At 30.1% G+C, this 121,896-nt stretch overlaps 11 protein-coding genes across 14 annotated transcripts; 6 read left to right on the forward strand and 5 right to left on the reverse strand.

Moving 5' to 3' along the window:
* The first annotated feature begins 30,035 nt into the window (after nt 1–30,035).
* On the forward strand, nt 30,036–30,437 carry LOC124935441 (ethylene-responsive transcription factor ERF017-like). Its single transcript, XM_047475874.1, has one exon. It carries the CDS (start codon nt 30,036–30,038, stop codon nt 30,435–30,437), a length of 402 nt encoding a protein of 133 aa, XP_047331830.1.
* A 23,236-nt stretch (nt 30,438–53,673) lies between these two features.
* Nucleotides 53,674–55,411, reverse strand: LOC124936365 (protein TIFY 10A-like). The gene is made up of 5 exons (XM_047476861.1): nt 55,100–55,411; nt 54,951–55,020; nt 54,614–54,864; nt 54,459–54,516; nt 53,674–53,963 (listed from the first exon to the last, which is right to left on the reverse strand). The coding sequence occupies exons 1-5, from the start codon at nt 55,257–55,259 to the stop codon at nt 53,870–53,872; spliced, it is 633 nt and encodes a 210-aa protein (XP_047332817.1). The 5' UTR covers nt 55,260–55,411; the 3' UTR covers nt 53,674–53,869.
* Nucleotides 55,412–67,716: 12,305 nt separating this feature from the next.
* Nucleotides 67,717–70,040, forward strand: LOC124936828 (pollen receptor-like kinase 3). Its single transcript, XM_047477351.1, has 2 exons — nt 67,717–69,315; nt 69,419–70,040. Exons 1-2 carry the CDS (start codon nt 68,043–68,045, stop codon nt 69,985–69,987), a joined length of 1,842 nt encoding a protein of 613 aa, XP_047333307.1. The 5' UTR covers nt 67,717–68,042; the 3' UTR covers nt 69,988–70,040.
* Nucleotides 70,041–74,700: 4,660 nt separating this feature from the next.
* Nucleotides 74,701–76,421, forward strand: LOC124937022 (membrane steroid-binding protein 2-like). Its single transcript, XM_047477537.1, has 2 exons — nt 74,701–75,036; nt 75,980–76,421. The coding sequence occupies exons 1-2, from the start codon at nt 74,744–74,746 to the stop codon at nt 76,188–76,190; spliced, it is 504 nt and encodes a 167-aa protein (XP_047333493.1). The 5' UTR covers nt 74,701–74,743; the 3' UTR covers nt 76,191–76,421.
* A 2,528-nt stretch (nt 76,422–78,949) lies between these two features.
* Nucleotides 78,950–81,103, forward strand: LOC124935672 (ubiquinone biosynthesis protein COQ9-A, mitochondrial). Its single transcript, XM_047476088.1, has 6 exons — nt 78,950–79,268; nt 79,456–79,563; nt 80,200–80,361; nt 80,444–80,615; nt 80,696–80,769; nt 80,850–81,103. The coding sequence occupies exons 1-6, from the start codon at nt 78,984–78,986 to the stop codon at nt 80,937–80,939; spliced, it is 891 nt and encodes a 296-aa protein (XP_047332044.1). The 5' UTR covers nt 78,950–78,983; the 3' UTR covers nt 80,940–81,103.
* A 1,042-nt stretch (nt 81,104–82,145) lies between these two features.
* LOC124933918 (protein LAZ1 homolog 2) lies at nt 82,146–85,244 on the forward strand. Its single transcript, XM_047474362.1, has 8 exons — nt 82,146–82,394; nt 82,487–82,543; nt 82,714–82,822; nt 83,287–83,468; nt 83,590–83,678; nt 83,862–84,111; nt 84,571–84,810; nt 84,887–85,244. The coding sequence occupies exons 1-8, from the start codon at nt 82,212–82,214 to the stop codon at nt 85,157–85,159; spliced, it is 1,383 nt and encodes a 460-aa protein (XP_047330318.1). The 5' UTR covers nt 82,146–82,211; the 3' UTR covers nt 85,160–85,244.
* Nucleotides 85,245–87,379: 2,135 nt separating this feature from the next.
* On the reverse strand, nt 87,380–95,436 carry LOC124933917 (disease resistance protein UNI-like). The gene is made up of 4 exons (XM_047474361.1): nt 94,167–95,436; nt 88,840–90,411; nt 88,351–88,722; nt 87,380–88,085 (listed from the first exon to the last, which is right to left on the reverse strand). Exons 1-4 carry the CDS (start codon nt 95,349–95,351, stop codon nt 87,678–87,680), a joined length of 3,537 nt encoding a protein of 1,178 aa, XP_047330317.1. The 5' UTR covers nt 95,352–95,436; the 3' UTR covers nt 87,380–87,677.
* Nucleotides 95,437–98,815: 3,379 nt separating this feature from the next.
* Nucleotides 98,816–104,481, forward strand: LOC124935443 (protein LAZ1 homolog 2-like). Its single transcript, XM_047475876.1, has 4 exons — nt 98,816–99,126; nt 100,971–101,210; nt 101,281–101,347; nt 104,267–104,481. The coding sequence occupies exons 2-4, from the start codon at nt 100,971–100,973 to the stop codon at nt 104,479–104,481; spliced, it is 522 nt and encodes a 173-aa protein (XP_047331832.1). The 5' UTR covers nt 98,816–99,126.
* On the reverse strand, nt 99,331–99,915 carry LOC124935442 (probable disease resistance protein At1g15890). The gene has a single exon (XM_047475875.1). The coding sequence runs from the start codon at nt 99,913–99,915 to the stop codon at nt 99,331–99,333; it is 585 nt and encodes a 194-aa protein (XP_047331831.1).
* Nucleotides 104,482–105,121: 640 nt separating the features above from the next.
* LOC124935444 (probable disease resistance protein At1g61310) lies at nt 105,122–111,140 on the reverse strand. The gene is made up of 7 exons (XM_047475877.1): nt 109,900–111,140; nt 108,393–109,854; nt 107,905–108,276; nt 107,279–107,650; nt 106,653–107,024; nt 106,030–106,401; nt 105,122–105,922 (listed from the first exon to the last, which is right to left on the reverse strand). The coding sequence occupies exons 1-7, from the start codon at nt 111,138–111,140 to the stop codon at nt 105,161–105,163; spliced, it is 4,953 nt and encodes a 1,650-aa protein (XP_047331833.1). The 3' UTR covers nt 105,122–105,160.
* A 5,511-nt stretch (nt 111,141–116,651) lies between these two features.
* Nucleotides 116,652–121,486, reverse strand: LOC124933500 (disease resistance protein RPS2-like). 4 transcript variants are annotated; one of them, XM_047473912.1, is made up of 5 exons: nt 118,616–121,486; nt 118,116–118,487; nt 117,599–117,838; nt 116,784–117,437; nt 116,652–116,709 (listed from the first exon to the last, which is right to left on the reverse strand). In XM_047473912.1, the coding sequence occupies exons 1-5, from the start codon at nt 121,373–121,375 to the stop codon at nt 116,671–116,673; spliced, it is 4,065 nt and encodes a 1,354-aa protein (XP_047329868.1). In that variant the 5' UTR covers nt 121,376–121,486; the 3' UTR covers nt 116,652–116,670. The 4 variants fall into 4 exon arrangements, with proteins under 4 accessions (XP_047329868.1, XP_047329869.1, XP_047329867.1 ...); XM_047473913.1 differs by having other exon boundaries at nt 116,784–117,439; nt 117,616–117,838; nt 118,101–118,487; XM_047473911.1 differs by having other exon boundaries at nt 117,608–117,838; nt 118,101–118,487.
* Between the last annotated feature and the right edge of the window lie 410 nt (nt 121,487–121,896).

Here is a 121,896-nt window from a genome sequence, read left to right on the forward strand (position 1 = left end):
TTCTTGTTCGGTTTCGTGGAAAACCGATAACTCATTCCTGTTCGGTTTCGTGGAAAACCGAAACAAGACAATTCGGTTAGATTTTTGCGAGGTAATTTCAAATTAACCTCCTTAAATAAAAGAAAACAAATAAGAACACATTTTAACTCAACCTCAACTAATTTCATTTTATTTAATCAATAAATTACATTTCATTTTGTAAACGACAAGTACAAAATATGCAACGAGAACATAATAAATCTTTGTCTCTTACAGACCAACAATTAAGCTTGGTTATTCAACCACAATCTATGGAGTTTTTGAGAGATGTTCAACTACATGTATGGAGCGGTGGTCTTCTTTTTTGTAGAACTTCCCGAAAGAGACCCGATCATGTCGAACCTTTTGTGAAGTATCTGCACCTTCTGTTTTGTCAAGAGGAGAAAGAGATAATAGTTTAAAGGTTGTGTTCAATCATAATTCCTGCTGTATCCTATATAAACCATCATGAACTTAAACTGTTCTTGCAATTCCTATTTTATTTCTGTATCCAAAACTTCTTTGGAATGGAAGACCCACATAACTCTCACCTATCATTTCCTGATGAGAACTCTTTTACGAAATCTTGATCGTTTACTTATCCTAATTGGGTTTTGATAGAATTTGAGAGAATGGAAGAAGAAGAAGAATTAATCAGAAAAGAATTTGTGAAGAAAATACAAAAAAATGGGGGCTTATTTAAGGACGGCGCCGCAGAGAACCTAGGTACAAAATTAGGGTTTTTTTCATTAAAAAATTATTTTTAATAAGCCCAATTGTTATTATTTGAAGTCGAATGTTAGTGTTTTTATTAAATGGGCAAATTTTGAAAGATATTATTAAGGTGATCAAATGCCCACCCATATTATCCCACTCAAATTAAATTTGGTCAACCCATTATCCACCCATATTAATAATACATAACTTATATTAATGAATAATATAGAATAGAATGAGATGGGTTGGGTTGGGTTGGGTTGGGTTGGGTTGGGTATGGGTTAATCCAAATGAAATTGTAGTTTGTAATATATTAATTACATTTTTTACTCGTTTAATATCTAACACATTTTTGTCCTCGTTTTCACATTTGGATCCGTTTAACAATTTTTTTGATTTGTTTTATCTAATTTAATACGTTTTTTTATTTATTTGACACGTTTTTAAATCGTTCAACTAATATTTGATTCATTTAACCTATTTTGACTTGCTTAATACATTTTTAGTTTTAACAAATATGTAACATATTTTAATCCATTTCACACGTTTTAGTATGTTTAATACGTTTTTGCATGCATAACACGTTTTAGCACGTTTAACACGTTTTTATAATGTTTAATAAGTTTTTGGCACGTTTAACACGTTTTTAACATGTTTAACACGTTTTTTAATATATTTTGGCACGTTTAACATGTTTTAAAACGTTTATCATGTTTTTGATGTATTTATTACATTTTGGCACGTTTAACACGCTTTTGACATATTTAACACGTTTAACATGTTTTTGGTACGTTTAACACGTTTTTGATATGTTTAACACATTTTGGCCTCTTTAACATATTTTTAACATGTTTTTGGCATTTTAGTACGTTTTGTTAAATTTAACACGTTTTTGACAAATTTAATACGTTTTTCACATTTTTAACACGTTTAACACTTTTTGACACGTTTAGCACTTTTTTGCACATTTAACATGCTTTGACATGTTTAACGTGTTTTGACACATTTTTTACATATTTAACACTTAATAATAAAATATTTGTTTTTCTTTTATTACTTTTAATCAGCCTAATTTTTATAATAATTTTTTAACGATTAACACTCACTTTAACGATTAAACTATACGAAGTTTGTTTGAATAACTAAAAAATGTGTTATACGACATAATTTCGTGTACGATACACTAATTTGAACGAAATTTATATTTTTAATTAAGTATTTTTAAAATTAAGGCGTATAAAACTGTAGAGTGCAATTAAAATGCCTTAAAAATGTATTATCTATGGAAATGATTAAAAAAAATTAAAAAAAAATGAATTATTATTTTAATTTTATAAATATAATAAATTAAATAAAAAAAAGAAATTATCAAATTTGAACCCATCTTTTCACTATTTGAGACTTTTATAATTTTATTATAAATATGTTACAGACTAGTATTATTAAATTTTATATATGTGACATTTTTAATTAAAATTTAATAAATTACACTTTATTTTTTATTTTTAAATTATTAATATTATATATTAATATATATATAATATTAATATATATTTACAACAAAACCCCTTATCCAAAAATAGTACTTTTCGATTAACAAAAATACTTTTTCATCTTTTTAGACAAAATTTACAATTAACCCATTTAATCTTTCTTATCGCATTGTACTTGTAAATAGTAGGTAACTTTTTATCAATTTCAACTTAGAAAAACTTTGATATGTAGAAAAATATTGTGGTCAAATTAATAAGCTTTTTAAATAATTCATCATTGATTGTGTTTCAATAAATTTTCTAATTTAGTATAATCTTTCGACAATTATTTTTCACTAACATTTTTTATTTTTTCATTGAATAAAAACCGAAAGAGTTATTCATATGGTTCAAATTGCTCAAACCCATCCCCAAGTGATATAAATAAATTTAAGGTCATTAAAATGTAACTTCAGAGATAATTTTCATAATCTTTATAAACTTGAAGATAATTTTTAATTTTTATAATAGGGTTGTATTTTTGATAAAAATAAATTAAAATATTAGAGATACTGCTATAATAAAAATTATATAATTAAGATTAGTTATATAAAAGGATTACAATAAGGATAAATAGACAAAATTAACTTAAGAGATAAATAAGTTTAGAAAAAAAATAATATATTATTATATTATATATAATAGGGAGAGATAAATAAGTAATATATTATTATATAATACGAAAGAAAAAAATAATATATTATATATAATATGGAGAGAAAAAGTTAATGTAATAATTAAAAAATAATATGATATTATACTATATATAAGAGCATCTATATCCTTATACCCATACATAGGTATAAATATATACCACATGAGCTGCCACATCAAAAATAAATTATACATATCTATTCCTCGACCATATCAGATACAATTGTTAATATTTTAGGGTCTCACCATCCACATCATCTAATTTATACAATATTTTTTTAGAGGGCGCTTGGTTCAAATAAAGGAATCGAAATAGGAATAAGATTGATAGATGTGTGGAATGAGAATGGGTATGATTGATAGAAGTGTAGTGTTTGGTTATGAGTATTAATCAATCTCAATCTCATTGATAAGGTTTGAATATTTTCATTCTATTAATAATGTTTAGATTTATTAGAGAGAAATTATTAATATTATTTTATAATTGAATTAGATTAATATTTTTAATTTTTTATTATTATATTTTATTTAATTAAAAATATAAAATATTATTATTTTATATTATATTATAATTGTTTAAAATATATAAAATATTGAAATATATCATAATTTAATAAAATATAAATATCTAATATTTTATTATATTAATTATATATATATATATATATATTATATATTTTAAATACGCATAAAAAAAATAAGTTAAATGATTCAATTTTTTATTTAAAAATAAAAATTATTTATCAAACAAATAAAGTTTTTAAAATATTATATATTAATAAATAATCAAATTAAATATAATTTTTTACTTAATAATATATATTATAACATTGCATAATATTTTTAATAACATTTTTTATTAAAATATTTTATATTTAACTTTTCTAATATTTTTTAAATATTTATTTTATATAAAATTGTTATTTTATTTTTAAGTTTTTATATTTTAATTAATTTATTATAATTTTATTATTAATATATAAAATATAAATTAATTATATAAAAATAATTTTATTATTATTAATTATTATAAAAAAATTGTTTTATTTTATTCATTATATTTTATTTTAAATAATTTCTCAATATTATTTAAATAATTAAAATAATTTATTTTAATAAATAAATTTAAAAAATTATTATTATTTTAATTATAAAAGAATCGTCTAATATAATTATAAAAGAAAAAATATATATAATATTATAATTATAATTATGAAAGAGAAAATGAGAGAGTTGACATAGGAATGAAAATTCATTACAAGGGAATGAGATTCATTCATCCCAATTTAAAGAGGAATGGATGATTACTGAGTATACGGAAATCAAATGAATGTTCTGGAATGAAACTCATCAACCAAACACTTTATTTTATTCACTTTCCCATTCCTGAATACAAAAATCACTTATCAAGCATCCCCTTAATTCAATAATTCAAATAATCTTGTTTTATTTTTAATTATATTAATTTGTTTAAAAAATTTATAATATTTGTAGAAGTGACATTTATATACCCTTGAAATAGACTAATTATTAATTAATATTTCACTAGATTTTATTACAAGTACAAGTTAGTAGTATATAAGCTAAAGTCATGAGTCCATACTTTTTTTTTTTTTTTTTTTGTTGACAATCTTGATAAATAAGCAAATAATAATAAAAAAGGACCACGCACCATTTATTGAACATATCATTAATATACATAAATATTAAGTTCCATAACAACATAATTGTTAAAGAGAAATCTTTAAACAGGATAATGTAATTCTTAATTATACAAAAAAAAAATACAATTTTAAAAGACAAAAATATCAACTTTAAAAATACTATAATTGTTAAATTTAAATAAGTCAATCTTAAAGTACTTTTGTATTGTATATGTTCACAATCCTATAAAATTCATTTGTAATTTCAAGGACCCAATTCGAGCAACGCTTTTGTATTAGTTGCATCAGATGGAGAAATAATTGGTTTGTTAATATTGTACGGTGCTCGTGCAATTATCCTATAAAAAAAATCATTAATATACAAAATTGAGTATTATATGTCGAATTATTTGAAAATATTACACACTTCATTCCAAGGAAAACTAAGTTTTAAACGAGAATCGAATTCATAACCATAATCATTAGAGATGATTACGGATATTCTAATCTTTGGGTAGCGAAGTATTTATCCAGAAACCCGATTTTTATTTTATTACCCAACCCCGACAGGTACCTCTGTTTTTATCACAATTCTCGATTCGTCGGGTACTCGCGGGTCGGAGTCGCAGAAGAAAATGGGTCGCAACAAAATCTGGCTCGGAACTTACAATACTGAGAAGGAAGATGCCCCCACGGTCTACGTGGGGCTTCCTCTTTTGCATCACTCAATTTTCCTGATGACCTTCTAGTCATCTAGTGAATATCGCAACTCATCCCGACAGCTTCTCCAATTCCGAGATTCAGTTGGCGGCGGGGATGCATGCACTTAAAGATCGGGACGACGCCATCGTTCCTGTTCGGCTCCCCGGGACGGATGTCGTGAGCGAAGTTGATGTCATTCTTATTATTGGAAGAGGAGCGATATGAAAGTTGGAACAGACAGAAAGAGATGGTGATTATGTTTTACAAGAGTGTTTTATGAGTTTTTTTGTTTCATTATAAAGAATAAATTTGTTTTCTTGTTGTTGTTTAGATTAATCTTGTTTTTGTTTTTAGTAAGTAAATAGAAGCTTTTTGTGAAAAAAATTTTATATGTTTTAAGTTGGATGACCTAATTCTAAATCTTAAAATATTACCAGAACAATCTGGGTTAATTCATATCTTGTTCATATCAAACATCAATTGCAACAATTACCAACATAAAATTTTCAATTTTCTGAGAGTAGATCTTTTAGCCCATATATAGTTTTTGTAATTAATTATACATCAATCTATTTACATTTATAGGGTTTATAGATTAGATTACACTCCATGGAATTACATATATATAGGAAATACTAATTAAAAGTTAGGTTTATAGATTATAAAAAAAACATTTATGCATAGAGAACAAATCTAAAAGTAAGGTTTATAGATTAAAAAAACATTAATGTACAGAGAACAAAATTGCACTCTGAGATAAATTTAAAAATAGAGTTTATATTTATCTAATAATACTATAATTGAAGGGTTCACCTTTGTTTATGAAGAAAAAAAAAATCCAGAGACTATTTTTTTACAAAATAAAAATAAAATCCCAAATAATTAAATAATTTGGTCTTGACACAAATGATATTATATTGAAGAGTAATGATAGGGGAGCCAAAAAATTGTAGCGAATGAAGCAATGAATGATGTGGCATTGTACATGACACCTAATAAATAGGACGGCGTATCAATTTTTCTCTCTCTTTCATTTTAAATTGTACATGTCACCAAGCTATATTTAATAATTTTACTCTCTTAATTCTTTTTTATTTAAATAAATTATTTAATATTTTCCCTTCTTAAATTTTATTATAAAATTATTATAAATATTTTCTTAATTTAAAATTAAAAAAAATAAATTTATAATTTTAACTTAAAATACAAATTATTAATATTTATAATAAATAAAATTCAAATTACTAATTTTCAATATATATATATATATATATATATATATATATATAAAGAAACGTTATATAAAAATGAAAAGTTATAATATTATTTAGAAGGTGAATTTTAATATATATTTTATAAGAAAATTAAATAAGAATAAAAAAAGACTTTTTATTTTTTAAGAGAAATAAAAATGATTTAAAGAAGAGAAATAATAATTTAATATGAATATTTTTTAAAATAAATAATTCAAATTATGAATATATATATTTAATTTTTATTTCATATATATTTATATTTAAAATTTAATATATATTTTAAAAAAATATGTGCATTTATATATTTTATTAATTTAATTTATTCATTCTCCTTAATATTATTTATATTAAAAATACATAAATAAATTAATTAACTATTAATGACAAAAAAATTAATTAAATTAAAAAAATTAATCATATTCATATTTAACTTCTTATTCTTTTTTATATATATTTATTAATTTTTACAGTTATTATTTTTAAATATATATATATATATATATTAATTAATTTAAATATACAATTATAAATTAATAGATAAAAAGAGAAAAAAAATATAAATGAAGAGAAGAGAGAGAAATTATTAATGAAAGGAGGAGAGATAAATAAATATATTAAAGAAGACGGTTAGTTCGATGCTACCTATACAGGTAGTGCCTGTATCCATTAAGGCACTGCCATTTGTACAAAGAGAAAATAATCAACAAATAAGGAAGGTGATGCTTCACTTTTGTGTATAGGTGTCATTTTATGAGTGGAATACAAGTACTGCCTGTATGGCTAGTCATCTATCTTAATCACTTTCACACGTCATTCGCTACACTTTCTCTACAATATTTTCGCTCCCCCTATTATTACTCTATATTGAATGAGTCAAAATTGAAGTTTGATATTAAATATAATTCAATTTTTATATTTAAAAAATTATAAATAATTTAATTTTATATTGTAATTCAATTATTCACTTAGAAAAATTTTTTATAAATAAATTAAGTATACTAGTAAAATAACATAAGAAATTCATACATATTATAAATAATTTATTAAAACATAATTATCACTTAATTCTATTACTCATTTAATGTTGTGGTTCAGATTTTAGTGTAAATAATAAGTTTGGAACACTATAGTAGACAAATAGAAAATATAATATTAAAAATTCAGTGTTAGTGTTTTTTTTGGTTAAAATATAATAAATATAATTAAAACTTTTATTTTTTTTAATTAATGGATAGTTAGTGGATTTGTTGGGTTTACCAATTAGAAAGGCCCAACAGGGAGAGTGAGACAGTAAGTTCTTTATAATGATATAATGAAATTAAAAAATGTTCTTTTAAAACTTTAGAAAACTAGTGAGATTAACATTTTTTCGAAGAAAAATATCATTCTAACATTAGGAATTTCATTACGAAAATTTGAACTTAGAATAAATGTAACTAAAAATAAGAAAAACATTAAAAAAAACAAAATTTCCAATTTCGGGCCCCAAATGTCCAATTTTGGGAGAAAAAATCCTAAATGTCCTATTTCGGGACCCGAAATGTCACACGTTTCAGGACCCGAAATGTCACACGTTTCAGGACCCGAAATGTCACATTTCGGAACATATTCTCCTCAAAATAGACATTTTGGGACACGAAATAGGACATTTCGGAATTTCTTCTCCCAAAATTGGACATTTTAGAACCCGAAATATGACATTTCAAGATATTTTCTCCCGAAAGTAGACATTCCGGGATCCGAAATTGAAAATTTTGGGACATTTTTCAGAAATCTGCATTTTCTAGACGTTTTTATAAATAAAATGTAGTAAAAACATTTGTACCAACAATCGGTACCTTTCAAGTTTAACGGGGATGATTTGTTCAGGTTCAGTGATTTATTTACTGCGTTGGTCTCTTTACTGGTTTCCTGAAAGATCAAACAGTTCATTATCATTTAAAAACGATCTGAACAATATTGTAATACCATGTGTTAGGGTTTTGGTTAGGAGAAGATTTTCGCTAGAAAAGTTTGAGAAAGAGAAATAAATGACGTAGGATTTCTTGATTTATTTTCGCTACACCTTAGCTGAGTTTATTATTTTTTATTTATTTGATAATAAATTTAGTATTATTATTATTATTATTGTGGTGGAATCTGTAATGACCACTTAATTTAGCAATAATTCATAAATTAATATTTAATATGTAAAATTTATAATTTATAATTTTTTTTACAAATAATATTTTTTTGAAAAGACAAAATTATTATATTATTTTATTTAATCATGCAACCAAATGATAAAAACAGAACTATTATAAACTTCTTCTAAAACTCAATTAAACTTTAACCAATTCATCATTGTTAAACTAAATGTTAGCTCAAATATAAAATTAGGGATGGTAATGGGACAGTTCGGGGCGAAGAACACATTTACCATTTCCGCACCGTATTTATTTAAGAAATTTTTTAATACCATCTCCGCCCCGTTCGGTTTCAATCGATTTCGGAAATCCCCGCGGGGCACCAGTAATAAAATATTTTTAAAAAAATAAAAAAATCTATAAATTATTTTTTTAATATAATATATATTGTAATATATTAAAATTTTATATTATTATAAAAAAATAAACGTATAACTCTTATAAAATAGAATGAATAAATAAATATATTAGTAATTTAATATGTTTAATTATGTTTATAATGTTCATGGTAGAATTGAGTTGAAATCGGGACAGATCGAGAACACAAATATCATGTTAGAAATTAAAGTAATAATAATAATAACAATTAAGGAATCTTTTTGTTATGCAAGAGTCTCTTGGATTGTCCAAGACTCTTGATCTTATCTAATAAATGAGACTCTTCATGTCTTAGTTTAAGAGTCTTAGTTATGTTACTTTATTTAAGGATTGTAATCGTGTTATTTTCTATCAAGTTCAATAGACAGAATCTCATTTCAGTTTGTTTTCATTATCTAGAGTTTCTATTCACTTTCCAATATAATTCTTCACTCTTCGATCATCGAGGTCCTGGTTGTGACTTCGTTACCTGGTATCAGAGCTTTGGTAATATTGTTGAAGAAGATATCGTTGTTATTCGATATGGAAAGTGGTGGTCGTGTAGCTGGACTCGGTTTGGAGTTGTTAAACCAATCAAACTACCGGATATGGAAAACTTGTATGGAATCGTACCTAGTTGGGGAAGATTTGTGGGACATCGTCGTAGACGATGATGATGTAGCTCTTGCGGATGTTGCTGAAAATGCGGAAGAATCGAAGAAGCGGAATAGACTCAACGCGAATGCAGAATTTGTGTTGAAGAAGTCAATCTCCCACAATCTGTTTGAGCACATCATCGGTTGTGGATCTGCTCGTGAGATCTGGGAAACGCTTGATCGTATTTTCAATAAGAAGAACGAGGCTCGTCTCCAGATGCTTGAAAACGAGTTGGTAGCCGCAAAACAAATTGGATCTGTCTCGGAGTTCTTTCTTAAGGTAAAGAATATATGCTCAGAAATTTCTTTATTGAACCCATATGAAAAAATCTCAGAAGCTCGAACAAAGAGACATATTGTTCGAGGACTTCGACCCGAATATACACCATTCATCACCTCGATTCAAGGTTGGGCTCAACAACCTTCACTCGAGGAGTTTGAAAATCTCTTGTCATCTCAAGAGTCGTTGGCCGCACAAATGGCTGGAACGAGTATAAAGGAGGAGTCGAACAGTGCGTTGTTCGTGAAGAAATCGAGCTGGAAAAAGTGAAAGTCGAAGAAGGAAGAAACAGGTCAAGATTCTTCAAATATTCCTAAGAAGTCCCTTAAGTGTTTCAGGTGCGGTAAAACTGGACACTTCAAGAGAGACTGTCGAGTAAATTTGAATGGAAATTTTGTTAGTTCAAATCTCGGAGAAAGGTCTAACCAGCGTGTTAAGGAGGACTGGGACAAGGCTTTTTATGTCGATGTGACGACTTCGAAGGAAAAGAAATTAGAGGCTTCTCATGGTAAACAGGAGATCGATCAAAGGTGGATCGTCGATTCAGGGTGCGGACATCATGTTACTGGAGATGATTCGGTGTTCTCGTCGAGTCAGGTTCATAATGGGGGCAGTGGCATTGTCACGACAGATAACTCGGTTCACGAAGTTGAAAAGGAAGGATCGGTTGTCATTGAAAGTGACAAAGGAGAATCTATTACTCTAAAGAATGTCTACCACGTCCCAAGAATTCAGAAGAATCTCTTCTCGGTTGCAAATGCTGTAGACGCTGGAAATTTGGTGTTGTTCGGTCCAAATAATGTGAAGTTCTTAAGAAACCTGAAAGAAATCAAGGCGGATGTGGTCCACACTAGAACTCGGGTAAATGATCTCTTTGTCCTCTCAGCTTCAAATTCGTACATAGAAAGGGTGAACGACAAAAGCACCTCCTTTCTATGGCATGCAAGACTTGGGCATGTCAATATGACTAAGCTCAGTGTTATGTCTCGAAAGAAACTTGTCGAAGGTCTACCTGAAGATCTGAGAATTGAGGAGGGCAGTGTGTGTGAAGGATGTCAATATGGGAAGGCTCATCGACTTCCTTTCGACAACTCTATATCGAGAAGTAAGGGTCCTTTGGATCGAGTTCATAGTGACTTGATGGGACCAACTCGAACTGCCTCATACTCGGGAAGTAAATATATGTTGCTATTTGTGGATGATTTCTCCAGGTTCACTTGGGTGTACTTTGTGAAAGAGAAGTCTGAAGTGTTCTCTAAATTTCTCGAGTTCAAGGAGACGGTAGAAGGAGAACAGGAAAGGAAAATTCGAGTATTGCGAACAGGCAATGGTGGGGAATTTTGCTCAAAAGAGTTTGAATTGTTTTGTAGGCAAAATGGCATAAAAAGAGAACTATATTGCCCTAAGACCCCACAACAAAATGGGATAGCCGAAAGGAAGATTCGACACCTTATAGAGACTTGTAAGTCTTGGCTACATATGAAGAATATACCAAGGCAGTTATGGGCAAAAGGCATGAGTTGTGCTGCTCATGTCATCAATCGAGTTCCTCTTAGCCCAAATGAGTTCAAATCTCCATTCGAGATGCTTTTTGGTTTTAAGCCAAATGTTAAACATTTTCGAGTTTTTGGATCTACTTGTTATGTCCATATTCTAGACTCGAGAATGAGCAAATTGGATGCGAAGGCAGTCAAATGCGTGTTTGTCGGCTATGACTAGAGAAGGAAAGGGTGGCGGTGTATGGATCCATCAACTCACAAATGCACTGTGTCGAGAGATATTGTTTTCGACGAAATTTCTTTGTACTATATGAAGGATGTTGAAGAAGCTGTTCAGACTGATCTTCTCATTCCCACCTCTACGGGAAGCTCCTGTAGTAGTAATAATAGTGACAGGGGGAGCCCTGACTTAGCTCAAGATACTTCAGTCGATGAAGGAGCCAAATGTGAAAGGTTATCAGGAAGTCAACATCAGGAAGAATCAAGTCAACAATAGAATGGGGAATCTCAACCAAAAAGGAATATTGTAAGGTCCTATCGATTCAGGGATGATAATTTTGTAACAACCTTTTCTTGTTTCTTGGCAAACGCAATAGACGACGAGGAACCCACTTCTTATAATGAAGCAAAGAATGTCAAGGAATGGGTGGCAGCAATGGAGGAGGAAATGCATGCTCTCAAGAAGAATGAGACATGTGACGTTGTTCTGAAGCCTCCTGATACTCAAACAGTAAAATGTAAGTGGGTGTATCGAATCAAGCGAAAGGCTGATGGAAGCATAGATCGATACAAAGATAGATTGGTCGCTCGAGGACTCTCATAGAAGTATGGAGAAGATTACGAGGAGACATTCAACCCAGTTGCGAAGATGACGTCAATTCATAGTGTGTTGGCCTTAGCATCAAGTTGTGGCAATTGGATGTCAAGAATGCATTTCTCTACGGAGAACTTGATCGTCCAATATATATGGAACAACCACCTGGATTCGAGAAGACTGATGGTCCCCAGTTGGTTTGTAGACTTAAGAAGGCACTATATGGATTAAAGCAAGCCCCGCGTGCTTGGTATGGAAAGATTGCAGAATATTTTCAATTTTGTGGGTACAAGGCTTCAGAATCCGACTCAAGTCTATTTATAAAGAAGAATCATTGACAGATGGTGGTGGTGCTTCTTTATGTGGATGACATAATCTTGACGGGAAGTAACTATGATGAGGTCGTTCGTCTACAAGATGAGCTCTCGCTTCGTTTTGAGATGAAGAAACTTGGTGAACTTGGAACTTTCCTTGGTCTGCAAATCGAAAATTTCGATAAAGGCTTGTTTGTATCGCAGATCAACTATGCAAAGAAGTTGATAGAAAAATTTGGTATGACTGATGAAAAAAGAGCTATACTCCTCTCGACGTAAATCCCAGACTTAGTCGAGACGAAGGAACATGTCTACCAGATCCTCGTCCTTATCGTGCTCTTGTGGGAAGTTTGATTTATCTGACTATAACAAGGCCTGATATTGCTTATGCAGTTGGAGTGGTGAGTCGATACATGCAGGAGCCAAGGAAACCACACCTCGAAAAGCGAAGAAAATTTTGAAGTATATTAATATCTCACTTGATATTAGTCTACTATATGAGAAATGTGCGAAATTTGTCTTGCATGGATATGCAGATGCTGACTTTGCTAGAGATCGAGACGATCGAAGGTCCACATCTAGGTTTGTTTTTCTTTGTGGAAACACTAGCATATCTTGGAGTAGTAGAAACAAGAATCGGTATCCTTGTCTACAACAGAAGCGGAATACAAAGCATCAACTCACGCAGCACAGGAGTGTATATGGCTTCGTAGACTCTGGGAGGATTTTCATGTCAAGTTTGATCATCCAGTTCCTATACATGGAGATAATTTGAGTGCTATTAAATTGACTTCAAATCCTGTGTTTCATGCGATGCCAAAACACATTGAGTTGGAGCATCACTTTATTCGTGAAAAAGTACTAGAGGGAATCATTGAGATGGTTGCAGTAAGGAGTGAAGACAATGTTGCTGATATCTTCACAAAAGCACTTCCTAAAGGTCTTTTCGAAAATCTACGATCTAAGTTGGGACTAGTTTATCGGGCATCACTTTAAGGTGAGTGTTAGAAATTAAAGTAATAATAATAACAATTAAGAAATCTTTTTGTTATGCAAGAGTTTCTTGGATTGTCCAAGACTCTTGATCTTATCTAATAAATGAGACTCTTCATGTCTTAGTTTAAGAGTCTTAGTTATGTTACTTTATTTAAGGATTGTAATTGTGTTATTTTCTATCAAGTTCAATAGACAGAATCTCATTTCAGTTTGTTTTCATTATCTAGAGTTTCTATTAACTTTCCAATATAATTCTTCACTGTTCAATCATCGAGGTCCTGGTTGTGACTTCGTTACATATCATTCCTCTCTCAATCCTGTTCGATTTCGTGAAAAACCGAAGCAGAACAATTCGTTTAGATTTTTGTGGGGCAATTTCAAATTAACATCTTTACATAAAATAAAACAAATAAGAACACATTTTAACTCAATCTCAACTAATTTCATTTTATTTAATCAATAAATTACATATCATTTTGTAAACGACAAGTACAAAATATGATACTCAAGGACAATTGTGAATTTTTTATACAAACAAATAATGTACTGCAATTTCCCAACGAGAACATAATAAATCTTTGTCTCTTACAGACCAACAATTAAGCTTGGTTATTCAACCACAATCTATGTAGTTTTTGAGAGATGTTCAACTACTTGTACGGAGCGGTGGTCTTATTTTTTGTAGAACTTCCCGAAAGAGACCCGATCATGTCGAACCTTTTGTGAAGTATCTGCACCTTCTGGTTTGTCAAGAGGAGAAAGAGATAATAGTTTAAAGGTTGTGTTCAATCATAATTCCTGCTGTATCCTATATAAACCATCATGAACTTAAACTGTTCTTGCAATTCCTATTTTATTTCTGTATCCAAAACTTCTTTGGAATGGAAGACCCACATAACTCTCGCCTTTCATTTCCTGATGAGAACTCTTTTACGAAATCTTGATCGTTTACTTATCCTTGGGTTTTGATAGAATTTGAGAGAATAGAAGAAGAAGAATGAATCAGAAGGAATTTGTGAAGAGAATACAAAAAATAGGGCTTATTTAAGGACGGCGCCGCAGAGAACCTAGGTACAAAATTAGGGTTTCCTTTCATTATTTTTAATAAGCCCAGTTGTTATTATTTGAAGTGAGATGTATTTGGCCCATTTAATAAAAACAATAACATTTCACTTCAAATAATAACAACTGGGCTTATTAAAAATAATGAAAGGAAACCCTAATTTTGTACCTAGGTTCTCTGCGGCGCCGTCCTTAAATAAGCCCTATTTTTTGTATTCTCTTCACAAATTCCTTCTGATTCATTCTTCTTCTTCTATTCTCTCAAATTCTATCAAAACCCAAGGATAAGTAAACGATCAAGATTTCGTAAAAGAGTTCTCATCAGGAAATGAAAGGCGAGAGTTATGTGGGTCTTCCATTCCAAAGAAGTTTTGGATACAGAAATAAAATAGGAATTGCAAGAACAGTTTAAGTTCATGATGGTTTATATAGGATACAGTAGGAATTATGATGGAACACAACCTTTAAATTATTATCTCTTTCTCCTCTTGACAAACCAGAAGGTGTAGATACTTCAACCTTCATTCCAGTGGCCGGGTCTCTTTCGGGAAGTTCTACAAAAAAGAAGACCACCGCTCCATAATGTAGTTGAACATCTCTCAAAAACTCCATAGATTGTGGTTGAATAACCAAGCTTAATTGTTGGTCACAATTGTCCTTAAGTATCATATTTTGTATTTGTTCGTTTACAAAATGATATGTAATTTATTGATTAAATAAAATGAAATTAGTTGAGGTTGAGTTAAAATGTGTTCTTATTTGTTTTATTATATGTAAGAATGTTAATTTGAAATTGCCCCGTAAAAATCTAATCGAATTCCACAAAATGAAACCGAACATGAATGAGACAGGAATGATATTTGTGTTCTCGATGTTTCGATTTCAACTCAATTCTACATAAAAAATTATAAACATAATTAAATATATTAAATTATTAATATATTTATTTATTCATTTTATTTTATAAGAGTTATACGTTTATTTTTTTATAATAATATAAAATTTTAATATATTAAAATATATATTATATTAAGAACGGCGCCACAGAGAACCTAGGTACAAATTAGGGTTTCTTTCATTATTTGTAATAAGCCCAATTGCTATTATTTGAAGTCCAATCTTAGTGTTTTTATTAAATGGGCCTAATTTTAAAGGGTATTATTAGGTTGGGTAAACCAATATTATTAAAATTAAATTTATTCATCCCATTATGGGATGTGTATAAATTGGGTTAGGTTAGATATGGGTTAAATAAAATTAAATGGTAGTATGTAACATATTTATTATATTTTTTTACTGATTTAATATTTAACACGTTTTCGATTACTTAACAATTTTTTATTCGTTTTATCTAATTTAATAGGTTTTTTATTTAATTAACACATTTTAAATCGTTCAACTAATACTTGATTCGTTTGACTTATTTTAACTCGTTTAATACGTTTTTAGTTTTAACAAATATGTAACATGTTTTAATTCAATTCACGCGTTTTAGCATGTTTAACACATTTTTACATGCATAACACGTTTAACATGTTTAATAGATTTTTGACACGTTTAATATGTTTTTGACATGTTTAACACGTTTAACATATTTTTGGCACGTTTAACACATTTAACACGTTTTGACACGTTTAACATGTTTTTGACATATTTAATAATGTTTTTGGCACGTTTAACACATTTTTGACATATTTAACACGTTTTTGACATGTTTAACACGTTTAACACGTTTTTGCACGTTTAACATGTTTTGGACATGTTTAACACGTTTTTGGCATGTTTAATACGTTTTATCATGTTTAACACATTTTTGACAAATTTAATATGTTTTTGACATTTTTAACACGTTTCACACATTTTTGTACATTTAACACGCTTTAGCATGTTTAACGTGTTTTGACATGTTTAACACGTTTTTGACATGTTTAACACTTAGTAATGAAATACTTATTTCCCTTTTATTACTTTTAACCGGCCTAATTTTTATGATAATTGTTTTAACGATTAACACTCTCACTTTAACGATTAAACTATACAAAGTTTGTTTGAGTAACTAAAAAATGTTTCATACGACATAATTTCGTGTACGGTACACTAATTTGAACGAATTTTATATTTTGAATTGAGTATTTTTTTAGAAAAAGACGTTTAAAATTGTTGAATGCAATTTAAATGCCATAAAAATACGTTATCTAGGGGAATAATTAAAAAAAATAGGAATTATTATTTTAATTTTATAAATATGATAAATTAATAAAAAAAAATGAAATTATCAAATTTTGACACATTTTTTCAAACTTCACTGTTTTTTAGACTTTTTATTATAAATATGTTACTGATCAGGATTATTAAATTTTTTATATGTGACATTTTTAATTAAAATTAAATAAGTTACACTTATTTTTAACTAATTAATATTATATTATTCACAGCAGGGTGTCAAATAAGATATCAAATGAGTGTTAAAATAATATCAAATGGTGCAGCAGAGTATCAAAATTAAGTGTTAAAATATGAGTATCTAATTTTGATACGGGACCAAATTTGATATGGCCCAATCACAGCGTGCCAAGTGGAAGCGCTGGTGGTTATTTTTTTGTTTTTGTTTTCTTTTTTAAATACACTTTTGCATAATAATTGATCAAAAAAAATATATATATATATATCATTATTTTTTATTTTTCGGGATTTATAAATAGAGACTTGGTTTGTGTCATTTGGACACCAAAACATTTCTGAAAATTTCCACCATATTATCATCCTTGTTTGTATCACCTTTCTTTTGAAATCTTTAAACTCTTTCATGGATCTTTCACAAAACTACAACTTTTTTTCTAAATTACTTCCCAAATCAAGCTCAAAACCCAAATATAAAACCTTCGAACCAAAACATGATGAATTACCCATGGTTAAAAAAATGAAATTATATATAAATGATGTGGAAGTGAGAGAAAATGAAAAAGTAATCTTGATACTTTGAATAACACTCTGCTGTAGGATATGCTAAAAAGTGAGTGTTAAAATAAGTGTTAAGCTGAATTAAATGAAAAAATTTGATACCCTACCGTGGATAGTCTAATTAATATATATATATATATTTATATTTATATTTATATATATTTATATTTATATATTTATATATTTATATATTTATATATTTACAACAAAAATCCCCCTTTCCAATACAAAACATATCGATCACTCTTTAATTCTAAGTCCGGCTCCCCTTGCGACTCTAATGTCATTTGGCCTAGGCAGGCTCCGAAAGTTTGGAGGCCAATGCAAATTCAAATTTTGTTGTTCTATAAAAATAAAATAAATATAATAATTAAATATTTTATCAAAAAAAAAAATACACATTAACCTCCTATCCAAAACAAAACCTATATAACTCTTCAATTCTAAGCCTGACTCCTCTTCGATCCTTCCATCCTCTGACTCCCCCTGGCCATTCATTTGACTAGCTGCTCACTATTCTTTGACCATAATGTCATATGCAACTAGTATAAAAAATATTTCAAAATATATATTAAAAATATTAATATAATAAATTGTAAACTAAAAATATATCATAATAATTTATCAATATAAATACTTTTTATATTTTTTTTTTTTTTTTTTTTTTGTATTTTTTAGGTAAAATTTTCGATTAATTCATTTAATCTTTCCTATGACATTGGACATAATAATTAACTTTTTATTAATTTTAACTTAGAAAAACTTTGATACAGTACAAAAAATATTGTATTCAAATTACTAAGCTTTTAAAATAATTCATCACTATCAGTATTAATTTGTTGATTGTGTTTCAATTTTTTTTTTTAATTTAATACAATCTTTCAGCAATTGCTTTACAATAACATTTTTAAAATTTCTATTAAATAAAAATTCAACAAGTTATTTGTATTGTTTAAATTTCTCAAACCTATCCCGAAGCATATAAATAAATTTTAAGAGCATTAAAATGTAACCTCAAAGATAATTTTCATATTTTTTATAAACTTAAAGATGGTTTTTAATTTTTATAATAGAGCTGGATTTATGATAAAAATAAATTAAAATATTATAGATAAAAAGGACCGCTATAATATAAATTATATAATCTATATATATATATATATATAATGATGCTTAATTTTTAAAGTGTCTGAATTGTTGGGTCGAGAGCTGTGGTTAATTTGGATACTTGGATCGGATTGTGGGTTGACCCGCCTTTAAATTTAAAACAGTTAAAAATAAAATAAAAAATGATAGAAGTATGTTTCGAACTTGCAACCTAACAAAACAAGTACAACTCTTTAACCAACTAGGCTATAAAGATTTTATATTTTAAATTCAACACCAAATTTGATAAACGTATGACGTTTTAATATTAATATAAGTTCAACTTTTTAACTAACTTATTTATATATATATAATGATGCTTAATTTTTAAAGTGTTCGGATTGTCGGGCCGAGAGTTGTGGTTAATTTGGATACTTGGGTCGGATTGTGGGTTGACCCGTCTGTAAAATTTAAAACGGTTAAAAATAAAATTAAAAATGCTAGAGGTATGTTTTGAACTTGCAACCTAACAAAATAAGTACAACTCTTTAATCAACTAGGCTACAAAAACTTTATATTTTCAATTAAACATCAAATTTGATAAACGCGGGACGTTTTAATATTAATATAAGTTCAACTTTTTAACTAACTAATCTATATATATATAATGATGCTTAATTTTTAAAGTGTCCGGATTGTCGGGCCGAGAGCTGTGGTAAATTTGGATACTTGGGTCGGATTGTGAGTTGACCCACCTTTAAATTTAAAACGGTTAAAAATAAAATTAAAAATGCTAGAAGTATGTTTCGAACTTGCAACCTAACAAAACAAGTACAACTATTTAACCAATTAGGCTACAAAGACTTTATATTTTAAATTCAACACCAAATTTGATAAACGCGGGACGTTTTAATATTAATATAAGTTCAACTTTTTAACTAACTAATTTATATATATATAATAATGTTTAATTTTTAAAGTGTCCGGATTGCCGGGTCGAGAATTGTGGTTAATTTGGATACTTGGGTCGGATTGTGGGTTGACCCGCTTTTAAATTTAAAACGGTTAAAAATAAAATTAAAAATGTTAGATGTATATTTCGAACTTGCAACCTAACAAAACAAGTACAACTCTTTAACCAACTAGGCTATAAAGACTTTATATTTTAAATTCAACACCAAATTTGATAAACGCGGGACGTTTTAATATTAATATAAGTTCAACTTTTTAACTAACTAATCTATATATATATAATGATGCTTAATTTTTAAAGTGTCCGGATTGCCGGGTCGAGAGCTGTGGTTAATTTGGATACTTTGGTCGGATTGTGGGTTGACCCGCCTTTAAATTTAAAACGTTTAAAAATAAAATTAAAAATGTTAGAGGTATATTTCGAACTTGCAACTTAACAAAACAAGTAGAACTCTTTAACCAACTAGGCTAAAAAGACTTTATATTTTAAATTCAACACCAAATTTGATAAACGCGGGACGTTTTAATATTAATATAAGTTCAACTTTTTAACTAACTAATTTATATATATATAATGATGCTTAATTTTTAAAGTGTCCGGATTGCCAGGTCGAGAGCTGTGGTTAATTTGGATACTTGGGTCGGATTGTGGGTTGACCCGCCTTTAAATTTAAAAATGGTTAAAAATAAAATTAAAAATGCTAGAGGTATGTTTCAAACTTGTAACATAATAAAACAAGTACAACTCTTTAACCAACTAGGCTACAAAGACTTTATATTTTAAAATCAACACCAAATTTGATAAACGCGGGACGTTTCAATATTAATATAAGTTCAACTTTTTAACTAACTAATATATATATATAATGATGCTTAATTTTTAAAGTGTCCGGATTGTCAGGTCGAGAGTTGTGCTTAATTTGGATACTTGGGTCGGATTGTGGGTTGACCCGCGTTAAATTTAAAACGGTTAAAAATAAAATAAAAAATGTTAGAGGTATGTTTCGAACTTGCAACCTAACAAAAACAAGTACAATCTTTTATCAACTAGACTACTAAGACTTTATATTTTAAATTCAACACCAAATTTGATGAACGCGGGACGTTTTAACATTAATATAAATTCAATTTTTTAACTAACTAATATATATATAATGATGTTAAGTAAATGGATACTTTGGTCGGATTGTGGGTTGACCCACCCATAAACTTAAAACGATTAAAAAAAAATTAAAAATGTTATCCGTAATTTTTTTTCACGGTTTTTTATATTATTAATCGTGCAAATGGACGGGCTAAATGCTAATTAAGTTTAATGATATAAAATTATTAGAATAGGAATAAGAATAGTTAGGGAAAATTAGTCTAAATTAAGAATAACGGAAATGTTATAAAAATATTAAAACAGTTAAAAAAGAGAAAAAATTAGTATATTCATTATATATCATATGGAGAGATAAATAAATAATAAATTATTATATAATATGAAAAAATAATAATATATTATTATATATAATATGAAGAAAAAAAATTAACTTAATATACAGAAATAATTAAAAAAAATGGATATAATATTATACGATAAATAAATATTATATAATATATAATTAATAATATTATATATTACAAATTGGGGCTTAAAAAGTGAGTTCTTATACAATTACATTAGTTATTAGTTGTATTATTTTTAGGAGACCATACATAATTGTGAATTTTTTACACGATAGAATAATTTTTACTACTTGTGAACTTTTGTAATTAATACTTAATCTTAGAAAAAATATTATATAGCTTTCTTTTTAATTTTGTCAAATTATTTTACTCTTTCTATTTCATTTTCTTATTACTTATCAGAAAATTTTAATCTGAAACAAGAATGATTTTTGTCTAAAGATCTCAACGAGATTATTATGTGAAACATTTTGCTAAAGAAATAGTGTAAAAGTGACACATATACCCTTGAAATAGACTAATTATTAATTAATATTTCACTAGATTTTATTACAAGTCCAAGTTAGTAGTATATAAGCTAAAGTCATGAGTCCATACATGCGTTCCATATTCTTTTCTCAATTAGTGGCTTGATTTATCTTTTTGGGTCCACTTTAATTGATTTAAAATTTATTTACCAATCTATTATTGACTATTTTAATAAAAAATAAATTAATCAATGTGCCAAAAAGAAATGATAAGATATGAATTATTTTTATTTATTTTTTAATCAGAGTTGATTAGGTAGAGAAAGTCACGTACAAAACAATGAATTATTTTTATTTATTGTTTAATCTGAGAGTTTATTAGGTACGTAGAAAAAGTCAAATACAAAACACATTCATTCTACTTGAATTAAAATTAAAATAATATTATAACTATAACTTATAATAATACAAATAATCTATACATTTAACATAAATATTACAGGTTTATTGAACAATTCAATAATCAACACACGTAACAAGTTTTGTTTTGTTTTTGTTAAACATCCTTACATATTTAAATAATAAAACTAAATAATATTTGTATCCTTGATAATTTAATTAATTTACTTATTTAAAAACATTTATTTATATTTTCATTGTAATTATATTGTTTTCACCCCCAATTTTTTCTAATTTTTTCTGTTCCAACCTAAAATTTTCAAAATAAAAGTAACAAATTAATTTATATAAAATGTTACCATCACTATTTCAAATTTAATAAACAAAAATAAATATTTTTTTACAATCTTGATAAATAAGCAAATAATAATAAGTAAAGGACCGTGCATCATTTATTGAACATATCATATATATGTAATACATAAATATTAATTAAGTTCCATAACAACGTAATTGTTACAGACAAATCTTTAAACACAATAATGTAATTCTTAATTACACAAAAAAAAATACAATTTTAAAAGACAAAAATATCAACTTTAAATATACGTTAACGGCGTCTGGTGTAACCCTTTAAACCTTCCCTTGTGAAAGCATATAACTTTACTAGCTGATTAGTAGACTCGATGTCCTTGAACTATTCTGCCTTTTGTGTAAACAATTACACACTTTCACATAGAATTCTCCCGGATACATGTCAAGCTCTAATGGTTGTGTCCGTTTTGGCCATGGAACACGCGCCTGGTTCTGTGAGAGGGTCTAGAATTGAGCCGTGCAATTCCTTCAAAGCGGCCCCACTTATCCCTCACATAGGTGATCTCTTTGTTCACAAAGAATCATTAAAAGCGATATGCTTATCCTCGTCAAAATATATATTGTTTCATTATAGGATTAATCCTCAATAATAACTTTCCAAGTCAGTACAATTAGGTTGTCCCATTGAACCTAGTTCTTGGGATCTCCAGTCTGCATAGGTTGGGTTTTCATTCATACCAACTTATAGTAGGCTAATGTCTAAAAAGACTTCAAACTATCTCTCTATTCAATAATCTAATTAGTGGATCCACAATGTTATCTTTGACTTACATAGTCAAATTTGATAACTCCATTAGAGAGTATAGTATAATGACATTATATCTAAGACATGTATGTCTAGACTTGTCATTGACTCTAAGCTTGTCCAATTTCTAATTACTATCATAATAATTAGAAATTTATGTTGGTACATTCCTAGTTAACCTTGGAACATCTTCTAATAAGAAGCGTAGACATTCGTACATGTTTATCATCTAATTTTTTATGAAAATATTGTTTACTTGGCTAACTAGTAGACAAAATGTCTTTGAACTATTCTGCCTTCGTGTAAACGATTATATATTTTACATAAAAATATTTTATTTTTCGACATAAGTTAAAAATATAGATTATAACGTTTAATCTATCCATCATAAGTTTCTTAGAAGATTTCCATACGTAGATTGCACTTCTAAGTGTAAACATATTCACTTTAAGACGTAAAGTCTTTCATTTAATAATATGAATATAACATTTGATAACAACATGATATTTCGTTTAGTGCAATTCATATCCTTTATGGATTTAATCATTTTTATCGTAATTTTCAACGATAAAAATATCGTACAAAAGACACGTAATGAAATAATTTTCATTGTCTTCATGATATATATAATTGTCACATCCACTTTTTAATAAAAGTATGATCAAATTTTCATATCATTATTATAAAATTTGTTATAAGTCATATCAAAACTTTATAAATTTTCATTTTCATTTATTTCATAAAATCATTTTGAAGACATTGATTCTTCAAAAATTTTATGAATGTAATGTCAAGATATGACACGTTTCTTGATTTCAAAATCCTAAAATTTTAAATATCGATTTGAGCACCAACTCAGCAAATATAAACAAGACATTTTCTTGTTGTTTTCTTTCTTTTTGTAAAGTTGCGCAACTTTATCTTTTATAGAGAACATATTTCTCTAACAATGAATTATCTTATTATTTATCATAATATACACAATTATTTTTGTATTATAATCAATAAAAATATTTGCCCCCACATTCGTGTTGGTATCCTTTTTTAAATCACACACATTTGTATGATTTAAATCAATGATTTTCTAATCAAAAAATTGTCACACAATTCTTTTATAAATTTCTTTTGTTATACTTATCATACATTGAATAAGATAACTATATTATAAATATTTAATTGAATAAATTATAATTTCTATACAAGAGATTAGAATGTTTATTCATTTATAAATCATTCTTCACATAATCTCTACATAAGAAATTAAAAATATTTAATCAATTAAAATATTTATTTCAACACTTAATTTCTATAAAAGAAATTAGAATATTTAATCAAATAAATATTCACCGTATCACATGATTTCTACAAAAGAAATCATAATGTTTCAAGCACCTTTGACCGAAGTCGCTTAAACATTTATTTCCGGTTGCACGTTTGCATCCCATAATATCGGCTCGTTTGCCACATTATTCTCAAATCAAACAAGACTTTCCTTGTAATTATTTGATTTCAAAATTATCAAATTAAGTAAGTCTTAATGATGCGTTGAACAATGTATATCAAATATATTACATTAAATCAAAATTAATATATCCATATATATGATATTGTATATTATTGCTTCATGATTTTTTGTCACCACAACAAAACAACTATAATATATATAGTCAATAACATAGAAACGTAATCAAATAAATAATATGTCATATATTATTAAACAAATATATATACAATTTCATTTATCATTAAAAATACGTTTAAAAAATACATGATAATTAATTAGAATATTAATTATTACACTTAATTAGAATGTTGATCATTTATCTTTAATCGAATATAACATTAACTAATTATAAAAATAAATATTCATGTCATCAAATATTCGTTTCTTAATTAATTAGATGACCTTTGACATTCTATAACAATTCTTTGTCAATCAAAGAACACAATTTGTGACAAATTTCAAAATTATCTATTCAAATAAAAATAGATAGAAAATAAATCTTAATTTATATATATATAAATTTCTAGATAATCATACTTATTATGAATAACATGAATCATCATATTATTATTAAATATGCATGATTTATAATAATAATCAATTAGCACATAATCAAATTAAATATAACTACAAATATATTTTATATCTTAATCGAAGTACTTACATTGCCACATTTTGAACAATAATCGACATGAAACGACTATGCATGCTCAAAATAAATCTGAGTATATTGTTCTCACCGAGACAATTTCGACTAACACAGTCGTGTCTCTTTAAATGCATGATTAGAATAAGTTTTAAAACAAATAACTTATTTAATCTCATTATACATATGACCTTCATTTTCTGTCATTATGAATCACATAATTTCTATAAAAGAAATCATTAGGATACCCAATTCATTTCATAATTTCTACATAAGAAATTATAATGATTTCAACCTTCATGATTAATGTCATTTAGACAAATCATATTATATATTTATATATATATTTTATAAAAATCATTATGAACACATTAATCTCATAATTTTTACATAAGAAAATTATAATGATTTCCACATCAAGACTCAGGTCTGATTTTTACCAAGAAATCATTGACTACTCATTCATCTCATAATTTCTACACAAGAAATTAGAATGATTTCAACATCAATGACTTTAACAAGTCTGATTTCTACCAAGAAATCATTGACTACCCATTCATCTCATAATTTCTACACAAGAAATTGAAAATGGTTTCAACATCAATGACTTTATCAAGTCTAATTTCTACAAAGAAATCATTGACAATCTCATTCATCTCATAATTTCTACACAAGAAATTGGAATGGATTTTAACATCAATGACCATAGTCATTTTAGTAAATCTGATTTCTATAAAAAGAAATCAAATCATCTCATCAGTTGGATTCGAACACAGGAACTCCCTTCCGTCACACACCATTGTATCTAAACTTTGAACCACTACACCAATGCGTCATTTCATTGTTGTACCGCTTTTATGAACTTTTGTCTTCTTTTTAGAGACAACTTATATATCATATTTAACTAGACTCTGTCAACAAATGAATATATATACATTTAAAACGATAACTTATTACCAGAATAAAATGTAATATATAAAACAATGTATAAATAAAGATATCATATCTCTTTATTTATTAAATCATCCTACCCTATTCTTATTAATTATATTATTACTTAATTAAAAAGAAAGTATATATTATAATTAATTATTTTAAAACTGAAACCATATGTTTCAATTATAATTAATTTTAACACCATTAATTTTCTAAAAATTGAAAGCTAACATATTAGTTACTTTCTTATTTTTATTCTTTATTATTAATAATTTTAATAACCAACAAACATTTAAGTAAAAATAAAATAAATTATTGTTTTCTAATTTATTTTGTATAAAATGTTTAAATAATGAATATACATCATTTTTCTTTAGAATATATATCTACATCAACATATATTAGCTTATAAAAGTAAGCTTTCATACAAATAATATTAATAATAATTAACATTATATGTATAAATAAAGACTTATCTTTATTTGTAGATTCTTTTATTCCTTTAGATGAACAACTTTATCTTATCGAAATAAGCAATCATCTTCTTTGCAACATCGCGACTCGGATTCTGAAACATCAAAGACAAAGATTTTCGACGGCAAAAGCTGCTAAATAACTTAGCACACGAAATTGTTTTAAGATTGTTAGATATCTTGTCTTGAAATAATAGAATATATATATATATATATATATAATGATGTTACAAATAAATACAAATAAAATAAGATATACAAAGAACAAAATCACCGATTAAGATGTTGATTCGAGGCATGTGCTTGGCACATTTCCCTTAAAACAGTTTCACCATCTCCCGTTTGTGCTGGAGCTTATCGTAGATGGCTGTCTCCCAGGGTACAACGAATCCAGTAGTGATTCTGCACTGAAATCACTACTCGTCGAGCTTGATCAGTGTACCTGAACTATCACCGGGTTTCAACAGAAAATATCGAGCGAAGAACTCGAAGAACACTCACAAAATAAGAAGAGAGCTTTTGGAATTCTAGAGTGAGAAAAATTAAGGATGAAGTTTTTGTAAAATGAATAATGAATGAGTATATATTGTTGAAAAGTTAAACCATTAAATAAAATCATCATTTGATCCAACGGTTGACATTGTTTGCCTCTTCATTACCTTAACGTTTTTCTCTTCATTATAGAGTAATTGTTTTCCAAAACAATTAAGGCATTTACAATTCAATACTAACGTTACATGATTTTCCAATTTGTTAATAATAATATTAATTATCATAACAAATAATAATAATAACAAACTCATGTAATTTACACTACAAATTAACAACATTTTGTTAATTGGTCATCAAGGCATTTTAGATCAATTAATTTAAATTAATTGATTTAAATTATACATTTGGATCAAATTTCACCCTTTAATTCACGTTAGAATTTCATGTGAATTTGATTTGATTTTATTACCCACGTTCTAATTTCCATTCATTAATGGAATTTATAGAATTAGTTTAAAAATTCCAACATAAATTTGTCATCTCGAATTTTTGTAATCCAAATAATAATACTTCTAATATGAGTCGTTTATTGCTTATATATATAATTCAATTGTGTTAATAATCATTTCTCGAATTTGTGTTCATATTTTTTTTTCAGAAAAAAAAGAGATGTATGTGTTATTGAATTTTGAGTTATTTGTTTTAATAAATAATTTTTGGAATTTGTCTTTAATCTAGAAGTCATTTTACCTATATTCTTTAATAATTTATATTGGTTTCTCATTATTTTATATGGTATATTATCAATTATAATTTGACACAAAAAAAAATCAGTGCGGCTTACCAACTCGGACAAAGACAAATTTCACTGCCTCAGAACTTTAGGTAGAGATTTCTCTGTCACTGCGTTATTGGTTTTTTAGGCCCATAAAATATAGTGGGACGATAATTTGTATAGTGTCAAAAGTTTTGCATTGGCATTCACAACCCTCGCTCCGACCGCGATCTATAGAAATGTCTCGGTCAAGTACATGTTCGATAAACATTCGAATAGTTTTGCGAATATAATCAAATACATGAGAAGAATTAATGATAGAGAGGTAACCTTAAATGAAAGGATGTTACACTTAGTGAGTTGCAATGTGGTGATTCCCTCTTCTCGTGACATTTTACGTTGGCAATATATGAATTCATTTAAGGTTGGTCATTGTTAAAAATCATTTGCAAAGATTGTCCCATATGACTTTCTATGAGATGAGTTGCGGGATTCTAAATTCTCTTCAAAACTCTCGTTTTATGAATGGAGGTGATCTTGACGGATGATAGATATATGAAAAAACTGTGTATGTCGTTGTAGAATGTGTTGCGAAGAAGTGGAGAGACGCCTTACTTAATTTTGAATTGCAAATGAGTTACTTCAATTTTTGAAGTCTACTTTAGAACATAATTGACATTGAGTGGTTGGTTCTAAGATCATATTTAAATAATTAAACCAAATAATATTTTCATAACATAAATAAATTTAATATTTAATCAAGTTTATAAAAATAAATAATATATTCTTTCATTTTTGTTTTTATTTTATTTTTTTATACTTTTTTTAAACTATGAGCAACTTGTTAGGAAAGCATGTCCAATAATAGACTTTTGTTAATTGTTAGAAATAAGGGTTAAACCAGTCGTCTCGAGATTCTATGCGGTGACGTGATCTGCATAACTTTCATGTGAGACATTGTTACACTTTGTTCAATAAGGTTAGTCCGATTGATCTTTGTTGGAAAATTTTATGGAAGTCTAAGATGCCTATTAAGATCTTCTTTTTTGGTTGGAGTGTTATTCATGGCAGAATTCTCACTAACGATAGATGTATAAAAAAAATGGCATGATTATTGTGAGTCGTTGTCGTATGTGTTATAAAGAGGTTGAGACAACTTCTCATCTACTTTTATATTATTACGTTGTTGCAAGTATATATGGAGTCTATTGTGGAATTCGACTGGAATACAATGTGTTATGCCGGAAATTGTTAGTGGCTATTGGGAGGAATGATTTGGGGCGACTAAAAATGCAAAACTTAGAAGATGGGTCTCTATCCCTATAATTTTCTGGTGGATTATTTAGTTGGAAATAAATTGGAGAACTTTTAACAACGAAAGTAATTAAGTCATTAAACATTATTCACAATGACATTATCATGACGATGTCTGAGATTAGATCCGGAAAACTTGAGGATTCGTATGAAGATATTATTTGCATTCTTGAAGATTTACGAGTCAATTAATTATTCTAATGTAATCAATTAATTTGTACATAACTTTTTTCATGTCATGTTTTTATCGATTATTTATTAAATGGATATTTAAAAAAAAATGGTTCATAATCAATCTATTTATTTGACACCTTTGAATTTAAACTTAGTGATCAAGTTTTGATGTTGATTTTATTTCTTAATTTTTGTTTGAATGTTGTTTCAGTTACTATTATTTCGTTTTTATATACAAAGATTGTATTACCGATTGACCTAAAGATGTTTCATCCTTATCTATCATCAAAAGATAAGGAGAAAAGAAATTTTAAAAATGGTATATATAATACCAAAAAACATAAAATGGGCAACCGACCGAGTGCATTATTCATCTTCTTCGAACCAATCCAATGAATCATCAATCATTCAATATGTAGACACGTGTAACCGCATGCAAGAAGGATCAACCGTTCAAAATTTCACAAAATGAACCGTATGTGATCAAGCCACGCGTCCTAAAAAAACTAAATCATAGTTATCTATATATAATGAGGTCGGTTCATGAATTATCATCAGAATAGAGATAGAGAAACTAAATGAAGCCCATTCCTGTGAAGAGAGTCCGCGGTCGGTACAATTACAAAGGAGTGAGGTTGAAGAAACCGGGAAAGTGGGTGGCGGAGTCGCGGAAGCAAATGGGCCGCAACAAAATCTGGCTCGGAACATACAATACTGAGAAGGAAGCTGCCCTAGCCCACGATGCCGCCATCGTCTGTCTTCGTGGAGCTTCTTCTTTCGCATCACTCAATTTTCCTGATGACCTTCCGATGAATATCGCAAATCATCCCGACAGCTTCTCCAATTCCGAGATTCAGTTGGCGGCAGAGAAGCATGCACTTAAAGATCGGGACGACGCTGTCGTTCCTGTTCGGCTCCCCGGGACAGATGTCGTGAGCGAAGTTGATGTCATTCTTCGTATTGGAAGAGGAGCGATATGAAAGTTGGAACAGACAGAAAGAGATGGTGATTATGTTTTACAAGAGTGTTTTATGAGTTTTTTGTTTCATTCTAAAGAATAAATTTGTTTTCTTGTTGTTGTTGTTTAGAGTAATCTTGTTGTTGTTGTTTAGAGCAAGTAAATAGAAGCTTTTTGTGAAATGTTTTTCATATGTTTTAAGTTGGATGACCTAATTCTAAATCTTAGAATATTACCAGAACAATCTTGATTAATTCATATCTTGTTCATATCAAATATCAATTGCAACAATTACCAACATAAAATTTTCAATTTTCTGAGAGTAGATCTTTTAGCCTCATATATAGTTTTTGTAATTAATTATACATCAATCTATTTACATTAATAGGGTTTATAGATTAAATTACACTACATGGAATTACATATATATATATAAGAAATACTAAAAGTTAAGTTTATAGATTATAAAAAAACATTTATGTATAGAGAACAAATCTAAAAGTAAGGTTTATAGATTAAAAAAACATCAATGTACTTAGAACAAAATTGCACTCTGAGATAAATTTAAAAATAGGGTTTATATTTATCTAATAATACTATAATTGAAGGGTTCACCTCTGTTTATAAAGAAAAAAAAAATTCAAAAACTATTTTTTTACAAAATAAAAATAAAATCCGAAATAGTTTGTTCTTGACATAAATGATATTATATTGAATGAGTCAAAATTGAAGTTTGATATTAAATATAATTCAATTTTTATATTTAATTATTTTTATATTTAAAAAATTATAAATAATTTAATTTTTATATTTGAAAAATAACAAAATTGTAATTCAATTATCCACTTAGAATTTTTTTTTATAAATAAATTAAGTATACTAGTAAAATAACATAATAAATAAATACATATTATAAATAGTTTATTAAAACATAATTATCACATGATTCTATTACTCGTCTATTATAATTTTCATGTTGTGGTTCAGATTTTAGCGCAAATAATAAGTTTGGAACACTATAGTAGACAAATAGAAAATATAATATTAAAAATTCAGTTTGGGTTAAAAAATAATAAATTTAATTAAAACTTTTATTTTTTTTTAATTAATGGATAAGTTGAATAGTCAGTGGATTTGTTGGGTTTACCAATTAGAAGGTCCAATAGTGAGAGTAAAACAGTAATTCTTTATAACGATATAATAAAATTAAAAAAATGTCTCTTAAAACTTTAGAAAACTAGTGAGATTAACATTTTTTCGGAGAAAAATATCATTCTAACATTAGAAATTTCATTACGAAAATTTGAACTTAGAATAAATGTAACTAAAAATAAGAAAAACATTCAAAAAAACAAAATTTCCAATTTCGGGCCCCAAATGTCCAATTTTGGGAGAAAAAATCCTAAATGTCCTATTTCAGGACCCGAAATGTCACACGTTTGAGGACCCGAAATGTCACACATTTCAGGACCCGAAATGTAATATTTCGGGACATATTCTCCCTAAAATAGACATTTTGGGACACGAAATAGGAGATTTCGGGATTTCTTCTCCCAAAATTGGACATTTCACAACCCGAAATATGACATTTCAAGATATTTTCTCCCAAAAGTAGACATTCCGGGATCCGAAATTGAAATTTTTGGGACATTTTTTCCGAAATGTGCATTTTCTAGACGTTTTTATAAATAAAATGTAGTAAAAACATTTGTACCAACAATCGGTACCTTTCAAGTTTAACAGGGGTGATTTGTTCAGGTTCAGTGCTTTATTTACTGCGTTGGTCTCTTTACTGGTTTCCTGAAAGATCAAACAGTTCATTATCATTTAAAAACGATCTAAACAATATTGAAATACCATGTGTTAGGATTTTGGTTAGGAGAAGATTTTCGCTAAAAAAGTTTGAGAAAGAGAAATAAATGACGTAGGATTCCTAGATTTATTTTCGCTACACCTTAGCTGAGTTTATTATCTTTTATTTATTTTTGCTACACCTTAGATGAGTTTATTATTTTTTATTTATTTGATAATAAATTTAGTATTATTATTATTATGGTGGAATCTGTAAATTCATAAATTAATATTTAATATGTAAAATTTATAATTTTTTTTACAATTTTTTTTTTTTTGAAATGACAAAACTTATTATAATGTTTTATTTAATCATGCAACCAAATTATAAAAACAAAACTATTATAGACTTCTTCTAAAACTCAATTAAACTTTAACCAATTAATCATCGTTAAACTAAAAGTTAGCTCAAATATAAAATTATGGATGGTAATAGGGTAGTTCGGGGCGAAGAATACATTTACCATCTCTGCCCCGTTCGGTTTCAATCGATTTCGGGGAATCCCTGCGGGGCACCAATAATAAAATATTTAAAAAATAAATAAATAAAAAATCTATAAATTATTTTTTTAATATAATATAAATTGTAATATATTAAAATTTTATATTATTATAAAAAAATAAACATATAACTCTTATAAAATAGAATGAATAAATAAATATATTAGTAATTTAATATATTTAATTATGTTTATAATGTTCATGGTAGAATTGAGTTGAAATCGGGACACACAAATATTATTCCTGTCTCATTCCTGTTCGGTTTCGTGGAAAAGCGAAACATGAGAATTCTATTAGATTTTTGCGGGGAAATTACAAATTAACATCCTTACATAAAATAAAACAAATAATAACACATTTTAACTCAACCTCAACTAATTTCATTTTATTTAATCAATAAATTACATATCATTTTGTAAACCACAAGTACAAAATATGATACTTAAGGACAATTGTGAATTTTTTATCCAAACAAACGATGTACTGGTTATTCAACCACAATCTATGGAGTTTTTGAGAGATGTTCAACTACTTGTATGGATTGGTGGTCTTCTTTTTTTTGTAGAACTTCCCGAAAGAGACCCGATCATGTCGAACCTTTTGTGATCAATAACCCGGCCACTGGAATGAAGGTTGAAGTATCTACACCTTCTGGTTTGTCAAGAGGAGAAAGAGATAACAGTTTGAAGGTCGTGTTCGGTCATAATTCCTGCTGTATCCTATATAAACCATCATGAACTTAATCTGTTCTTGCAATTCCTATTTTATTTCTGTATCCAAAACTTCTTTGGAATGGAAGACCCACATAACTCTCGCCTTTCATTTCCTGATGAGAACTCTTTTACGAAATCTTGATCGTTTACTTATCCTAATTGGGTTTTGATAGAATTTGAGAGAATGGAAGAAGAAGAATGAATCAGAAGGAATTTGTGAAAGAGAATACAAAAAATGAGGGCTTATTTAAGGATGGCGCCGCCGCAGAGAACCTAGGTATAAAATTAGGGTTTCCTTTCATTATTTTTAATAAGCCCAATTGCTATTATTTAAAGTCGAATGTTAGTATTTTTATTAAATGGGCCAAGTTTTAAAAGGTATTATTAAGGTGATCATATAGTTAAATTTCATCCATATTATCTAACTTAAATTAAATTTAGTCAACTCATATTAATAATACATAAATTATATTAATGAATAATATGGAATGAGTTGGGTTAGGTATGGATCAAAATTTGATATTATATTGGTCTTGACATAAATGATATTATATTGAATGAGTCAAAATTAAAGTTGATATTAAATATAATTCAATTTTTATTTTTAATTATTTTTATATTTAAAAAATTATAAATAATTTAATTTTTATATTTAAAAATTTATAAAATTGTAATCCAATTATCCACTTAGAATATTTTTTTATAAATAAATTAAGTATACTAGTAAAATAACATAATAAATACATACATATTATAAATAATTTATTAAAACATAATTATCACTTGATTCTATTACTCGTCTATTATAATTTTCATGTTTTGGTTCAGATTTTAGCGCAAATAATAAGTTTGAACACTATAGTAGAAAATAGAAAATATAATATTAAAAATTCAGTGTTTGTGTTTTTTTGGGTTAAAATATAATAAATTTAATTAAAACTTTTATTTCTTTTAATTAATGGATAAGTTGCATAGTTAGTGGATTTGTTGGGTTTACCAATTAGAACGGCCCAATAGGGAGAGTAAAACAGTAATTCTTTATAATGATATAATGAAATTAAAATATGTTTTCTTAAAACTTTAGAAAACTAGTGAGATTAACATTTTCTCGGAGAAAAATATCATTCTAATATTAGTAATTTCATTACGAAAATTTGAACTTAGAATAAATGTAACTAAAAATTAGAAAAACATTCAAAAAAAAAATTTCAATTTCGGGCCCCAAATGTCCAATTTTGGGAGAAAAAAATCCTAAATGTCCTATTTCAGGACCCGAAATGTCACACGTTTGAGGACCCGAAATGTAATATTTCGGGACATATTCTCTCTAAAATAGACATTTTGGGACACGAAATAGGAGATTTCGGGATTTCTTCTCCCAAAATTGGACATTTCAGAACCCGAAATATGACATTTCAAGATATTTTCTCCCGAAAGTGGACATTCCGGGATCCGAAATTGAAAATTTTTGGACATTTTTTCCGAAATGTGCATTTTCTAAACGTTTTTATAAATAAAATGTAGTAAAAATATTTGTACCAACAATCGGTACCTTTCAAGTTTAATAGGGATTTGTTCAAGTTCATTGTTTTATTTACTGCGGTTGGTCTCTTTACTGGTTTCCTGAAAGATCAAACAGTTCATTATCATTTAAAAACGATCTGAACAATATTGAAATAGCACGTGTTAGGGTTTTGGTTAGGAGAAGATTTTCGCTAGAAAATTTTGAGAAAGAGAAATAAATGTTCCTAGATTTATTTTCGCTACACCTTAGCTGAGTTTATTATTTTTTATTTATTTTCGCTACACCTTAGCTGAGTTTATTATTTTTCATTTATTTAATAATAAATTTAGTATTATTATTATTGTGGTGAAATCTGTAAATTCATAAATTAATATTTAATATGTAATATTTATAATTTATAATTTTTTTTACAAATAATATTTTTTTTAAATGACAAAAATTATTATATTATTTTATTTAATCATGCAACCAAATGATAAAAACAGAACTATTATAGACTTCTTCTAAAACTCAATTAAACTTTAACTGATTAATCATCGTTAAACTAAAAGTTAACTCAAATATAAAATTAAGGATGGTAATGGGGCAGTTCGGGGCGAAGAATACATTATCATCTCTGCCCCGTTCGGTTTCAATCGATTTCGGGGAATCCCTGCGGGGCACCAGTAATAAAATATTTTTAAAAAAAAATCTATAAATTATTTTTTTAATATAATATATATTGTAATATATTAAAATTTTATATTATTATAAAGAAATAAACGTATAACTCTTATAAAATAGAATTAATAAATAAATATATTAGTAATTTAATATATTTAATTATGTTTATAATATTCAGGGTAGAATTGAGTTGAAATCGGGACAGATCGAGAACACAAATATAATTCCGGTCTCATTCCTGTTCGGTTTCGTGGAAAACCGAAACAGGACAATTCTTGTTCGGTTTCGTGGAAAATCGAAACAGGACAATTCTGTTAGATTTTTGCAGGGCAATTTCAAATTAACATCTTTACATAAAATAAAATAAAACAAATAATAACACATTTTAACTCAACCTCAACTAATTTCATTTTATTTAATCAATAAATTACATATCATTTTGTAAACCACAAGTACAAAATATGATACTTGACAATTGTGAATTATTCAACCACAATCTATAGAGTTTTTGAGAGATCTTCAACTACTTGTATGGAGCAACTACTTGTATGGAGCGGTGGTTTTTGTAGAACTTCCCGAAAGAGACCCGATCATGTCGAACCTTTTGTGATCATTAACCCGGCCACCTGGAATGAAGGTTGAAGTATTACACCTTCTGGTTTGTCAAGAGGAGAAAGAGATAATAGTTTAAAGGTCGTGTTCCATCATAATTCCTGTTTATCCTATATAAACCATCATGAACTTAAACTGTTCTTGCAATTCCTACAATTCCTATTTTATTTCTGTATCCAAAACTTCTTTGGAATGGAAGACCCACATAACTCTCGCCTTTCATTTCCTGATGAGAACTCTTTTACGAAATCTTGATCGTTTACTTATCCTAATTGGGTTTTGATAGAATTTGAGAGAATGGAAGAAGAAGAAGAATGAATCAGAAGGAATTTGTGAAGAGAATACAAAAAATGAGGGCTTATTTAAGGATGGCGCCGCCGCCGCAGAGAACCTAGGTATAAAATTAGGGTTTTCTTTCATTATTTTTAATAAGCCCAATTGCTATTATTTAAAGTGGAATGTTAGTATTTTTATTAAATGGGCCAAGTTTTAAAAGGTATTATTAAGGTGATCAAATAGTTAAATTTCATCCATATTATCCAACTTAAATTAAATTTAGTTAACCCATATTAATAATACATAAATTATATTAATGAATAATATGGAATGAGTTGGGTTAGGTATGGATCAAAATTTGATATTATATTGGTCTTGACATAAATGATATTATATTGAATGAGTCAAAATTAAAGTTGATATTAAATATAATTCAATTTTTATTTTTAATTATTTTTATATTTAAAAAATTATAAATAATTTAATTTTTATATTTGAAAATTTATAAAATTGTAATCCAATTATCCATTTAGAATATTTTTTTATAAATAAATTAAGTATACTAGTAAAATAACATAATAAATACATACATATTATAAATAATTTATTAAAACATAATTATCACTTGATTCTATTACTCGTCTATTATAATTTTCATGTTTTGGTTCAGATTTTAGCGCAAATAATAAGTTTGGAACACTACAGTAGAAAATAGAAAATATAATATTAAAAATTCAGTGTTTGTATTTTTTTGGGTTAAAATATAATAAATTTAATTAAAACTTTTATTTCTTTTAATTAATGGATAAGTTGCATAGTTAGTGGATTTGTTGGGTTTACCAATTAGAACGGCCCAATAGGGAGAGTAAAACAGTAATTCTTTATAATGATATAATGAAATTAAAATATGTTTTCTTAAAACTTTAGAAAACTAGTGAGATTAACATTTTTTCGGAGAAAAATATCATTCTAACATTAGTAATTTCATTACAAAAATTTGAACTTAGAATAAATGTAACTAAAAATTAGAAAAACATTCAAAAAAAACAAAATTTTCAATTTCGGCCCCAAATGTCCAATTTTGGGAGAAAAAAATCCTAAATGTCCTATTTCAGGACCCGAAATGTCACACGTTTGAGGACCCGAAATGTAATATTTCGGGACATATTCTCCCTAAAATAGACATTTTGGGACACGAAATAGGAGATTTCGGGATTTCTTCTCCCAAAATTGGACATTTCAGAACCCGAAATATGACATTTCAAGATATTTTCTCCCGAAATTAGACATTCCGGGATCCGAAATTGAAATTTTTTGGACATTTTTTCCGAAATATGCATTTTCTAGACGTTTTTATAAAATAAAATGTAGTAAAAACATTTGTACCAACAATCGGTACCTTTCAAGTTTAACAAGGGTGATTTGTTCAGTTCATTGTTTTATTTACTGCGTTGGTCTCTTTACTGGTTTCCTGAAAGATCAAACAGTTCATTATCATTTAAAAACGATCTGAACAATATTGAAATAGCACGTGTTAGGGTTTTGGTTAGGAGAAGATTTTCGCTAGAAAATTTTGAGAAAGAGAAATAAATGTTCCTAGATTTATTTTCGCTACACCTTAGCTGAGTTTATTATTTTTTATTTATTTTCGCTACACCTTAGCTGAGTTTATTATTTTTCATTTATTTAATAATAAATTTAGTATTATTATTATTATTGTGGTGAAATCTGTAAATTCATAAATTAATATTTAATATGTAATATTTATAATTTATAATTTTTTTTACAAATAATATTTTTTTTAAATGACAAAACTTATTATATTATTTTATTTAATCATGCAACCAAATGATAAAAACAGAACTATTATAGACTTCTTCTAAAACTCAATTAAACTTTAACCGATTAATCATCGTTAAACTAAAAGTTAGCTCAAATATAAAATTAAGGATGGTAATGGGACAGTTCGGGGCGAAGAATACATTTATCATTTCCGCACTGTTTTTATTTAAGAAATTTATTAATTCCATCTCCGCCCTGTTCGGTTTTAATCGATTTCGGGGAATCTCCACAGGGCACTAGTAATAAAATATTTAAAAAAAAATAAAAAAATCTATAAATTATTTTTTTAATATAATAAATATTGTAATATGTTAAAATTTTATATTATTATAAAGAAATAAATGTATAACTCTTGTAAAATAGAATGAATAAATAAATATATTAGTAATTTAATATATTTAATTATGTTTATATAACTCTTATAAAATAGAATGAATAAATAAATATATTAGTAATTTAATATATTTAATTATGTTTATAATGTTTATGGTAGAATTGAGTTGAAATCGGGACAGATCGAGAACACAAATATCATTCATGTCTCATTCTTGTTCGGTTTCGTGGAAAACCGATATCTCATTCCTGTTCGGTTTCGTGGAAAACCGAAACAAGACAATTCGGTTAGATTTTTACGAGGCAATTTCAAATTAACATCCTTAAATAAAATAAAACAAATAAGAACACATTTTAACTCAACCTCAACTAATTTCATTTTATTTAATCAATAAATTACATTTCATTTTGTAAACGGCAACATAATAAATCTTTGTCTCTTACAGACCAACAATTAAGCTTGGTTATTCAACCACAATCTATAGAGTTTTTGAGAGATGTTCAACTACATGTATGGAGCGGTGGTCTTCTTTTTTGTAGAACTTCCCGAAAGAGACCCGATCATGTCGAACCTTTTGTGAAGTATCTGCACCTTCTGGTTTGTCAAGAGGAGAAAGAGATAATAGTTTAAAGGTTGTGTTCAATCATAATTCCTGCTGTATCCTATATAAACCATCATGAACTTAAACTGTTCTTGCAATTCCTATTTTATTTCTGTATCCAAAACTTCCTTGGAATGGAAGACCCACATAACTCTCACCTATCATTTCCTGATGAGAACTCTTTTACGAAATCTTGATCGTTTACTTATCCTAATTGGGTTTTGATAGAATTTGAGAGAATGGAAGAAGAAGAAGAATTAATCAGAAAAGAATTTGTGAAGAGAATACAAAAAAATGGGGGCTTATTTAAGGACGGCGCCGCAGAGAACCTAGGTACAAAATTAGGGTTTTTATCATTATTTGTAATAAGCCCAATTGCTATTATTTGAAGTCCAATCTTGGTGTTTTTATTAAATGGGCCTAATTTTAAAGGGTATTATTAGGTTGGGTAAACCAATATTACTAAAATTAAATTTATTCATCCCATTATGGGATGGGTATAAATTGGGTTAGGTTAAATATGGCTTAAATAAAATTAAACGGTAGTTTGTAACATATTTATTATATTTTTTTTAGTGATTTAATATTTAACACGTTTTTGTTCCAGTTTTTACATTTGGATTGTTTAACAATTTTTTATTCGTTTTACCTAATTTAATAGGTTTTTTTTACTTAATTAACATGTTTTTAAATCGTTCAACTAATACTGGATTCGTTTGACTTATTTTGACTCGTTTAATACGTTTTTAGTTTTAACAAATATATAACACGTTTTAATCCAATTCACGCGTTTTAACATGTTTAACACATTTTTACATGCATAACACGTTTTAACATATTTAATAGATTTTTGGCACGTTTAATATGTTTTTGACATGTTTAACACGTTTAACATATTTTTGGCACGTTTAACACATTTAACACGTTTTGACACGTTTAACATGTTTTTGACATATTTAATACGTTTTTGGCACGTTTAACACATTTTTGACATATTTAACACGTTTTTGACATGCTTAACACGTTTAACACGTTTTTGCACGTATAATATGTTTTGGACATGTTTAACATGTTTTTGGCATGTTTAATACGTTTTATCATGTTTAACACATTTTTGACAAATTTAATACGTTTTTGACATTTTTTAACACGTTTAACACGTTTTTAACACGTTTCACGCATTTTTGTACATTTAACATGCTTTAGCATGTTTAACGTGTTTTGACACGTTTAACACGTTTTTGACATGTTTAACACTTAGTAATGAAATACTTATTTCTCTTTTATTACTTTTAACCGGCCTAATTTTTATGATAATTGTTTTAACAATTAACACTCTCACTTTAACGATTAAACTATACAAAATTTGTTTGAGTAACTAAAAAAATGTTTCATACGACATAATTTCGTGTACGGTACACTAATTTGAACGAATTTTATATTTTGAATTGAGTATTTTTTAGATAAAGACGTTTAAAATTGTTGAATGCAATTTAAATGCCATAAAAATAAGTTATCTAGGGGAATAATTAAAAATAAAGTAAAAAAAATAGGAATTATTATTTTAATTTTATAAATATGATAAATTATTAAAAAAAATGAAATTATCAAATTTTCACACATTTTTTCAAACTTCACTGTGTTTTTTAGACTTTTATTACAAATATGTTACTGATTAGGTTTATTAAATTTTTTTATAGGTGACATTTTTAATTAAAATTAAATAAGTTACACTTATTTTTAACTAATTAATATTATATTATCCACAGAAGGGTGTCAAATAAGATATCAAATGGGTGTTAAAATAATATCAAATGGTGCAGTAGAATATCAAAATTAAGTATTAAAATATGAGTATCAAATTTTAATACGGGACCAAATTCGATGTGGCCCAATCACAGCGTGCCAAGTGGCAGCGCTGGTGGTTATTTTTTATTTTTGTTTTCTTTTTTAAATGCACTTTTGCATAATAATTGATCAAAAATATATATATATATATATATATATATATATATATATATATATATATATATATATGATTATTTTTTATTTTTCGAGATCTATAAATAGAAACTTGGTTTGTGTCATTTGGACACCAAAAAATTTCTGAAATTTTCCACCATATTATCATCCTTGTTTGTATCACCTTTCTTTTGAAATCTTTAAACTTTTTCATGGATCTTTCACAAAACTACAATTTTTTTTCAAATTACTTCCCAAATCAAGCTCAAACCCCAAATATACAACATTCGAACCAAAACATGATGAATTACTCATGGTTAAAAAAATGAAATTATGTATAAATAATGTGGAAGTGAGAGAAATGAAAAAGTAATTTTGATACCTTTAATAACACTCTGTTGTAAGATATACTAAAAAGTGAGTGTTAAAATAGGTGTTAAGCTGAATTAAATGAAAAAATTTGATACCCTGATATGGATAGTCTAATATATATATATATATATATATATATATATATAAATATGGTATCAGAGCCAGAGGGTAGTTATGCAGAATGATCAACACACCTTACTAATTATGAATCTAATGAACATCATTTCAAGAAATAAAAACATTAAGAATACAAAAAAAGAGGAATATGATATTCCTAAGGATTTAGATCTCCTAAATAAGTGGACAATTCCAAAAGTTGAACCTAGATTGATATATCAATTAGGAACATTTGAAAAAATGGGTTTAAAACAAGTAGTAAAAACTACTGAAGAGTCAGTTTCACTAGATAATAGTGATATGGTCATAAAACTACTATCAGATATGGATATAGCATATTATAAACGATCCTATAAATTTCTACATATAGGACTAGTGCAGGTGGCATTTAAACCTTTAACCTTAGAAGGTTTACCAGAGAGCTTTATGGCAGCCCTAAGAGATGGAAGAAACCTAAATTGGAAACAATCCCTAATGGGAATAATACAGTCCAGTTTAGCTCAAGGACCAGTTTATTTTAACGTTTTTCCAAACTTACAATTATCTTTATCTGACGCTAATATAACTGACTCCCTAACATTAAATGTTAAAACACATGGATATAATTATGCTCCCGGATCGGAAGTAATGTGTGTTTGTTATAGAATATATTATAAACCATTATTCACTTTAAATCCCCTTTGTAGAATAATGGACAAACCCAATAATGAGACAATTTTAATACAAACAAATTGTGATAAATCAAACATAACTAGTAGGAGACCAATTAAATGGGAAGAAATATCGTTCCCAGACAACTGGAAAATAGAACAAGCTGTACCTGTAAAACCACAGGTCCAGAATCATAATAATATATTAGATATCTGCCAAAGTGAGGAAGGAAGTGTCGAAGTAAGATTTGACACAAACCTAAAGTTATGTCATATACAAAGACATAGCTCTATCAAATCATATATCTCACCATTAGATTATAAGGTTGAGTATCCCTCTAGGGCATTCACCTCTCAAATAAGGGAATCAACGTTTTCAGAAGATTCAACTCCAATTACAGAAAGATTATATATCAACAGACAAAATATTGTTAGGGAAAATAACACTCAAACTCTAAATGAACCTGAACCGACAATGTCGGAAATGAACTTTTCTATTTAAATGATTATTACACCCAAAATAGATTTCAATACTGGCTCTACAGCCAGAAAAATAATTTCAAATGAATTCAAAAATCCGGGATATACCCAATTCAGAAAATGGTTTTTTGAAAGTTTTCACACCAACGAAATAAAACAATTCGAAAAAGAATTTTAAGAGTTCTGTACTGCGAAAAATGCTTTAATTCCTTTTACCTCTTGGTTCATAAGCACCTATGTTAAAAGTTATATTTCGGTAATTGAAAGAACTTTCAAATTAGAATCAGGAAAAACCTATCTAGGGACATATCCACCCCAACAACCTTTCCATATTGAAAAGGGAGAAAAAATATTAAATTTCGCGCCATACAAAAATTTAATTGAAAATGATACGCTCCCAATAACATGCAAACATATCAATAATATGTTTGAACAACAAAACTACACAAGTCTGTTCCTAAATATTCTAGGAGAACAGTTACAATCCATGGAAAATAAAATTGAAAAATTAATAAAATCTTTAAATGAAATCAAACCAGGAACGTCAAAAATAATTCCAAAAGAAAAAGAAGCTTTACCAACTTTCCAACCACCTCCAATCATATCTGATTTCAAACTAAGGCCAATGCAAGAGTTTGAAAAAATTCTTGAAGAAAAATTTAGCAAGCTAAGCATTAAAACCTTAGACAAGGAAAATAGAGATCATATTAATAAAATAGATAAATGGGCTGATAAACCTATACAAAGCAAATTTTACTACAATAGACCAACACCAATGGATGTTTTACATGAAGAATACACAGATACAATTGATATTAGTTATTCAGGAAACAAAATCTATGAATGGAATATTGATGGATATTCAAACAAACAAATTTATAATACAGTACATAGGATGCTAATGTACTCAACAGTTTGTAAAAATAGTAAAAATAGTGATAAAACTATAGCAACAATGATTGTTGCCGGATTCACTGGACAATTAAAGGGCTGGTGGGATAATTATTTTTCCCAAGAAAATAGAGATTCTATTCTTAACACTGTAAAACAAGAAAACAATAGCCTAACTGAACATGCAGTTTATACATTAGCAATTAACATCATTGAACACTTCACGGGAAGGTTCAGTGATAATAGTGATACAATTAGAACATTATTACAAAACCTAAGGTGCAAGACACTCTCGGATTTTAGATGGTACAAAGATACCTTTCTAAGTAGAGTAATGGAACTACCAGAATGTAATAATGTACATTGGAAATCCAAATTTATAGATGGCCTCCCTAGCTTATTTGCTGAAAGGGTTAGAAGAAATCTCAAAAAGAGTCATTCAATGATACCATATGAAAATTATACATATGGTGTATTAATAGATACCTGTATACAGGAAGGACTAGCCTTATGTAATGAAATAAGGTTAAACCAACAAATTAAAAGACAGAGTCAAAATGAAAAACAACAATTAGGTCAATTTTGCCAACAATTTGGAATAGATAGTCCGACATCTAGAAAAGAGAAAAGGGTGAAATATAATAAATTTCACAAATATAGAAAACCATTCCGAAAGTACTCGGACATAAAAAATGAGAGGAGGGAAGAAAAGGTTAAAAACAAGTCAAAAAATTTCAAAAATAGTAAGAAATGCTACAACTGTGGAAAATTAGGACACACCTCAAAATTCTGTTGGGCAAAGAAAAAAATTAATAATCTTGAAATCCCAGAAGACACAAAAAGATTAGTAATACAAACTTTACAAAACTCAGAATCTGAAGAATCTGGTTCAGATTCTATACCTAGTGATTCTGAAATAGATGACCTATATAATGAAAATACTTCGGAATCAAGCTCGGAAGACTCTGAATGTGAGCCTTGCCGATCAGGATTAAGCTGTCCTAAAAAGGAAACAAATAACCTAGATCAAAATATTGACAAATCAGAATTATATAGAATCATATCTCAATTTTCAGATATGAAAGTTAATGTTTTAACATCAAATCATGCTTTTGAATTACTAAAAGCCATCAAAGATCCAGAATTAAGAATGCAGATCATAGATCAGTTTAATTCTGAAGAAGGAACTTCATCCTCTAAAGATGAAGAGCCCGAAGAAAAGAGATTCAATTATAATAATCATAATAAATCTTACACTATGAGTGAAGTAATGAATCAACTCAGACACAAGATTCAAAATAAAGAAGAGAATACAACACTCACAAATCTTTACAAAGAAATTAATAATTTAAAGGAAGAAATTAAGATATTAAAAAAGAAGAATATTATACAAGAGTCTAGAATAACTAAGCTTGAGGATAACCATAACGAAAAAACCACTATAATGACAACAAAGTAGAAATTGAAGAAAATATCTTCTCAGAAAATTTTTTATCCACAATAGAAATGGTTAAATCCCAAAAATGGCACATAAAAATATCTCTCCTTATAGATAATCATTATACAAGATCACTTACTGCTCTTGTTGATAGCGGAGCAGATTTAAATGTTATTCAGGAAGGACTAATCCCTACTAGGTATTTTCATAAAACAAGTCATACCCTGTGGCATGCAGGGGGAGATAAACTCCAAATCCAATATAAACTTCCAAAAGCTTATATATGTACTGATAATAAATGCATTCCTCAGAGCTTTATACTTGCTAAAGATATATCAAATCAGGTCATACTTGGAACCCCATTTTTAAACACAATCTACCCTATTAAGATGATTAATAATAAAGGTATTACAGGAACCTTCCAGAAACATGATATTTTTCTAGAATTTATTGTGGAACCGCTTACTAAAATGTTACATAGTATATATGATAATATCAAAGCAAAACAAGATCAAATATATTTTCTAAAGCAAGAAATAAGTCTAATAACAATAGATGAACAACTAGAAAATCCTAAACTACAAGAAAAAATAGCTCTGCTAAAAGACCAACTTTCAATAGATATTTGTAATGAACATCCTAATGCATTTTGGGATAGAAAGAAACATATAGTTTCACTACCATATGAGGACGCTTTTAATGAAAAGAATATTCCTACAAAGGCAAGACCTTGCCAAATGAATTCAGAATATCTAGAATTATGCAAAAAAGAGATAGATACACTTCTACAGAAGGGATTAATAAGTCCATCACAATCACCTTGGTCATGTACGGCTTTCTACGTAAATAAACATTCAGAAGTCGAAAGAGGCGTGCCAAGGTTAGTAATAAACTATAAACCCTTAAACAAAGTATTAAAATGGATTAGGCACCCAATTCCTAATAAGAAGGATCTGTTAGATAGACTGTATGATAGTTTAATATTTTCAAAGTTTGACTTAAAATCAGGATATTGGCAAATCCAGATTGAAAAATCTGACAGGTATAAAACAGCATTCAATGTCCCTATAGGACATTATGAATGGAATGTAATGCCATTTGGATTAAAAAATGCTCCATCCGAATTTCAAAAAATTATGAATAATATCTTTAATCCTTATAGCACATTTATAATTGTCTACATTGATGACATATTAGTTTATTCAAAATCAATTGAAACTCATTTCAAACATTTAAATATGTTCAAAACAATAATAACTCAAAATGGACTAGTAATTTCTAAACCAAAAATGGATCTTTTCAAAACAAAAATAAGGTTTTTAGGTCATATCATTGAAAAGGGAAATATTACTCCCATTAATAGAAACATAGAATTTGCGGAAAAGTTCCCTAATGTGATCACTAATAAAACACAATTACAAAGATTTTTAGGCAGCTTAAATTATGTGGCTCCATACTATAAAAATCTAACAGAAGATACATCAATCTTATATGAAAGACTGAAGAAGAACCCTAAACCATGGTCAAACCATCATACAGAGGCTATTAAGAGAATTAAAAATAAAGTAAAGGTACTCCCTTGTTTAATGATAAGTAACCCGAATTGGGAAAAGGTAATTGAGACTGATGCATCTGACATAGGATTTGGAGGAATTCTAACTCAATTAGATCCAGAAACAAAACAGGTCTATCTTGTCAGATTCCATTCAGGGAAATGGAACAACTCTCAAAAGAATTATGCAACAGTCGCAAAAGAAATTCTGGCGATAGTCAAATGTGTTTTAAAATTCCAAGATGATTTATATAATCAAAAATTTATTATACGAACAGATTGCAACGCAGCTAAATTCATGTTCCAGAAAGATTTTAAACATGATGTGTCAAAACAAATGTTCGCCAGATGGCAAGCTCATTTAACCCCATTTGATTTTGAAATATCATACAAAAAAGGGATAGATAATAATCTCCCTGATTTCTTAACCCGTGAATTTTTAAATTTACAGGAATGAGCGGAAGGGGTTATGATTCTTTCTCTAATAGAGGAAGAGGATCCTCCTCTATCAGAGGAAGAGGTCGGGGTAGAGCACCAGAGATCATATCTCAGTATGGTAAACAAAAACTGATAGCAATGGATCTATCCCAAAGTTCGGATAGTCAAAAAGACAATCCAACGTACGCCAGAATACTGGGAGATGAAGAATCAGAATCCAATAATATTGGATTTATAAGAAATGAATATAAGGAAATTATATTTCTCTTAGAAGAGAAGGACGTCAAATGGAGGAATGAGCCATGGACAATAATGCAGAGGTATTTGGATAATACATCCACTCCGTCAAGGACTTACAAGTCTCGGATATTTTACGAGCAAATACTTATTCAAAGTGGGTCATGTGAAATATCACATTTCTCTGGGGCAAACAAAGAAATTTATAATTTCAGCAAAATAATAATAAAAAAGACAATTTCGTTGGAAGATTGGGGAATATCCCCAATGAAAGAAAGAGAATTATCGTTTAATAAAACGACAACAATCAAATTTAATTATTGGGATTATTGTGATGCCTTTACTAAGGCACTATATTATGAGAATAATAAATATAAACATTCCTGGTTCATCAAGGTATGTGCAAATGTCTATAGAGGAGATATTCCCCACTGGTTCATAGACTGGTTTTACCGTTTTGGTCCCTGCCCAAAGATTTTACCAGAAGAAATCAAGGTCCTATTCGATAAATGGAGCAATATATCTCCCCAGCTTCTGCAAAAACAAGAAGCTAATTTATATATTGACGGAATAGCTTCATGTTTCTTTTTTACTGAATTTTCCATTCCATGGATCTGGAGATGGATTCCTGAATTTGGTTATACCAAAACAGGCATTCCCTGTCTGTTTAGGTCATCATTTTATAAATTTTGGGATAAGATGATGAGAGTAGATCAGGAAACAAAAGAGCGATTCGGGAAGGAGACAATGGACCTCCTACACCAGCAAATAAGTATGTATGAAGAAAAACGGCAAGTAGCGGAAGCACCGTCCCCGTTTGATTATATCTCCAAAAAATTTCGAATGAGGTCAGAGAACTTATCAAAAAGTCAGATGATATCTGCATATATTGAAGAAATGAAGAAAGACTTTATGTCTAAATTTGAAGATGATAATAAATCAAACAAATCAGACTCAACTATGGCATCCGATTATCTTCAAGACGCTCAAAGTGATGTCGCCATTGAAGACATTTTCGAAGCAATCAAAGATACCTTGGTTGAAAAAATTTCAAAAAAAGACGTTGGATCATCATCATCCAGCCAGTTCAAAATTTAAAGAGAAACAAGATCCGAAAGATGCGGAAAAAAAACTTATCCCGGGAATCCTGGGAGGTACTGTTTGCGGCAGAAGAAGACAAGATCCGTAATTTGCGGGAAGAAACTTATCCCGGGAACCCTGGGAATCACTGTTCAAGTTTTTAACTTTTATTTAAATGTTTTACTATAAATAGTTGTTTATGTTGGGTTGTAAGGGGAGGCGAAAACGACCCCTGAAATCTGTATTGTACTCTCTCTCTCTCTCTATTGTACTCTCTAGCACCATCATCCAGTTGTAATAAATCTGAAGCATCATCAATAAAAGTTTGGAGGACAGTGTGTTTAACCTTCATTCCCGGGTACGTTCCAAATCTTACTACATATTTAATTATTTGCTTTAAATGTCAAGCCTAATAGGCTAATCAAATTAGGTGTTGATCATGACCGCTAACTACCCTTCATAAAAAAAAAAAAAAAAAAGTAATTAATAAAAAATTAAAGCTTATCTTAGAAGTTTTGAATGGACATCTGGCATGGATTTGAAATGTCGATCCCTTTTATAAAATGGTACTTTAATTTTGTGTTCCTGTTTGGTCCTATTGAGCCACTGTTTTAGGCATGTTGGACATTTTGGAACTTTAAATTGAAGTTAAGTATTATAATTGGTTGATAGACATTTCTATTATCCTAAACCCAGAAGTTGTCCCTCTTCAGACTTTCTTTGTATGTTTTAATTTTTTAATATGTATATTCCCATTTTTTATATTCGATCCTAAAAATATGGTATCATATATATATATATATATATATATATATATATATATATATATATATATAACAAAAACCCCTTTTCCAAAACAAAACATATCGATCACTCTTTAATTCTAAGCCCACTCCACTTGCGACTCTAATGTCATTTGGCCTGAGTAGGCTTCGAAAGTTTGGAGGCAAATGCAAATTCAAATTTTGTGGTCTATAAAATTAAAATAAATATAATAATTACATATTTTATTAAAAAAAAAATACATATTAACCTCCTATCCAAAACAAAACCTATATAACTCTTCAATTCTAAACCTGACTCCCCTTCGATCCTTCCATCCTATGACTCCCCTGGACATTCATTTGACTAGCTGCTCACTATTCTTTGACCATAATGTCATTTGCAACCAGTATAAAAAATATTTGAAAATATATATTAAAAATATTAATATAATAAATGGCAAACTAAAAATATATCATAATAATTTATCAATATAAATACTTTTTATATTTTTTTTCTTGTATATTTTTAAACAAAATTTTCAATTAATTCATTTAATTTTTTTACGACGTTATACATAGCAATTAACTTTTTATTAATTTTAACTTAGAAAAACTTTGATACGTAGAAAAGTATTGTATTCAAATTACTAATCTTTTAAAATAATTCATCACTGTCAATGTTAATTTGTTGATTGTGTTTCAAAATTTTTTTTTATTTAGTATAATCTTTCGGCAATTGCTTTTCACTAACATTTTTAAAATTTCTATTAAATAAAATTTCAAAAAGTTATTTGTATTGTTTAAATTGCTCAAATCTATCCCGAAGCATATAAATAAATTTTAAGAGCATTAAAATATAACCTCAAAGATAATTTTCATATTCTTTATAAACTTAAAGATGGTTTTTAATTTTTATAATAGAGTTGGATTTATGATAAAAAATAAATTAAAATATTAGAGATAAAAAGGACCGTTATAATATAAATTATATAATATATATATATATATAATGATGCTTAATTTTTAAAGTGTCCGGATTGCCGGGACGAGAGCTGTGGATAATTTGGATACTTGGGTCGGATTGTGGGTTGACCCGCCTTTAAATTTAAAACGGTTAAAAATAAAATTAAAAATGCTAGAGGTATGTTTTGAACTTGCAACCTAACAAAACAAGTATAACTCTTTAATCAACTAGGCTACAAAGATTTTATATTTTAAATTAAACATCAAATTTGATAAACGCGGGACGTTTTAATATTAATATAAGTTCAACTTTTTAACTAACTAATCTATATATATATATATAATGATGTTTAATTTTTAAAGTGTCCGGATTGTCGGGTCGAGAGCTGTGGTAAATTTGGATACTTGGGTCGGATTGTGGGTTGACCCACCTTTAAATTTAAAATTCGAACTTGCAACCTAACAAAACAAGTACAATTCTTTAACCAACTAAGCTACAAAGACTTTATATTTTAAATTCAACACCAAATTTGATAAACGCGGGACGTTTTAATATTAATATAAGTTCAACTTTTTAACTAACTAATTTATATATATATATATATATAATGATGCTTAATTTTTAAAGTGTCCGGATTGTCGGGTCGAGAGTTGTGGTTAATTTGGATACTTGGGTCGGATTGTGGGTTGACCTTATGTTTTGAACTTGCAACCTAACTAAACAAGTACAGCTCTTTAACCAACTAGGCTACAAAGACTTTATATTTTAAATTCAACACCAAATTTGATAAACTCGGGACATTTTAATATTAATATAAGTTCAACTTTTTAACCAACTAATCTATATATATATATATATATAATTATGCTTAATTTTTAAAGTGTCCGGATTGCCGGGACGAGAGCTGTGGTTAATTTGGATACTTTGGTCAAATTGTGGGTTGACCCGCCTTTAAATTTAAAACGGTTAAAAATAAAATTAAAAATGCTAGAGGTATGTTTTGAACTTGCAACCTAACAAAACAAGTAAACTCTTTAACCAACTAGGCTAAAAAGATTTTATATTTTAAATTCAACACCAAATTTGATAAACGCGGGACGTTTTAATATTAATATAAAAACTTTTTAACTAACTATAATATATATATATATAATGATGCTTAATTTTTAAAGTGTCCGGATTGCCGGGTTGAGAGTTGTGGTTAATTTGGATACTTGGGTCGGATTGTGGGTTGACCCGCCTTTAAATTTAAAATGGTTAAAAATAAAATAAAAAATGCTAAAAGTATGTTTCGAACTTGTAACCTAACAAAACAAGTACAACTCTTTAACCAACTAGGCTATAAATACTTTATATTTTAAAATCAACACCAAATTTGATAAACGCAGGACCTTTTAATATTAATATAAGTTCAAATTTTTAACTAACTAATATATATATATAATGATGCTTAATTTTTAAAGTGTCCGGATTGTCAGGTCGAGAGTTGTGGTTAATTTGGATACTTGGGTCGGATTGTGGGTTGACCCACCTTAAATTTAAAACGGTTAAAAATAAAATAAAAAATGCTAGAGATATGTTTCGAATTTGCAACCTAACAAAAACACGTACAACCTTTTACCAACTAGGCTACTAAGACTTTATATTTTAAATTCAACACCAAATTTGATTAACGTGGGACGTTTTAACATTAATATAAATTCAATTTTTTAACTAACTAATATATATATATATATATATATATAATGATATTGAGTAAATGGATACTTGGGTCGGATTGTGGGTTGACCCACCCATAAACTTAAAACGATTAAAAATAAAATTAAAAATGTTATTCATAATTTTTTTTCACGATTTTTTATATTATTAATCGTGCAAATGCACGGGCTAAGTTTAATGATAACGGACTAAGTTTAATGATATAAAATGATTAGAATAGAAATAAGAATAGTTAGAGAAAATTAGTCTAAATTAAGAATAACGGAAATGTTATAAAAATATTAAAACTGTTAAAAAGAGAGAAAAAATTAGTATATTCATTATATATCATATGGAGAGATAAATAAATAATAAATTATTATATAATATGAAAAAAATAATAATATATTATTATATAAAAAAAAATTAACTTAATATACAGAATAATTAAAAAATGGATATAATATTATACGATAAATAAATATTATATAATATATAATTAATAATATTTTATATTACAAATTGGGGCTTAAAAAGTGAGTTCTTATACAATTACATTAGTTATTAGTCCTGTTATTTTTAGGAGACCATATATAATTGTGAATTTTTTATACGATAGAATAATTTTTACTAGTTGTGAATTCTGTAATTAATACTTAATATTAGAAAAAATATTATCTAGCTTTCTTTTTAATTTTGTCAAATTATTTTACTCTTTCTATTTCATTTTCTTATTACTTATCAGAAAATTTTAATCTGAAACAAGAATGATTTTTGTATAAAGATCTCAACAAGATTATTATGGGAAACATTTTGCTAAAGAAAGTGTAAAAGTGACACATATACCCTTGAAATAGACTAATTATTAATTAATATTTCACTAGATTTTATTACAAGTCCAAGTTAGTAGTATATAAGCTAAAGTCATGAGTCCATACATGCGTTCCATATTCTTTTCTCAATTAGTGGCTTGATTTATCTTTTTGGTTCCACTTTAATTGATTTAAAATTTCTTTACCAATCTATTATTCACTATTTTAATAAAAAATAAATTAATCAATGTGTCAAAAAGAAACGATAAGATATGAATTATTTTTATTTATTTATTAATCAGAGTTGATTAGGTAGAGAAAGTCACATACAAAACAATGAATTGTGTTTTATTTATTGTTTAATCTGAGAGTTCATTAGGTACGTAGAAAAAGTCAAATACAAAACACATTCATTCTACTTGAATTAAAATTAAAATAATATTATAACTATAACTTATAATAATACAAATAATCTATACATTTAACATAAATATTACAGGTTTATTGAACAATTCAATAATCAACACACGGTAACAAGTTTTGTTTTGTTTTTGTTAAACATCCTTACATATTTAAATAATAAAACTAAATAATATTTTTATCCTTGATAATTTAATTAATTTACTTATTTAAAAACATTTATTTATATTTTCATTGTAATTATATTGTTTTCACCCCCAATTTTTTCTGTTCCAACCTAAATTTTTCAAAATAAAAGTAACAAATTAATTTATATAAAATGTTACCATCACTATTTCAAATTTAATAAACAAAAATAAATATTTTTTTTACAATCTTGATAAATAAGCAAATAATAATAAGTAAAGGACCGTGCATCATTTATTGAACATATCATATATATGTAATACATAAATATTAATTAAGTTCCATAACAACGTAATTGTTACATACAAATCTTTAAACACAATAATGTAATTCTTAATTACACAAAAAATACAATTTTAAAAGACAAAAATATCAACTTTAAATATACTATAATTGTTAAATTTAAATAAGTCAATCTTAAAATACTTTTTGTATTGTATATGTTCACGATCCTATGTAGACTTCATTTGTAATTTCAAGGACCCAAACCGAGCCACCCTTTTGCATTGGTTGCATCAGATGGAGAAATGGTTGGTTTGTTAATACTGTAGGGTGCTCGTGCAATTATCCTGTAAAAAAAATCACAAATTCATTAGTATAATAAAATGTAGTAAATAATCGGATTATTTAAAAATATTACACTACAATTTAAGAAAAATTAAGTTTTAAACGAAAATCGAATTCATAATGATTATCATAATCATTAGGGATGAAAACGGATATCTTAAATGTCGGGTAGTGAAGTACTTATCTTAAAATCCGATTTTTATTTTACTACCCGACCCAACCCCGACAAGTATCTCTGTTTGTATCACAATTCCCTATTCGTTGAGTACCTGGTCCCCGATTCGTCGGGTACCCGGTCCCCGATTCGTCGGGTACCCGGTCCCCGATTCGTCGGGTACCCGGTCCCCGATTCGTCGGGTACTCGGTTCCTGATTCGTCGGATACTCAATCACCGATCGATACCCCATGTCCCCGATTAAAATATAAATTTATATTGAATAACCATAACCCTAACTTTTTTTCCTTTTTATTACTTGACAGCGAAAATGAAATTTTACCTATCCTTTCTCTTCTCAAAGAAACGGGTCAACGAAGTCTTCCTCGCCATTGATAGATCTGTTAAAAAAAATCAATAATACAATCTTCAGTAAAACATTACTCTGAACTGAATCTCTATAAAACAAAGTCTCGCCGGAGAAGACGAAAACATTACCGGCGACGACACGATGAGGAAGACGTCGGGGAAGCAAATTATCGTTAGAATTTGGATCAACAGCGGTTATTTGAACCGGAGTAGAAGGCCTTGAAGAGAAGTTATTAATTCTCTGATATTGAGAATTCTCTTTACTAACTAACGCCATAATTTCATTAAACTTCTCAGTAGAAAAATCATTGAACACCATCACTTTCTCGCCGTAGAAAATCGTCATTGGCGCTGTTTCTGATTCCAATTTCTTTTCATCACTGAATCAAATCATTTCATAGGATTATTTGAAAAAGAAGATACGATTTGGAATTAAACTAGAGAGATATCAGATATGGTAATGTACCTTAAATTGGAATCTCCTGCCATTGGAAACAGATTCATAGTCGTCGGTAATTTCTCTATCGCCGGTGGACCTGTGTAACATAAACACGAAGATTAGATCTAGATCTGATATCTTCTTCGCAAAATCAGAGAAAAGGAAAATATATATACATCGCATGATTCCGATTCCGAGATCGCCGAGGGAGCCATTCTCTTTCAAGTATTTGCTTAAAAGATTACAGGTTTGAGAGACTTTGGATTTCTCCGGCGACTTAGCCGGCTTCTTGCCAAAATACCTCCCAGAATCGGCGAAATCCGATGAAGTCGACATGATGTCCGAGCAAAATAGCTACTGAGATCCTCGTTTTCGTGGAAGATGAAAGAAATATGAAGAATCTAAGAAGAGATTTGAGAAGATCAATGATGAGGTCTTTGAATTTTGTAAATTGAAAATGGGAGGATTTATGAATATATGAGAAAGTAAGAATTAGGGTGTTTCTTTGTAACTTCCTTAGCTATCATATATATATATATATATATAATTTCTTTTAATAACAAATTTATATTATTTAAATAAACATTAAACACGCGCACCTCTTTCAATTTCTCTATTCATATTAAAATAAAATAACTATTTTTCTTTCTTTCTTTTAATATTTGAATATACATCAACTATCATTTGTTTGGTGAACATGTTTAATTTTTTTGAATTTTTCATTTTTAATTTATTTTTCATATTTAGATGCTCTTACAAGTATATCTCATTATTTGAATATGTTTCTTATTATTTCAATTATATATATATATAAATTATATATTATTATTTTGTCAAGACATTTTTCGATGTTGTTACTAACCATTAACTAAAAATAGTTTTAAACTATGACTTTGTTCGATTTTGAGTATTTAAATAGTCCTAAAAAAATTAAATATCATTTCACTCCCTTTCTCGTCTATCAAATCACTTCATTCATTCACCAAAATACATAATATTTTAAATTATTATTTTTCATTTTATTTATATCTCAATATCATTCCAGTCTTTTTATCAAAAATAAAATAAAATTTTTAACTCCAAATTATCATCAATAATCAATTTTTTTCCTCTATTGAACAAATTCCATCAAACATAATATTTATAGAGATTTTTTCGAAACTATTTTATTCATTTATTCGGGTTGACTTCAAATAATTGCATCGTTGGATTTTTTCATTAATTTTTTTTATACAATTTAATATCTAAAATATTTATTTTATAATGATCACGATAATATTAATTTCCGTGTGATTTATCTCCTAATTAGTTATGAGTATTTACTATTTTAATTACTGTCTTTTTAACTTTTTCTTGGACACAAATCCCTAAAATAAAATCACATTTGAAGTCAATTTTGCTATAATGTATTTATTTATTTTTTTCAATTCTATAATTGTGGACACTAACAAAACTAAAGTTTAATTAAAAACTGCACTGTTATTACAAGTCATAAGCGACTTGATAAAATATAATAAATAAATAGAACATGATTAAAAGAATAATGTATTATAAATAGGGATGCTTATCATAATAATTAAGGTTTCAAATAAGATCTATAAATATATTTAAAATTTTATAGATGTAATGGTAGTCAAACTTCTCTCTATCTCTCACCCAATTATATATTTATTATTATTATTATTATTTATTAAATATAAAATGAACACGTGCTTTTATAGAGGTGGTGATTAACCGGATCTAACGTGGTCTGCCTCTAGCAAGTACAGAAATTTGACTTTGCCTACCTATTTATCAGAAATTTGAATAGTTTTTTTTATTATTATTTAATTAATTAATTAACAAAATATAATTATTATATTTAGACTGTAGAATAAATATATAAAATAATTATTTTGAATTTTTTACTTTATATTATTTAGTAGGGATTTTTCATTATTTAGAATAATTATTAAAATAGTGTGATATTTTAAAATTTAATGTGTAATTTTAATTTTAATAAATTAACATTCATATTTAGTTATATACAGATATTATTAAATATAATAATGGAGATTTAATCTCCTACCTTATTGTATAATTAATTTTAGTGAATTAATTTATATATATTATAAATAAAATAATTTATACATCAAGGTGTATTTAGATTTTATTTGTGAAATTAAATATTTATATATAATATTTCATAACCATTAAAAATAATAATTTTTGTAGTAATTTAAATAACAAAACAAAATTGTCAAAATATGTTTGAATTTTTTGAAAAAGTCTTAAATTAAATTGAAGGTGATGTTTTTGGATTGACATTGATTTATTAAAATTATAAAGAAAAAATATTCAACTAAGGATTACATTTTGATATTTGCTTATATTTATAATTCTTATCATTTCCGTCTAAAATTTAATTTTATTTAATTGTCTTTTATCAAATAAATAAAAAAACTTATTGCCTCTAAACAATTAGAATTTATGATTCTTTTAGTTTATTTAATATTATTATATATTAATATCTTTTTAAGTTCGTTAAAAAAAAACTACATCCTTACCCTCATAAACAATAATCATTTTTTTAAATAACCTATTTTTTCAATAACCTCTATCCAAATTCCAAACTAGGCTAATAATTTTCTTAAAAAAATAAAATTGTTATCTTTACTTAAAAACACAAGATTGTTGGTTAAATTTATAAACGTTATAATTTTTGAAAAATTAAAACAAACTAAAATTTAAATTAAATCACATATTTTTCAATAATTTAGATCTTAAATTAAAGTGACTAAACATGCATCTTGATCAAAAGCAATGAGTTGTATGAAAATGATGCATATCTAAACATAACGAGTATATTTAAATATTAGGTTTTATTTTAATTATGTCCCAACTATAATATGTTTACATATAATAAGTTATTTACACGTAAAAATCATTAAGAAAAAAAACTGAAAATGACGTTCAAAATATGTCAAATATATTTTAATAATTATAGACTTTGTCAATGAGAATAAATCAATTATTAAATATAGATAAAAATTCCTAAATAGTAAATTTAAAGACAAGAAAGTCAAATAAAAAAAATATTTTAATATTTTCCTGTTAAAATAGATTTAATTACATCATATTAAATCCAAAATCTAAAAAATGTAATGTGGCGGTGCAATGTACAGGTGGCAAAAGATGAGTGGTGGTTGTTTTTTGTTAGAAAAGAAAAAGAAAAAGAAAATAATTACGGAAAGGAGTGAGAAATGTGAGTTCGTCTAGAAACGTGAAAAAAAGAACGCGGCATTGACACGTTCAGATCTACCAATTAGTAGGCGACACGTGTAAATCAAATTTGGTAATCCCCGCGTGAAGAGGGTACACAATATATATGAAGGACGGCTATTAACGTGTCGTCCTCTGATTGGTTATCTGAATTAGAACATTTTTCTCGTGTAGTTGACGTTCTGCTGTTTCTATCCTTTAATATTTGGTTTTATGACAAATTTATTTAAAATGGAATCTATAATTCTACTAAAACAAATTTATTTGAGTTAGTCTTCTTTATATAATAAAAAGGTTTTAAAAAAAATATATCCTACCAAAAAAACGTTAAAAAAATTAATAACACATGCTAACAATTTTTTTTTAAAAGTTATAAAATGTCAGTTATCCGGACCGGACAACAGGCCGGTCAAAAGGTAATGGGGAGAACATAGTGCCACCATTTTTCAGAATTATTTTGTATAAAAATAAATAAATAAATAAAATTACTAAAGTTTTCTATTTTTAATTTTTTTTAAGTATAACGTAAAAAAATAACCTAAAAAAATAAATGAAAGACAATATAGGGAGAAAAATACCCTTAAAAAATTAACATATACAAAGACTTTTAAGAAGGGAAATCTCCAATAAATTCTATAGATTTATATATACGCATTTATCAAATATAATAATTGAAAAATATGACGATTCATTTATAACAAAATAGTCTACTAAAATATAATAATATAGTAGTATAACGATTTAGATCGGTCATATTTCTACCTAAATTCAAACTTCTTCCTAACTATTGAGGGACTGAGACATCGCCTACTAAATTTCAGTTATATTCAAAAAAATATTTCAATTATCTGTCAACCTACAACAATACAAAAAAATGTGAAATTTTCGATTCAACTTTAATAAACAATTTCAGAACCGACTAATTAATCATAATATAACATTTTTTTTATATATAATCTATGAAAATTTAATCATGAATAATAGTTCAAGAACGAAATATTAGAAAAATTTTGAACTTCCACAACTTCTTAGTAATCATATATAGACTTCGTGTATAGTAGAAGACCTATTAGCCTTAAGTTGTTTAATGTTATAACGATATTAACATTTTATTTTTATTTATTTTATATTTTATTTATTATACATAATAATTTAAATAAATAAAAAAAATGAATATATCATTTCTTTCTTCTTTTCTCTATTTCAAATTGCAGACGAAAAAATTGACATATACATGAGATAAAATACTTTCTCATGAAAATACGTTTTCCATTTAGTAACTAATTTATCCGCTTTATGATATAAAATTCATTTCGAGAACTAAGTGAAATCCAACGCTACCGAGATTTCGCTAAAGATCGTTACCGACGTATATAAATATCACATTAGCGATAATTAGTGAAAAAAGATAGGTAAAAATGTATTTTAACAGAGTTTCTTCATGAGTAGACTTGCAATACAAATTCTTCTTTCTGTCTTATTATTTGAAATATCATAAATAATATGGAAGAAAAAAGAAGATATGGTACATTCACTTATTTATTTAAGCTAATACATACATTTAAATGACATTTTTTTCTAATTTTAATTAAACCAACTATAATAATTTCAATATTCATCAATTTTGTTACTATAATAATATAAATTTATAGTTTTATTAAAAAACACATAAATATATTAAAATAAAATAAAAATCAATTAGGTCACCATACCTCTTTGTTAATCGAGGCAATTATATATGATACTAAGAATCACAATTTAAAAGAAAAGCTATTGGTCCTCTTTGTTAATTACCGAACGATATTCATTCTTTCCATAAACAATACTAAATAATAATCAAGACAAAGTATTGAGACAAATTGAAGCTAAATTTAATTCTTTTTAAGAGTATACATGGTAAAGACATAACAGTGGATGACACATTAACAAACAAATAAAAATAACTTAGGAAGTTTGGTATTAAACCGAATGTTTAGATCAAACATCTTTCATACTAGAATTCTCACAAATAAAAGCTTCATAAAGTCATGCTTATTGTTTGTCTAATCATCTCTTTTTCTCAACATAAACTCGAGGATTTTCCAAGTGCGGACAACATTACAAGAAACAATGACATTTGTTTTATCGAATCGATACTTAACTTGAATATTTCTTCCCATAATCAAATTATTCTCGCTAAGGATTCTTTAACAATCAAAGAAAGTCTTTAAATTTGGAGTCCCGTCCTTACTATTACTATATATAATTACACATGATACTTATTATAATCGAAACATATAAATAATTAGGTAAATTATCGAAACTTTAGTGACGTCATCAACGAGGATCTAACTCTAAGGATGCTTATGTCATAATGTTGGCAAGGAACTTCTGATTTACAATCTCTTTGTCGAGAAGCAATTATGAATTAAATTATTGAAAAAACATGTTCTTGACCAAACACAAATTATTGATTATAAAATATGGGCACAAGAAAGTAGAATTTAAATTTAACAAGTTAGGCAACTTAATTAATACTTAAGATTAGTCAAAAATGTTTCCTATCTCTTAAAGCCTTCAACCACTCCCACAAACAAACCAAACCAAGCCAAATGTGGAAAACAAAGTTATTTTTGTGTTATTTTTTTAATCAATTTGAATATATTAATTAATTGCAGTAATCAAACTAATTAGAAGTCCATCCACCATGAACTGTGTTTTGTCCATTTTGTAGAAAATAGTTAATTAATGAATTAGGAACCTTGTGAGAAATATCCAACACGCATTTGTAGCATGAATTGGAACTTTAGAGGAAAGAGTTGCGTGCAATTTTTTTAATACTTTCTTTTGTCTTGTAGAGAAATTGTCGGCAAAAAGAGTCGACCCACCACCTTGTGTTATGTCTAGTGTGTTTTTCTACCATAACATATAAATTATTGGATTCTATTATATATTATGCTTTTGTGATTTTTAATAAATAAGATTTATATATGTGATGACTTAGTGGTTTCTTCGGAATATTTTTATAGTGTAATTAGGAATCATATGCTCATTAAAATGTTCACACTTAATTTATCTCTAACTCCTATTTACTTCTAGTAATGATGAACTCTAAATTCCAAAAGGATTTTATACCAGTAATTCATCATTTTTCAAATTCGCACCCATATACTACTTTTTTGAATTTTCATCCACATATATTATCGCTCTTAATTTGAATCATATCATCTTCTCGTTAAAAATGTCACAGGTTCATCGACGTATTATTATAAAAATATTTAAACACTCTGAGTTTCATCCCCACATATACCATCATCACTCCCCCGTTAAAAATATTGCAAGTTTATCAACGTATTATTATAAAATATTTAGTTGAATTTAAAATATAAAAAATAAGTAGCATAATATAGGTTGCAAGTTCCTACAAACCAATAATTCAAAAAATAAATCCCAACAATGCGAGAACTTGGTGATACGTTAACGTGTTAAGTGTTATTATATATATATATTAAATAAAATATTAATGTATTTTTAACCTTATTTGTAATTATTTACATGATTTAAAATTTTAAAAATTAATAAGGTACAAGATAAAAAAAAGTAATTATTAATTTCTAAATCACATAAATTAAATATATGATTATTTTTTCATAACGGATTTTGTATATTTTTTTAAATTTTAAAATAAATATATTTAAATAAATTTACAAATATATAAAATAAAAAAAATTAATAAGTTATATTTAATTCTTTTACTTTGCTTTCCTCACTTTTTTATTTTTTAATAAATTTTATGCTTATACCTATTTTCTTGACTAACTTTGTGTTATATTGAAAATTGATTAAATATTATTGAAAATTATTTCCAAATTATTCTTTTAATAGATTACCAAATTTATTATATATATATATATATATATATATATATATATATATATATATATATATATATTATGTATTTACTAGTTTAAATTGTTTGTTCTAACTAATTTGAATGTCACAACTTTTTACAATGTCATGTAATTGGCATGCAACTTGTAGATATATAGTGCATAAATTTAATGCATGAAGAATCATTTTATAACATAAGAATAACTTTCTATCTAAACAAATACCACAATCAAGGTTTGCTCTTCCGGCCAAGAATTAATAAAAAAAGGTAATTAATTACTCTTTCCAATTATTAGTTTTTTTTAAAAAATTTATCTATAAAATTGTTTCTAGATAGCGGTTGAATTCATGTACTTAATATTTGAAAGCTTTATTAAGATTTTGTTTCCTTAGTTAAATGCAGCATTTGATTGGATAATACTTTATATCATTTATTAATTTCATGTTATAATCTTGTTTCTATAAAATGATTTTTCTTAGCATAAAATTCAGCCACACTTTTTTTGGGAGTTAGAAAATGGATTTTGCAAGTATCCATGCAAATATCTTCAAAGAAATTAAAACTAGTCATGACTTCTTTATTTTGTGAGAGAGTGTATAGAATAAAATTAGTTAAGAATTTTGATAAAGGCAATCTAACATAAAACTAAGAAAGTAAAAATGATTATATGAAAAATAAGTTTAAAAAATATTGATCAATCATATTATTTAATTTTGTTAATGAATGGAACTAGTTCATTAATTCACATTTTTGTGAATATTATTGCAAAAATATGGTGGAAAACAACTCAACAAAACAATCGGGCACAAATTATTGTAACATTGTTGATGATTTCATAATTAGATCCATAAGCACCTTTCTTCTAAATCATAATAATATTATAACTCAAAGTTCTCACCATAATACAAAACTGAATCCTAGTGAAATTTTACCAATTCTTTTTTTTTTCTTTCCCAAATCAGTCATTTTTATAAATTTGATTTTGTTTAAACTTGTTCAAAATCAGCTTTAAATCTCATTAAATTTATCCAATCTCGACTCTTCTTTACTTCAAACCTAGTATTTCCACTAACACCAAAAAGTGCAAAGATGCATTTTTAAGAAAACAAATGGACTGTAAAGGTTAATTTTCAATTCATTTAATAGTAAGTTTAAAAAAAATTAAGCTTTTAAATTTATTTGTTAAATATAACAAAGTCATTCAAAAGCTTAATTAATTCTTTTAAAGCTTGCATTAATTAAGTGGATGGAAACTCAACCTTCACGATCCATTTGTTTTCTTAAAAATGCATTTTAACCATATTTTCATACAAAAAATAATAACATGTTTAGTTCAAAATAATATCAATTGATCGTTATATTATAAAATCACATCAGGTTTTGATGTGTCATAGCATGTTCCAAGTCTTCACATAAAATGTTTTAATATTATAACTTGAAAAGAAACATAACATGAACAAATTAGTATTTTAATTTTTTCAAGAGAATATATTAGTGACCACTAAATGTATAAAAATTATAGCATATAATTAACAAAAAAAAGAAAAAAGAACGGTAATGTATAATTAATGAAAATAGAAATCAAGAACATTGAAAAACGATAATCAAGAAGCCTGTTGATTATATCAATCTTTGCAATTCTAACTCAAACAGTTTTAACTTGATAAAAGTATGGAACTATTGCTCACAATCAAAAGTATGTTGGTGCTATAATGACATATTTTGTGAAGTATTGAAAGACAATAAATAAACTAGGTTAGCTAGGTATCTTGTTTTCAAACAACATAAAATATTATATTACAAATCAAATAAAATAAAATATATACAAAGAAACGAAACCACCGAAGTAAGATATTGATTTGAGACATGTTCTTAGCATATTTTTCTTAAAACAGTTCAATTGTTTTCCTCTTGTGCTAGAGTTTATCGGATAATTATTCTTTAGGATATAACGAATTTAGTACTAATTCGGAATTATAATTACTTACTACACGTCGAATTTGACAATAATACTTGAGTTATCACAAAAATTAAAACAGAATTGTCTGAAGTCATAATTAAAATGATCAATGAAAGTTTTATTTTTTCTGAAAAATTAAGTAGTTAGTTCTTTGTGAAAATCAAGTATATCTGTTTTTTACGAGTGAAGAACATTTTTTAAAGGACCTCTAGTTTGTTTTCCCGCTAAACAATGATCACACTTTTTCAAAGAACCATTCTTCACCCAAGAAAGAAGACATTTTTAGATAATATCACCAAGCCTAATTTCTCGCTCATAAGACTTAAGTATGTTGTGTCAAAGCTCAACGTTTTCTTCAACATCAATTACATTGACTAAATAATCTATAATCGTTGCCCGCATTATATATATATAATGAGGAAATTTTTCACAGTAACTTTCTCATTTTTCACTATCATTAATTTTTCTTTCTTTATCATTTATATTTTTGTTCTCTCTTAGGAATGTTCAAATTTTTTTTTGATATTCCCCTTTTTGCCACAATAATAACACTTAGTGTTAACATTGTTATCATATTTATTTTTTTTCTACTTTTTTCATTCGGGCATATACTCTTAGGTCTTCATCTTCTTTCAGTAAATAGGATATCATAATACGAAGAACCTTGTGCTTTTTTCTTATATCTTTATTAAGAACACTACTTTTACCACCTTCATAATAAAAACATCATTTACGGCTGAGTTAGACAATGTCGTTCTGAACGTCTCTCATTAATCCGGTAGTGTGCTAAGAGCCATAACCCTTGCACTTCATCATCAAACTTATACTCATTCAAGTTAACTGATTAATAATCTCTTCAAACGTATTTAAGTGGTACTCCAAGCTCGTCATTTGCTTGTATCAATCCTCCGAGCATAAATTTTTTCAAGTTTTCTTCATAGACTCTTTATGTGTATCTATTCACTGACATGATTGAAAACATTATTATTTACCATTGTCTTGTTCGTCAGTTTTGATTCTGATTTTTCACTAGCAAACACATGTAAATAATAATCTTTGACATAAAAGAGATTTTTCTTCTTTTTTCCAGACATTATAGTTAGCGCCACTAAGAGTAACTGTTCTACTTGTATTGTTTTCCATTATTATAAATCGTACAAGGACTACAACCTGCTCTAATACCACTTGTTGATAAAAAGAATTTCATAAATAATAATAAGAAAAAAATCTTTCTATTTTAGTGTCACGTTTATGAACCTATCAATATTCAATCAAGTGACAGAAAATAATGACACAAGAATTTTAGTATGGAAAACTCCTTCAACAAGAGTAAATTCACGAGATCCTAAGCCTGCTTAAATCATACACTATATCACTTATAATGGATTACATAATTTTCTTACAAATTAAGTTTTACAATCTAACACTAATGATGGAAATACCTAAACCTAGGTATCTAAGGAGAGAAGAAATAGTAGTGGAAGAAAAATAGATTTTTTTTTCATGGCTGCCTCCTCTTCCACCCTCTATCTTATTTATTATTTCCTTGTTCTAGACGGAAAACATTTATATATAATAATGTATAACATATTATTAATCCAAGTCCAACGAGTCAGACACCCAACAATATGTGGTATTAGAACTGATTTGGTGGTAAAAATAAAGTTTCACTAAGAAACATCTTTTGAATCCTCCAGGAATAAAGTGTCACGGATATCGCTCATAAAGTTTTAAACTCGGGAATATTAGGACTATGAAATGATTATAATAGTTAACTTATAGAGGGACGAGAGGGTTGTGGTGATTCACATGTAATAAAAAGATTAACTTTTAAAAAACATGTAAATGCTCTATGAGAGGGTGGTGCATTATCTCAATCTAAATATTTTTTGATATCCATGTTGTATTCAACCAATGACACCAAATTACCATTAGAAATCTCAGCTAAATTTTGGTCATTAAGTAGCTCTAGAGTACTTGTACGTCTCAATTTCTTTCATTCTAAGGAGAAGATGCACCACAGAATTTGGAGAAGAATGTGAATTACCATGTAACCCAAATAGCAAAGTTATCAACCAAGTTACCCATTCAATGTTCCTAATTAACAAATTTCAAATCGATTTGACGAAGGGATCGATAATGAATAAGAGTTTGAACTGCCATGTCTTTTGTTTCGATATACTAACAATGTCTACACTCTACACACTGTTATATCTTTTATAAGTAACTTGTCGTCGGTTAATATGTCTCCTTCAGGAATAATAATCCTAGGTCTTTTGGACCAATAACTTGTGTTTTATTATCAGAAATGAAATATGATGTTTGTATTGAATCATTGTCATCCTAATTGAACATATATTTAATTAATAGATGATTTTATGCAAATGTTTGATTCAAAGAACATAGGAAAAAACTACTTAAAGTTCTTTTGGAAAAAGGCTTATTGTTCTTTATTAAAATAAATTCCAAAGTGTTCTTACAAAATAGTTTTTGATGAAAGTGGAAACATAAACCATTTCATACCAAATACAACACTATTTAAATTACTCTTAATCTTAATAGTTCCTTATCAATCTTAGCCGAAATTACTCTTTATCACTTTAAATTATAGTTTATTGTACTCTTATGAATGAATATCTACAACACTATTTGGTGTGCGTTCCCAAAATAAATCCTCATTAATCTTTGAATGCACAATATGTAAGTCAAAAGGAGATGAGATCTATTGTTCCAAATAATATGTTTCATTTGTACAACCTTCTGGACTTTTCATTTTTTATTTATTATTTTTGACTTATTTTTTAAAATAAATAATTTTTGTGAAGGTGGTAAATCATAAAATATATTATTTGGAACAACAAATTTTAAACCCAGTCAAAAGTGGTACAAAACATTTGTTGATGACAAGAAATTTCTTTTTATTTTTCTCTTTTTGTAAAATAATTTATTTAATAAAAACAACAACCACAAATTAAATGTAACACAATAAAAGAGTTAAAATACAAGAAAAAATTAAAAATACATTAATACAATTAATTGGTTCGAAGATCTTCACACGCATCCATAAGTTTTTCAGATCTAATCTTCAACATAGTCATGATAATGACGTTTGTAAATAATCTTTTATTAACGGTCTACTTTGGTTGTTTGGTCGTTCTCTGATTTCTTTCCAACCAAATGTCCACCAAATATTTTAAGGACATAGATCCATCTTATAAGTCTCACTCTTTTATCCGTCTCGATCAATTGTCTCTTAATAGCCACTCTCCGACATAACTCATTGAATTTCGACAAATCTACATTACAGTTATTATATATCATCATTATGAGAATGATGCATATATGTAGATTCTGTAAACTAGCTAGATGACTTGTGGGAGTCGGCCATGACCAGGTTAATTTTTGGTTTTTGCCTTATTCCCTTGTGCTTTTTTCCTTTTGACATTGTCGGTGTTTGACTGGTCAAGTTTGTTGTGACTTGATTTGGTTCAATTTGATTCCATCGGGCGTGAATGCAAGTTGTTTTTATCAACGTTTGAAACCTTATTCTCACTTTTGCGCATTATGGGGACAGTGTCGGTAGTACATCACTAAGCCGGTTTGTTTTGAATTCTTGTTTCTTCCTAACCTATAAAAAACAATTAAACTTAATTTTTATAAGTGAAAAATAATTTAATTAAGAAAATAAAAAAAAAGGTATGAATGAAAAATGCATGATTATAAGAAAATAGCAAAAAAAATTGGGAAGGGAGTTCCTTATTTATCTCAAAATCAATATTTTCTAACCCCATAATCATCTTCCTATTCTTAGCTCTAAATGATTCTCACAGAAAAACATAGTTCCAATTTCCAGTCATCATTTCGTTGGCCATAATCATGATTACTCAACACAATCGTCGTATCAATTCATCCCAACTAAATCTATACATCACCACCACCATCATCTCAATATCTCTCCGATCACCGGCTCGTTTCTTCCTAGAGCCGGAGGATTCGTATCTCATTTTCCGGCTAACAAATTACAAACATGCTCTCAATTCGTCTCCTCCCCCTTCTTCTCCTTTTCTCTCCATCTCTTTCTTTAACAGACAATGATGCATTACTCAAACTCAAGAAATCCTTCACCGGTAACACAAATGCTCTTATCACATGGAAACCCAACACCAATCCTTGTCTAACCAAATGGACAGGAGTCATGTGTCAACAAAATGTCATCAATGGTTTACTTCTACCCGGTATAGGTCTCTCAGGGACTATTGACATTGATGCTCTCCTTCAACTAACTGGTCTCCGGCGACTCAGTTTAACTGAAAACTCATTCTCCGGTCCGATACCTGATTTCAATCGGTTAGGATCTCTCAAAGCTTTACTCCTCACGAGAAACAAATTCTCCGGTGAAATCCCGCCGGATTATTTCAAAAAAATGGGTTCTTTAAAGAAAGTTTGGTTATCCGGGAATAATTTCTCAGGGAAAATACCTGATTCATTGGGACAAATACCAACCTTAATGGAACTTCATCTTGAAAACAATCATTTCTCTGGACCAATTCCACCTCTTCCTCAAGCATCCTTATTGCAACTCAATGTTTCATATAATTCCTTAACCGGACCAATCCCCGACAACTTGTCGAAGTTCCCGTTGCAATCATACGAGGGAAATCTTAATCTTTGTGGAAACCCACTTACCCAAGTTTGCTCTCCGGATGCCGTGATTCCCCAATCAGCAGATCCCACGGTGGGAACACCCTCCCGGAGTTGGAAAATCATAGTTTGGTTTTTAGGGTTAGTATTTGTTATTTTGGCTATAGTAATAATTGTTAACGGAGCAACCAAACCTAAAAATGAATTCAAACAATTACCAAAGGATAATGTGAAAGATAAAACTGAGGTTCGTGTACATAGTTCGACTAAAAAAGGGGCCATGGGCCCGACTCTTTCTAGTCGAAAAGGAAGTACACGAAAAGGGTCTCAAAAAGGACCTATTGATCTTGTGATCGTGAACGAATCCAAGGGGATATTTGGTTTGGCTGATTTAATGAAAGCCTCCGCCGAAGTTCTTGGTGGTGGAGGCTTAGGGTCGACGTATAAAGCCGTGATGTCTAATGGGGTGTCGGTTGTGGTGAAGAGGATACGGGAAATGAATAAATTTACTCGTGACGCGTTTGATATTGAGATTAGGAGACTCGTCGCGGTTAAACATCCGAATCTTCTTCCTATATTGTCTTACCATTATAGGAAGGATGAGAAATTATTTGTGACCGAGTACATGGCTAGAGGCAACCTTTTGTACCTATTACATGGTATTTACATATATATATATATATATATGTCACAAATTAATTTTTTGACTTAGGTCACGATGGTTGTGAAAATGTGAAATAGTTGTTTATGTTATTTTTTTAGGGGACCGTGGGGCGTCGCATGCGGGGCTTACATGGCCGGTGCGTCTAAACATCATTAAAGGTATTGCGTCGGGGATGAAACATTTGCACGGAGAATTCTCCTCGAGCGAGTTACCACATGGGAATCTAAAATCGAGTAACGTTGTCATCGACCAATCATTCGAGCCACTTCTAACCGATTATGCAATGTACCCTTTAATGAATAACAACAACCAAGCGTTTCAATCCATGTTTGCATGGAAATCGCCCGAGGCGATTCTTCATCAACAAGTTTCACAAAAGAGCGACGTATACTGTTTTGGGATCGTAATTCTAGAGATTGTGTCGGGAAAATTTCCTTCGCAATACTTGAGTAATCAAAAGGGTGGGATTGACGTTGTTCAATGGGCGCGATCGGCCGAGGCGGATAAGAAGGAAAAAGAGCTTATCGATCCCGAGTTGGCGAATGATGTGAATTGTCCGATTGAGCAGATAGTGAAGGTGATTAGGATTGGAACGAACTGCGTAGAGAACGAACATGCAAAAAGAATCGATATGAAGGAAGTTTTGAGAAGGATACAAGAAGTTTGAGAATGAAAGTAGCCATGGAAGAGTTCTTTAGGGAAGATAGAGAGATTAATGTAAGGAAGAAACATAGATTCAGACATGATTTCGTGAAAAAAAACAGGTTAATTTCAAGGTTGTAGCTTTTTTATTTTGTTAATTTTCATTGAGGTATTCTTTTATTTAGTATGATCTAATGTACATTTTGTACTTTGTATTTCATGTTAAAAGGATCAAGTCATTTTTCCTCTGTCCTGTTTTATATAATTTTCTAATTCAATAGATTAATCTTTTGCATATTTATGCGACAATATATATGTCATCTTTCTTAATTAATTGATTAAGTCATGCATCTGTTTTTTTCCTAGTTTATTTCGATGATGGTGGCTAACACAATTCTTTCAAATCCAATCTAAAATTTCGAACTAGTTTAGTAGGTGTTAAATTATTATTTTAAAGATAATGTTGTTATTTGAAGCCGGAACAATTTGTGTATTGGGAAATGTGATTTAAGGTGGTTAACTCGTGATTTTGAGATAATGAAATTATATCCTTATTATTTTACCCGATTTAAGGTGGTTAACCTCGTGAGTTTGAGATAATGAAACTATATCTTTATTATTTTACGGAAGAAATGTCAATTTCATTTATAAAATTGGATGAAGGTAGGGATGACAACGATTATTCTATCCGGCGGACAATAAAGTGTTCATTTCCGAACTCGATTTTCATTTACTACTTAATCTTGATTCGCCGGGTACCCATCTCCATCCTCGATTCGTCGGGTACCCACCGAATAGTGAAGGTAGGGATGACAACGGTTATTTTATCCGGCGGACATGAAGTGTTCATTCCCGAACCTGATTTTCATTTACTACTTGATCTCGATTTGTCGGGTACCCATCTTCATCCTCGATTCGTCGGGCACCGTCGAATAGTGAATGTAGGAATGACAACGGTTATTCTATTTGGCGGACAATGAAGTGTTCATTCTAGAACCCGATTTTCATTTACTACTTGATCTCGATTCGTCGAGTACCCATCTCCATCCTCGATTTGTCGGGTACCCCGAATAGTGAAGGTAGGGATGACAACAAATATATCTACTTCATTCCATCCCCGATTCGTCGGGTATCCAATCCCCGACGTGTACCTATCTCCATCCTCGATTCGTCGGGTACTCGCCGGATAGTGAAGGTAGGGATGACAACAAGTATACTTACTTCTATCCCCATCCCCGATTCTTCGGGTACCTAATCCCCAACAGATACTCAATTACATGATTAAAAAACTTATAAAATTATATAGATCGAAAAAAAAGAAACATAATTTTAATAAATAATTTTAAAATTAATAATATCAAAATATTAAATTAATGAGTTTTATCTAGGGATGGCAACGGGTACCCTACCCGCCGAGTAGTGAAGTACCCATCCCCGAACTCGATTTTTAAATTACTACCCGACCCCGACCCCGAACCCAACGGGTATCTCTATTTATATCCCCATCCCCGATTTATCGGGTACCCGATCCCCGACAGGTACCCTATTACCCGATATTAAATATTAAAAAATTATATTTTAATTAACTAAAATTATATAAATTAAATATAATATGTTACTACAAAATATAATTAACCTAAAACTATTAATAAATATTATATCCTTAAACAGAAAATCATCCACACTATAAAATATAAATTTATTCATACTACATAATATAAATTCATCCATACTAAAAAATACAAATAAACTTAAAAGTGATAAAACATAATTCTTAGTTAAACACAAAAACTTCAAAAATTATTAAATTAGTTCTCATAAAAAACATCATTCTGAATACATTCTTCAACATATTTAATTACAACCTACAAAATCAATAAAAAACAATCAACATTAACAAATACAAAATAGACTAATAACATACCTTAAGGATTAATATAATTTTTTACCTGATTTTATATATTAATATTTTTCTAAAAATATTTATAAAAATAAATAAGTAATATGTTGGACTATTATTCTCTAAATATAGTTAAACATAATATTTTTAAACTAATACATTGAACTAAATATAAAGAACTTTTAATATTCTTTAAAAAAAACTCGTTTGACCCTTTATTTTTGCCTTTATAAAAAATAAATTTATTTATTGAATTACTTTATTAAATTATAAATTATTTCATAAAAAATATTTAATAATATTAATATTTTATTATAATTTATAACTTAGTTGTGAAAATCTATTTAACACTTGGATAAATTTGTATAATGTTTGATGCGGTTTATTTAATTTAAGTCAAATAACTGATAGACATATCTATATATATATAATAATGCTTAATTTTTAAAGTGTCCGGATTGTCGGATCGAGAGATGTGATTAATTTGGATATTTATGTGAGATTAAATGGATACTTGTAAATGGATACTTGAGTCGGATTGTGGGTTGACCCGCCCATAAACTTAAAATGGTTAAAAATAAATTTAATAATGTTATTTGTAGGTTTCGAACTTGCAACCTAACAAAAACAAGTACAACCCTTTAACCAACTAGGCTAACAACACTTTATATTTAAGATTCAACACCAAATTTGATGAACGCGAAACATTTTAACAATAAAAGTTCAAATTTTTAACTAACTAATATATATATATAATGATACTTAATTTTTAAAATGTCCGGATTGCCGGGTCGAGAGCTGTGGTTAATTTGGATATTTATGTGAGAGTAAATGGATATTTGGGTCGGATTGTGGGTTGACCCGGCCATAAACTTAAAACGGTTAAAAATAAATTTAAAAATATTATTTGTAGGTTTCGAACTTGCAACCTAAAAAAAAGTACAACTCTTTAACCAACTAGGCTAACAACACTTTATATTTAAGATTCAACACCAAATTTGATGAACGCGAGACATTTTAACAATAAAATTTCAAATTTTTAACTAACTAATCTATATATATATAATGCTTAATTTTTAAAGTGTCCGGATTGCCGGGTCGAGAGATGTGGTTAATTTGGATATTTATGTGAGAGTAAATGGATACTTGGGTCGGATTGTGGGTTGACCCGCCCATAAACTTAAAACGGTTAAAAATAAATTTAATAATGTTATTTGTAGGTTTCGAACTTGCAACCTAACAAAACAAGTACAACCTTTAACCAACTAGGCTAACAACACTTTATATTTAAGATTCAACACCAATTTGATGAACGTGAAACATTTTAACAATAAAAGTTCAAATTTTTAACTAACTAATCTATATATATATATATAATGATGCTTAATTTTTAAAGTGTCCGGATTGCCGGGTCGAGAGCTGTGGTTAATTTGGATATTTATGTGAGAGTAAATGGATACTTGGGTCGGATTGTGGGTTAACCCGCCCATAAACTTAAAACGGTTAAAAATAAATTTAAAAATATTATTTGTAGGTTTCGAACTTGCAACCTAACAAAAAAGTACAACTTTTAACCAAATGTGATTGAGATTTGGTTTGTCGAGGGATAATAGACCGGTATCATTTGAAAGTGGTTACAGAAATATGAATCAAATATTTAATTGACCAAAGTGTGAGGTCACGATGCTAATTATTAAAAAATATGAATCAAATATTTGATTGACAAAGTGAAAGTGTAAAGTCACGAAATTAGAGATTCATTCGAAAAAAATATGTGATGAAACATGTGAGAAAATAAGTTGTTTTATCGAAGTGAATAAAATGTGAAATTAGAGCGTTATATTTTTTATTTTAATAATTTTAAACATTGAATAAATATTATTATAATTTTTTTAATTTATTTTATTTTTATCCTTATCCGTGTGCATCGCACGAAATTTTTTCTAGTTGTATATAATGAAAGTATGCCTAAATCTTTTGTCGTATATATATGTTATGTCTAGTATTGAAGAGATTCCACATATTAAATAAAAAGTTTATAAATAATGAAAGTATTATTTACCTATTTGTGTTTAGACTCGTAGTCATGTAGATTTTACAGAAAAAATCAACTTTGTTGCTGTTAAAACAGAAAATGAAGCTACAAAATAAATATTGAAAATTAAGTAAGTAAATAAATAAATATAAGATTGTAAAAGTTGAAGAACAAATTGAAAACATTACTTAATTGCATAATAGTTATGTAACTTAGGTTGAAGAAGAAGTTGAAGAAAATAGAAGTTGAAGACGAGAGAAATTTTTATTACAAATTAATGAAATTATGTTAAGCGTGTGCATGATGTATGTAGGAAATGATGTTAAGACTTAAGAGTAATGATAAAATAATTAATATATTTATTTAATGATAGTTATTTAGTTAGTAGTTGGAATTTGATAAGTCACTTAAATTTTATTAATATATATTAATATTTAATATATTCGAGTATCGAGTTTGGGTTTCCAACACTCCCCATCCCCGAACCCGATCGGGTACCATTTTTCACTCTCCATCTCCGACCCCAAACCCGATTTAAAATATCCGAACCCACAGATATCGGGTATACGGATACCCATTGTCATCCCTAGTTTTATCTGATAAAAATAAAATAAATATGTTCCTTTTACCTAACTTCTTTTATAATAATAATAATAATATTAATATTAATATTAATATTAATATTAATATTGCATGCTGAAATTTAATTAAAATAAGTATAAGATTCATTATAAATATACCATAAAAGCTTAAGTATCAAATTGGGATTATTTTGGGGAGTTTAAGTGTCTCCTTTCGGAAGATAGAAAGTAAGAAGAAGCGGGAGAATTCAGAGAGTTAGTCAAAATGGGGTTGTATTCGACTTTGAGCGATTTTATCGGCGCGTACACAGGTCTATCTCCGGCAGCATTCTTCACGATACTAGCCATAATAGTTGTTGCTTACAAGGTTGTATGCGGAATGTTCGTGTCGACAACCGATCACTCCGCCGTTCGCCGTGAGAACCCCTACGCTTTTCTCGACCCCGTTTATATGGGTGAAGTCACCAAGGAGGAACTCAGATCATACGATGGATCTGATTATAAGAAGCCTTTGCTTATCGCTATCAATGGTCAGGTTTTCGACGTATCACGCTCTAGGTTAGTTCTTTCTTATTTTCTTGCTTGATATTCTAAGTTGCTTAAGTCATCTGCTCCATCTGTTTAAAACCCAGATTAGATAAAGTATAACTGTGTGTTTAGGAGAACCCAATGTCAAGCTGTTCATATTCAGATTGAAAAAAACAATAAATCTTGCATATGTTAAACATTCAAAAAGTTAAGTCTTTACCTGAAACATCAATTGTTCTATTTGTGTATTTGAAGATATTACATGATTTCAAATCATCATTCAGCCCTCTTTGATGTGTGTTATTTGAGATTAATATCAAATAACTCACTATTCAATCAATAATCTACTTATCAATCACGCCATTCAGATGGTTAAACCTCTATTTTGTTTAACAAAGTTTATGTCATTAAAAAGAATGAAAGAAGAAGAAATGAGGATTTGGGACCCCTTCATTGGACTCTGGTCATGGTTGGCTTCCACAATCGGGTTAACTTCCATTAGCTATCAAATGAATCTGTAATAAACCGGTTGGAACAAAAAGCAACGAGAAGAAAAGATTCGAATCAAACAGTTTTTGAACATGAAGTTAAACTTTAGTGATAATTTATTTAGTGCTACTAATGACAACCAAAAAAACAATGTAATCACTATAACCGCGTTTCCTAAACAAAATCCATTTCTTACATCAAGTAAGATTATTTGCAATAAGTTAAAACCACTTAGTTATATAAACAACTCAAGATCAAACATGGCTTTTTGTTTGGTAAAAAAAGAAGTGTGTCTGAAACAGATCACAGTTCATTTGGAATTTTGATCTTTTTGGTTGGACAACAAATTTGTACTAGAATTTTTCAATTTTTCTATCATTTGGTATAATAGTATAGCTGGATCTTAAGTTGGATCATAAACTAGATTTTAGGTTGGATGATGACAAACCAAATTCGAACTAGATTTTAAATTTTGTTCGTGCAGGAGGTATTTTGGACCTGGCGGGCCATATGCTTCATTTGCAGGCAGGGATGCAAGAGGCAGGGATGCAAGCAGAGTCTTAGCTCTCATGTCCTATCCAAAAGACCGAACTGGTAACATTAAGGGTCTCGGTGAGATTCACCCCGAAATCTTATTGAACTGGGAATTCAAATTCAAAGAGACTTATGTTCAAGTTGGGCAGCTTGTTGGATAGAAGAGAAGATGAGAAAACCGAAAAAGGGGAGGATTTTGACAATTCCAGTATTGAATCTTGAAGATGTTCTTTATGTATAACTGTAATATCAGTAAAAACTTATTTCCCAGGTATAACTGTAATATCAGTAAAAACTTATTTCCCAGGTAAGGAATATCATCAAAGTATTTTGTTGTTGATTTAAGAAACTTGTTATGTGATTGTTTATGGTGATCTATATATTTTGTCATTTAAACATGGTTAAAAGTTTGAATTTAGAATTTTCGTTTGGTTTAAAAGGAAATAGACATGTGATTATGGTTACTTTCATCTTTTAGGCACTCATTCAAATTATTGGGTAAATCTTTGTTTCATTTGATATTGGAACTTATTTCATGATCATCTTCTAATCCTTCCCATAAGAAGCTGCTATTGGTCCAATGGTATTTTGTATGGTGTTATTTTTCGAGTTAGAAAGTTTCATAAAATTAGTTTTTGAAGAAGATGAAGTTGATAAGACGGAATTTATTATGATTAAGTGTGGATAAAGCTTTAATTTAAATTAAATGGTAATAAAATTAAAAGTTGAATCATAAACATTAAATTTTAATTTAATGTATTTTAAGATTACATTAGCATAAATAAAATTTACTTTTACATAGTTAATAAACAATACTCACATCTTTGTTGTCGTTATCAATATCAGCGCTTTCATCCTCCTTCGTCGTCAACCTCTGCTTTCATCCTCCTTCGTCGTCAACCTCTTTTGAACATTAAAGCATCCCCATCGGTGGGTAGAAATCTAACGTGGAGACAAATTGTACCTGAGTACATGAATGAGAGTATAGGCATAATTATGGAGAGAGAAATGAGAGGAGCAAATATTTACGGTAACAAATGAAGAAAAGCAAGTCAGTCCCGACATAACATGTTGTTTACTTTTTCACTAAAAATGTAAAATTGTTGCTTTTTAATTGATAACAATTATACATGAGATGATTGGGAAATAGAAGTATAAATTGATAGGTATAATTTACTTTTTGATGTTGATGTGACAACTGATGTGACACATATTTATACATATGTATGTGTATAGGCTCTTAGGGCCTCCTTCTTCATCAACCTCTTTTGAACATTAGGGCTTTTATTGTAGGGACAACATAGTAGTTATCTTCTTTCTTTTTCATCGTTATTAATTAAAAAAATATAATTAATAACAAATTTTATAAAAAGACATTCATTTAATTTTTTTTTCCAGCTCACTGAGTTCTTCTTTTTCGTCATTTTACTCTCATTTCTCTGTCAACCAATATTATCATTTCGTATCTAATAGACATATCATATTATTAATCTCGTGCCTTCATTTCTGTACCAAACTATTTTAATAGTACTAATATCTTTTACCTTCACTTTTTGCTAACCAACAATCTCATCATATCATTAGTTTTTTTACCTTTACTTCTTCGATAAATCAATAATCTCATTTAGATATTTAATCACCAATATTTTTTATTCTCTAATTAACCTCTCATTACTAATCTCGAGACCTCACTTCGAGTGTTTTGTACATCAATCATCCCATATCATATCATTACCGCGATCTTTTTATCCTCAATTCGGCAAACCAACCACTAATCCAATCGATCTCTTGTCTTGTGATCTCACTCTCACACTTCAGTCAAACAATCATTTCATTCACATAATTAACCACCAATATTCATTTTCCAATGGACAACTCTCATTACTAATATCGTGACCTCACACACACACACATCTTTTATCTCTCGTCAAACTAACCATTAAAATCCTAATTGATCTCTTTATATTGTGACCTCAAACTTTCAAACATCAATTGACCTCTAATTTTATGACCTCACACTTCAGTCAATCAATATCATTTTATCCCTTGACAAATCAATCATAGATTTTAATTACACGTTCACACGACTCTTATCTCACGGTAAACCAACCATGAATCCTAATTAACATTTAATTTCGGGACTTCACGATTTTTTGTTACCGATCATAAATCTCAATCATATTTTCACACGTCTCTTATCCATCGGTAAACCAACCAATAAATTGAGAGAGCGATAATATTACTTAAATTATATATATATATTTTTTTGTATAAAAGAAGTGATATATCATTTCACTCCCATACCATTACATACCATTTAAATTGAATGTGTTTTTAGGATTACAGATTATTTATATTATATTTATATATATTTTTAACATTCAGAATTTATAAGAAAACTTTTATAATATAATTTTATTTAAATCAACATTTTCATAAGACATTAGCAAAAATATTTAATTTTTTTTTTTTTATAGATTCCTTAACGTATTTTTAGAAGAGAATGAGTGGTCATTTTGGGTGACATGTTGAGCTTCCATCTAACTGCCACGTCAACGTTCAAGGTGTCAATCTCAGATCACAAATAGCAAAAGAAAAAATAATACCCTCATACTCTACTAAAATAGCTTATACACCCTTCTAGTTTTCTACTTTCATAATTATATTTTAAACTTATAATTCCACTCTCTATATTAAAATATAAAACGATCAAATCACATACATGGATAATTCTATATCAATTTCATCTCCTGTTCATTAAAAAATTAAAAACATAGCTACAATGGGTATTATTTACTAAACTATTGGGGTTATTTTAATCATAAACAAAATACAGGGATATATTTACTCACCTATGAAAATATTTGTCTAAATATATTATTCGTTTCAAATAACCTTCATTAAGAAAAGCATAGAGAAAACGTAGAAGTTTTTCCGGCACCAGCGATCGAGAAATGTATCGAGCGGCCGCAAATCGCCTTCTAATCGCGCGTTCGCGGATCCCAATCAATCGAACTTCTGTGCATTCGCCGCTATGTTTCTCTTTATCGTCGTTTACACACGATCACAGACCTAATCCGCTGCCAGAGCCTGTGATTCTTACCGAATCTTCATCTTCAACTTCGACGTCGGATGAATCTCACCGCCGCTTCGATGAACATACTTCCAGAGAGACGCGAGGACCGGCTAGATACCTAGAAGAACAAAGTCGTGTCCTGAGTGCTTCACTTCGTCATGTGGTTCGTATCCTCTTTTTTTTCTATCGTTATTTGGAATTAATTGGCATGCAATAGTTTTTAAATGGTCAATCCGTGTATCTTTATGCATTTCTTCAACTAATTGGAGATGGGTTTGTAACCTAATGGATCATTTTGATTTATTTCTATTTGAGATGTATTAAAAATGGTTTCTTTATGTTGGCTTCAGCATAGGTTTGGTTGGACAGAAGCGGCCTTGGTTGCAGGAGCTAGGGAAGCTGGTTTATCTCCTTCCATAATCGGTTCTCTTCCCAGAAAAGAAGCTGCACTTGTGGAGGTATATCTATTTTCATTTGTGGCTTGAAATTGTTTACATGCACTTGATGGTACTGCTAGTAATGCAACTCTGTAATGGGAGGCTATATGTGTGAGTTACTTTCTCATTCGTGCAGTTAGATTATGGAAAAGCTCGTGTGTTTGTTTGGTTAGAACTTAGAAGTGAGATTTGGCATTGGAATAGAGGGAACTATACCAGTTATGTTGTTTGTGTATGGACTTAAAATAAGGGTTTTGATTTGAAATTTGAATTCGTTTAGTTTGAGTTTAAAGTGATCAGATTTACCGCGTTCCATCTCCATTTCAATATAATAACTTGCTTAGAAGATGAATTGAAACTGTATTTTCATTTTACTTTAATTCCTCATCCCAGTTCTTCATGGGAGTGTCTACAAAAGCTTATCGACAGATAAAGAACCTCATACCCAGTAAACGAATCTCAAAATTTGTCAGAATTCGTTTAGAAATTTAAATTCGTTTAGCTTGAATGCCAATTCCAAATATCTAAATACAGTTTATCTGATTTGAGTTGAGAGTGATCAGATATACTGCGTTCCAATCTCTATTTCCATATAATAACTTGCTTAGAAGCTGAATTGAAACTGTATTTTCATTTGGCTTTAATTCCTCATCCCAGTTTTTCATGGACGAGTGTCTACAAAAGCTTATCGACACAATCGATTCAGACAAAGAGATAAAGAACCTCATACCCAGTGAACGAATCTCAAAACTTGTCAGAATTCGTTTAGAAATGCAAGCTCCCTTCATATCTAAATGGCCTCAAGCATTAAGCATACAGGTAAACTCTTGACCGACCATCCTCATTTTGATGACCCAACAAACTTTAAAAGTGTCTTTATATGAATTTCTGTTTTCTTAAGGCACAACCTCAAAATCTTCCTTCAAGTTTTAAGCAGCGAGCAATGTTAGCAGATGAGATCTGGCATGCTGCTGGTGATGATTCAAACGACATCGATTGGTATGCAAAAAGGACTGTTCTTGGTACAATATATTCATCAACTGAGGTGTACATGCTGACTGACAATTCCCCAGGTCTGTTTTCTGCATCTTGTGGTGTATCTTTTTTCTTATATTTAGCTGGTTTACATTGATGCTCTTTGAAATTATTGCAGATTTTCGTGATACTTGGGCATTTCTAGATGGGCGAGTTAAGGATGCTTTTGATTTAAAAAAGACATTTCAAGAGGTAATTAAATTTTCAATCACTAATTCACTTTTATAGCGGGTTTTTCATCTCATCAACATGAGATATAATGTCCCTGGCAGGCAAAGAATTTGGCTGAAGCAGTTAATGCGGGGCTCGGTGGCTCTTTACAAGGGTTTGTGAAGAAAATGTTTCAAGGGCAGCAGTATTAATGGTGAAAAGAAAGTGTATGAATGAGATTGTTTTCATCTCTGTTTCATGCTTATTAGTGGAATTGTAAGTGATGTTAATTGTTGTTTGATCAAGTGGATGATGTTTTATTATACGTATAAAATGGCTCAATAATTTCATTAATTCATTGTTTTATTATTATTTATTTATTATAGTTAAGGAGAACTAGCATTACACCCTCATGGATGGATTGATTGATGACAATTTATTACTCATCTCGATTTTGTTCTGAACACAATTATATAAAATCACTTATCTTATTTATTATTTAATATATAAAATTATTAATAAATTTATTATTTATTTATTCATTATATTTTATATTTTATATTTTATATGAATTTTATTTTTTATAATCATATAAAATTTTAATATATTATAATATATATTATATTAAAAAATTATTTCATATAATTTTATTGTTTTTAAAATATTTTATAAATTGAATGAAAATCTCTGAAATAAAAATGTGGGCGGGATGATAAATGCATTTTCCGCCCCGAATTGCCCTATTGCCGTCCCTAGCCATTACTCCCCGCTTCATCGAACCCGTGATATTTTCGTCTTTTAAGAAGATTTTTACCATTAAGTTACTTTAAACTTGGTGGGTTAATATATGAAGTGCGTCAATGAGAACATGAAGTGCGTCATGAGAACTTTTCAGGTGTCACATATCCTAATACTACTCTTATCAAACACGCTGATCGTACTCGAAACAAGTACATATAATTCTACTTATTCATTTTTTTCTAACGATCCAGTTGTAAATCTCATTGTTCACACGACATCTAGCAGATTTTCGAGTGAATTTTTCGACCTGTCACGATCAGATGTTATTTTTCATAAGTACAAAAGTGTTTTCTTGTTTAAGAATGTTAAATTAATTTATCATTCTTTCTGTGTAAATATGATATTTGATTGGATCATCTTATTTGTTTTAAACTATATAACCTTTTAATTTGACAATATGGAAATGAATTTGTTACACCGTTATCAACTACCTCTTCTCTCCTTCCGAATCTCAAAACGTGTCACCTTGATAACATGCCACCTGTCATCTCTCTCCTCTCTCTTCTCTCTCTTCTCTCTCTCACACACACTCCATCCGAAAATCTGTATGCCTCTTCGTCAATCCTCATCTCCTGCCGCAGTCAGCGTTAGGTTTACGAAGATTATTTGAAACTGAAACGAATTCCGCATTCTCATCTTTCATTCAAAGGTACGCTGCAAATGAATCACCAGATTCATCAATAATGCATTTCGTTTCTCTTACGTTTTTCTCGATGATCGACGTGGAAGATGGATTTCTACATCATAACGCATACAGATATCTACACCGACCGGCTCTCATCTTCGCAGCATGCTTAGTTCTCGTATCATTACTCCTTTCCATTCATCTTATATTCAGCCACCTTAGATCATACACTAAACCTGCAGTATGTTCTTCGTTTAATCTTCTCAATCAACCGTTTCTTTCATATACTTTTTGTTTGATTTTTATATTTTTATGAATTTCCATCATTTACAGGAACAGAAGTGGATAGTGGCTGTTCTTCTTATTGTTCCTATATATGCTACAGAGTCGGTAAGATTAATTTATCATTTTCTTCAATTGACTGTTATTTATGATTCATACATTGCTAATTGTTTCAATAATGTAATTGTTTTGGCTATATGATTGTTTATAGGAATTTTTGAAAGTGGTTATGAGTTTTAGTCTTTCTATTTGATTGGCTGGTTGATATTTTTTTCCAGATTGTTTCCTTGTGGAATCCAAGGTTGTCTCTTGTATGTGACATTTTAAGAAATTGCTATGAAGCATTTGCACTATATTCTTTTGGGAGCTACTTGATTGCATGTCTCGGTGAGTGTTACAATGTCTCACTTCTCTACTTTAATTTGATTGAGGTAGCCCAAGTGGTAAGTGTCGGTTTAAGAGATCAAAATGTCACGGGTTTGATTTCATCTGAAAGCGTTTTGAGTTTAAGCGGGGACAATGACTGTGGGGTGTCATGCTATTTCTCATTTATTTTCTAAAAAGAAAGTGCTTTACGAAATATTACTGTCCTCTTGCATTTAAGGATCTGTCATTGTTTTCAATTCTGTGTGATCATTCTGAATCATAAGGATGGAATTGAGTGACTGATTATTCACTAAACATACACAGCTATGGTACAAGAAAGTTTGTCTAATAATGTTGACCATTTTTCTTATTATTATTGAATATTGATAAGAGGATAGTCATCTTTGCTTCTGCAAGTTCTTAGGCAACCATTGAGATTGCAATTGTCACTTTTGTTTGGTTAAAAACATGAAATTTTATTGTAGGTGGCGAGAGAAGGGTGGTAGAGCTGCTTGAAGATGAATCAAGAAAAATGCTAAATGAAAGATTGTTAAAAGAGGAAGGTGAAGTACCTAAGAATCCAAAAGCATTTTGCAACTTTTTCAGGAGGCCTTGTTTGCTTGGAAAAGACTTGTTAAATATAGAAAAATTTGGTCTTGTTCAATATGTGAGTTATACAAATCTTCTTTTGTGAAATTTCTGGGCTTTATTTGTTAGCGACTTTGTAAAAACTTATTCATACATGTCCGGGCTTTTAAAAATCTGACTATTTGGAGGCTTTGATTTAGATGATTTTGAAGACATTGTGTGCATTTCTGGCATTCATACTGGAGCTCTTTGATGTGTATGGTGATGGGGAGTTCAAGTGGTATTACGGGTATGGTTACTTCATTGCCAACTTAATTGTTATCGTAGGTTCATTTTAGGTAAGTGCACGTCATTTCAATGAACAAGTTAATCAAAATTTGACTTGCTCGGGTAAATTGTATTAGTTTTGCATTTGTGGTTCTTCAAATTGAAAAAAAAAAAGTTTTCTTCCCTGATGATTATTCTACTACAGGTACCCATACATGGCTGTCGTACTGAATTTCAGCCAGATGTGGGCATTATACTGCCTTGTGCAGTTCTACAATGTAACACATGAGACACTAAGACCAATAAAGCCTCTTGCAAAGTTTATCAGCTTTAAAGCCATCGTGTTTGCAACATGGTGGCAAGGCGTGGGCATTGCTTTGTTGTGTTCTTTCGGGGTGCTGCCAAAAGAAGAAAAAATACAGACTGGGCTGCAGGACTTCTTGATTTGTATCGAGGTGTGTCTTCTTTTCTTGTGTTCAATAATGTCACTTTAGCTTGGAATAAGTTCATTTCTCAGCCACCACAATCATTTGACATGAAATAATTTTCATGTCACATGTTATTATATTATATTCCACTAAGGCCATGAGCCATTTTATGTCTTTGGGTTATTATGTTGAATTTGTAGCTGAAAGGCAAACCCTTTCATAATCGGCTAGAAGGTTCTTCAAGCTTTCTCATATAAGGTCTTAGGCTATTCCATTATCGTTTGTCTTGCATTATGTTATCTCACCCTCTTCTGGTTGTTACAAATTGGTAAAGTAGTCGGTACTTCAAAGATGAATAAGAGCTTATTTGTGTATAATTTTTTCCCCTGAATCTCCATAACCCATGCATGCATTAATTATTGTGGTTCAGGTAAAACTGGTAAAATGGTAACTAATGGATTCAAGCATTGTGGTTGGTTTTGGTAGATGGCTGTAGCGGCTGTTGCTCACATATTTGTGTTTCCGGTGAAGCCATATCGTTCAGGCCTCGAACAGCAACAGTCTGATTACGGAAAGATCATCAGCACCAGAGAAACGATAAAAGCAGCATCAAAAGAGAAAGAAGGAAAAGGGGCCGTTATAGAAAAGAAAGAAACAGAGGTGAAGTGCCCGGGGACGAGTGTGAAAGAGAGCATTCAGGATATTGTTGTGGGTGGCGGTCAACATGTAAGAAAGATTTGATGTTATGCAGTATGTATGTATGTATGTATGTACGGTGTATAATTAATAATGGTGTGTGTAGGTTGTAAAGGATGTGGTGTTGACCATAAATCAGGCAATTGAGCCTGTGGAGAAAGGGGTGACCAAGATTCAGGAGACTTTCCATCAAAGAAAGGTGGCTTCTGACAACAAGAAGGAGGAGACGGCGGTTGAGGAACATGTGCAGAAGAAGAAGAAGACTGTTGCATCAGTAGAAGAAGAAGGGATTAGCGAATCTTCTTCTTCTTCATCTGTTGCTGTTAGAAGAGGTAATGAAGAGGAAATAGTTATTAGTAGAAAAGGTCAAAATACTTAGCCAATAGATATAGTTCAGACTTGGCTATGGCACTTGGAATTAACAGCCTTTTTTATAATGAAAAAGTAGATTATTTTTTTGCCTTGTTGTAGTTTGTTTCATCATAAGAAGATCACAGCAGAAGATAGATAAAACACTCTCCTTCTGTAGATTTTCTAGTGATGGCAAATCCCAAGTATAAGCAACATCACAAAAGTTGATAGATGTGAAAGTACCAATGTCTTAATGAATAGAAAGAAATTGATTGATTAATCCTAGATGAAGAAAAGAAAGCCAAATACATATTTTAAAATAGGATGAAATTGTTGAGTACATATTTTACAAACAATTGTTAACCACACAAATAAAACAACAAATCAAGAACATCCATGATAGCACACACAAAGTCTGCTGCTTAATTAATTAATTAATAGGATCTGCACACACAACATATTTTACAGGTTTCATGAAGTCTTTAAAGATCTGCAAGAGACAGACAGACATCCATTACATATATACTTTATCATTAGTAATCATCTTGTTTTTCCTGTGTATAGAAATTAATAATAATAATGTAGTCAACTCAACTTAACTTAATTTATAAGAAAATGAGAGGGAGAGAGAATACCCTAATAAATAAGAGGTGAGATCATCCTGATCTCCTACCAACTTTGTGCCTATTCCCCTGCTCCCTAAAGGAAAACGTTTCCGAGTTGGTTCTTCTTCTTCTTCTTTTTTGTATGTCTACAAATTAATAGTAAGTAAACTTAATTTAATTATAAAAGCTTATCAGAAAGAAACATTACAAATTAAATGAGAGAAGGAGAGAGTACCTTGATATGACGCTAAGCACTGTTTACGTCACCTCTCCAAGTATCCTTTACATTTACATCTTTTCTATAATAATTATACCAAAGAGAGGTCACCATTGTAGGATCCAAATAGCCGGGAGAGAGTACCTTGATATGACGCCAAGCACTGTTTACGTCACCTTTCCAAGTATCCTTTACATTTACATCTTCTCTATAATAATTATACCGAAGAGTGTTCAGCCTTGGAGAATCCAAATAGCCGGGAGAGAGTGCCTCTAGCTTCGGACAGTATGATACTTCTAGATACTGTAGTGATGGTAACTCCCAAGTATAAGCAACATCACTAAAGCTCCTCAAACCTGATAGATTCCCAAGTCTCAAATACTCAAGGAGTGGAAAGAAATGACGACTATTTCCGTGGACAGAATTATTACTTCCTCTTCTTTCAGTTTTATTATCATCATCATCATCATCCTCAATATTCTTCATCACCACTTCCATCATTCCACAATTATAGATTTCTATAGTCTCAAGGTGCTTGGCAGCCACTCTACCTATATTCTCCGAAAACAAATATCTCAATTCCCCACATCCACCAACATTCAGGGATGTCAAGTTTTGAAATAAAATCACTCCTAGTCCTGGCTGCTGGTTGATTTCATACATATGTATTAAATTGCTTAAATTGAGCAACTTCAACTCTCTTAATACAGGAAATCTCTTATTATAATCAGGATGACGATGATGTCCCTGTCCCTTTCTACCTCCGTCCCTCTCTCCTACTATATAATTTATCTTTGGCAATTCATATATTCTCAACTCTTCTAAGGAAGGAAATGAGACCTGCATACAAAATATATTTATATACATATTATGTACAACAAATCTCATATATACATATTATATATAATCATTTTTATTTACCTTATATAATACATTATATTAATAATTTAAGTATTCCCAATTAATTATACAACATTAATACTATATTTTAACTTGGAATCAAAATTATTAATAAAACTTACCTTATCATCATCAGGATGAAAGAGTGCATGTTGATTTTTGTAATTGTTGTCCATATTGTTCATCACTCCAACAAAACTCAAGAGTTCCTCTAAATTAATAAGATTCAATATCTTCAAATTAAGGAATAATAATAATATGCGTGGTTGAATTTCCCTTTCTTCTATATCAGGATGATGTTCAAGTCTCTCTTTCCTTCCTATTATATAATTTATCTTTGGCAATTCCCTTATTTTCAACTTATATAAACAAGGAAATGAGACCTGCATACAAAATATATTTATTCATTTCAGATATAATTATACATCAAATCTCATATATACATATTATAATCATTTTTTATTTACCTTACTTATAATACACAATACTTCATTTTATATATATAATAATATACGCATACAAAAGTTACCTCATCATCAAGATGAAAGAGTGCATTTTGATTTTTGCAATTGTTATCCATATTGTTCATCACTCCAACAAAACTCAAGAGTTCGCCTAAATTCTGGAGAATCAATATCTTCAAATTAGGGAATAATAATATGCCTGGTTGAATTTCCCTTTCTTCTATATCAGGATGATCATGTCCAAGTCTCTCTTTCCTTCCTATTATATAATTTATCTTTGGCAATTCCTGTATAACCAACAATGCTAAGCAAGGAAACCAGACCTGCATTATAACTTTTTATTATTATAAGTTAATTATACTACACTACTAAATTTAAAATTATTTTCATTGTTACCTGATAATTATTGTGATAAAATAGTGCACTTTGAGACTTTTCATTTTTGTCATCCAAATTGTTGACGTCGATGACAAAACTCGCGAGTTTGTCCAAGGATTCAAGTTTCAATATTGACAAATTAGGAAATTCAATTGATTTTTTCCGTTGCTCTCCTGCACCAGTTGTTACTCCTACTACCCCTTTCAACCTTTTACATCTTGTAATGATCACATTTTTAAGATGAGAAATCACCAAGTTAGGAGAGAAGTCAACATATTGAAAGTTGTCACACTTATCAATATTCAACTTTTGCAATGACGGTGGCATGCACAGAGTTTTAATATTTGGAATAGATATCATACTTAGCTCCTCCAGGCAAGGTATTTCCAACTACAAAATAATAAATATAATTAAAAATTAATCACAATGATACATACACTTACCATAGTTACCTAATCATCATCCTAATGTGTAATAAATCATTACTTTTTTACATTTACTAATAATTAGTTCCCTTATGTATGTATAAGATCCTCTTCATATACATATATATTTCTATAAATTATAACTTTTTATTATTAGAAGTTAATTATACTACAGTACTACTAAACCTAAACTTAAGAACACAATTTCACTTACTATTTTTCACTCTTACCTGATAATCATTGTGATAAAATAGTGCACTTGGTGACTTTTCATCTTTGTCATCCAAATTGTTGACATCGATGACAAAACTCGCGAGTTTGTCCAAGGATTCAAGTTTCAATGTTGACAAATTAGTGAATTCAATTGATTTTTTCCGTTGCTCTCCTGCACCAGTTGTTACTCCTACTACTCCTTTCAACCTTTCACATCTTGTAATGATCACATTTTTAAGATGAGAAATCACCAAGTTAGGAGAGAAGTCAACATATTGAAAGTTGTCACACTTATCAATATTCAACTTTTGCAATGACGGTGGCATGCACAGAGTTTTAATATTTGGAATAGATATCATACTTAGCTCCTCCAGGCAAGGTATTTCCAACTACAAAACAATAAATATAATTAAAAATTAATCACAATCATAGAATATCTAATTTTATATGCTTGATTTAACCTATTTATCATTTTTTTATAACTAAAAATTGTGTAATAATCATACCTTGGTTGGGAAGATAAATTGATTCAATCCTTTTAGCTCCATTGTTTTCAGTTTATGGAAATGAATATTGTCTACTCTTTTGCAAAAGTATTTCAGCCGAGACAAGTCATGAATCTTAATAGTTTCTAAAGCATTGAACTTAATCTTATTGACTTGTTTTGTCTCATTGAAAGAGCTAACAACTTCTTTCATCATTTTACAATCTTCGAGAACAAGAACTTGAAGATTTACGAGATTCCTTGATATTGATGTAGAAAATAAGTATGTCATTTCATTGCATTCATATAGTTCAATACGCCGCAAACAACGCCCAAGTTCAAAAGTCTTTAACGATGACCGTGATGGTGGAAAAAGAGATCCACACTGTTTAAGAACAACATCCTTCAATGATATGAAATTGTTTAAATGCATATTGTCCAACATGTCAGAATCAGCGCATATATATAAATTAGTAATGTCGTTTTTTGTTAAGACATCAAGTTCATGGAAGAAACTGGTATTGCCTTTAACATTCTCCAACCACAATTGTCTTTCCCCACTTTCAAATTTAATAGATTCTCCTCCTCCAATTCTTATCTTGAATTGTGTTAATAACGTTGGAGAAGAAAATAGCGTAACACCTCTCGGCACTTGTTCAATGTTGGGTATCTCTAGTTCCAATCTCCACAATTTATGTAAGCAATTTAACTCATCAAGCCCTGCTGCAATATTGTCTCCACCGTTTACGTCTTCATTGTGTAGTCTCCAATCTTGAAAACTATCCCACATATACAACTCTTGTAGATTAGTAAGCCTAGAAAGAACACCATTTCTTATGAAACACTCGCAACCAGTCAAATCCAACAATCTTAGGTTTGTTAACTCACTTATTTCATTTGGAAAATTTTGAACGGTTAACCATTGAAGACTAAGGATCTCCAAGCACTTAAGATTTAGAAATAACGGTGTCATATTAAAACTCAATCCCTCTAGAGATAACATCTTCAACTTAGCTAAATATGGAAACTCAACAACCATGCCGCCAAAGTTTACTATATCTAGAATTGTGAGATTATCCCTCCCTTGAAATAAGCTTCCTGATATTGTATCCCCAGAACTATCTAACCGTAATAGTTCCAATTTTGAGTCTCGAAATTCCAACTTCTCATAGACTTGTAGATCCTTCTGGAATAATATAGAAATCATCTTAATGTCTGGACTCATGACATGTTCTAGTTCGTCCACACCATCACACTCGAGAAATTTAATGCCGTTATTTTCTTGTTTTGCAATTGAAATTCCCACTTCTCTCAACAAATCATGCATTTTCACTGCAGGTTCACCATACCGAGCTTCAACCTTTATTAACAAATTTCTCCTTAGTAGGTTGTCCACTAAGGTGTAGACATAATCCTTGGTACGTTTTAGGTTTTCCACATTTATATTTGTGAAGAGCTGCAAACCCACTGCATAACGATACAACCTCTCAACAGGAATCCTCTGGTCTTCTCGGAATAAACAGCAGAGCAAGAACAATAATTTGGCATTTGGATCTTCTAAAAAGTTATAACTCGTTTTCAAGGCCTTGTTTATCTCCTCCATATGTGATTCTTGACCGCGATTCCTCAATTGAGAAATATTAGTATATTGTATATATCTTGTTACCTTGTTTAGATTCCTAGATTAGTGGTTTACCTTATTAAGAGTCTTTTGACTAGTATATATTGTAACATTGTTTATCAATAATAACCATGGGATTAATCTCTATCATGGTATCAGAGTAAAGATCCTCTCAAGATCATCAATCGAATTTTTTTTTCTCTTCCTCCCACCTTGCTGCCTCACGCACAAACTTCTAATGTCTGTCCCACCTACTAATTCAGACTCCTCCTCCAATCAAAGTCAGACGCCCACCACCATGTCTGTTTCTCAATACCACTCTGCTTTCTCTGTTAACAATCTCCGCTCCATAATTCCTATCACCCTAGAGATGGGTAGCGAGGAATATCTCTCTTGGGCAGACCTTCTCGAAAACCACTGCTTGATTCACAATGTTTACGAACATCTCAAACCAAAAACTCCCAACGCCTCCGAAACACCTTCAACATCTTCCGAGACCGACTCTCTTCTGTGGAAACGCCTTGACGCCCTTGTCAAGCAATGGATATTTGGAACAATATCCAAGGATCTACTAAACACGATCCAAAAACCTGGTATGACGGCTGCTCAGGCTTGGGAACGTTTAGCGAATATATTTCAAGATAACACAGGTTCTCGCGCTATGTATCTTGAAAATAGGTTTTCTCAAATTCGTCTCAATGATTTCCCAAACATGAGTGCTTATTGCACTGAATTGAAGATGATTGCGGATCAACTTGCTAATGTTGATTGCCCCGTTTCTGAAAATCGACTGGTGTTGCGTCTACTTGGGGGTTTGAATGAAAACTACGAAACAATCGCCACCATAATAGGTCAAAAGAAGCCTCTCCCATCTTTCTACGATGCTAGATCTGATTTGCTCCTTGTTGAAACAAGGAAGGATGAATTCGTCCACACAAATACCTCTTTTATTGCCTCGGACGATCGTAGCCAAGGCCGCGGAAACAACTCTAGCCAATCAGCCCGTGCTACCGGCCAGCAGCAGCAGCAGGGCACCTCTAGCGCGCAGGAACAGGCCGGCCAGGGCCGAGGACGCAGCCAGCGCGGCAGAGGACGCGGTCGCAACACCAGCCGCACATACCACCAGCAGCAGCAATTCTGGGCACCTCCTGGCCAACAGCAATGGGCACAGTGGGCGCCTGCGGGCTGGACAGCACCCCCTTGTCCCTACCCGACACAACAGATCTGGCCGCAGCAGCAAAGCGCCCCCTGGCACGCATCTGGTCAACAGCAACAAGGCGCCTCCTGGCGCGGTTCTGGCTATCAGCAGCAACACACTCGGACAGCAGGAGCAGGCGTACTCGGTTCTCGGCCACAGCAGGCCTACATGGCTGAGACGAGCCAGCAGCAGCCCCAAAGTTACGTTGCAACCGATATCAATCAGGCGATGCACACTTTATCCCTTACTCCGCCTGACGATACTTGGTACATGGATTCGGGAGCAACTTCACACATGACACCCAACTCAGGTAGTCTCTCGCCTTATTCTAATTTAAATTGTGTTAAAAATATCATTGTTGGGAGTGGACAGGAAATCCCGATTCGCGGTATTGGTAAAACTAACTTAAAACCACCCTTACCACCCTTACTTCTGAACAATGTTCTACATGCTCCCAAACTCATTAAAAATCTTATATCTATTCGTCGGTTTACTCGTGATAACAACGTCTCTGTAGAATTTGACTCACTTGGTTTTTCTGTAAAGGATTTCCAGACGGGGAAGGTTATCATGAGGAACAATAGCTCGGGGGATCTCTACCCACTCTCTCTGTCGAGCCAAAGCCAAAAACCCCCAACTAATTCTTCGTTTACTGCAATTTCGTCAAATTTATGGCATAATAGATTAGGACACCCCGGTGTCGATATTTTGCATTCTCTCAATAAATCAAATTCTATTTCTTGTAAGCCCGTTTTAGGGTCTAAACTCTGTGAGTCTTGCATCTTTGGTAAACAAGTTAAGTTACCATTTACCAATTCTGTCTCTTATACTACTTCCCCATTCGATATTATTCATAGTGATTTGTGGACGTCGCCTGTGCTAAGTACAAATGGACATAAATACTATATTCTGTTTCTTGATGATTACACAAATTTCCTTTGGACTTTTCCAATTGGAAACAAATCCCAAGTATTCTCCGTCTTCTCTACACTTCAAAATCAAATTCAAACACAATTTCAAAAGCCCATTAAAACAATCCAATGTGACAACGGAACTGAATATAACAACAGTCAATTTCGTACATTTTGTGACAAAAATGGTCTACAATTTCGCCTCTCTTGCCCCTATACTTCTCCTCAAAATGGTAAAGCAGAAAGAAAAATACGCACCATAAATAACATGATTCGAACATTGCTTACTCATGCTTCTCTCCCGTTAAATTTTTGGCATCACGCCCTCGAAATGACCACTTATCTCCTAAATATTCTTCCAAATAAACAAATTCGAAATTTCTCACCCACTCAACTTCTATATAACCGAACTCCTTCTTACTCTCACCTAAAAATTTTCGGTTGTCTTTGCTATCCTCTTCTTCCTCCAACCACTATTCACAAACTTCATAAACGCTCTACCCCTTGTGTCTTTTTAGGATACCCCTCTAATCATCGCGGCTACAAATGCTACGACCCAGCCTCAAAAAGATTTATCATCTCTCGTCACGTCATTTTTGACGAAACAAAATTTCCCTTTTCTCTTGTCCAAAACCCAAACTCAACTCACCCATCTCAATCCGAACCAATAACCATCCCAATACACATCCAAACCCCGCCCATCACCGAGTCCATTTCCCCACCAAACAACACTCCATTACCGAGCCCATTATCAACTCAACACACTCCACCAAACCCACCATCACCCATCACCACTTCACCAGGCCCAAACCCAAACACGACCAGCCCGTCCACAAGACCAAACCGTCCAAATCATTCACCAACCATCATCAATCCAACACGGACAATACGAACCCGCGCAATGGATGGGATTGTCTGTCCAAAACGCATTTTCAATCTAAACACACTCACATCTCCATCGCCTATTCCCAAAAACCCAAAGTTAGCTTTATCAGACCCGAATTGGAAAGCCGCCATGGACGATGAGTTTAACGCTTTAATTAGTAATAAGACTTGGGACTTGGTTCCGCGTCCTCAGGGTGTTGATATTATACGATGCATGTGGATTTTTAAGCATAAAACTAACTCTGACGGCTCTTTTGAGAGGCATAAAGCCCGTCTTGTTGGTGATGGCAGGTCTCAGCAGATTGGAATCAATTGTGAAGAAACCTTTAGTCCTGTTGTCAAACCAGCCACCATACGAACTGTTCTGAGCATTGCTTTATCGAAGTCTTGGTCCATTCACCAAATGGACGTCAAGAATGCATTTTTACATGGTAATCTCAACGAAACAGTTTACATGCATCAGCCTTTCGGTTTTAGAGACAAAATCTTTCCCGACCATGTTTGTTTATTGCGCAAATCTTTATACGGCTTAAAACAAGCTCCTCGTGCTTGGTATCAAAGGTTTGCAGATTTTGTCTCTACAATCGGTTTTAGAGCTGCAAACCCACTGCATAACGATACAACCTCTCAACAGGAATCCTCTGGTCTTCTCGGAATAAACAGCAGAGCAAGAACAATAATTTGGCATTTGGATCTTCTAAAAAGTTATAACTCGTTTTCAAGGCCTTGTTTATCTCCTCCATATGTGATTCTTGACCGCGATTCCTCAATTGAGAAAACATATTATTCCACTCATGTTTGTGTTTTTCGGTAAGAGCGCTTCCTACAACCTCAAGCGCGAGAGGCAATCCTCCACATTCTTCAACAATTTGCATTGCTATTCTATTCTTCCAATGGAAATCAACATCATTATCAGGAAGATTTACTTTTCTTTTAAACAAATCCAAGGCTTCTTGACTTGACAATAGTTGAATTGAGATTTCCTTCTTGGTAATGGACCTTTCACCTGGCCATAAACCTTGGATTCTAGATGTGTAAATAATTTTACAGCAACACCCAACATCTGAATTTGTTAATGGAAAACCAAAAGCATTTAAATCAAACTTTTTCCAAACATCATCCAACACGACAACAACTTTTTTGTTACGAAAAGCGTTTCGTAAATAGTTTGCTCTTGCAATCTTACCATCTATGCCCTTAAGCGAAAAAGACCCTAACATCTCTACAATTTCTTGTTGGATATTATTGAAATTGGGACTACTAGAGACAGTAGTAATAACTTGAATGTCAAATAAATGTTTATAAGAGTCTTTTACCTCTTGAAGGACTTGCTTAGCAAATGTGGTTTTTCCAATGCCTCCCATCCCGCATATCCCAATTAACATTGTCTCTTCGTCCCGTAACATCTCAATGACGTCTTCCATAATCTTACTTCGACTCTCAAAATCACATGCATCCCCGTTGTAGTCACGCATATTTATGGACGGCATGGGTAAGAAATGATCCGTGCGTGGCAGTGGCAACTGACCACCGGATTGAATAAGCTCGATGAGAACCAAAGATGATTTCTTCCCCTTTCTGCCCAAAGAAAAGCGCAAAATTAGATTGGGGCACCATTTGATGGAAAAACATCCTTTTTTAAGCTCGGCCTTATCATTGAGAACACCCTCTGCCTCTACAATTTTTCCATCTGCCTTCTCAATCCACAACTGGACACGATCACCCAGAGTTTTCCCCATCTTCTTTTCTGCATCTTCCATTCTTTGTATATCGTTTCTGGTTGCTTTTAGTTCGTCTAGTTGAATTTGGAGCTTTTGAATGTTACTCTTAAAGCAAAAGAGATAGCCAAGTTCACGTTGAATTGGCTTAAACATCCATTTTGCCATCATTCCTACTATGCTGAAACCAACATTTTCCATTCCATCCACAAATTTTTTCTCTTTCTCAATGTCTTGTTCTCATTCTTAATTTCTTAAGTTTAGAGAAGAAGGAAGAGAAATGATGTAAAAAATGGCATTTCAATAAAACCATATTTGGTCCACATATGTATACTGAATACTTTGCAAAGTCTTGGTCACATTGTGGACCCTTTTTTCGACCCTCATTATTTGAGATTCCTTGTTGTTAGTTATACAAAAACGAGATTTTGTCTTTAATAATTTTAAACGCGGTTATTTATTTTTTATGTGCATTTCTAAATAAATAAATAAAAGTTCAATGTCAATATTGGTCATTTTTTTAAAAGAAATTGAATTATTTTATCTGCCCTAATATTGAATTACATTGTTCTCTTTATTTATAATTATCTTTGGTCCAGACAAGAACAGTGCATTGAAGAAGAGATAAGATATTGTATGGTTTATAAATCAAAATCCATTATCCTATTAATTTAAAATTGTCTTTTGTCCAGACAGAAACAGTGAAGTGAAGAAGATATAAGATATTGTATGGTTTATAAATCGAAACATTATCCTATTAATTTAAAATTGTCTTTGGTCCAGACAGCAGCAATGAAGTGAAGAAGAGATAAGATATGTATGGTTTAACATGCACATGCCATTGAATAATTGATAATGTAAGAAAAAAATGTGTGGAGATAGCCAAAGTGATACTAACTTTTCGTATTCAATTATGAAATGTAAAATGATACTAACTTTATTATCTTTTTTTTTTCACAGCATGTATTTGAGTGGTTTTATTGTTGTCATAACCAGACATAATATATTTGATCTGTAATAGGTTGTTTAGTTGAGCAAAACTAGAGACTTGTTAACAAATTAGACAAAGATCTATGAAATCTTAGGTGTGGAGTTAATTATCATGCTTCTCTGACCCTTTCACTGAAATTGGTAGAAAATGGATCTAAGGAATGAAGATGTGAAGTGTACATTACATTGTTGTTCATCTAAGGTAGATTTTTTCCTCTCATTTATTTAATCTACAATCACCCAAGCCTTGTCTGATGAAGTAAGAAATATAATCCCTCTTATATCATTATTGTTTAACATAATTTAGAAGTCTCTCCTACAATCTTTACATACCGAAATCATTGAGATGAGCAAAAGGGGTTGGGATAATTCATTTCCTGACTTTCTTCACTACAGACTTATTTATTTAGGGATGTAGTTGTTCTTGAAGGTGCTTATAAACTAGATAACTTCAGAATGCGAGGTAATTAATTATAACACTTTTAATGTAATGCATAAGAAACATCGCCAATTTTAACTAAAACGTTAATTCTATAAACTTTGTGTGAGGCTTCTACTGTTGAGAAGGGAAAATATTTGTTTATGTAATAATTGGCATATACTATTCTTCAAGTCCATTTCCTGTCATTGTGTTAATCTTTCTGAATTATAAGAAGGAATATTCATTACCTGAATTATGATATGTGTCAACTTCTTCATTATGTCTATCAAACACACTTATGAGGGAATCATCATAGAGAATAAATGATATTAATTCAAAACAATTATTGAATTTAGTATAACAATACTTGTACCTTTTGTTATGATATTGATTGTGTATCTAGTTTTGACTGATGTGTTAATTTTGTTTAAGATTTAAGTCTACTGTCTATTTTTATTTAGAGAGACTCTTTTATAGATGTTTTTTTTAATGAGTAATAATATATACAACACCCTTATACACCCTTATACAGCATTTTCGCACATCACCTACCTCATTTGGAAAGAAAAAAAAATATTTTTCTCTCTCTTGTATTTTTTTTAAGATATATTTTTTCTTTCTTTTTAAATGAAGTAGGTGATGTGCAAATGTACTATATAAGGGTGTATAAGGGTGCTGTATATATCATTACTCTTTTTTAATACCATTGATTATGTATAACAATTTGCTATCTTAATATTTTGATAATAATCTCAATGTTCAGACAATGGGATAAGAAATTAATTATTCTAGTAACCCATGAAGGTCCATTTGTTTTTGGTTCAAGTAAAGTTACTTCCTTAACTCTTTCCCATCAAACAAAAAATGGACGTTATTTACTTTTAAATTTATCATTATGTGGCAATATTACGTTTCATCCCTTATATACAAATAACTATTGTTAATTTGAACTAATGTATATAACTAATGTCACTAATCATTCACAATATTTTATTTAAGACTTTGTCTGACCTTCTTGCCACTATGTATATAAAATTATTCATTTCATTTTTACAATAGTCTTTGTCCTTCTGTTGAAAAACAGCATGAACAACATATTGTTTTCCTTTATATTGAATTGATTTTATTTATAAACTCAAACCAAGCTCTCTAATCTTAATCTAAGCATGTAAATTCAAATTATAATCTAATAATATGTTTTTCATGAACTTAATTAATCATCATCATCAATTTTAAGTTTAGAAACGGTAAGCCATTTAATTGTTCTAACAATGTTGAAGAAGAAAATAGCATAACGCCTCTCACTTGTTCTATGTTGGGTACATCTAATTCCAATCTCCACAATCTATGTAACAAATTTAACTCATCAAGTCCTGCTGCATGATTGTCTCCACCGTTAACGTCTTCTTTTTGTAGCCTCTAATCATCCACCGTTAACGTCTTCTTTTTGTAGCCTCTAATCTTGATAACTCTCATACATATACAATTCTTGTAGATTAGTAAGCTTCGAAAGAATACCATTACTTATAAAACAATTGCATTCAGACAAATCCAACAATCTTAAGTTTGTTAACTCACTTATTTCAGTTGGCAAAACTTGTATTAACGAACTTCGAAGGCTAAGAACCTCCAAACACTTAATATGTCCAATGGAAGATACATTGATTGTCATACCCAAATGCAATCCCTCTAGGTAAGGATGGCAATTTTAAACCACCCCGCGAAAACCGAACCGAATTGCCCCGTTTGGGACGGTTTTTCCCCGAAACCGAACGAGGATGGGGCGGGGATGGTATTTGTGTCCCCCGCCCCGACCCGACCCGCCCCGATTTCACCCCGTTTTCACCCCGATTCTGCCCGAATACCATAACATACTTAAATATATTAAATCACCAATATATTTATTTATTTAGTATATTTTATAAGAGTATTAAAATTATTTCTTTATAATAATATAAAATTTTAATATATTATATTAAAAAATTGATTTATATAATTTTATTGTATAATATTTATTTATTTTTTAAAATAAAAATTATTAACGGTGCCCCGCGGGATTCCTCGAAACTGAAAAAAACCGAACGGGGCGGGGATGATATTAAAAAAATTCCCGAAATTAAAACGGGGCGGGGATGGTAATTGCATTCCCCGCCCCGAACCGCCCCATTGCCATCCCTACCTCTGGGGATAACATCTTCAACTTGGCTAGAGAAGAAAATAGTAGAAACTCACTGGTGCTGCTGAAACTGCCGAATATATTTAGAACTTTGAGATTATCTGTCTCTTTAAGTAAATTTTCTGATATTTTAATCTTGATACAAAAACACTTGAACTATCCAACCGTAGTAGTTCCAATTTCGAGCTTTGAAATTCCATGGAATCAAGTACTTCTAGATCATTCTTCTGCAACAATATATAAATCATCTTAGTGCGTGGAGTAACTATATTCTGCAGTTGGTTCACACCATCAGGCTTTAGAAAATGAATACCATTCTTTTCTTGTTCTGCAATTGAAATTCCAACATCTCTTACCAAATCGTGCATTTTCACTTCACGTTCTCTTCGGTACAGTCGATCTTCAAAATTTATTAGCAAATATCTCCTTATTAGGTTGTCGATAGAAGTGTAGACATTAACTCTTGTACATTTTAGGTCACTTATACCTTTGAAGAGTTGCAAACCCACCTCATAACGATATAACGTCTCAATAGGAATGCTTGGTCTTCTCCGAATAAACAGCAAAGCAAGAACAATAATTGGGCATTGAGATCATTTAAAAAGTGATAACTTGTTTCCAAGACCTTGTTTATCTTTTTTTTTATGTTGATCTCGACCTTGATTCCTCAACTGATAAAACATATTCTCCCACACGTGTTTGTCTTTTTCGATGAGAGCGCCACCTACAACCCCAAGCGCGAGGGGCAATCGTCCACATTCTTCAACAATTTTTCTAGCTTTTTCATTCTTCCAATGAAAATCAATATCATCATATTGCAGATCAACTTTTCTTTTAAATAAATTAAAAGTTTCTTCACATGACAATAGATCAAGTCCGATTTCCTTCTTGGTAATGGTCCGTTTACCTAACCATAAATCTTTGTTTCTAGATGTATACATAATTTTACAGCAATACTCAACCACATCTGATTTTGTTAATGGAAAACCAAAAACATTTAAATCAAACTCATCCCAAACATCATCCAACAAGACAATAACTTTCTTGTTACTAATTGCATTTCGTAAACGTTCTGCTCTTAAAGTCTTGCTCTCTAGGTCCTTAAGAGAAAACCCTAACATCTCTGCGACTTCTTGTTGGATAGCATTGAAATGGGAAGTATTCGAGACAGTGGACATTGTTGGAATTAAGCTAATTTCATTAATGAATGGAAATAAGATTGTAAATAAATAAAATCAAATAAAATTCACACAAATTCAAACGTGAATTAACGGTGAATTTAATCCAAATTATAATTAAATATTAATTGTTTAATTAATATTTAATGCCTAATTAGAAAATTAAAGCATAATGCTAGGATAAACATTTAGCTTTAATTGGCCTATTGGCTAACGTATGGACTCTTCAATTAGCTAGCATTAGCATTGAATGTCTAACATTGCATTTCTGCAAATCAACCGTATAGGTTGATGTTAATTAGTTATGGATTAATTAACAAATGAATGAGCAATATTTATTGCTAATAAACGTTTGGATGGTTTTATTTACAGGTTTAATTCTCAGCAATATATACCCATTCATTATTCATTTTACACATAATTCATCCTTCATCTTTCTCACTCTAGAATTCCAAAAGCCTTCTTCTTGTTTTGTGAGTGTTCTTCGAGTTCTTCGCTCGATATTTTCCGTTGAAACCCGGTGATAGTTCAGGTACTTTATCAAGCTCGTTGTGTAGTGATTCCGGTGCTGAATCACTACTAGATTCGTTGTACCCTGGGAGACAGCCATCTGTGACAAGCTCTAGCACATGGGGAGACGGTGGACTGTTTTAAGGGAAATGTGTTTAACACATGCCTCGAATCAACCATCAAATACGGTGATATTGTTCTTCGTATATCTTATTTTATTTTTATTTATTTGTAACATCGTATGTATATATATTTTTCTGTTATTTTTCAAGACAAGATTTCTAACCGACATAACTTGAAAGTCAAATAAATGTTTATGAGAGTCGCTTACCTTTTGAAGGATTTGCGAACGTGGTCTTTCCGATCCCTCCCATTCCGCATATCCCTATTAACATTGTCTCTTGGTCCTGTAACATCTCAATGATGTCTTCCGTAATCTTATTTCGACTCTCGAAATCCGAAGCATCACCATTAATTATTGTGGTTCAGGTAAAACTGGTAAAATGGTAACTAATGGATTCAAGCATTGTGGTTGGTTTTGGTAGATGGCTGTAGCGGCTGTTGCTCACATATTTGTGTTTCCGGTGAAGCCATATCGTTCAGGCCTCGAACAGCAACAGTCTGATTACGGAAGGATCATCAGCACCAGAGAAACAATAAAAGCAGCATCAAAAGAGAAAGAAGGAAAAGGGGCCGTTATAGAAAAGAAAGAAACAGAGGTGAAGTGCCCGGGGACGAGTGTGAAAGAGAGCATTCAGGATATTGTTGTGGGAGGCGGTCAACATGTAAGAAAGATTTGATGTTATGTAGTATGTATGTATGTATGTACGGTGTATAATTAATAATGGTGTGTAGGTTGTAAAGGATGTGGTGTTGACCATAAATCAGGCAATTGAGCCTGTGGATAGGGGTGAGCAAACGGGTAAACCCAACCCGTATTACCCAACTCATATTCAACCCAAATTAAATTTACCCAACCCATAATTCAACCCATATTATTTACTAATATGGGTTGGGTATGGGTTGGGTTGAGTATGGGTTGGGTAACCCAAATTATTTTATTTTTATTTTTTTATTTAACATGTATTTGACTCATTTAACACATTTTTATTCGTTTAACACGTTTTTCATATTTTTGACATTTTTAATACGTTTTCACACGTTTAACACGTTTTGACACGTTTTACACGTTTTTGGCACAGTTAACACATTTTTGACACGTTGAACACGTTTTTCATGTTTTTGGCATGTTTAACACGTTTTTGACACGTTTGACACGTTTTTAACACGTTTGACACGTTTTGACACATTTTTTCACGTTTTCGACACATTTAACACATTTTGACACATTTTGACACATTTTTGGCACGTTTAACACGTTTTGACACGTTTAACATATTTTTCACATTTTTGACATATTTCACACGTTTTTCACGTTTTTGGCACGTTTTGACACATTTAACACGTTTTCCACGTTTTTGACACGTTTAACACGTTTTCGACACGTTTAACACGTTTTCGACACGTTTAATACGTTTTTCATATTATTGACACGTTTCACACGTTTTTCACATTTTTGGCACGTTTAACATGTTTTGACACGTTTAACACGTTTTGACACGTTTAACACGTTTTCCACGTTTTGAGACGTTTAACATGTTTTTGACACGTTTTTCACGTTTTCGACACGTTTAATACGTTTTCGACACATTTAATACGTTTTTCACATTATTGACACGTTTCACATGTTTTTCACATTTTTGGCACGTTTAACACGTTTTCCATATTTTGAGACGTTTAACATGTTTTTGACACGTTTTTCACGTTTTCGACACGTTTAATACGTTTTCTACACATTTAATACGTTTTTCACACATTCAACACGTTTAACACATTTGACACGTTGGACACTATTTTCATGTTTTGACATGTTTAACACGATTTTTAACACGTTTGACACATTTTTCACGATTACGACAGATTTAACACATTTTGACACATGTTTCACGTTTTTGGCACGTTTAACACGTTTTGACATGTTTAATATGTTTTTCATATTATCACATTATTAACACGTTTAACACATTTGTAACATGTTTAACATGTTTTCACACGTTTTCACGTTTTTGGCACGTTTAACACGTTTTGACACATATTCCACGTTTTTGGCACGTTTAACACGTTTTCCTTGTTTTTGGCACATTTTGATACGTTTAACACGTTTTTCACACGTTTAACATGTTTTTCACAGTATTGACACGTTTAATATGTTTTCACACGTTTAATGTCAAATGTGTGAAAAACATATTAAACGTGTCAAAAATGCCAAAAACGTGTTAAACGTGTTAAAACTTATTAAAACGTGTTAACGTGCAAAAAAATATGTGAAACATGTCAAAAATATGTTAAATGTGTAAAACGTGTTAAAATGTCAAAAACGTGTTAAACGTGCCAAAAACGTGATAAACATGTTACAAACGTATTAAACATGTTACAAACATGTTAAACGTGTTAAGAATGTGAAAAACATGAAAAACATGTTAAACATGTCAAAAACGTATTAAACGTACCAAAATGTGAAAAAATGTGTTAATGTGTGAAAAACGTGTCAAATATGTCAAAAACGTGTTTAACATGCCAAAAACGTGAAAAACATATTAAATGTGTGAAACACGTGTTAAACGTGTGAAAAACGTGTGAAATCATGTTAAACATATCAAAAACGTGTTAAAATGTTAAAAACGTGTTAAACGTGCCAAAAACGTGAAAACCGTGTTAAACTTATCAAAAACGTGTTAACGTGTTAGTTATGTTAAAAACGTGTTAAACGTGCTAAAAACGTAAAAAAAACGTGTTAGATTTGTCAAAAACGCGTTAAACGTGTTAAACGTGACAAAAACGTGTTATTAGTATGAAAACGTGTTTAACATGTCAAAAACTTGTTAAAGCCAAAAACGTAAAAACGTGTGAAACGTGTGAAAAACATGTTTTAAGTGTGAAAACGTGATAAAAATATTAAAAACGTGTTAAACGTGTGAAAAACGTGTTAAACATATCAAAAACGTGTTAAAATGTCAAAAACGTGTTAAACGTGCCAAAAACGTGAAAATCGTGTTAAGTTTATCAAAAACGTGTTAAATATATTTAAAACGTGTTAAACGTGCCAAAAATGTGAAAATCATGTTAAACTTATCAAAAACGCGTTAACGTGTTAGTTATGTTAAAAACGTGTTAAACGTGCCAAAAACGTAAAAAACGTGTTAAACTTGTCAAAAACGCGTTAAACGTATTAAACATGTCAAAAACGTGTTCAACGTGACAAAAACGTGAAAAACGTGTTATTAGTGTGAAAATTTGTTAAACATGTCAAAAACGCGTTAAACGTGTCAAAAACGTGAAAACTTGTTAAACGTGTCAAAAACGTGAAAACGTGTCAAAAATGTGAAAACGTGTTAAACGTATGAAAAACGTGTTAAACGTGTGAAAAACGTGTGAAAAACATGTTATAAGTGAAACGTGTTAAAAATATTAAAAACGTGTTAGATGTGTGCAAAACGTGTTAAACGTATGAAAAATATGTTAAACATGTTAAAAACGTGTTCGACTTAAAGTTGGAAGATGATTAGTTTATATTAGATTAATAATAGAGAATTAAACTAAATTTATATAATTTGGATAATTTGGGTAACACTAACCCAACCCAAATTAAACTCAACCCATACTCAACCCAACCCATACTCAACCCAACCCATATTAACCAACCCAAATTAATATTTTGGGATTGGGTTAGGGTTGGGTTTGGGTAAACCCATATTATGCTCACCCCTACCTGTGGAGAAAGGGGTGACGAAGATTCAGGAGACTTTCCATCAAAGAAAGGTGGCTTCCGACAACAAGAAGGAGGAGACGGCGGTTGAGGAACATGTGAAGAAGAAGAAGAAGACTGTTGCATCAGTAGAAGAAGAAGGGATTAGCGAATCTTCTTCTTCATCTGTTGCTGTTAGAAGAGTTAATGAAGAGGAAATAGTTATTAGTAGAAAAGGTCAAAATACTTAGCCAATAGATATAGTTCAGACTTGGCTATGGCACTTGGAATTAACAGCCTTTTTTATAATGAAAAAGTAGATTATTTTTTTGCCTTGTTGTAGTTTGTTTCATCATAAGAAGATCACAGCAGAAGATAGATAAAACACTCTCCTTCTGTAGATTTTCTAGTGATGGCAAATCCCAAGTATAAGCAACATCACAAAAGTTGATAGATGTGAAAGTACCAATGTCTTAATGAATAGAAAGAAATTGATTGATTAATCCTAGATGAAGAAAAGAAAGCCAAATACATATTTTAAAATAGGATGAAATTGTTGAGTACATATTTTACAAACAATTGTTAACCACACAAATAAAACAACAAATCAAGAACATCCATGATAGCACACACAAAGTCTGCTGCTTAATTAATTAATAGGATGTATACTCACAGATTTCATGAAGTCTTTAAAGATCTGCAAGAGACAGACAGACAGACATCCATTACATATATACTTTATCATTAGTAATCATCTAATGTGAGAAACCATGTATTTATTTATTATGGAAATAGAAAAAAAAAAATAACTTACTGCCCCCCATTAATTCCTCCTCAATCTTCTCAATCTTATTCGTTCATATTCTCTAGTCTTTTCTTCTTTCTGTGTCTATAAATTAATAATAATCTAGCCAACTTAATTATAAAGCTTTATAAGAAATTAAGAAACAACACAAAATAAATGAGAGAAGGAGAGAGTACCTTGATATGACACCAAGCACTGACAGCACTGTTAACGTCACCTTTCCAAGTATCCTTTACATTTACATTTACTTCTTCTCTATAATTATATTGGAGACTCTCCAGCCTTGGAGAATCCAAATAGCCGGGAGAGAGTGCCTCTAGCTTGGGACATCTTAACACTATTAAATCCTTTAGTGATGGCAACTCCCAAGTATAAGCAACATCACTAAAGCTCCTCAAACCTGATAGATCCATGAGGTACAATGCCCTGAGGAGTGGAAAGAAATGACTAATTCCTCCTCCTCCTCCTCCAGCCTTATCATCATCATCCTCTATTATTAATTCCTCCTCCTCCTCAATATTCTTTATCACCACTTCCATCATTTCACAATTAGATATTTCTAGCCCTATTAGGCGCTTGCCAATGACTCTAGCTATATTCTCCGAAAACAAATATCTCAATTTCCCACATCCATAAATATCCAAGTATGTCAAGTTTTGAAATAAAAGCACTCCTCCTAGTCCTGGCTGCTCGTTGATTTCATACATATGTATTAAATTGCTTAATCTATACAACCTCAACGAACATAATACAGGAAATATCTTATATACTTCTTCAATATCAGGATGAAGTCCCCGTCCCTTTCTACCTTCGTCTCTCTGTCCTAATATATAATTTATCTTTGGCAATTCTTCTATTCTCAACTCTAGCAAGGAAGGAAATGACACCTGCATACAATATATATTTATTAATTTCATGTATAATTAGACAACAAATCTCTATACATATTATAATCATTTTTTATTTACCTTATAATACACAAATAAAAATATACCTGACAATCATTGTGATAAAATAGTGCACTTTGTGACTTTTCATCTTTGTCATCCAAATTGTTGACGTCGATGACAAAACTCGTGAGTTTGTCCAAGGATTCAAGTTTCAATGTTAACAAATTAGGGAATTCAATTGATTTTCTCTGTTGCTCTCCTGCAGCAGTTGTTACTCCTACTACTCCTTTTAACATTTTACATCTTGTAATGATCACTTTTTTAAGATGAGAAATCACCGAGTTAGGAGAGAAGTCAACATATTGGGAGTTGTCACAATTACCAATAAACAACTTTTGCAATGATGGTGGCATGCACAGAGTTTCAATATTTGGAATAGATATCATACATAGCTCCTTCAGGCAAGGTATTTCCAACTACAAAATAATAAATATAATTAAAAATTAATCACAATGATACGTACACTTACAATAGTTACCTAATCATCATAATGTGTAATAAAGTATTACTTTTTTTTACATTTACTAATAATTATTTTCCTTAAGTATGTATAAGATCCTCTTCATATACATATATGTTTCTATAAATTATAACTTTTTATTATTAGAAGTTAATTATACTACACTACTAAACCTAAACTTAAACTTAAGAACAAAATTTCACTTACCTGATAATCATTGTGATAAAATAGTGCACTTTGTGACTTTTCATCTTTGTTATCCAAATTGTTAACGTCGATGAAAAAACTCGTGAGTTTGTCCAAGTATTCAAGATTCAATGTTGACAAATTAGGGAATTCAATTGATTTTCTCCGTTGCTCTCCTGCACCAGTTGTTACTCCTACTACTCCTTTCAACATTTTACATCTTTTAATGATCACATTTTCAAGATGAGAAATCACCGAGTTAGGAGAGAAGTCAACATATTGGAAGTTGTCACAATTATCAATATTCAACTTTTGCAATGATGGTGGCACGCACAGAGTTTCAATATTTGGAATAGATATCATACTTAGCTCCTTCAGGCAAGGTATTTCCAACTACAAAATAATAAATATAATTAAAAATTAATCACAATGATACGTACACTTACAATAGTTACCTAATCATCATCATAATGTGTAATAAAGTATTACTTTTTTTTACATTTACTAATAATTATTTTCCTTAAGTATGTATAAGATCCTCTTCATATACATATATGTTTCTATAAATTATAACTTTTTATTATTAGAAGTTAATTATACTACACTACTAAACCTAAACTTAAACTTAAGAACAAAATTTCACTTACCTGATAATCATTGTGATAAAATAGTGCATTTTGTGACTTTTCATCTTTGTCATCCAAATTGTTGACGTGGATGACAAAACTCGTGAGTTTGTCCAAGGATTCAAGATTCAATGTTGACAAATTAGGGAATTCAATTGATTTTCTCCGTTGCTCTCCTGCACCAGTTGTTACTCCTACTACTCCTTTCAACATTTTACATCTTTTAATGATCACATTTTCAAGATGAGAAATCACCGAGTTAGGAGAGAAGTCAACATATTGGAAGTTGTCACAATTATCAATATTCAACTTTTGCAATGATGGTGGCACGCACAGAGTTTCAATATTTGGAATAGATATCATACTTAGCTTCTCCAGGCAAGGTATTTCCAACTACAAAATAATAAATAGAATTAAAAATTAATCACAATGATACGTACACTTACAATAGTTACCTAATCATCATCATAATGTGTAATAAAGTATTACTTTTTTTTACATTTACTAATAATTATTTTCCTTAAGTATGTATAAGATCCTCTTCATATACATATATGTTTCTATAAATTATAACTTTTTATTATTAGAAGTTAATTATACTACACTACTAAACCTAAACTTAAACTTAAGAACAAAATTTCACTTACCTGATAATCATTGTGATAAAATAGTGCATTTTGTGACTTTTCATCTTTGTCATCCAAATTGTTGATGTGGATGACAAAACTCGTGAGTTTGTCCAAGGATTCAAGATTCAATGTTGACAAATTAGGGAATTCAATTGATTTTCTCCGTTGCTCTCCTGCACCAGTTGTTACTCCTACTACTCCTTTCAATATTTTACATCTTTTAATGATCACATTTTCAAGATGAGAAATCACCGAGTTAGGAGAGAAGTCAACATATTGGAAGTTGTCACAATTATCAATATTCAACTTTTGCAATGATGGTGGCACGCACAGAGTTTCAATATTTGGAATAAATATCATACTTAGCTTCTCCAGGCAAGGTATTTCCAACTACAAAATAATAAATAGAATTAAAAATTAATCACAATGATAGAAGATGTAATTTTGTATGCTTGATTTAACCTAATTATCGTTTTTTATAACCAAAAGTTGTGTAGTAGTCATACCTTGGTTGGGAAGATAAATTGATTCAATCCTTTTAGCTTCAATATTTTCAGTTTATGAAAATGAATCTCATCTACTCTTTTGCAAAAGTATTTCAGCCAAGACAAGTAATGAATCTTAATAGTTTCCAAAGCATTGAACTCAATCTTATTGACTTGTTCTGTATCATTGAAAGAGCTAATAACTTCTTCCATCATTTTACAATCTTCGAGAACAAGAACTTGAAGATTTGCGAGATTCTTTGATATTGATGTAGAAAATAAGTGTGTCATTTCATTGCATTCATATAGTTCAATACGCCGCAAACAACATCCAAGTTCAGAAGTCTTCAACGATGACCGTGACAGTGGAAAAAGAGATCCACACTGTTTAAGAACAACATCCTTCAATGATATGAAATTGTTTATATGCATATTGTCCAATATGTTAGAATCAGCGCATATATATAAATTAGTAATGTCGTTTTTTGTTAAGACCTCAAGTTCATGGAAGAAACTGGTATTGCCTTTAACATTCTTCAACCACAATTGTCTTTCCCCACTTTCAAATTTAATAGATTCTCCTCCTCCAATTCTTATCTTGAATTGTGTTAATAACGTTGGAGAAGAAAATAGCGTAGCACCTCTCGGCACTTGTTCAATGTTGGGTATCTCTAGTTCCAATCTCCATAATTTATGTAAGCAATTTAACTCATCAAGCCCTGCTGCAATATTGTCTCCACCATTTACGTCTTCTTTGTGTAGCCTCCAATCCTGAAAACTATCCCACATATACAACTCTTGTAGATTAGTAAGCCTAGAAAGAACACCATTTATTATGAAACACTTGCAACCAGTCAAATCCAACAATCTTAAGTTTGTTAACTCACTTATTTCATTTGGAAAATTTTGAACAGTTAACCATTGAAGGCTAAGGATCTCCAAGCACTTAAGATTTAGAAATAACGGTGTCATATCAAAACTCAATTTCTCTAGGGATAACATCTTCAACTTAGCTAAATATGGAAACTCAACAACCATGCCGCCATAGTTTACTATATCTAGAACTTTGAGATTATCCTGCCCTTGAAATAAGCTTCCTGATATTGTATCCCCAGAACTATCTAACCGTAATAGTTCCAATTTTGAGTTTCGAAATTCTAACTTCTCAAAGACTTGTAGATCCTTCTGGAATAATATAGAAATCATCATAATATCTGGACTCATGACATTTTCTAGTTTGTCCACACTATCACAGTCTAGAAATTTAATGCCGTTATTTTCTTGTTTTGCAATTGAAATTCCCACATCTCTCAACAAATCGTGCATTTTCACTGTAGGTTCTTCATACCGAGCTTCAACCTTTATTAACAAATTTCTCCTTATTAGGTTGTCCACTAAGGTGTAGACATAATCCTTGGTACGTTTTAGGTTTTCCACATTTATATTTGTGAAGAGATGCAAACCCACTGCATAACGATACAACCTCTCAACAGGAATCCTCTGGTCTTCTCGGAATAAACATCAAAGCAAGAACAATAATTTGGCATTTGGATCTTCTAAGAAGTTATAACTCGTTTTCAAGGCCTTGTTTATCTCCTCCATATGTGGATCTTGACCGTGATTCCTCAATTGAGAAAACATATTATTCCACTCATGTATGTCTTTTTCGATGAGAGCGCCTCCTACAACCTCAAGCGCGAGGGGCAACCGTCCACATTCTCCAACAATTTGCATTGCTATTCTATTCTTCCAATGGAGATCCTTATCATCATCAGGAAGATTGACTTTTCTGGAAAACAAATTCCAAGCTTCTTCACGTGACAATACTTTAAGAGAGATTTCTTTTTTGGTAATGTTGCGTTCACCTGACCATAAACCTTTGTTCCTAGATGTGTAAATAATTTTACAATTATACCCAACATCAAATATATTTGATGGAAAACCAAAAGCCTTTAAATCAAAGTCTTTCCAAACATCATCTAACAAGACTACAACTTTCTTGTTACAAAATGCCTTTCGTAAACGTTCTGCTCTTAAAGTCTTATTCTCTACGTCCTTAAGAGAAAAACCTAACATCTCTGCGACTTCTTGTTGGATAGAATTGAAATTGGGACTACTACTTACAATCGAAATAACTTGAATTTCAAATAAATACTTATGGAAGTCTTTTACCTTTTGAAGGACTTGCTTAGCGAAAGTGGTCTTTCCAATGCCTCCCATCCCGCATATCCCTATTAACATTGTCTCTTCATCATGTAACATCTTAATGATGTCTTCCATATTCTTACTTCGACTATCGAAATCACAAGCATCCCCATTGTAATCACGCATATTTATGGACGGCATGGGTAAGATATGACCCGTGTGTGGCAACTGACCACCGGATTGAAGAAGCTCGATGAGAACCAAAGATGATTTCTTCCCCTTCCTTCCCAAAGAGAAGCGCAAAATTAGATTGGGGCACCATTTGATGGAGAAACACCCTTTTTGAAGCTTAGCCTTATCATTGAGAACACTCTCTGCTTCTACAATTTTTTCATTTGCATCATTCATCCACAATTCGGCCGCTTCGCCGAGGGATTGCCACATCCTCTTTGCGGCGTCTTCCCTTGCTTGCACATCGTTTCTCAATGCATTTAGTTTTTCTAGTTGAGTTTGAAGCTCTTGAATGTTACTGTTGAAACACAACAGATAGCCAAATTCTCGTAGTATTGGCTGAAATGTCCACTCGGCCATCTTTCCTACTGTGCTGAAACAAGCTGTTTCCATTCGATCCACAATTGTTTTTCACTCTTCTTCTCTCTGTATATTTTTGTGTGCGTGTGTGTGAGTTTTCTTAAGAATGCACAGAATACACAAGAAAATGATGAAGAAGGAAAAGACATGACACGTGAAGGAGTAATAGGTTGAATAGATGAAAATATTATATTATTCGGGGTTGCTTTGGTGGTGATGTCTGCAAACATTATATTATGTGTGGTTGCCTGGTTATTGTCACATTGTCACTAATCATTCACGCTATTTTATTTAAGACTTTGGACGGTTAAATTATTTAGTATAAAATTCAATATATTTTTATTTTTTAAAATGATTTGTCTTTTGATAGTTTAGGAGACAGTTACGATCAAACTACGATCCATTATTTTACTTAAGGCAAATGAAGACGATTTAATATGCTTAGACGATGCCATTTCAAATGGGCAAGAAGGATGCATGTAAAATCACCGAAGTTGTTGAAAGCCCTTCCTCTCAATTGTAACCAAATAAAATTAGCCATTGAATCCTCTACTTTTTCCAATTATATTTGAGAACATCACAAGTTTTGCCACTGACAGAGGTAGCTTATATATTACCGACGCTAAATATAGTGTCGAGAAAGAAGTGGTGTCAAAAATACATAAGCAACGCCATCTTAGGTTTTGGTTATTAAGACAATAAAAAGAATATTGGATGCCTAATTGAATACATATGTTGCTATTGAATTATTTTTTAATGCCATCTAAGGCTTTGAACCCCTTTGAAGTCCTTTGATTGTCTACTGTTTGACAAATATACTAGAAGATTATGTATTTTTAATTAGGAAGAGTTAGATTCATATTGTAAGGAAGAGTTAGATTATGGTGGAAACAAAACATTCTTTAGGAAGAGTTAGATTCATATTGTGGCCACACTATTTTGCAACTGATGTAAGGTAGTAAAATTAGAAAACGAGCTTTAATTCGTATTAATAGATCTGTGGTCAATTTAGCAAGGGGGTGGGGTTGTAAAATAAGGAACTTGAAAAAATGGTTAAATCGCCGCTAAATGTGATTTATTATTTTTACTTAATCCCAGGTGAAGAAAAGAAAAGACAACTACTTTGTTTTAATATTAAAAGCTAGTATTACAGTACCGCCACAGTCCTGACATCTATTTTAACTTAAGACGTTTTAAGTTGGAATTAAACTCGCGATTATTGATCTATTAGGCACATACTTTTGTCACTTGAGCTACACTAGTGGGTAAAAGAAAAAGCCAAATCCTAATTTGAAATTAATTGTCGATTACATATTTTTCAAACACGTTTTGTCCATTAACAATTATAGGAAAAACAACACCTTATTACTACTCAAAATTAAAATGACATGGACATTTGAGTCAAACTAATTTTAGTCCATTCTATATACCCGCATGGGAATAAATGCCAAGTCTTTTGGTCAATATAATTCTGCAAACATTATATTACGTGTGGATGAAGAGATCAAAATATTATATTATGTGGTTTCATTGGTGAAGTATGCAAACATTATATTATGTGTGGTTGAAGAAATGGAAATATTATATTATGTGTGGTTGCTTTGGTGAAGTATGCAAATATTATATTATGTGTGGTTGCTTGGTCAAGTCTTCAAACATTATATTATGAGTAGTTGCTTTGGTGAAGTATGCAAACATTATATTATATATGATTGGTTGAAGACATAAAAATATTATATTATGTGAGGTTGAAGAGATCAAAATATTAGATTATGTATGTTTTTTTTTGGTGAAGTCTCCAAACATTATATTATGTGTGGTTGAAGACATAAAAATATTAGATTATGTATGGGTTTTTTTTGGTGAAGTCTGCAAACATTATATTATGTGTGGTTGAAAATATCAAAATATTAGATTATGTGTAGTTGCCTGGTTAATGTCACATTGTCACTAATCATTTAAGTTATTTTATTTGAGACTTTTTCCGACCTTCTTGCCCCTATGTAAAGTAGGTTAAATTATTTAATATAAAATTTAGTTTATTTTCTCTTAAATGATTAATTAGAATGTTGAAAGTTAAGGACTCGAGTTACACGAACTAACTAAGACCATGTGAAATTCGTGTACAAAGAGAGCCTTATTAGAGGTCAATGTGCAAGGTTGATAAATCAAAGATTTAGTTTTGTTTCTCTATTATTTTACTTGAGATAAATTAAGACGGTTTCGGAAATTTAATATTCTTTAGTAGAGACGGTTTCAAACAGACCAGAAAGATTAATGTGAAATTATTGAGATCGTTGAACATCCTTCCTCAACTTTAACCAAATACTTACTAGAATCTTTGTTTTTCAAACTATAAGTCTTTTTTTTTGAAACATTTAGTTAATTCTTAATTCCTTAATTTATGATTAAAATTAAACTAACTCATCCAACTGAATTATATTGTCAAATATAAGCTAATTTATATTGTAATAAAGTTGTTTTTTTACTTCCCCATTCTTTGTCATAACTTCCAAATCAATTATATGTCCAAAAGTAAGATTCAAGCACAAAAACCTTCAATATCAAATGATATATAAAGAGAAATATTATTTTCACACATTATCAATAGTATAGAATTAAAATATATGAATGGAATATAAAAAGACCTATCTTTATTTAGTAGGAGAAAACTAATAAACATAAATACATCCCCAAATTCAACTTCTAGAACAAGCCAAATCAATGGATAGATTCAAAACCATGTGCAGTTTTTAAGGGATCCAAAAGTTTTTATTTTTAACCATGGCTTAAGTTAGTTATCAACTCTTGCTAGTGAAATCCCAATATCTAGATATGTAAGAGAACTTTGTATTCACAATTGCAACAAAATAATTACAAAAAGACTTTACGATGAACAACCACCAATTGCATCTTCATCAAAAATATCATATTAGTGCTACTAAGAATATTAGTTCATTTACTCTACCACTAAGTTATGAGTGTAACAATTATTAAAAAACTATTAGTAATAATCAAATTGTATACAAGAATATATTGAGAAACCATAAATAGATAATGTAACAGAAGCAACATGAAATAACAATAAAAATACATATCTAGCCATTTTTATAGTTAGAGAAGTGCGTAATGGAAGTTGTAGAGGATACTATGAAATGCTTACGAGGCTACTCTATAGTATACAGATTCGATCTCTTTAGTGTATGAGGATCTTTTGCAAACTTGTCTCATTTTATTAGTGATATGATTTAAGATGTAAGTTTACAAACAATTTGTTCATCCACTTATCACTAGTAAAAAAGAATACAATAGTAAAGAAAAACAATTCCCTGTTGTTAAAGATTAATCGTGACAGTCCCAGACGTCGCTATTGCTTCAATGGCTATTTGAAAATCAGAAAAGGAAATCAAATCTTTGAACTGATAACCGCTGTCAAGAGATGCCACCATATATTCTAGAGGAGAGGTTTGATCTTGAAGCATATGATGCATTGCTGAAATGTGTAGATGCCCTGTTCTAAACATTAGAATTAATCTATTATTTTCTGAAACGTGAATTGGTTTCAACATTAAAGCAATAGGAAGAATATTGGTTGGCTAATTGAATACATATGTTGTTATTGAATTATTTGAATGCCTACTCAAAGTCAGTGATGATTCTACGGGGTTTTCATCTCCTTAATTGCAGATAAATACAAATGTACACTTACTATAATTGTTTTTCTTAATCACGTCCAATTTTCTGTTTGACAATTTTTCATCTCCTTTATTGCAGATAATAATAAAATTGTGACGGGTTTAAAGGAGAGGTTGAGGACTAAATTGAATAGAAACAGAAAAGATACCGAAGAAAAAGAAAGAGAAAGAAGAGATGAGTCGTTCTTCAGCAGGGGACCAGCAATGGGCCAATGGCCTAGGATGAGAACGGCTCGATTCCAGACATTTTGACGTTATTCTTTGAGGGTAGAGCTGATTTTTCCACTTTCCAACCAACTAGGGCCTATAATAAATAGAAACTTAGACGGCGTGAGAAAAATGAAAAATGGCGAAGAAGCCTAAACTGGAATCAATCTCATTTCCATTTCATGAGCGTGTGTAAGCTAAAGAGAGCTTGGATTCTATCTTAATCTTTCATTGTTATTGCTGCTGCTATATCTGACCGAGAAGAAGAAGAGCTAAGGTCTATTTACAGTTTTCCAATGATTAAAATATTGATGCCATAGAAAATTAATCATAACAGATAAGAAATTCCATACTACCTAAAACGACATGTTCAAACCCCCTCTGTTCTGAACATGCAGCCGCAAATTGGAATTTGAATTTGGAAACCAAATGACTTAATGATTTGATTTCAATTTTGATGGTAGGAAATTATTGGATGATAAACTGAATTGATGAGACTGTTTTCGAATGATGAAGATATTGTTTGCATTTGAATTTGAAATCACACTGAAAACGAACAAAACAGTATGCTACAGCTCTGTTTCTGGGCAGGCCTACAGCTCTGTTTTGCAAGACTCAAAAACCAAACAACTTTTTGTTATTTCGAAAACTTTCAGACACACTTGGTGAGTAGAATTGAAGAAAATGAAAGTCAAATTTGAAAAGTTGATAAATATTTGAAATTTCTTAACTTTGTTTTCCTTGAAATGAAATCTTAATAAATTGGTTTCCTAAAACAAATGTAGATAAATTTGATAAGTCACCTGATTTCCTAAACTTTCCATCTTTTCAAATAAAATTTGTATTTGGGTTTTACAATAATTTTCAAGTTAAACAATAATTCAAATAGAGAACATTTCAAGTTAAACAAGTTAAATTTGGATTTGTTTTTTTTTTATAAAAAGCTGCATGAAACCGGAGAACAAAAACGCTTAATAAAATGAGGAACAGGAAGTTTAACAATCGATCATACCAAGCTATGGCAGTAGTTAATACATCAGGAAAATATTAAATCAGGAAAAACAAGAAGCAAATTCAGAGCTCTCAACATAAAAAAAAAGGGGTAAGAACATTTCTGAAAAATAATGCAATGTTAGGATTAATACAATGTTATTATTAGATATGAGAGTATTTGACAAGAAATATAGTTGATTGAAAAATAATTGGAAAATATTAGATGTAGTATGTATGGTGTATGATTAATAATGGTGTGATGATCTATCTGTGTAGGCTGTAAAGGATGTGGTGTTGACAATAAATCAGGCGATTGAGCCTGTGGAGAAAGGGGTGACAAAGATTCAGGAGACTTTCGATCAAAGAAAGGTGGCTTCCGACAACAAGAAGCATATCATTTTTAGAAAGATTGATTGTGCACACCTTTTGCACTGAATGTTTAGCATTTTCTGAAACAATAAGATGAGCAGCCATGTCCAAACTTATCCATGCACAGAAACAATAATAATGTGTTGTTGTAAATTAATTAAGCAGCCCTGGAATGGATGGACAAAGTAATTAAGATGAGCATACATACTTAATAATGTAATGTGAGAATTGAACCATGTATTTATTTATTATGGGAATAGAACAAAACATAACTTACTGCCCCCCCCATTAATTCCTCCTCAATCTTCTTCGTTCATGTTCTCTAGTCTCTCTACTTTCTGTAATTATAAAAGCTTATAATATATGAAGGAAACAACACAAAATATATGAGAGCGAGAGACGGAGAGAGTACCTTGATATGACGCCAAACACTGTTAACGTCACCTCTCCAAGTATTCTTTACATTTACTTCTTCTCTATCATTATCATAATAGAGCTTGTCCAGCCTTGGAGAATCCAAATAGCCGGGAGCTGAGAGCGCCTCTAGCTTGGAACATCCTGACACCCTGAGAATACTGAGTGATGGCAAGACCCAAGTATAAGCAACATCACTAAAACTCCTCAAATCTGATAGATTGCAAAGTGTCAATGTCTTAAGGAGTGGAAACAAATGACGACTATTTCCTCTTTCAGTTTTATCATCATCATCATCATCCTCAACATTCTTCATCACCACTTCCATCATTCCACAATCATTGATATGTAGCCACCGAAGGTTCTCGACAGCGACTCTACCTATATTCTCCGAAAACAAATATCTCAATTTTCCACATCCACCAACTTCCATCCATGTCAAGTTTTCAAATAAAAGCTCTCCTAGTCCTGGCTGGTTGATTTCATACACATGTATTAAATTGCTTAATCCATCCAAGATCAAACATTTTAATACAGGAAATATCTCATTATAATCAGGATGATGATGATGATGTCCCTGTCCCTTTCCTAAAATATAATTTATCTTTGACAATTCCTGAATTCTCAACTCTTCTAAGGAAGGAAATGAGACCTGCATACAAAATATAATTATATACATATTATATACAACAAATCTCATATATACATATTATAATCATTTTTTATTTATCTTATATAATACATTATATTAATAATTTAAGTATTCCCAATTAATTATACAACACTAATACTATATTTTAACTTGGCACTTACAAAACTCACCTCATCATCATCAAGATGAAAGAGTGCATTTTGATTTTTGCAATTGTTGTCCATATTGTTCATCAATCCAACAAAACTTATAAGTTCATCTAAATAAGAAAGCCTCAATTTCTTCAAATTAGGGAATAATAATATGCTTGGTTGATGTCCAAGTCTCTCTTTCCTTCCTATTATATAATTTATCTTTGGCAATCTTTCTATCACCAACATATCTAAGCAAGGAAACCAGTCCTGCATACAAAATAAAACACATGCATTTACATTTAAAATTAATTTAAGATATATATAATCAGACATCATTTTTGTAAACAAGAAACAAGACATGCATAGAAAATCAAACAAATTAATTTACATTTATTAATACTTAGTTTCTTTAAGTATGTATAAGATCCTCTTCATATACATATATATTTCTACAAATTATAACTTTTTATTAGTAGAGGTTGATTATACTACACTAATAAACTTAAACTTAAGAATAAATTTCACTTACTATTTTCATTGGTACCTGATAATCATTGTGATAAAATAGTGTACTTGGAGACTTTTCAATTTTGTCATCCAAATTGTTGACGTCGATGACAAAACTCGCGAGTTTGTCCAAGGACTCAAGTTCCAATGTTGACAAATTAGGGAATTCAATGGATTTTCTCCGTTGCTCTCCTGCACCAGTTGTTACTCCTACTACTCCTTTCAACATTTTACATCTTTTAATAATTACACTTTTAAGATGAGAAATCACTAAGTTAGGAGAGAAGTCAACATATTGGAAGTTGTCACAATTATCAATATACAACTTTTGTAGCGATGGTGGCATGCACAAAGTTTCAATATTTGGAGTAGATATAATGCTTAGCTCCTCCAGACAAGGTATTTCCAACTACAAAATAATAAATTTAATTAAAACTTAATCACAATAGAAGATCACATTGATATAATATCTGATTTTTTTTCTTGATTTAACTCGTTTATCATTTTTTATAACTAAAAGTTGTGTAGTAATCATACCTTGGCCGGGAACATAAATTGCTTCAATCCTTTTAGCTCCAATGTTTTTAGATTTTGGAAATGAATCTCGTTTACATTTTTGCAGAAGCATTTCAGCCAAGACAAGTCACGAAGCTTGAGAGTTTTCAAAGCATTGAACTCAATTTTATCAAGTTGTTCTATCTTATCGTAAAAATAAAAACTAACAACTTCTTTCACAATTTCACATTCTTGGAGAACAAGAACTTGAAGATTTGTGAGATTCCTTGATATTGATATAGAACAAAGGTGTGTCATTTCATTGCATTCATATAGTTCAATACGCCGCAAATAGCGCCCAAGTAATTCAGAAGTCACAAACGATGACATTGACTGTGGAAAAAGAGATCCACACTGTTTAAGCACAATATCCTTCAATGATAGGAATTTGTTTAGATGCATATTCTCAAACATGTCAGAATCAGCGCATATATATAAATTAGTAATGTCTTTTTCTATTAAGACCTCAAGTTCATGGGCGAAACTGGTATTGCCTTTAACATTCTCCAACCACAATTGTCTTTCCCCACTTTCAAATTTAAAAGATTCTCCTCCTCCAATTCTTATCTTGAATTGTGTTAATAACGTTGAAGAAGAAAATAACGTAACACCTTTTGGCACTTGTTCAATGTTGGGTATCTCTAATTCCAATCTCCACAATTTAGGTAAGCAATTTAACTCATCAAGACTTGCTGCAATATTGTCTCCACCTTTTACGTCTACTTTGTGTAACCTCCAATCCCGAAAACTATCCCACATATACAATTCTTGTAGATTAGTAAGCCTAGAAAGAACACCATTTCTTATGAAACACTCGCACCCAGTCAAATCCAATAATTTTAGGTTTGTTAACTCACTTATTTCCTTTGGCAAAATTTGAATGGTTAACCATTGAAGGCTAAGGATCTCCAAGCACTTATGATTTAGAAATGAAGTTGTCATATCAAAACTCAATCCCTCTAGGGATAACATATTCAACTTAGCTAAATATGGAAACTCAATAATCATGCCTCCAAAGTTTACTATATCTAGAACTTTGAGATTATCCTGCCCTTGAAATAAGCTTCCTGATATTGTATTCCCTGAACTATCTATCCGTAATAGTTCCAATTTTGAGTCTCGAAATTCCAACTTCTCAGGGACTTTTAGATCCCTCTGGAATAATATAGAAATCATCTTAATGCCTGGACTCATGACATTTTCTAGTTCGTCCACACCATCACACTCGAGAAATTTAATGCCGTTATTTTCTTGTTTTGCAATTGAAATTCCCACTTCTCTCAACAAATCGTGCATTTTCACTGCAGGTTCTCCATACCGAGCTTCAACTTTTATTAACAAATTTCTCCTTATTAGGTTGTCCACTAAGGTGTAAACATAATCCCTTGTACGTTTTAGGTTGTCCACATTTATATTTGTGAAGAGCTGCAAACCCACCACATATCGATACAAGGTTTCAATAGGAATCCTCTGGTCTTCTCGGAATAAACAGCAGAGCAAGAACAATAATTTAGCATTGGAATCTTCTAAGAAGTTATAACTCGTTTTCAAGGCCTTGTTTATCTCCTCCATATGTGGATCTTGACCATGATTCCTCAATTGAGAAAACAAATTATTCCACTCGTATATGTGTTTTTCGGTAAGAGCGCTTCCTAGAACCTCAAGCGCGAGGGGCAATCCTCCACATTCTTCAACAATTTGCATTGCTATTCTATTCTTCCAATGGAAATCGACATCATTATCAGGAAGATTGACTTTTCTTTTAAACAAATTCAAACTTTCTTGACTTGACAATAGTTGAATTGAGATTTCCTTCTTGGTAATGGACCTTTCACCTGGCCATAAACCTTGGATTCTAGATGTGTAAATAATTTTACAGCAACACCCAACATCTGAATTTGTTAATGGAAAACCAAAAGCATTTAAATCAAACTTTTTCCAAACATCATCCAACACAACAACAACTTTTTTGTTACGAAAAGCGTTTCGTAAATAGTTTGCTCTTGCAATTTTACCATCTATGCCCTTAAGCGAAAAAGACCCTAACATCTCTACAATTTCTTGTTGGATATTATTGAAATTGGGACTACTAGAGACAGTAGTAATAACTTGAATGTCAAATAAATGTTTATAAGAGTCTTTTACCTCTTGAAGGACTTGCTTAGCAAATGTGGTTTTTCCAATGCCTCCCATCCCGCATATACCAATTAACATTGTCTCTTCTTTCCGTAACATCTTAATGACGTCTTTCATAATCTTACTTCGACTCTCAAAATCACATGCATCCCCGTTGTAATCACGCATATTTATGGACGGCATGGGTAAGGCGTGACCTGTATGCGGCAACTGACCACCGGATTGAAGAAGCTCGATGAGAACCAAAGATGATTTCTTCCCCTTCCTTCCCAAAGAAAAGCGCAAAATTAGATTGGGGCACCATTTGATGGAGAAACACCCTTTTTGAAGCTCTGCCTTATCATTGAGAACACTCTCTGCTTCTACAATTTTTCCATCTGCCTTCTCAATCCACAACTGGACACGATCACCCAGTGTTTTCCCCATCTTCTTTTCTGCATCTTCCATTCTTTGTACATCATTTCTGGTTGCTTTTAGTTCGCCTAGTCGAGTTTGGAGCTCTTGAATGTTACTGTTGAAGCACAAGAGATAGCCAAGTTCACGTTGTATTGGCTCAAACATCCATTCTGCCATCTTTCCTACTATGCTGAAACCAACCTTTTTCATTCGATCCACAAAATTTTCCTCTTTCTCAATGTCTTGTTCTCACTCTTAATTTCTTAAGATTAGAGAAGAAGGAAGAGAAATGATGTGAAAAATGACATTTCAATTAAACCATATTTGGTCCACATATGAATACTGAATACATGCAATGATGCAAAGTCTTAGTCATATTAATTTAATAAATGGAAATCCATTGTTCTATTTATTTAAAATTGTCTTTGGTGCAGACAGAAACAGCGAAGTGAAGAAGATATAAGATATGTGTGGTTTAGCATGCAAATGCCTTAGTCCCTGTGCTGTCCCGGCCCTTCTTACCCCAAAAAAGGATGGGTCTTGGCGTATGTGCATTGATAGTCGTGCTATCAACAAGATTACAGTGCGTTATCGGTTTCCTATTCCCCGGTTGGATGACTTGTTGGATCAGTTGGGTGGTGCTTCTGTGTTTAGCAAACTGGATTTTGTCCTTGGGCTGCCACGTACCCAGCGTGGTTCTGATTCGATTTTTGTGGTGGTTGACCGATTCT

The sequence above is a fragment of the Impatiens glandulifera genome, chromosome 4 (assembly GCF_907164915.1).
Source record: "Impatiens glandulifera chromosome 4, dImpGla2.1, whole genome shotgun sequence".
Taxonomy (NCBI): domain Eukaryota; kingdom Viridiplantae; phylum Streptophyta; class Magnoliopsida; order Ericales; family Balsaminaceae; genus Impatiens; species Impatiens glandulifera.

Bases quoted from the DNA above. Each gene is read 5' to 3' on its own strand.
- LOC124935672 (XM_047476088.1), top strand. From the start codon at position 78,984: ATGTATCGAGCGGCCGCAAATCGCCTTCTAATCGCGCGTTCGCGGATC. The intron at 79,269-79,455 runs GTTCGTATCCTC...TGTTGGCTTCAG, and splicing joins GTGCTTCACTTCGTCATGTG to CATAGGTTTGGTTGGACAGA. The intron at 79,564-80,199 runs GTATATCTATTT...TCCTCATCCCAG, and splicing joins AAGAAGCTGCACTTGTGGAG to TTTTTCATGGACGAGTGTCT.
- LOC124933918 (XM_047474362.1), top strand. From the start codon at position 82,212: ATGCATTTCGTTTCTCTTACGTTTTTCTCGATGATCGACGTGGAAGAT. The intron at 82,823-83,286 runs GTGAGTGTTACA...ATTTTATTGTAG, and splicing joins CTACTTGATTGCATGTCTCG to GTGGCGAGAGAAGGGTGGTA. The intron at 83,679-83,861 runs GTATGGTTACTT...ATTCTACTACAG, and splicing joins GAGTTCAAGTGGTATTACGG to GTACCCATACATGGCTGTCG.
- LOC124935444 (XM_047475877.1), bottom strand. From the start codon at position 111,140: ATGGAAACAGCTTGTTTCAGCACAGTAGGAAAGATGGCCGAGTGGACA. The intron at 107,025-107,278 runs GTAAGTGAAATT...ATTATTTTGTAG, and splicing joins TTTATCACAATGATTATCAG to TTGGAAATACCTTGCCTGAA. The intron at 105,923-106,029 runs GTATATTTTTAT...TATTGTATGCAG, and splicing joins TTTATCACAATGATTGTCAG to GTGTCATTTCCTTCCTTGCT.
- LOC124935443 (XM_047475876.1), top strand. From the start codon at position 100,971: ATGGCTGTAGCGGCTGTTGCTCACATATTTGTGTTTCCGGTGAAGCCA. The intron at 101,211-101,280 runs GTAAGAAAGATT...AATGGTGTGTAG, and splicing joins TTGTGGGAGGCGGTCAACAT to GTTGTAAAGGATGTGGTGTT. The intron at 101,348-104,266 runs GTAAACCCAACC...CTGTGGAGAAAG, and splicing joins GGATAGGGGTGAGCAAACGG to GGGTGACGAAGATTCAGGAG.
- LOC124933500 (XM_047473910.1), bottom strand. From the start codon at position 121,375: ATGAAAAAGGTTGGTTTCAGCATAGTAGGAAAGATGGCAGAATGGATG. The intron at 118,488-118,615 runs GTATGATTACTA...ATTATTTTGTAG, and splicing joins AATTTATGTTCCCGGCCAAG to TTGGAAATACCTTGTCTGGA. The intron at 116,710-116,783 runs GTACTCTCTCCG...TTATAATTACAG, and splicing joins GTGTTTGGCGTCATATCAAG to AAAGTAGAGAGACTAGAGAA.
- LOC124936365 (XM_047476861.1), bottom strand. From the start codon at position 55,259: ATGTCGACTTCATCGGATTTCGCCGATTCTGGGAGGTATTTTGGCAAG. The intron at 54,865-54,950 runs GTACATTACCAT...GATTTGATTCAG, and splicing joins GCAGGAGATTCCAATTTAAG to TGATGAAAAGAAATTGGAAT. The intron at 54,517-54,613 runs GTAATGTTTTCG...TTTTTTTAACAG, and splicing joins TCCTCATCGTGTCGTCGCCG to ATCTATCAATGGCGAGGAAG.
- LOC124935442 (XM_047475875.1), bottom strand. From the start codon at position 99,915: ATGTCCACTGTCTCGAATACTTCCCATTTCAATGCTATCCAACAAGAA.
- LOC124933917 (XM_047474361.1), bottom strand. From the start codon at position 95,351: ATGGAAAATGTTGGTTTCAGCATAGTAGGAATGATGGCAAAATGGATG. The intron at 90,412-94,166 runs ATAAACAAGGCC...CATATGGAGGAG, and splicing joins AAGAATCACATATGGAGGAG to ATAAACAAGGCCTTGAAAAC. The intron at 88,086-88,350 runs GTAAGAGTGAAA...ATTATTTTGTAG, and splicing joins TTTATCACAATGATTATCAG to TTGGAAATACCTTGCCTGGA.
- LOC124935441 (XM_047475874.1), top strand. From the start codon at position 30,036: ATGAAGCCCATTCCTGTGAAGAGAGTCCGCGGTCGGTACAATTACAAA.
- LOC124937022 (XM_047477537.1), top strand. From the start codon at position 74,744: ATGGGGTTGTATTCGACTTTGAGCGATTTTATCGGCGCGTACACAGGT. The intron at 75,037-75,979 runs GTTAGTTCTTTC...TTGTTCGTGCAG, and splicing joins TTCGACGTATCACGCTCTAG to GAGGTATTTTGGACCTGGCG.
- LOC124936828 (XM_047477351.1), top strand. From the start codon at position 68,043: ATGCTCTCAATTCGTCTCCTCCCCCTTCTTCTCCTTTTCTCTCCATCT. The intron at 69,316-69,418 runs GTATTTACATAT...TTATTTTTTTAG, and splicing joins CCTTTTGTACCTATTACATG to GGGACCGTGGGGCGTCGCAT.